Below are 101,848 nucleotides of genomic sequence, written 5' to 3' on the forward strand. Positions count from 1 at the left end.
ACTGTGTAGCAAAACAAGAGAAAATACAAGCACACTGGCTGGCTGCTGGAAGAGCACCTGGGGCTATTTACCTGTCCTTATCAGCTCTCCTCAGCATTTGCCTTTGCTGGTGCTGCGCTAGCTGCCTCTTTGCTCAGGAGCAGCACAGCCTGTCTTCTACCAGGGTCACAGACTGTTAGAGGAATTTTAATTCTACCAGGAGCAAAATACTTGCTGTGATACCAGCCGATTGCTAGAGGGAGATGGCAAACTATTTAGGACAAGAATTCAGCAGGAATTTGTATTAGTGTTAGCAAAAAAGCAAGATGGCCTGTTCTGATACTAATTTTGTAGAGGTCTTGGAGCACCATGAAAATCCCAGAAGCGTGGGAACATGCTGATACTGTGTCAGCAGCAGCTCTGGCTATTGAGCCTGATACTAGACATTAGCTAACAGAAAATAATAAAAGGCCTTGAAAATGAAAGAAGGAGCACAGGCAGAGAATTAAATTCATGCTGATCCGCATGGCCTTATGGAAAATCGATCTATTTATAAAGAAAATCTGATTTCCTTTTTTGATGAGATTACAAGTTTGTGCGATAAAGGAGCTTGCAACAGAATAATTATTCTTAGATTCTCCTTAAAGAAATCCTGCATGGTACACGGGCTAGTGTTATCAATACAACACATTAAATGCCCTGAACTGCCTGTATGACAGATACCAAAAGTTCTTTGTCCATGGGTATTCATAAATGGTCACTTGTAGTCATGTTCCACAGGGATCGGTGTTAGAGTTGAACCCTGCTCATCTCTTCAAATTGAGAAACATGCATAAAATTATTTCTAAATAGAGGTATAGATGATGAAGAAAGGCACAGTGATGAGGAAAGGACAGTGATCCAGAATGACCTCGATCTCTGGGAGAAGCTGGACTTCAACACCTACCTGCAGGCTAGGGCATCCATGAGCACTTCTGGCTGCACCCTGTGTCAGGTGTGGTGTCACAGCCCAAATATGCTTTGATACCACTGCCAAATGGGGATCACGCCTCAAAGGACTACAGCTGGAAAAGAACTGGGCCATCCTCGCAGGGTGAGGAGCCGTATCCTCAGAAATACCAGCTCCCTACAGCGACATGAGAGGTGATGGTGTACGAGGACCAACACAGTCGCCTGGGACAGTGCCAGCAATCGAGATCCTGGGTATATAATCAGTGATGTAAATTTAGCTCCGTTGTCAACAGAGAAAATAGCACGTAATTCTGGTGTCCCCATTTTCAAAGGGACTTGAAAGGCTACAGACACCGCAGTGAAGAACCGCCAAAATGAATTGAAGGCTGGAAAAACTGCCGTGTACTCAGAGACAGGAAGAATCTGTTAATTCTTCAAAAACAGACTGAAGGGAGATTGAGTTTCTGTGTGTAATTTCCTGTATGAGGGGGAAAAAAGAGTCTTAATATCTGGAAGTTAAATCCAAGTGCATTCAAACCAGAAACAATGACAGAAGTTTTCAGCTGTGAGGCTATTAGTTGCTGGAACAAGTTACAAAGGAAAATGACGCGTTTGCCATCGTTAGGTGTCTCTGAGTAAGGAAATTTTCTTCTTTTCTTTTCTTTTCTTTTCTTTTCTTTTCTTTTCTTTTCTTTTCTTTTCTTTTCTTTTCTTTTCTTTTCTTTTCTTTTCTTTTCTTTTCTTTTCTTTTCTTTTCTTTTCTTTTCTTTTCTTTTCTTTTCTTTTCTTTTCTTTTCTTTTCTTTTCTTTTCTTTTCTTTTCTTTTCTTTTCTTTCTCTCCTCTCCTCTCCTCTCCTCTCCTCTCCTCTCCTCTCCTCTCCTCTCCTCTCTCTCCTTCTCCTTCTCTTTCCCCTTTTCCTTCCCCTTCTCCTTCTCCTTCCCCTTTTCCAGAAAGATACAGAACTATGGCCTTTGTTGAGAAGAAAATGAGAGAGGTGATCAGATTTTAATATCTGTACGTTATTGAGAAGTTATATCTACATATTAGGATGGCAGAATGTAGTATTTGGTCCTACAAAGACAGTGCAGGTCACAGCCACGTAGTCAAGTCCATTAAATGTCACTCAGTGCTTACTGCTGAGCCTCTGGGACTGACAGCTGATTTTAAAAATGGGGTGGATTTCTTTCTGCATGGTGGCTGTGTTCTAGCAGCTAGAAAAAGGTTGCTTATATGACTGAATTAGACCTGGGTGCGGATGTGGGAGGCAGGTGTTGGCTGGAAGAATATGCGCCGGCCATGTGTTTAGATATCCCGGATAGCACTTTCCAGTGTGAAACAGATACAGATCCCCATCCAGCCTCGCACTCTTACCTGTTTACTTTAGTGCTGTTGGAACTTAAACACACTCCTGCTTCTCTCCAGTTGCCATGTAACAGCCCCGTCTGTTGTCACAACCCAACTCTTGTACTTGACCAAGACTTCTTGGCTGTTTTGGACCACTCTTGGCTGTTTTTCTCTATCCTCGATCAAATGTTAAATTTCAAATGACTTAGTAGGCTCTTTCTGGAAAAGATAGACTTGCTTAAATAGAATAATTTCTCTAAATGTTTTAACCTCTAAGTTGCAAATGTCATTCAACCCAAAGTGACTATTTTGTGTTTGCGTAGTAGATTTCATGCACACTAGGGAGCATTTCAGACCCACTGTGTTTCACTGCTAATAGGATTTGCAGCTATGTTTGTGAATTCCAGATATCCCATTTACTTCACTGAGCTTCAAGTTTATACACTGTAAAGAACCAGAATGAAATATTAACAACATACAGCTAAACAGAGAGTTTGTACAGTATCCTGCACTACATTTTTCTCCATTTTCCATTGGAAAAAGGACAAAGGCATAATAAGGCTAAAATAAATCTATAGCAATGTATGGGCTTTCAAAAACATTTTCTTTACTTCCAAAATACCCTGACTTGCATATAATTTATGTGAAGCATGCAGTTGGCTTAGAGAAGACCTAGAAAATGACCCATTAATCCAAATTCAATTGGAAACTGGAATAGCTGTAACTGATCTGTTGTCACAACAGCAGTACACAGAAGTCATAGGAACAGACAGAGAAGATAACGCTGCTAAACTGTAGATGTTTTCCCACAGGATCTTTAGCCAGCCACAAGCACTTTCATAGTCTTTGAAGAGATACAGCAAAGATAAAAATTACATTTCAAGTATTTTCCTTGCCTACTTTATGTGAACCAACTATTGCTTACTTTTTTTTGGGGGGTCATTTAAAGGATCATTTCACCTTGTATTTCCCCTTTTTTTTGTGTTCCCCTCTGCGTATTTATATTTATAGCCCATCCCTTCATTCCCACACATCAGGACACCACCTACATGTTAGGATTTACAGAATAGGATTCAGTTTAAACCAGAAAAGGACTGAAACCTAATTGGACCAGTTCTAAAGCAGAAAACAGGGATAAAGCTCTTATTAACTTGAAGTTTGTAGGCCTTGACCTAAGTTAATAAAGAAATATTTGGTTTTATACCAGAGTTGTTTTCTTAATCCCCTAAATATTTGTTCATACCAGACATCAGTTCCAGAAGCATATGCAGCCTGGGGACTGCTGGAGCTGCTTTGTCTGCAGCTGCCAGACTTGGACAAAACCTGAGGAGGGAAGCCGGGAAACTCCCTCAAGGTCTCCATGACATATATGGAGCCATCTCTTTGTCTTTTTTCCTTCCTGGCGGACATGCACTGTCTGCATACCATATTTTGTGGGTACACACACCATAGCAGCAGGAAGCACGCTCTGCAGTGCCCAAAAGGAGCACCTCTCTGATCTGTGGAGCCCTTCTCTAGCTGACTGATGAGGGGGGAGTCAGACAAAGACAGTCCAACTGACAGCCCTGAAATGATGGCAAGCCACAAATTATCCGGATGTGCTAATGGGGAAAAGCGAGTCTGTCTCACGGCATGGGCAACCCTGTACCCAGACAACTGCCAGACACCCTCTTGCTGATTCTCTTCCAGAACAAGTTTGTCCTTAGCCCCATATCTTCATCTTCATCTCACCCCTCCAGTAGGGGAATATGCCTGTGGTGGCCTGAATGCCCTTTTACCCTTCATGGGCCTCCTGCTTTTCTGTGTAGGTAGCCCCCATGCTTTACCCATGCTGCAGGCCTCACCTGTCTTCCTTGTCTGAACTTTTATGACCTTCCTACTGCAGGTGGGGGTTTCTCTGCTGCCTAAGAAAGCCCACCATGAAAAGTGTAAGGAAGTAAACAAACCATCAGCATGATAAGCATGTGAAGTTTGTGGTCATCACCAGAATTTTTAATTGTTGTTTGCAATGTGAGCAGATCCACTTCCCACCACACAATTTGCTTGGATACAAAAGGCTAGTCTTGTCTGGGCTGGTCACAGGGATGCTTCTGTATTTGTTTGCTGCATTTTTCTTGTTATTCATAATTTATTTAGAACCAACCCTGTTCAAAGTCAAAACAAAGACAGTATGTTCAGTCATTCAAGTTACAGGCCATTCCCCAGGGCAATAACCCAAGACTACAAAAATGCATACAATGCCTTCAAAAAAGAAGGAAAAACAGCAGCCTCATTATTTGGCAAGCAAGAGTTATGATTTTGTTGAGACTTGCTTAAAAGAAACATTATCAGATTTTGTTTTGTCCCCTCACCAAGGAATCTGTGCATCAGCATAAATTATTCAAGCACTCAGGATTTAGGATATGCCGGAGTAAAAAAGTCCATCATTGTACCCTTTCTTTGCCCTGTGTTCCTCAAAACAATCTTCTTGTGCTGGGATGCCTAATGATCCACAAGATCACAAGATCCACAAGACGGTCGTGTCAGAGTTATGAAGCGCAGGCCAGGAAAACTGTTCAGAAAGCTCTCTCGGTTGAGAGGAGAGACATCTGGATGTTTACAGCTGTTGAAAGACTGAACAGCAAGCTTCAAAACAGGAGGCCACAGGACAGGGGTTACACCAATAAAAATTAAGATTTTTTTTCCTGGAGATGTACTTGCTGACTTGAAAGCGGCCTCTCTGCAGGCACAGCGGGGTGACGCTCATGTTCACCATCCGGCAGGTGCTCGAGTATGGCCTTCTGGTTGTTGAAATGAGCTATAGGATGAGGGGGAGGTAGGGGAGATGTGCCTATGGAAATGTTATAAATGCTTAATCCCAAACAGGCTTCCTCAAACAGGATCTTATTTTTTTTTGCTTCTCATGATTTCTAGTCAGAAGTACACAGAGTTGCAGGTCAAAGCGGTATTTCCTGCTAAATTGTCATTCTTGCTGCTACTCCTACAGTGCAGCACATCTAAACTTACCTAACTGTAGCCTCTTACTTTTTTTTTTTTTAATTTATTGCTTAGACATACCATACCTTTCTTTCTCAAGATCAATCTGATGATAGTCATTTTCAGATACTGGGAGTATACCACGAGGGAGGATTCCTGTTCTTGTACTCATCTCTACATCTCTCTTTTCAGCCACTTTTGGAGGCGGGTAGCTGAGGTGATTGCACTTTCGGTCATATATCATTATAATTTCCTCCCCCCAAAAGAAAGCTGTTTTCTAAATAAGAGCACAATGGACAGACCCTGATTATAAGTGGTTTTGTAACACCCTTCTCCAAAGCAGCAGTAGTTTGGGCCATTTCCATTAGTAGTACAGAAGGCCTATTCCCTCTGTACCTTTCCCAGGTGGATAACCTGAGGTAGTGCTGTGGATGGGGAAAACTCTTTTTATTTCACAATGGCTAATAAGCAGACATGGTATGGCAGAAGTTTTTATGACCTCCACTTAGGCTGATCTGCAATCACCTACCATTTCTTAAGTGGAATTGCTGGCTAAAAGTCAGTCCTATGGACTATTTGAAAATCTTAAACGCATTGTTCACTGGTCACTTTACTTCTGGACTGTGTGTTGACCTTTGTGTGTGCTCCCTCTAATTTGTTAGTGAAGATATAAAAATGAGCATCACAAATAGCTAAGCAGAAAGTCCTAATCATACTTTTTATCCCTCATCAAAAGCCTTATGGCACTGTCATATATTTAGCTGAGGTGGTGATTGTTATGCAAACTTTGTAGAAGAAGCAGGAAGGAAAATAAAAACCAGTGAACTGTAAGAAATAAAAAGGCTCAGTTACCATGCTTTGTAACCTGAAAGAAAACAAATCATATGATACAGTAATTCAGCAAAACCATCTTTATATAGAATGGGGTTTTTTGCCAATGTACTAATTTAAATCCGTTCTGTAGATGAAGAAAAACCCCTACATATCCTCCCTTACGAATTTAAAGAGAAAAGGCCAAGAGCGGTTTCCTCATTCTACCACAAGACACAGCAAAGATCTGCAAAATGATCAAAGTTTTACCATAAGTTGCAGTCCATGTGACCTTTCAGTTTATTTATTTTTAATAGCTATCCAAACCAGAGGAGGCCTTTACACTATTATCTGAAAGGGCAGTGAGTAAGGGTCAAGCCCTCCTTTTTCTGAAGTCAAACAGGCTGGGAACTGGTGTCTTCTGCACTGGTACAAGAGAACTGAATTTCAGGGCAGGTGTGTCTTTCGTCCTGGCCACAGTCTGATCAGGGAAGACATTTGGGGTCTGTTGATGGCTGATGAGTTTGGCTGATGAGCGTGGGCAGCACTGCCCACACTGCTGCCTAAGCCATCTGCATCTGCTCCCGGAACTATTAACCCTTCCTTATTCAAGGACAAGAAACAACCATATCAAAGTAATTATCTCACTCCTCCTCCTCAACACTTGAATGAGAGATAGGATTCCTGCCTGGACTTGCCTTACCATTTGCCAGTGAAGACCATTAATCCCAGAGACAGGTAAATCTCCCACCTCATTTTCTCTTCTGCCTGAAGACTCCCCTCCTTTTTTTCCTCATCTCTCTCCCAACCCTGTCAGAGAGATCACCGCCTCTCCTCTGGGGGGAACTGGGACCAGCTGGGGCACCCAGTGTGGAGACTTGCTGCCTCACCAATTTAGCAGGTTACCCATGGCACGGGTATGAACTTGTTAGAGGTATGATCTGATCTACCCAGCCTGCCTTTTCTACTCCAGACTTCAGTGCGCTTGTTTCAACCACAACATGTGAGTAACAAAACTAGCAGGGCTGTGCAGATAAAACAGAAAATTACTGAGCGGATGAGGGCTGAGATAAATCCAAGGATGAGATGGAGAAGCAGGCAAGAAAAGCTAGAGCTGAGCAGCCAGCAGAGAACTCAAAATAAAAAACCTTGGGTTTGTACAAATGTTCTACTTTTATATCCATGAAAGTGACTCACGATTCCCTCAGAACTGAATTTCAGGATGACAAAGCAAAACCTGGCAGACAGCCTTTGTGCTCTGTTCCTGCTCTTGCTCAGCACTATTCTCCACTCCCACATGGCACTTTCTTTAAAACACTAGAGCTGGTTCTGGGGAAAGTTTTGAAATGCCAACACGAAGGCAAAAATTGGAACTTAACTTCCAAATGCTTTTCCTATGTGAATTGATAGAGAGGAACCTTACAGGTAAGTTTTTCAGGCTGCTGGGCTCTGCAAAACTCTGAAGGACTTTTAAGGGAGAGCAGCTTGTTAGGCACATAGCTGCAGATGTCTTTCTGTCCAGTCATACCTCATCCAACAACCATTGAAGCCCCTTGATAATCTCCATATACATTGTTAGAAGGGTAGTGCTCTCAAATATATATATATCTTTTTTTCTACAAGAGTCATGAAAATTAGCAGCTGGCTAGAGAAACAGAACCCTAAAAGAATGTAGGGTAGAGGTGGTCTCCTCATTAGACATCAGAGAATCCACACCAAATGCCTCAAACAAAGGAGAGGGTTTGGTTTGATCTTATGCGTTATTTCATAATGCTGAATCTAACATGGAGTCATAAACAACTACTTTTCAATTTTGTATTTGTATAGAGCAGTAGGACCTTGCTCTTGTTTTTAGTTGCTAAAAAGTCTCTGTTTCTAGTTGTATCTGGTGTATGTGTTGCGCATATACTGTCATTTTTTCAGATTTACTATCTTATAGATAAGAAACCTCAACACATCCCTATTTTAATTTGTCTGTATTTTAAATTGTCATCATGGTCTGAAAGGTACTAAGGGTTTTGTCAAGCAAATGTAAGGATTTGCTATTTGTGAGATAAAAATCTGTTACCTCAGCTTCACGAAAGAAATGTTGTTCTGGTTTGTATGAGTTTCTGGTCTCTGTCAGGGCTCCTAGGCACTATGGCAATACAGATAAATAATAGCTGCATCTAGTGCCAAATGGCACAGGTGCAAAAATACTTTGCACCAGCTGAGTAGAAAATGGATGCTTCCCCCTTGCTTTGCAAGAAAATTTGACTTTCGGAAAAAAGAACAGAAACTTCTAGGTTGTCATTTTTCATTAAAAAATAAAATAAAATACCACCAAGAACAAATGTATTTTAGAAATGCTTCTGCAGTTACTGTTGAGAGCTGTTTATTAGCTCTCTCGCATCCCCGTCCATTCCACACACAGCAGGCTCCCCGGGAAAGCCATGCCTGTAGCAACCCTTCCAACCCCGCTGCTGAGGAGTCCCGTTTCCCGGGGAAGGGCAGGAGTCAAGCTGAGGGAGGAGAACCACTGAACAACAGCTTTCATAAGGTCCTAGCGTCAAGGTTTCAATTAATTTAAATTGTTTTCTCAATAAATTAAACACTCATTTCAGAAAGCAAACGTTTAATTGGAAAAAAGAATATGTTACATTGGTTTACATCAAAAATAATTTGGAAGGAAAATTTTGGACTCACCTAATCAATAAGTAGAATATATCAGTCCTTGTAGGGGCTGTCTGTGATTCCCAGTATGTAGCTAAAGGAAGCAAGAGTCTTGTTAAAACAGAAATACACTGCTGCAAGACTGCATGTTTCTCCTAGTTCCTGGTTGTGGTAGAGGATTATTGTACGGTGTTTTCATCAGAAACTCTGACATCTTTAAGAGAAAAGGGCTAGCACATCTTGCACTTTGATGGTGATGCCCATCTATCATTTCGTTCAATGGTTAAATAGGATTTGATCTTTTCATTCAAGCTCTAGATCCTTGAGACACGAGACTAAGTAAGAATCTCAGATTTTGTTTTTTTAAAACGATACCTTCAGGCCTTGTGATAGATAAAGAAATCCTGTAAAGGTAACATCTAATCCTTCCCTTCCCACGCATACACAGCCTTTCCTTACACCATAAGCTCAAGTATCAGGAGGCCATTAACACAAGCCAGAGACACTGTTTTTAATCTCCAGTTTGTTGAAATCTGCCTCATTGTTTGTCTTTTTCGTAACACTTGGCTTTGGCAATGATTAATACTGCCAACATTTTCCTTGCCAGGAAAGATATTTCTTCCCTCTCTGGAGTGCCAGCAAAGCCTGAAGACACCTCCTGCTCCGGGGCTGCCTTTCCTCCCTCACCTATGGGGAGAGCAGCTAAGGAGAAGGACAGAAATCTCGTGCCCCTTTCAGGAGTAGAGGGGCATTTCCAAGAGGGAAGGAAGGAAAAGCAGTAGTTTACAATTTTCTTGTGGGGCAAGAGCAATGGGAAAAGAGTCAAGGGGCTCCAAAAACCCTTTCTTTTTCAATCCTGCTGAAATGTAAGGTGAAAGGTGCTGATAACCTTTCTTCTCCCCTCCTCAGGCACAGCGCTATACTTCCACAAATTGCCCCAAGAAATGCTGCTTGGCAGAAAGCCCTAATCAGAGTAATTTGATTGACCTACAGCCTGCTCTAGGTTGATCCAGAAAATGAGGGCTACCAGGATGAGGCCAGCTTGGTTATAGTCTGTGCCCAGGCTGTGGGTTAAGACACCTCACTTACACAGACGCGGTGACCTGGGTTAAGCTTAGCCCCACATGGGGCAGATCTCCACCTGCTTATTCTCAACTTTTGCTCTCCCTGTGAGGTGGGGTGGCCAGGAGAGGCATTTTTAGCTGGCCATTTGCAGCTGGATGTTTGCCAGCTCCTTTTCACCTCCTGAACGCCACAGAAGTGCCAGATCAGATTTGAGAATCTGGCCTATTATTTTTTGATTATTGTACCAAGGATAGAAGAGTGCCCTCTTCACTTGTCAGCAACTAATAGGTCACAAGTTGGCCGGTTTACCAAACATGAAAACAATTTGCCGACCGCAGGGACTTACACCCTAAAAGGAGAGAACACGCTTTTAGCTGGCAGCCTCCTTGCCACCCTGAGCAAAAGAGAGATACAGGATATCGGTAGCTGCTTTTAAGTTGTCCCAAGCGCTAACTTGTTCCTGATTTGTAGGCTGTCTGTCTTTCCAGTCTTGCTTGTCTATTGCTAACAACTGCTCAGTGAGCTAATACTTCTTAAGAGCTGCTATCAGTCACCCACACTGCCCTGTCTGGAAAACAGACGTGACGTTTTTGGTCGGTCGATCCTTATCCCACTGCATCGGTGCGATCCTGCCACTGATGACCAAGGGCAGAGGATTAAAGCCAAGTTATTCTGCAGCCCATTGTCAGGATTCAGCAGTCTTAAACGTGGGGAAAGGGCCTAGATTTATTTCATTTCAAGTGATTGCAGTGCCAGCTGCATCCTATGTGAATATAGAGACAAAAATTCTTATTTATCCCTAATGGTATCTTAGTATATTCTAATTGCATGTTTTTTCCTTCCCTTATATATGGCAGCTACAGAACCCAGAAAGAAGTGCCAGCAGCAGAAAAAGGGGGTTTGGAAGTCATACAGAGGTGTGGAGGAGGAGAGAGAGGGCTTAGGATGGACAGGAGGGAATTGCAGCCCCTTCCTCCTGCTGCTCACTGCCGACACTCCCCAGCCTCATGTCTCTGCAGCCCTTCCCTGGGATCCAACCCGGCTTTGCAATGCTCTTCCATTAAAGAGATGCTTAAGATGGGAAGGGAGCTTGTAAGGCACTGAAACGTTGCCCTCAGCTGTGATTCACGCTGGGAACAGTCCTTGGCCCTCACATTCGGCCCTATAGTGCATTTTGGCAGAGGAGCAGGGGTTGGGCTTGGCCGCCTGAAGTTTATGGAGTTATAACAGGAACACTTTTCTATTCTTATTAAGGCAATGAACGGAGTGTGGTTATTTAGGGTGTTTGTGGGAAGATTCAACAGCCCTGATATAAGGACCTGCGAGTTAGGGGGTTCATTCAGCTGCCCACACAGAGGTGGCTCATGCACTGTGAGGTGCCCTGGGGTACCCCAGGCAGCCACCACAGGTCACCTCCAGCTCCTGTCTCCTCTCTCCCACCCTATACAGATGTCTCAGAGACCCCAAGGTATATCCAGTGGCTTTACACAGCTCCCTGCGGGCAACTGCCTGGAGCCCTTGAGGGCTGGGACTAATATAGTCTCTTTTTCTAGGAATAAATAGGCTGCTCCAGAGGACAATTAAGCATCTAAGGGAGGTCAGATGAATTGTCCTTGGAGGTTCATGTTTCACTTCTTTGGTCATCCCCACAACTTTCTTGTGTCTTGTAAAATAATAAGACAAATCCTCTTTACCCTGCAACAAAACATGGTGTGGGCAAAGTAGATTGAAGTAATTCTTTAGAAATTTCTTTTCAAATCAAGTCACAGACCAAAACTATTTACAAACCTCTCTTTATCCTCTTTTTCCATTCACACGTTACCTTTCTATTTTTGTGCTTATCTCTCAAGTTCCCCTTTTAATGACCGCCAAAAGGACAGCTACTGATATCATGCACTGAGCCACGGCTGCTTCCCAGCGCACCACGTTTAGCCCCCAGGTGCGATTTCCAGGAGGTGAAGAGAGAGCAAGCGTTGGCGCACGCGTGAGCGGGCGAGCATACGCTTTATAACAACGCCGAGATGCTGAAAAGCAGTAGCAGCAATGCTGATCATATCAAGGCAGCGTTACCAAGAGACACCTCACAGCACAGCAGACACACGCCTTTTCAGTCTCTTCGCCCTCTGGAAGGTAGTGGGTGTAACGTTTTACATCTCTCTCTCACTCAGACATGAAGGACAAGCAGCCTAACAAGGTCACGTTCGTTGGAGGCATGCATATTTCCATCTGCTCAGGCGGATGGCAAACAAAGTGCCTGGCACAAAGCAAAACACTCTAAAAAGGAATTGTTTAAGAGGGAGTGTCTAGGCAAAGCTAGGAAGACGAATGGTGGTTAGATACCATAGGTTGAGACAGTCACAGATACATTAAATCAAAGCCTCGTGTATTTATCAAGTAAAACAGCAAATGCTACTTTTGATTTTCAAAATCCTTCCAGCTGTACTGCTTTCCAGGGCATTATTAGCAAAGTGGCAGGGGAGATGCATGAGCCTTAGCAGTGATTTACCCTCAAAGCTGAAAGTTCACTCCTTCACTTCTAATGCAGAACCTGCACTGCGAAATGGTTCATGGCTACTGCTGAGCCTTTGCTAGGCTTGAGCCAGCACTGTTTCATCTGGTGAGTCTGCCGGGAGATCCACAAAGACATAATGCTAGCTTAGGTTGCCACTTGAATTTCTTTCGTGGTAGACGAAGATAGAAAAGACCTCCCTGTCTTTGAGGTGAGAAGGTACAGTCTGAGAAAACTCAACTCTGAACATTGTTTGTGCTAAATCCCTTTGAGATGAAAGCTATAGCTCCACTTGTTTCATATCCTGGACTCAAGGAGCTTCAGACCACGGAACTTTCAAAACCTAGTATCACGCAAAATCTGATATCTTAAATCTACCATGATAATAGAAATGAAGATGTCCATTAGGTTCAATGTTAAGAACATTGTCTTTGCTTAAATATTATTTTGGCTAAACATACTAAACAACTGACTGTACATGCTTAGGTAAGGCATGGGGATTGCAAAGGAATAGAGAAGAGTGATGTATCAATAATCAATAAAATAAATCAATAAACAATAAAATTATTCTTTAATATTTTTCTTTTCAGACTTCCAAGAACATTTAGTAATGAGTACGGAAAGGACATGAGAGTGGAGAAAATGGCAGGCACAGATGACATTTTCCTTTGAGGCAACACTAGGATGCGTTTTGTGATGATATGCAGTTTAAGGTAGATCTTATTGCATCCTCTTGGTTTTACAGAGGTTTGAGGCAATGGCATTATCCTTTGCTGGCTCCTGAGAAATGCAGCTCTTATTTGAATACACACTGTCATTTAGAATCAGCAGCTATTTCCTTTCCATAGAATGCTTTCTGCAAATTTTGCAGATTTGGAATTTCCCAAGAATGCCTATATCAAAAATAAACTCTAAACTCAACTAACACTTGCTGAGGCTGCTGTCTGAACAGCAAATAACAGGAGATGTTCCTGCTTCTGGGGACAAGATCCCTCTCCTCCCTGCCTGCCTTTGATGCTGATGTCTCAGTGAAGAGGAACAGCATGGCCCGAAAAGAGATGCTTGACTTTTAGACATTAGAGTAATGGTCACTGGTACTAGAAGAGACCCTGCTGACACAGCAGCAGAAAGCCAGAGAAAGACAGACCCTCTGGTAGGGACCGAGTAGGGATACTTCTCCATGTCTGGACACAAGCAGATGGATCATGTGGTGATGGCTCACCTGCAAAAATACTCAACCATCCTCTGACTCCTGGAATGGATGGGCAGAGACATTGGAACATTGGCAGAGGTCTGAGTGAGAACCAGGCTAGAAAGCAAAATCCATGCAGTGCCAGCACTGCCACCCACATATCCTGGCTCAGTCTCTGCTGCCATGGGCACCTCCGCACTCAGGGACTGGAGGCAACGGGTGAGGATCAGAGTAACAAGCAGCTCAGCTGGAAGGTTCTCCTGTGGGCATGTGCATATGTCCAGTCTGTTCCCAAAGGGTTGCTGCAGCCTAGGAACCCCTGAGAGCCATCACAGGTGCTGCAGGAGGGGTGAGGAGCAGCGGCTGTGGGGTAAGCCCCATGCCGGCCAAAATATGCATTTGGCTTCAGGGCCGAGAAGATTGGCCAGCACTGATACAAATAATGCACTGTATCAACCTACAAAGGGTTTTCCTGGAAATCCTTTTCAGACCCTCAGATGACTCCCAGACGACTCCCAGACAACTTTAGTTGCCATTATTGGTGTAGACTGACAGTAGGCAGGTTTCTAAATATTGGACACAGCATAAAATTTCGGCCGTGCCAGAAGCACAACGACATTCTCCAAATTAAGAGCAAATACTGTTTGACACATATAGCCAACACACTAAGAGCTACTTAACTTGCTTTCTGCAGATGCTGGGGTATGGATATACATTAAGAGCAAATTCTTACTGCCTGGGGATGGCTCCTAAAGCCAACGTTTATCTTTAACTTAGCTTAATTAATAGCTAATGACAGACACATGATGACGGATAACCACGGCGTGCCTTAATCAATGTCAAAGCCTTACACAGCTCCTCCTTGTTTGTTTGGCTGACTTGAAGAGGACTATCAGCAGCAACTCATCGCCTCTGAAGAGGGTCTGATAGGCAGCAGAGGGCGTTCTCAGAAACTCGGCTCCTGGGGAGGGACAGCAAAATTTGGCTCTGCATGAGCAGCCCTGAGGTCAGGAGCAGTAGTCAGGGGGGCATTTCGGGGGCCAATGCTGTCACGCTGGGGGAGCCGCTGTAAGATACAGGGGAATAGCACGGCAGAGCCTGTCTCCAGGATGAACTCAGTGAAAAGGTACCACTTTACTCTCCTGATCTTTCACACAGGATTTCAGGCACTTCAGGAGGAGATTCACCATTCTGGACTCGTCTTTTATTTGATTCAAGTTTACCAACAAGAGGTCTTGCCTTCTTGACCCTTTGGAGGCCTTCAAGACTTGACCATGAGAATAAGTAATAGCCAGCTGTTCAGAGACCCTGATGGTAACCAGAAGAATAGGCTGGGCCCAAAGTGGTGTGCTTCCCTGGACTGAACTGGTCAGGACGTGAAAGGGGATAGCAATCCCCTGATGCCAGAGGTTTGGAATGGCAGACCCTGCTCTGCACAAAGCCCTTTCGCAGTTTAATGGTAGCCCCCTACATTTGCCGATGTATGAAAGCATGAGGTATTGAAGGCGTAAATAAGGAGAATTAACATTCTTTAACTATCTAACAGGGAAATTTTTAAGCAAGGATTCATTTTCACTAATAAGTGTGATAATAATTCTTCAGCATAAAAAAAAAAAAATATTTCAGGAGCTTTTCCACAGTACATGAGACTATGCTGAAATAATTTATGCTAACTGGAATCCTCTTAAAAGCAATAGCCACATACATTTTTAAACAAATATTTTTAATTACTGCAGCAGTCGTGAACTGGCCAGGTCAATGGCTCAGTAGTGCTGCGTGCTGTGTAAAAACAGATCTAAAAGGAGTATTTAAAATCCCATCGCACAGTTCAATGCCAGCCTGTTTAGCGTTTTAAGCTAGGGATAACCATCCCTCTGTAGTAATCCTGTGGTTTGCATTCATTTAAAAAATATCTCCTGTTATGTGCCTTGGTTAAAATTATGAGGGAAAGACTTTAGAGGAAAGACTCCTGTATTCTTTTTCGGGGTTTCCTTCCTCCATACACCTCCTGATTCTCTTCTGAAGAATGAATCAAATCTTCATCTGAAAGCTTCTTCACCGACTGACTTATCTCTTAACTGAACAAGCACTCTCCCACACTGTGCTCAACATAGTATTGTTCCCCACACACAGATTATTCCCAAGACTTTGCTCCCCTTAATCATGAAACTAAACTCTTCTTGTTACTTGCGTCTCTCAGGAGGATTACATGTCCTCTTATCAAGAGAAAAAAAAAAGTGGAATAAGGATCATGTTACAACCCAAATGTAGCAGGAGGCTTCCGTTGAGCTCTTCTGTTTACTGTAGTCATTTGGCCACCTTCCCACACCAGATAATGCTGATCTGAGGTGTAAGCTGTGGGCTCTGTGTGGTGTTAGAGAGACACTAGACACGAAACTCTTTTTGGGGAAAAGCCCACAGGTACAAATCATGCAGAAAATTCTCTGGCCACCTCCGTTAACCTGTGCTGCTGCTTTTGCCTTCTGATCTCTTGGGAGTGGATGGTCGCAAACACAGAGACTTAGCCTGAAACCTTCTGACCATGGCAGCTTCCCACGGTGCAGGCAGCTTTCTGTGATACCACGGACTTTCATTCTGTGGCCACTTCAGCCAGAAGATCCTCTGCCAACCTCCCCACCTCCACCAACGGTTTCCAATGCCATGTCCCCACGTTACTTGCACTGCTAGGTCTGCTTGTGGGGAGCGCACGCTGAACCAAGCAGGGGAACTGCTTGAGGACTGTATTTTTTTAAGAGTATTTTTAGGTGGCTCAGTTCTCTCAGTACAGACTCAGGCGGAGCTGTATCAGCCCAGCTGAGCCAGCTGTGCTCTGTGTTGGGGTAGGGGAGGGTGAGCATTTGGGGGGCTCAAGCAGAGGGAGAAATAGAGTGGGTTTTGCTGACAGTGGCATGGCCATGGGGAGAGTTATCTGTGGAAACACACCAGACTGAAGAGATCAGCTAGATTTGCCACCTGCGAATGTTGCTTTCTGAAGGGAAATGAATGTGAATGGATTTAGGAGACTGGAAAAATGCAAACGAATTACCTCAGGAAAACCTCCTCAAAGCTTTGCTTTTCGGAAATCTAGATTTACCAAGTAGGGGTGTCTAGGCTTGCACAAATAATAGGTACAAGCCTTTGAGGTAGCGAGCCCTAGCAGTATGTCTTCATGCAAGGGCAAGGTGTGATGCAGACATGAGCCTGTATACCTGTACTTGCTTAATCCAGCCAGCTTCCTACACAGAGTCAGGGGAGACTGTGATGTACAGCTTCATCTAGAGCACATCCCTGGAGAAATTAAGCACTGGCACTCCATCTAACCTTCAGGCTACCTTGTACCTACACTGCTTATCTCCACATGGGACAGAGTGAGCTGACAAACGCCACAATCACACCTTCACTGCATTTTTTAATGACAATTTAGCCCATTCCTTTTTCTTGATTTGATAGTCATGGAAAGTGCTTGATGCCTCAGGCACTTGGTCACTAGGAGGGCTCAAGGCTGCATTTCTGGATGCAGAAGGCAGGGCAACTGAGGCAGCTAGACAGTATGGCAGATTACTGCAGACAGACTAGGTTACAGCTGCCTTAAGAGACAGTACCCGTTGGCCCCAAATAAGACAGATGAAGCCTGACAGGTTAGACCAGGGTCACAAGTTGCTGCTACAAACTCTTTCATTTGTCTGTGGGGGTGAAGTCGTGCTATTATAATTTACAAATGCCATATGTGACCTGCTATATATCTCAAGTCTCCTCACACTCTTGCTCCCCGTCACGTGCCTGTAGCTATAACTTCAGTTTTAAAGTGCTGAAGAGCTGTAACAGGCATTTCTGTGACACATACATATGTCTGAAAGCCTGGGCCCCAAAGTTGTTTATTTATAGGCTACTAGACATGGTCGACTCCTATTTCTGAATTAGGCACTTCCCCATCACATTTGTGACCATCGTGATCCATGCTCAGCTCACACAGCTTAGGTTTTCTGCTCTCTTGTGCCACCCCTTAATATAAGGCCTAAGGTAGTGGAACAAAAATGAGCTTCTCCAGCAGAGGAAAACCTTGAGCAGAGGGTTAGCTCTCATACAGGAGAGAGAGTTGTAAGGGCAGGGACTCAGCCATCAACAGTAAGTGGCTGAGCCTAATGCCAAGGCTTAAGCTCTGGGAAAGGAGGGGCCTTTGCAGGCAGGAGCAGAGCTATAAAGTGCACAGCAAATTAATAGATCAAGGAGAGGTATGTAAGGCAGTCCCTGAGCAGAGGCTTTGTGGGTTTTTTGGATCACTGTTTTGAACCGATGGTATGGACACTGTGTCTCCGGATCAAAAGGGACTGAAAAACACACCAAAACCAGCTCCAAACCTCTCTCAGGTACTCCAGTATTTTCAATGGCCTTCTGTGAAATGAAGAAAAAAAGCAAAAAATAAAATACAGAGAGCCAAAACGGAGAGTCCACATAATTCTCCAAATATGGGCTGCCTCACGGATGGCATTTCCCAAGCCAACCCATGTTTCACTAGCAAAAACACGAGTGAGCAACAGTGGCCTTTTTGCAAGTGTGTGGGTGAAAATCCTGCTGCCTCTTCTCTCTCTGCCTAGCAGGCCAGGCGGTGGGATCACCCCTGTGAACACTGGAGTCACTTCACCCAGACCTGGCAGGGGTGGCCCCAGCCATAACCTTTGTTCCCTGCCTGCACACTGCCATGCCTTCACGGGGTCACAGGGGAGAGGGGTGCAGGCAGCTCCCTCTGCAAGAGCCTGGCTTGCCACCTTGCTGTGTGCTTGTAAAATGGTATCGCGGCTACAGGCAGCTAGTCATTGCAGGGCTAATGGCTGGTGAAAAATGCAGACTTTTTTCCTAGAATAGGAAATCTTGTACAGTATTAACCGACTGTTCAGATAACGTAAAAACACATTTTAAAACCACCTAAGCATATAGGTGGAAGTGGTTTAATTTCTTTCAAAATAAAATGTACTGAAGGTTGCTAACATTCATAGAATCATAGAATCATAGAATCATAGAATCATAGGGTTGGAAGGGACCTCTGGAGATCATCTAGTCCAACCCCCCTGCCAGAGCAGGGTCACCTAGAGCAGCTTACACAGGAACACGTCCAGGTGGGTTTTGAATGTCTCCAGAGATGGAGACTCCACCACCTCTCTGGGCAGCCTGTTCCAGTGCTCTGCCACCCTCAGGGTAAAGAAGTTCCTCCTCATGTTTAGGTGGAACTTCCTATGTTCCAGTTTGTGCCCATTGCCTCTTGTCCTGTCCCCGGGCACCACTGAAAAGAGCCTCGCCCCATCGTCCTGACACCCACCCTTTAAGTATTTATAAGCGTTGATAAGGTCACCCCTCAGACGTCTTTTTTCCAGACTGAAGAGACCCAAATCCCTCAGCCTTTCCTCATAAGAGAGGTGTTCCAGTCCCCTAATCATCCTCGTAGCCCTCCGCTGCACCCTTTCCAGCAGTTCCCTGTCCCTCTTGAACCGGGGAGCCCAGAACTGGACACAGTACTCCAGGTGCGGTCTCACCAAGGCAGAGTAGAGGGGGAGGATGACCTCCCTTGACCTGCTGGCCACGCTCCTCTTGATGCACCCCAGGATGCCATTGGCCTTCTTGGCCACAAGGGCACATTGCTGACTCATGGTCATCCTGTTGTCCACCAGGACTCCCAGGTCTCTTTCCACAGAGCTGCTCTCCAGCAGGTCAGCACCCAACCTGTACTGGTGCATGGGGTTGTTCCTCCCCAGGTGCAGCACCCTACACTTGCCCTTGTTGAACTTCATAAGGTTTCTCTCTGCCCAGATCTCCAACCTGTCCAGGTCTCTCTGTATGGCGGCACAGCCTTCCGGTGTGTCAGCCACCCCACCCAGCTTGGTGTCATCAGCAAACTTGCTGAGGGTGCACTCTATCCCCTCATCCAGGTCATTGATGAATATGTTGAACAGGACTGGACCCAGTACTGACCCCTGGGGAACACCACTCGTCACTGGTCTCCAACTAGACTCTGTGCCCCTAATCACAACCCTCTGAGCTCTATCTTTCAACCAGTTTTCTATCCACCCCACTGTCCATTCATCTAACCCACACTTCCTAAGCTTCCCTATGAGGATGCTGTGGGAGACCGTGTCAAACGCCTTGCTTAAGTCAAGGTAGACCACATCTACCGCCCTCCCCTCATCTATCCATCTAGTCATGCCATCGTAGAAGGCTATCAGGTTAGTCAGACATGATTTCCCCCTGGTGAATCCATGCTGAGTACTTCTGATAGCTTTCCTTTCCTCCACGCGCCTTGAGATGACACCCAGAACGAGCTGTTCCATCATCTTTCCAGGGATGGAGGTGAGGCTGACCGGCCTGTAGTTCCCCGGCTCCTCCTTCTTGCCTTTCTTGAAGACTGGAGTGACATTGGCTTTCCTCCAGTCCGCAGGCACCTCGCCTGTTCTCCAGGACTTTTCAAAGATGATGGAGAGCGGCCCAGCAATGACTTCCGCCAGCTCCCTCAGCACTCTCGGGTGCATCCCATCAGGGCCCATGGACTTGTGAATATCTAGATGATCTAATTGGTCCCTCACTCGCTCCTCCTCAACCCAAGGGAAGTCGTCTTCTTTCCCTGTTACTTTATTCAATGCCTGGGACTCCTGAGGGCTGGGCCGAGCAGAAAAGACCGAAGCAAAGAAGGCATTCAGTAACTCTGCCTTCTCCACATCCTCCGTCACCATGACTCCTGCCTCATTCAGCAGTGGGCCTACAACTTCCCTGGTCTTCCTTTTGCTTCCAATATACTTGTAGAAGCTCTTTTTGTTTTGCTTGATGTCCCTAGCCAGGTCTAATTCCAAGGCGGCCTTGGCTTTCCTTGTTTCATCCCTGCACGCTCTGGTGGCATTCTTGTAATCCTCCCAAGGGGTCAGTCCCTTCTTCCACTTATTATAAACTTCCTTCTTCCACTTGAGCTTTTTCTGAAGCTCCCTGCTCAACCATGCAGGTCTCCTGCGTCCCTTGGCCGATTTCTTTCTCTTAGGGATGCACCGATCCTGAGCTTGGAGGAAGTGGTCTTTGAATATCAACCAGCTTTCTTGAGCCCCTTTGCCTTCCAGAGCCCTAGCCCACGGGATCTCTCCAAGCAGTTTCTTAAAGAGGTCGAAGTTAGCCCTCCTGAAATCCAAGGTTGTAATTTTACTTCTTGTTGTTGTTTTGTGGATAGTACCCATGATCCTGAACTCAATCATTTCATGATCACTACAACCTAGGGTGCCCCCAACCTTAATGTCCTCCACCAATCCCTCTGTGTTTGTCAGTACCAGGTCCAGGAGTGCTCCTCTCCTTGTCGGCTCCTGTACCACCTGTGTCAAAAAGTTGTCATCAATGCACTGGAGGAGCCTCCTGGACTGTGCATGCCTGGCTGTGTGGTCTTCCCAGCAGATATCGGGGTGATTGAAGTCCCCCATGAGAACCAGGGCCTGCGCTTGCGAGGCTACCTTCAGTTGTCTGTAGAAAGCCTCATCAGTCTCCCCATCCTGATCAGGTGGCCTGTAATAAACACCCACAACAGTGTCCCTCATATTTGCCTGTCCCTTAATCCTCACCCATAAGCTCTCAACCCGCTCTTCATCCGCCCCTAGTGAGAGCTCGATGCATTCCAAATGCTCTCTCACATAGAGTGCAATTCCACCACCACGCCTCGCTGGTCTGTCTTTCCTGAAAAGGACATAGCCATCCATGACAGCATTCCAGTCATGCGAGTTGTCCCACCACGTCTCAGTAATTGCAATGAGATCATGGCCCCGCAACCGCACACAGACCTCCAGCTCTTCCTGCTTATTCCCCATGCTGCGTGCATTGGTGTATAAGCATTTCAGAGAGGGAGTTGTGTGTGTAGTTTTGACCCTTGAGATGTGGTGTGCCTTCTGGCTTTCAGAAATACTGGCACACTGGCCCACGAGCGCTGAGCAACTACACCCTGGCACCTCACCAGCAAGCCCAGTACCATCCCCACCCCCCTTCAGATCTAGTTTAAAGCCCTCTCAATGAGCCCCGATAACTCTTGTCCTAGAACCCTTTTTCCCCTGGAGGTCAAGGTATTCCTGCCTGCTACCAGCAGGCCAGGCGTTTTGTAGATCAGGCCATGATCAAAGAACCCAAAGTCCTGCTGGCAGCACCAAGCTCGAAGCCAGGCATTGATCTGCTGGGTCCTTCTATTTAGCCCCTCATCATTCCCCGCAACTGGGGGAATAGACGAGAACACAACTTGCGCTCCCGATCCCTTGACCAGCCGTCCCAGGGTCTTGAAATCTTTCTTCATTGCCCTTGGACTTCTTCTCGTTACCTCGTCGCTGCCTACCTGAAAGAGCAAAAGCGGATAGTAGTCTGAGGGCCGTACCAGGGAAGGAAGCATCCTCTTCACGTCCTTGACCCGGGCCCCAGGGAGGCAGCAGACCTCCCTATGTACCGGGTCCGGCCTGCATATTGGGCCTTCTGTTCCCTTCAGTAATGAGTCACCTATGACAAGGACCCTTCTTTTCTTCTTTACCGCAGAGGTTTTGATGCAGGGGGAGGTCTGACTAGACCTTGCTGACGGCTCCAGGGTAGGAGAAATAGGAGAAGTATTGTGCTCGTCATCATCCAGGTTCCTCTGTAGAGCACTGTACCTGTTAAGTAATGGCACCTGGGAAGATGGGGTAGTCATCGGGCAGTCTCGAGTGCAGCGCCTGTTGCGCCGCGCAGGAACTTCCTGCCATTGCCCCCTGTCCTCCAGGTTACCGCCTTCAGTTGAGGTGAGAGAGGATATGGAGCTCTCTGTTGCAGGGGTTCTATCTGCCTGCTGGGTTTCTGTCATGGGATGCAGGATTCTGCTCCAGGAATCTATCTCCCTCTCGCATTCCCTGATGCTCCTCAACCTACTTACCTCCTCCCTGAGCTCCATGACTACTCGGAGAAGATCCTCTACCTGAGCACATCTCCTACAGGTATGCCCATCATTGCCATCCGACACTGGCGTAAGAGCAGGGCATACCCTACAGCCCGATGTCTGTGTGGTAGCATGTTCCCACAAGAGCTCCGTCTGAGAGGCGGCATCAGACCTGGTGGTTGTGGAGCTCATGGACGCCACAGTCATCTTGCGAGTAGTTACCATCACTACCTAGCCGGGTTAGCAGTCTTTCAGCTCTGTCCTGCACAAACTGCTGTGCAGACCGCTGTGATTGGACTGGTGTGTCACACCCTGCTTGGCCGCTTGACCGCCCCCTTCTCCAGCCCAGGAAGTACACTCTCGTTGTGGTGCACCTGGGTGATACCTCGGGTCACACCCAGGGAACGCCCACTTGCAGCTCGCTTGCTCAGTGTTTGCTCAGTGCGCAGCATTGAATCATCAAATCATCACTTTGAATCATCAAAGCGATGCACCTGGCTTCCATCCAGACCTGGCTTCGTGAGATGCCTTCCCCAAAGGCAGGGCCTTCTCCTGCCCCAGAGATGGGGCCTGGCCACCCTTGCAGAAGGAGAAACCACAGGCGAGTCACAGGGCACCTGGCTGGGGCCGGTTGAGCCCTATGTGGGAAAGGAGGCCACCACCGTCCGCAGGGACAGCAGTGACGCAGATGGAGAAGGAGGGCGTCCTTGCAGGGAGATGTGCCTGCCGGTCTGGTAAGCTTGTGGCAGTGTTTTCCTGTTAAATCCTGATTAACTCAGCCTTAAAGGCTCAGCCCAGGCAAGAGTGTGATATAGAAGGACTCCTCGAGGCAGCTCAGGTAAACTATATGCTTTATAACCTCTGCTGTTAGTGTCTTATTTTAGAGTCTGTTAACTTAGTGTATAAATCACATCTTTTAATATAGAGAAGTGAGATAGGTTTGAATTGGAAAATGCCTGGAAATTTGGGTTTTGATTACTATTTTTCCTCTGTACTTCAAATTTAGAGTGGGCTATTAATGGCAACATGGAAGTTCCTGAGTAATGCAGTTTAAGACGGATGCTTTAAACCACTTAAACATAAAGGACCAGATTCTTCTTTATACAAAGGCCCTAAAGTGATAGAAAATAATATTTAAATCCTCTTTCAGACCTAAACATTTTCATTAAGAGTAATTTTCACAGTATGTGTCTAATCCAATCTAATCTTGCAAAAGCTGGTTTAGTGCATTTAGTACAAAGTATTTACATGATAACAGATAAAGTGAATACATCATTTTGCCAGCTATTAAAAAATACTTAATAATTCCAGTTGGAGCACTCAGCTGTAAGAGCTGCTTTCCATTTCAGTGAACTTTCTGCTACGGAGAGGAAAGAAATGACTCCTCCACATGGCTGAGCATCAGGTTTCTTTGAGCATGAAAGCAGGCTTGTAAACAGTTGGTGTTTATGGCTGCTTGTTTCCACCAGGAGTGGTTTCTGACATGCAAATAACCTGCCATCCACTAGCACGCTCCGCTTTAAAACTTTCTTCTGTAAGCCTGTGTCAGCCCAGCCCAGCCTGTGCATGGATTATCGTCATTTTAGGAGGTAGTGTAGTAGTTCCTTTGGTGCTGTGCTGCTGCAGCTGCTACAGCTGTGTGAAAAGCACTCAGTGGCAAAAGGGAAAAAATTGACAAAAGGTATTCGTGGATCACAGGAGGGCCCTCCTGCCCTTCTCCCTCTCCGAATCCAGCTCTGAAGACAATCTTTGCTAACTCGGGACAACAGCAAGGGCTGATTTCCGACTGGAGGTTGACTTGGAGCAGCTCTTTTTCTGAACTAGTCTGTACAGTTAATAGCTGGGGTTTTGTCTTGTTTTGTTTTAGCAGTGCTCGCTGTTTAAACAAGTGAGGATGTTTAAAAAAGTGAGGATGTTTAAACAAATGAGGATGTCCTCGTACTTTTGGGTGAGCTGAACGGTGCTCTGGGCTCCACAGGCTGAACGTGTGCCTAAGGAGGCTCACTCCGATGTAGGTATTTAAGCTGTAGCATCCACGTGCCTTCAGCTGGTACCCTGCCTTCTGTATATATGTGCCTTTGACTTTACATCGCAGGAAATAAACCGACTGCATTGCACAACTAAACCTATGCCATGCAAAATCCACTTTTGTGTCTGGTATCTCAAGCTGAAGCCAGAGCCTCCCTACGTGTTTGACATACTTAGGTACAACACTGCTTTTACGCTCGGTCAGCAGAGAGGGGTGGGCGAAGGGGTGCCCTCAGCCCATCATGTTGCTGACCAGGGCAATGCTTTCCACATGTGGCAGCCCTGTCTCTCCCTGTTCCCACAGCTCTGCTGCTGCTGTCATGCCAGACCAAGCAACCAATCTGGATGGAAAAAACAAACAAACAAACAAACAAACAAAAAAAACTAGAAAATTTTTTTTAAAAAGCCACTTTATTTCATCCTAGCCCGGGAAGTAGTTTGTGGGTAAGAATGAGCAGCCAAGACCAGGGCAAGGCAATAGTTGTCTAAGTCATCTGATAACAGTAAGCTAAAAGGTGCCTGGCAGATGACACATTAAAACTGGCCAGACTGTAGTCTGAAGTGAAGGGCGAGGGAGGAGAGAAAGGCCAAAAGCAAGGGCAGGAAGGAGAGGAATTGTACCCATCTGGAGTTTCGCCCTGGGTGGAGGACGATGGCCGAGACCCTCTTTCTTAGGCAGCCACATGCATCCCTGCTCCGTGGAGGCTCTGCAGTAAAACATGACTTACATGGGGCACATGGGGAGCAGCCCCCAGATGCCCTGCACTCCGGTCACACCTGCAGTACTTCTGCCATGTCACTATTCATCCATGCAAAAATAACTGAGTGGAGGTTTTTGGGGGCAGCTAATGTCACGGCACTTTTCTGAAAGGCAATCTACCCACGGCAGCGTTGCATAGTTGAACATCAGGCTCCCATAAATAATTAGTATCGCAAATCTTCGCCTTGCCTTTTATCTTTGTCACAGCGACTGGAATGCACCCCACTACCATCTGTGATTATAATTCATGCGTCACTAAAACCACAAGGTATGCTTTTTGCACGCCTAATGTCCACCCTTCCACCCACCAGCACTGCCCATAAATCTCCTTTTTTTTCCTGAAGATGCTAGGACCCGCTGGCAAAATCTGAAGACTTGCCAAGTATTTGCTTGAAATACTAATATATTGTTAAAAACAGGAGCTCTTCAGAAAAGACATATCTGACATTTCCAAGGAGTGTCTGATGAGCTAGAGTATCTGGAAAGTGTCTGTTGTGAGCGTAATGGAAGAAGCGGTTCAGAATAATCTTTTGCAGCAGGGACCTTGCTGCAGGGACCTAAGAAGGGAGATGCTGATAGAAGCTAACCTGAAACAGCTACTATATTTATTGCCATTGTTAAAAGTATTGATAATAATAGTAAAAACAACATCAACAATAATAATAACAGTAATTAATCAATGCAGAATGGGGTGCACAGGGCAGTCTCACCGCCCCACAGCCTTACCTGCTTGTTTACTGTGCTGTGTGATCCCTGAAAGTGGCTGCATGTTAAAGAAAAAAAAAGAAAAAAACAAAAAAACAGCTCTGCATATTTTTAAGATCCACTGCAAAGTCTGTGTAGGCTATGAAAACATGTACAGCCTGAGTAGTGAAATCATAATTGAAAAAAATAAACCCCCTCAGGCAATGCAAACCAAGAGCCTTTCCCTGAGTACACAGAAATGATCCTAAACAAAGCCAGAGACACCACTTAGGGCAGAGGCTTTTTGTGCCATGGCACTATGGAGATAGAGGCCATTTCCCAAGGGATTGACACCGTTTCCACAGATAGCTCACTTGTCTGGGTACACCTACAGGCTGACAAAATGTTTTATTCTGAAAATTATTTCACATTATGAAATATTTAGCTCAGTGTGGTCCTCTACAATGCTGCCAACTTGTTGGAAAAACGTGGTACCCCAGCAAGCAGTTTGCAAAATCATTGCCTAGGAGTTTTTATTTTTTTTCACCTCTGCCACAATGATGCAGCTGTAGTTAACCCATCCACCAAGAAGTCACGGCTACTTTGTCTGAAATGGTCAGCATTAGCACTGTAACGAGAAAAGGACAATCATTCTGCCATACGATGCAGCCCCGAGTCTGATAGCAGGGAAGGGAAGATGTAAGGTGACTGAGGACGAGCCCTAGATGAGACTCTCACTTTCTTGTGTGCTGCAGTATGTGTGTATGGGCAGCTTTCATAATAACTGTTACCAAGAACAGGAATTTTGACAAACAGCTTTCAAAAAAAAAAAACAACTCTTCTTACTTATCTTTGCATGTCTCCACCTGTGGTGCCACCACTGGTCACCCTCTCTGAGCACCCACGGCACAGCTGGCAGATGTGCTTCACCCCTTCGGCCTTTACCACACCATGGGGATTGGGAGAAAATCCTTAGAAGAGTTTAATTCCAAATCGGTCTGGTACACTACAGAAATGCACATAGCTGGGTATTCACATTGCCTAACCTCAGCTGCCCAAGACACTTGTACCACCACCTGAACCACCTCTGGTCAGCAGCCTCCAGGGCCTCCACTGACCACGGGAGAATTCAGGAGTTTTTATTGATGGGTTGATCTAAAGGCTGGAGTCAGGCACGAGTAAAAAAGGCTGAAGCACTTCAGGAAGGCTGCTGAATATCGCACAGGTGCTATTGGTGTTTAAGAATGAGCTAACATTGTGTCGGAAACGACATGTCTGCAGCTGATCGTGCCCAGGGGCAGAGGATTCAGCCCTGCTCTTCTGTGGCTCTGTGGTATTCAGTGACTCCCACGGTCAGGAGAAGGGAAGCTGGAGGAAGCCACAGAGACCCCAAATTTCTCAGGAAGCTGTAACAGCTTAGAAAAAAAAGTTTGGGGAAATGTGAGCAGTATCGGAAATTTAAATTTTGAAACTTGCCTGAGGCATCGCTTCTGGAAAAATCAAGCTACTATAACAAGTAGTGGCTTGACGTGGAATTTTCCTTACAGCTACGTGATATTAATTTTCATTAGAAAATGGTGCTAAGTGAGGAAGGGAGAGTGTGGGTTTTGCTACAAGATTCAGAGCCTTTGTGAAAGAGCCTGGTGAGAGGCTTTGGCTAATGTCCCAAGCTGGGTGCACAAACTGTACCAAACAGAGCTTATAAAGTCACTGGTAAGTCTTTAGCCTTCACCTCAGTTGTTCGCAAAGTAAGCTCTGGGAAGCAGAGCTGGTCTAACTCATAGTAGTTCGACAGAATCAGAGGGTTTAAAGCAGTTCTCACCATCTCAGCCTCTACCCTTCTGCCTGTCTGCCTGTGGGACTATTTGTATGGCAAAATTCTCATCTGGCCTCTTTAATAGCTTTGGTACAAGAGCTCACACCAGTAGGCTCTCAAGTCTACAAGTTTATCTGTCTGTGGCACCAGCCAATGTCTCGTCTATTAGGCTGACTCTGAAAATTTTCGATCTAAGGTTGTTTTCATATCAGAGAGCATAATTTAAAGGCTGACCATTAAAACACAAATGTCCTGAGCCAAATGGATAGTTTGGTGACTATTCGCAGAAATCGTGGAGAGTTCTTCAGCCCAACCTGAAGCAGACGGTGCGTCTTCCGGAGACCTACAGTGTTACCAGGTAAAAGTGTCATTGGACACAAAAGTGTCAAGGACCAGGAGAAGGACCTCTCCTGTGGCGTGCAGATCAATTGTTAATGGCAACTCCATTGCTAGAAGGGAGCCAGGCCTGTCCTTTCTAAGAGGTTCAACTACCATATCACCAGAGACCTGTTCGTGTGCTGGAGAAACAGGGAAAGGGAGAGGACCGCTTACAGAGCACTAACGTGTGACACCTGTAGGACATGTGTGTTTTCACCCTGAGCGTAAGGCAGGATGCTCACACTTTCTACCACCCTGCATTTGGGGCCTGATTCAGAGACCTTGAAAACTTCCCATTGACTACAGTAGAGTTTGGATCATGCCTTAAAGCCACCCCGCAGCCTGGAAGGGGGAAAAGATAAATGGACTTTTTTCCCTGGAAAGATCCAGGAAGATAGTTCAGGCAGAGAGAAGTAGGATATTGTGGGGTTTGGGGTTTTGTTGGGGTTTTTTTGTTGTTTGGTTGGGTTTTTCTTCCCTACAGCAACTCAATCTAATGCCAGGATTATTTGTAATGTTACATTCTTCTTGGTTTTGTAGTTTCTAAAGAGAACAGCCCGCAGGGCCTTTGGCTGCAAGGCCCGGCAGGCAGCTGAAACAGAGCGTCAGGAGCTCCTGCAGGGAAACATGGTCCACGACCCATCTGGCAGCTGGGACTCCCAAAGGGACGGGGAAAGGGGGGACACCAGGGCAGGATGAGGTTGCAGAGCCACGTTCAGATGTCCTCTCCCCACAGCTGTGCTGGGCAGATGCTGCTGTGTGGGGCAGAAGGTGACCAGCGGCCGCTGCAGCAGCACCAGGTAACGGGGTGACCCCTGAGCCCATGGATTCAACAGCAGAGTTTACAAACCCATCGCAGCCCTTGTGACTGTCCCAGGGGCTGGTGAACAAGCTCCAGAAAAGACAGGTTTGATTTGGGCTAACGTGAGCCATGCTCTTGTTTAGTTTGGGCCTGGTCCAAAGTCAGTCTTAATGCTCTGGTTTGTGTTCTGGCTGAACTAAGCTTCGCTTTTCCATTTTTGAGAGATCCTGGAGAGCGGGCTCCCGGTGTGAAAGCCCTATCAGCCAGGCTGCTGATGTGAAACAAAAGTCTCACATTTGTTTCCTTTCACAACCTTTTGGTTCAGGAGCACGTAGATATATTTAACAGAAACACACACCCTAAAAATAACGTCTTCAGAGCAGTTGGAAAATCAAGGTTTTTACTTTTTCATGATTACCTTAAGCAGCTCCGCTTTACCATCTGGCCTTGGAACTGACATGGTGCAACCGATCAGCCTTACAAACAAAAACAGTTTTCACACCTTGCTACTTTTAAGATAAAATGCCTTTTAATGGCTTTTCTACTAATTAGCTGCCATAACTCCCAATCTCTTGGCACAGGCTCTTTTTAATGTGTGTCAATAAACCCACCAAGCATTATGGTCTGTTATCCAAAGTATGTCGATAAGGGATAAACCAGCATAACAGCGCTGCTTTCTCCCCACTAATGGCCACCTCCAGCTGTGTCCCTCCAAACATCAGACCTCCTGCACCACCCACCTGCCTGGGCAGGAGTCGCCAGGAGAGGTTGAGGATGGGGAGATCCCTCAGTAGGGCTGAAGTGGCGAGGAGGACAGAGCAGAAGGCTATCACTGCAGCCCTGTCACAGGTTTCTCTGCTGCTAAAGCAAAGTGCAAGCCCCAGAGGAAACCACACAGAGCAGCCCCCCGACCCGGGATACAGGGGATTGAGAAACCTGGTGGCTTTTTCACAGGCGGAGAGCGTTGTGCAGCTGCTGCGATGCTCCCTTACAGCTCTCCTCTTTCTCACGGGAGAGCTCTTCAGTCTGAGCGATGTGCCAATAAACATAATGTCAGTAAAGAAAAAAGCCACCTGAGTATAAATAAAAGGGGCCAAAGCCTCCTGAGCTGTGGTTAGTCTCTAATCATCTCCGTGATCTAGATGCTGCCAACAGTAAGTCCAGCTCTTGCGCTCTCCCTCTTACAAATGGCTTTGCTCAAGCAGTATCAAGCGCTGGCTGGGCTAATATCAATAGCAGATATTAAGGGAATACACACAATCACACTAAGGAGTAACAAATGATCCGGAACACGCCCTTGGATGCCCATTTTAAAATAAACATTTACAGTCTCAGTTCTTCAGCAGTCCTCAACAGGAGGAGCCTAATGCCATAATCTCAGGATTTGTCAGCTTGGATCACACTGAACATTGGCCTTTCTAGTCTTACACTGCCAGCTGTTTTGTTACTCCTAGCTAACACAATTATCTGGGCTCATATTTTCCACATAATCTCAATACAACACTCAGCCATTTCAAACCGATAGCTTAATTAAATTACGACAACTGGGGTTATTTTAGTTCCAGGAATACCTGAGGCAGAGATGCTGAGGGTAAACATGGCACTTGTGCTTTCAGAGAAGGGGATACACTCTGTTCTGGGTGAAGATGAAGCTTTCAGAGGACTGAATTTCATTAGCACCTGAATCCTCTAGAAATCATGCTCCTTTCACGGATTTCAAGTTGGATGCTCCAAGATGGAAGCCATCAAGATCACTTCTGGAAATTTTGTCTCATGCATGCAGGGAGAATTGCAGATCCAGCTATTCCTCTGTGCTAAAGAAGAATTTTTAAGTGGTTTAGACGTCTTCCATGCAGCCAGGCTTGCCAAGAGACCATGGCTTCCTATGGGAAGCTCTGCTCATCCTCTACTTTTACCAGCCACCCAAAGAGCAACGTTAGGTTTCTATGTGTTAAGTTATGTGACTAAAGGGCAACCATAGCACGCAGTAAGACTAGCAAGGATCAATGGCAAATGGAGGCAGCCTAGTGACCTGAGCAGTGAAAATAGGGCCTACTGAATTGGCAACTCCCTATGACCATCAGTGGAGAAGGATTAGACCATTACCAGCATGAAACCCCCCATGACGGGACAGCCAAATGGGTCAGACGGCCACACACAGGAAAGGGAGATACTGCCTAAGAGGATGCAGGATGCACAGGAAGGAGAATTTGAGGATTGTATTAAATTCTTATGGGAGGTTTTCAGGGGACTGTGGGAACGTGTGGGTCTCAGTAAGGCATGCTTACAGGAAGGACCAGAGTTGGAAAAATGGAGGCATCAAGGTGAACTGGGGGATAACAAACATGAGACAATGGAGGGGAAAAGGAGATTAGAAGACCCAGTGGAGCATACACTTGACTGACTGAGTCCTGCTCTTCATCGCCACCATCTATCCTATATTATCACTATATCCGATTTCTAACTGGCTTCTGTGAGGGTGCATTCTCTGTCCTGAGTCATGTTGTGTGAGTGCTACCAAGCTTCAAAACAGACTATTAGGATTAGAGACTACCAGCACCCAGAGGGGGACCACAAATATCTGTGGCTCATAGGCCCAAGTGCCAGAAGCTGGAGGAGACCAGGAGGTAGGTGCCAACTAGAGGACAGTGTCTCTGACCACACATTATGTGTATATCCCAGTGGCGGATTTCAATCCTGATCCCTCAGAGAGGGGGAACAGGATCGGGCTGTCTGTGTTGTTCATGTTTGTGTGAGAGCTGGCTGTGTTGATAAGGGCACTGATTCCTCTTTGTCCTGATCCAGATGATCAGTGATGGGCATGTGTGTGTGTTTGCCTATCAGGAATACATGCTCAGCCTTGCTACAGGCTGGACCCCTGAGCATGGAGCTGCAGCAGCTTCACCTATATCCCAAAGTTCACCAGATTCAGCCACCACTAGCACCATGAACTTGCTGGAGATTCCATGTTGAGGCACTCTCCTAGCTTTCCAGAGACAGATGCTGTCCCAAGAAAACTTCATTTCCAAGCCTCATTATCAACTTTCAAAATGTCCTATGCAAGTCAGAGAGAAACATCTGGCTACCTCTGGCTTTGTATCTTTTGTAGGGGCACAGTCCAACACCCCTCTTTACTGAACAGTCGCTTCTTTGGGAATGGAATGACAGTCGTTTGCCAGTTATCCTTAAATCACTCCTACCACCAGACAGGCTTGAAGATAAAGTAAGGAATGAATTTATTCAGGAATCCAAAGATCAGCAGCACAATCTCCTTATTTAGAGGCAGCTGTGCAGAAATAAAAGAAAACTTACAGCTGCAGACAGATTACTCTAACTCCGTTCTCTGTTTTATCCAGCTAAAACGCTTTCAGCATGCTTACATACCTTTCAGCTAGAAACTTGTCTTTAAGCAAGACCCAGTCCAGAGCATGTATTTTATTGAAGGGATGTTGATTCAGGGGTATGTATGTTCTTGCACATCTCTTTTCTTCCCTGGTATGTTTCAGATCCCCTCACACCTCTCCCATTCATGCCATCACCTGACCTGAGAAGTGTTGGTGCCTGCTGGATAGGTGGGATCTTCTGTCTTGACCGGGAAAAAATATCACCATCCTGGTCCTTACCTTACCATGCTGTGCATGTCAAGGAAAGCTCCTCGAAGGCAAAGGATTCAAGTCTCCTTGCATTAATTCTTTATACACTCAAAACACCAGCTCATATACATGCATAAGCTAACAATCATAGTAGATATAAACATGAAAACAGTGATAATGTAGGTAGTTAATTAGATCTTGGCTGCATCGAGACAAGAATTAATGGTAACCAAATTATTTCAGGCTGACAATTACATGAACATGCTTGGCATGAACAACACCCCTGCAATACCCCATGAGGGCATTCTCCTTCTTTGAAGATATGGATGTAGTGGATGAGAGATTTTTGGAAAACATTAAACACGAAAGTCATTTATCATATTCCATATTCTATTAACACAGTTTTATTTTCCATCTGTTCTCCCAAATCCAGGATCCTCACTAGCCCATGTTTTGCATCAAGCAGTCCCGGTGTTTAGATTTCATATGTGATGCTAGTGCCCATCCTCACTTGCAAAGTTTCCAAACTTCCTAGTGATGGCAAAAGTTTTTTCTTCTTTTGTAAGGACTGTAGGCATACCTGCCACTGCCACATTAACGCCAGGAGGAATGACCTTGGGTTGTTTGGCACTGACCTGATCTCACTCCTGTGGAGAGTGATTTTGACCTACAGGTTGTTTTGCTTTGCACAAGCACTGCTGGCTAGCCACTGTTATGCAGGAGTGTTGTCCTTGATGAGATTCTGGCATTCAAATCTACCGAGCTAGCAAGAAAAAGCAGAGCAAATTGAGCTGCTAGCACAATACCGTGTTTGAAAAGGAGCAGCAATGCTGTTATTCACAGTCACACTGAGAGATGATGCCAATCATTTTCTGTCATCGCAGCAACAGGTCACTCATTTGAAAGGCTTCTCTATTCAGTCCTTTAACACAGCTGTCCCAGAAAGGAGACACTGGGAGCTGTGTGTCTGGGATCTCCTGGCCCTCCCTTACCACACCTTCCTCCTCCCCTGAGCCACAGTGCCCTGCAGCATGTATAATGGAGGTGGTGTAACTCTTTTATACACAGGGAAGTGTTTTTACATCACATTTGGTGGCAGATGGCTATGAGTGCAGAGTAGCTCCTCCTGGGAGTGAAGCTGCAGCAGAGGTTGGGGAATGAGGGTTTTCTCCTGCCAGGTCTGGGGCAGTGGGAGGCCCCATGGCAAAGGCTTTAGGGGGGCCCCTTGCAGAGCTTAGCTTTCAGTCATTAATCTTGCCAGGTCAGGTCTGGATGCCATAAACCAGGGGAATGAAAAGAGCAGCTGAGCTGGTCCAGCGCCCAGATGAGCTCCTACCAATGCTCTTCCATGGCTCTGCACAAGCCATCCTGGAGACATCCTGCAGCTCTTCAAAGGAGCAGGCAGTTGTGGTACCCAGCTGTAGAGTAGATAGAGATTCACACCTCCTCTGCAGCACTCAGGTTTTTCTTTTTCTTTAAGATATAACCTCCCTCAACCTATTAGATTCTGTTAATGAAATTACCGTGTTTCTATACAATTCAATATTTGTTTTTCTAAAAATTTGATCTCCAGAAGGTAAGGTTGTCTCTGGAGCCCTTCCTGGACACAAGGATAGATCAGGACCAAAGCAGGATCAGAGCAAGAGGCGCCACAGATCCCACAGGGATCTGGTGTCATTTTAGGATTTGTTGTGATGATGCACATGGTTGAATGCACTAAAAGCATTTCAGCGTGCAAGGCAGAGATAACAACTTCTCTTTCGTCTCCCTTTGTTCTAGACTCTTCAATGCCAAGAAGCCTTTCTTTTTATACTGCTTTAGCTTTGGCAGCTATTGAACCTCTTCAGGCCCAAGCTCAATTACAAGCCATGAGTGATGCCCCTGGCTCATGCAGGGACTCGGAAAAATGCCTTCTTCTCAATACGCTCTTGCAAAGGAGCACATTCTTCCTAAAAGTTAGAAAGAAGCACTGCTGTCTGCTGCGCAGGAGCCAAGCTTAGTGCAATCACAGATCAAAGAGAGGTGTGAACCTCTCGTCTCTATCTTGGCAGCGCATTCTCCAGAATATTTAATGCTTGTGCCCAAAAATCAAATGTCAGATTTGTTTACAGAAGTGTTTTCCAAGAGATGCTTGGGCTACGCTTGGCAGCTGCCCTTATCGCCTGTGCTGGGCATACCTTGCGTGTCTGGGTGATTTATCGATTTGAACTGCTTTCCGCCAGACTCCTGCTTGCGAGGTGGGGGCGCGCTCCAGCATCACCGTGGAGCCGTAAAACAACAGCTGCAACAGATGGCTTCAGCTCTCCTCTTGGTTTGGCGTGCCCTGCCAAAACGGTGCCAGACGCGCACGCTTGTGCGGGGCTTGATGAATGCAGAATAACGCAAGAACATTTGTCAACTGCAAACGAAGAGGACTCATGTGCCGCAGGGAGCTGAAGTTAAACAGGGAGATATGGGGAATGAGGTGAAGGGGGAAAACTGCAGGTGTTTTGAGGAAGCACCTGCTCATCCTTGAGGGGAAAGAAGTGGTGGCAAGGATGCTAAGGAGGCGGAGATTGAGAGGATTAGTTTGTGGGTTTCGTGGTTTGAGGAGAGAGAGGAGGTTGTCAGACCATGCTGCTGACACTGCAGGTGCCCGGGACAGAAAGGAAGCAGGGGAGAGATGTGGCGTGCCAACCCTAGCAGCTGAGAGGAGAAGAGATGATGGAACATGGGGAAAAAATGGAAAGAAAATTATGGCAGTGCTAAGGTGGTCTAGTGTTACATTGGATGACGGTTTTATAAGGCATACAGGTGGCCATTAGAAAAAGATCAGCAAATTTATAGTCAGGATGCAGATTTTGCATGATAAAGACTCTAATTTCACTATCCTTCAGTTATATTGTATGTAAGTGTATCTTTTTAAAGCATGAAAAAGGTGCTGTATTTTTTCCCCAACAACCTGAACATCAGATTTCTTTGTGTATTTTGATCAGTGTGTAACTAACAATTTAGATAGTCTCAGCTGACACACGTAGCAAAGACCTGTCGCTTCCTTGTTCAGCGTGCTTTGGTTTTGCTTGCTGCGCTCTGACAACTTAATGGCTAAACATGTCTGTCAAGACTTAAACTAATGCATGGCCATAGAACTCACTATTTGTCTTTGAATCGTTTTTGAAAAATCTGGGCAGCTCCGATGATGATAGAAGTAGCTGTGTTGTTTAACTGAGGTACTATAAAGAGCTGTTCTCCTGGTAAATATCATGCTCTCTGTCGAAATTGGCCATAAAATTAGGGTGCCAGTTTTAAAGTACATACAGATTTTTTCAGCCACCAGCAAAATCACTGTGAGTTCTCACAAAAGGTGTCTGAAACAGATAAAGTATTAGTATATTAATATATATTTTGTTATTATATTATATCTTTTCATGTTATGGATGAGAATAGAGGCAAATCAGTGACTGAACAAAGACGGGAAACAAGCATTTGAGGATCACTTTAGTCATGCATGTGGCCTGGGTAAGGGGAAACAGTAAGTGTCGGGTTTGACATTAACTTTGGCACTTGGATCCATGTTAATCTAGGCTCCCAGTGAAATTTTTCACATTGTGCTAAATGGCCTAAAAGGTATATAGTAGCCCTGGGCTGCACTTCTATCAGCAACACAACAAACCGCTAGCAAAGATTGAGTTACCAGTTACGCTGTTCATTATGTCTCCAGGGGAAGGATATACACCGTAACAACAACAGCTGCTCTGTACCAACATAACTTTTCAATATTGCTGAGTTTGTTTCAAATTGCACACGATGGCCTTCAGCAGGATGACCTGAGCCACGAAGCTTACACCAAGGCAATGCCAAACGGGGGGACATTGCCCTACTCCACGCTGAGCAGAGACATTGCAAGGCTCGAACATTTTGTGGAAGATTTTAGATTTATCACCACTGCCAGCTGCATTATCCTAGTTTCTATTTCTGCACTGGTTTAGGAAGTGCTTTTGAAGGTAGTATAATGTCATACTAGTTTTACAACTGAAGTCCTACTTAATATGTCCTATTGATTGCGATGTAGTGCATGCAGACAGGATGATTTTGGGGTGCCAGAGCACCCCTGTTTGAGACTATGTGCCCCCCACCCAGCAAAGACCCTGAGGCAGAAGATGTAGGGGAAGTGCTATCACAGCCAGTCTTGGGGCTTTTTGCTGGGATAGGTGGTCCTGCCAGAAGGATCCTTCTAATGGAGGTCTGGGAGATTCTTAGTCCTCTAAGGGTTGGGGTTTTTTTGTGATCTCAGCGTATTTTTCAGATCCTGTTCTCAGCTCTGATCTCTTTCATAGTTTCCCCTGCCAGTAGGAAACCTGAGCCCCAGGGAGTTCAATTTGATTTTTTTTAAGTGCTTGGCACTTGCAGCTCCTCTGTCCTTCAGTGGGACTTGCATGCGCTTGCCAGGTTTGATAACGTGGATATGAGTGTCATGTCCAAGGTCACACAATGAATTAATGCCAGAGCTGGGATTATTATTACTTATTATGGGTGGGCTGGTGATTATACCTATGCTTAAGGCAATCTACAGCTTCTATTACAAAACTCTGCTTTAGTCATCTTATGCATGCCAAAATAAAACTGCTTCGGCTGAAATTCCTTATCCATCCAAGCACCCTTGTACTTGCAGGGGGGCAAAGCAGACTGCGCTCTCACTTGCTTAATTTCGCTAGTGGCAATTCCTGACTCTCGCTGCTGGATTCACAGCACTGTACCTCTCTCAGATAACAGTTATCTCCTGAAAAAATACCTTTCTCCTAAAAGGAGTCCTGAAAGCTTCTTTTGCAGTGCACTCATACTCACTGGCAGAGTTAAGTACAGTGTGGTAAGGACATTAATTCAAGCAGGCAGGCAAATGTGCTAATGGGGCACCGAAATTCAGTGTTACTGGGATTGCTTCTCCCATCTGCTTTGAGCTCAGGTAATCACTTGGATCCCTTTGTCATTGCAACCCACAAACAGTTATATCTCAGCCTGTTGTTAAGTGAAGCCTGCTTAGCTTTATCAGGACTTAGTTTGTTGGATTATGAGGGTAGGTTTAGTTTTGGACAGAAGAAGTCTTAGCATTGTCCAAAAACAGCAGCTACAGTGGAGCGAACGAGTATTTCAGCCAAAATGGGAAAGGGCAGAGGTGGGACCATGAAACAGCTGCAAAGAGCAGTGTCCTTTTGTGAGCTGTAACATTTGCTGGGCAGATAAATGGTGGAGTGAAGAAGAAATGATTCCACTTTTCCAACCTTGTTTGCACTCTGAAAATAAATCCAGAGCTCCCTGTGACTAAAGAGGCACCACCTGGTCCTCTCTTTACTCAGGACATTTGCCAGTGCTGTGTCACTAGATTTGCAAAGTGAACCCTCAGATATAAGGTCTCTCTCAGTGTGAGTGGGGCAGGGGATGGAGAGGGGGAGAAAGGGGAAAGCTCCCTAGGTTGTCCATGCAAAGTTTGGGTTTAGAGGTGTGGGAGACTTGGGTATCTGAATTTTCAAACTAAGGCTCATCTGCACCATTTTCCCGAATGTGGTATTGTTTGTGCTGGAGGGAAAGAGAGCTCCTGCCTCTGCTCTGAGTCTCTGCCAGCCCCCAGGCCTTGGGGGGTGCAAGCTGCAGAGACTGGGCATGAGGGTGGGGGGGACCAAACACCCTGACCGTGTGGCTGCAGAAATAGCTGGAGAAGTTCACCGAAAGAAAAGAAAAAAAGAAATCCGTCAAGGTCATTAAATATAGTTCGCTTCTGTCTCAGAGAGTCCCCAAACCAAAACCTGTGGGAATTCAGGAAATTGTTCCGGGGAATATATGAACTACTGGCCATCTCTGGGGGCAAGAAAATGGACTAAGCTAACCTATATCTGGCCCAAGACAGGCATTTTTGCTGCACGCTACACACAGCAAGGGCATCTCAGCTGAGTGAGGCACATTTCCCATAACTTCAGTCAGCAGAAGTTGGCTGTCTGGGGTGAGTCATCTCCTCTCCCCCTGCAGTCCGCAGCGGGAGATAGGCACCACCACTCACTAAAGAAAGCACGCCGATAACCGGCTTACACTAGATGCCAGCTTTCGATGGCAAAAAGTAGGTGAGGTGAACTGCTGATGACAGCGCCTGTGGAAAACAGAGAGGTCACAGAGCTCCGAGCGTTTCAGCCTGCCCTCAAGCCTGCACCTAGCTTTGCAGCGATGACATCTTCTTGGAACCTCGGCTCAAAACACAGGGCAGGAGGGGAAGACGAGCAGAAATGAAGCCCTTGGAAATCACGCACGCTTTGCTGCTTCATATGAAGCAGCCTCCACCTCATTGGCGCTCCAGAGCCTGGGCACGGTGGTGGCAGCGAGGACAGCTGCCCACCAGGAGGGAGCTGGGGTTGGGGTCCTCCAGGTGCTTCATCCCCAGGGACCTGAATGTCACTGGTGTCCCTAAGGCCACCGCAGATGCAGCCCAAACACTGCCTTCCACAAGCATTTTCACAGGCGTGGGAAGGCCTTAAGATGTGCACTGCTCCTGTGCCTCCTGGCAAAAGGCTGTGGGCCCCTGGCTTTGAATGGGGGTCAGCGTTTGTGCATGCTCTTCCTCCGAGTGTCGGGTAGATAGGTTTGGGGTTTTATGTGCAAATGTCTAATTTGGGACGTACTGGTGTGATCTATGGCTGTGAAGGGTGAGAAGAAGCCGGCAGGCTGATGGCTTGCTGGCACTGCCGAATCCTGGGTTCATAGCGGCAAATGCTAATCCCATCTTCTTCACCGCGAGGGCCTGAGTGTAAAGTGTTTGCAAAATATTGACTACTGGCAAAATCTCCACAGGCTCCCTCTTACCCCCTGGCTCTGCTGCTAAGTCTCTGACAGTTAATATCATATGTACAGAACCTGCCTCTAAATCCCCCAAATTAGATTAAAGGCTCAACAATATCATAACGCTGTTTTAATCCCTATGCTACCTACCGTGAACACAAATGTCAGGACAGCAAGGTCAGATTCCCGTGAATATCTGTCGGTAGAGCTCTTCCTTTAGAAAAGGCAGTACCGTTGCAAGCTGGTGAGATTTTGTTTGTTAAAGCTAACCTTCTTGGATGCCCACACCCTGGCATCTTCTGTGACTTGCAGACAACAGTGGGGAGAATCCTGATTGTGGGGGATCAATGGTAAAACTTCTAACCTCAGTGTAACAAATGGGTACCAGGACCTTGGTATGGTTTCCACAGGGGGCTGTGCTTTAAAGCTTGCAGCATTTCCTTTGCTTTTCAAAAGCACGGTTGGACTCAATGATCTTAAAGACCTTTTCCAACCTAAATGATTCTATGACTCTAACACAACTCTTCTAGCACACGCGCCTCCCATCAGCTTGGAGTAGAGAATTGGCTGAAATTCTTGCTTTGCTTCCTCTCTGTGCCTTAGTCATGGGAACAGCAGGGCTGGCTCTGGTGCTGCAGACCCATGGACATGGGAAAGGGCCCCACCATGCCACTGCTGCTTTGAGCCACAGAGCTTCAGCCCCTGACCCACTTTTTAAAGGGCTAAATTCCAATGCCACTATAAAGCTGAGAAGCCTGGACATGTCTCTGCTCCCAGACAACATCCACAGGAGTACCTCTCCTCCATCATTAGCCTGCCACCCTTCTGTATCTCAGAAGTGCTGCTACCCTGAGCACGAGGACTTTTCCCTGCCTGTCTCAGGGGAGCAGCTCAGATCGTACCTGCTGCAGGGAGGTCAGGATCAGGCCCAGCAGCTTGACTTGTCAGGGATGCTGTAGCCTTCTGACGGCGTCCTTTTTCAAGAAGGCATCCTTTCCCCAGTGAGCCTCATCAAAGAGTAAAGCAATACCCAAAACGAGAGCAGGACAGTTTAGTTAAAGAGGTAGTGTGGGGCAGCTAGCCTTACATTTGCTTTTTTCAGAGAGAAAAGCAGTAATGTTTGTTTTAACCGATCTGTAATCCACCTTCTCAAGTAGTTAGATGAAGTGTGTCGGGAGGCCACGTTTACCCCAAGCTGGTTCCCAGTTGCTCGATGTTTACACCCGATCCAAACGTGCTCCATAATCAGGCTGACACCTGGGGATTAAACATGTTATCGGCACCCAGTATAGCCTGGAGTGAGGGTGGGGATGGCCATCTTTTATCCAGGTTGTTTCTACAACATCACCAGGACCTTTGAGTCATGCAAACAAAAACATTGGCTAACATGAAAAGGTTGAGGCTTTCCAGAGCTGTCCAAATATATGTCCTAACTACCACATTTTTGCTGCTTATACAGGTTTTCATAACTGTTTATTGTTCTGGGAAATGAGAAAGGGCTGTTTACATGGTAGCTGAAGGAACATGTGGTAAAAGGCCTCTAACTTTAGGATGAAAAATATTTTCATCAGGAATCTGCGGGACATTTCTTTTATCTCCCTAATCTAAGTCTCCAGGCCATGTTCCTCCTGCACAGCACTTGGAAGTTGGGCATTTCTGCACGGACAAAGGAAAGATGTGTGAAAGCCATTTGTTCTAAGAGACTTGACTCTGGCTTTCAAATCCTGTTGCTTGGCAGGGACTGAGGACATGCTGTTATGAGCTTTCTTTGTGTTAGGATGAACCCTTCAGATGCTAACTTCTCATTGGATTGGAGTTAAAACCATAAAACCTGACTGGGCTCCATGTCAAACCATAAATCGGTTTGTCATGTCAGAAAGCCTGGCACATGATTTGTGTTAGTATCCAGTCTCCACAGCTTGACCCATGCTTGCTATCCAAACGGACTACCCAGAGACAAGCTGGGAGGTGACACTATCTCCTAAAGACTACTCCTTGACCAGCACTCCAAAGAGAAGAGAAAGAAGAGGGAGATGAAGGGAATGGGGGGTTTCTCCACGACTGTGGAAGTAATAAATCCAGCAAAGAAATTGAATCCCTCAGCAAATTCTCCTGCTTCAGCCAGGAAGAAGAAACAACAGGCGATCTCCGTGCAACAGCACAGTACTTCTTCAGAGAAGTATGCTGCTGTGTAAAGGAGAGAAGTCTGCCTCTCATGGAGGCTACCCGATGCTATTTCTTCACCTCCCTGTCTTAAAGAGAAGTTTTCCTTTTCTCCCCTTGAAAAACACCCACCTTAAAATAGTTCCAACTTCATATCAGGGGCCACATCTCTGCTGCAACTTTCTCTGCAGAAGTACACTGAAATGCAGGGCTGGACGCAGCATTGGCAAGGAGGTAGGGAGGTTGTGACCCCACCTCTGCACTGAACCTTACTCGGACAGGTTTTCCTCTGGAGCCAGCAAGACGCTGCCCACGGGAGCTGCTGGAAGAGGTTCTTTTCACCTCTAATCTCTCACCCCTTCTATGTATGAGTGTCCTCCTCACCCAGCATCAAACCTGCGAGGCAGCGGGAAGGGAGCCCTGAGCAGAAAGCTTGCTCCTGACCTATGGCCTGACAGCCCACATGGATTTATTTCATGACCTCAGGCTAGTCTCTGTCTTTTTTGCTGTGAAACGGTAGCACTGGCACTACCTCCCCCCCACACGAGGCGGTGCAGGGGTAAAACAAGGCAGGGCACGAGGCACAGACTCCCCTGCAACAAGGCTGCACCCCTGGGATGGACGGACAGACAGACAGACAGACAGACAGACAGACGAAGGAGTGTGTTACATCCACAGAGCAGTCGGCATTCCCTGGGGTGTTTCTGTCAGTCCCGGAGCCCTGACAGATAATCTGATTGAGAAACTCGACTTGCTTCTAGCTCGGCCAAAATGTCACACCCTGAAACAACGCCGGCTCCTTGGGGTCCCCCGCAGGACCTCCCTGCAGCAGGCGAGTGTGTTTTAAGACCAGGCACTGCCAAACGGAGCAGAGCGAAGGGCCGGGGCTGCTCGGGAGCGTGGCACCCCTTTCCATCGTGCCGCTCTAGCTATGATGCCTTAAAAGGCTGGTGGCACAGAGGTGCTGCGGTCCTTATCTCCTGACGATGGCTGGTACTTTGGCGATATTATATTTATAGCTCATCTGAAGCACGAATGCCTAGCTGTCTAATTACTAAACACACAGTTCGGGCAATCCAATAAAGCAGCGAGTCTGTCCCCGTCCTCTCTCGTTCGCAGACTCACAAGCAGAGGCAGCACCGAGCTGCAGCAAGGTAAGACCGTGACTTATTTTGGTTTTCACTGTCCTTTTGGGCCCTTTTCTCCTTTTCACCTTCCCTTTGCAAAGGGCTCCGGCAATTTCTCAGGGCTCTGTGCAGACATCCTGAAGGGAGTGCTTGTTTCTCAGGGGAAGAGCGGATTTTAACATGTTTGTTCCCTTCTTGCTGCCAGGGCACATGCAGAGCGCCTCTCTTTGTATTTCCAGGCTGCCGTTGGGAACCAGGTGCTAACTAACAGCTGCTCTTTAGTTTCTGCGCTAATAATACGCTGTCATGTTTTCGTGTTCTCAAGGAACACAACCATGTCTAACTATAGACACTTTCCTGGTTTGAATAGCAAACTGAATGACTTCAGGCAGAAAGATTTTGATTAGGTTGTGGGTTTTTTCCCCTCTATCAGCATTTTCTTCTTTATGATGAATATTTGGAAAATGAATAGATAGTGAAAAAAAAAAGAGGACAGAAGGAACATTTTACTTTTTTTCTTCTCTTTCAGACCATTTCCTAATGGCCATGAAAGAAAGAAAGGCAAATTACAAGCGATGCTTGCTGATTTAATGTTTAAACAATTACTTGTTATGGATTACAGCAGCTGTGGGGAAAGGGAAAAGAAAGCAAAGCACTGAAACATAACTGGGTGTCAAAGCAGGAATTCGTCAGAACCAGCCTGTAAAATAGCATAAGCAATAACTGCCAAATGCCAATTATCAGGCTATTGTTACATTAAATTACTTTTAACCTCGTCTCATGAGAGCGTTAATTTTCAAATGAATCCAATAAAAGAAGACCTATTTGGAAAAATAAGATTGTTTGTGCATATGTGTACATTTGTTTGGATGCATTTACACATGCATTTTTAATATAAATATAACGAAAGGCTTTTGAATCCGAGGATCACAAAGTATGACACAAAGGTAAGGAATATTAATGTCCTTATAGCCTGAGAACAAAAGATATCACATTTTGCACCAGAGTTTGTTTACTATTCCATTATTTAGGAAATTAAATGAAAGAAGACTTCTTTTCAAAATGCTGAGCAAGCATTGCTCCATGGGCTTTGGCAGGATCCTGGGTCCCTGGAACCCCTGGGGAGCAGGACTCCTTAGACCTGACCAAACCCAAGGCTTGTAGGAATGGTCATCCCACTTCAAAGTGGTTGGGACTGGGCTCAGTCCCTAAGTGAGGATTTCAAAGGCAAAAGGGTAGGTCCTCAGTTGCTCCAAAGCTGCTGGAGATCCACTGACCTTACCTGAGAGGTGGTTGTTTACTTCAGGTGCTGATCGGGCTGGTGGACGTGGAGAAGTTGGGTCTGGTCCCAGGGTGGTGTCTCCAGCTTTATCATGGCAATGCATGCAATACACTCAGCAATTAGCAGGAGATGTGGCCCGGGGGGGCTATGCCTGGGCCATTATACACTCCTGGCCTCTGAAACCAAGTGGCCACATCCAAAACATGTCCTAGGGACAGGATTTGCTCCCAAGCCATGCCCAGGCGGGAAAGCCCTAGCCAGCATCTGTACAACCAACCAGGGCGGTTGACTGAGTCTCAGCACCTGGGGGCATCCTGTAGTTCTGCTCAATATATGAGCACAGACGCAGGCTTGGCTGGTGCCCTGACATGTTCAACCTCACCTGGGATGGGGACCCACTCCTGTGGTGGATGTCCTCAGTTAACATGTCTCATCCAGCTGAGCTCCCCAGGCTTAAGCTGGCAGGAGCCCACAACTGTCAGTGCAGATGGCGTTGAGACAGTGCGCTAAGGAACAGGCTTCCTCCACCTTTTATGTGAAGACCAGCACATAACGTAAGTGGAAGAAAATAGGAATGTAAAATACCAAACCGTCTGCACACACGCATATCTTATCTCCAGGCTTAGTATCCCTGCACGGATGCCTTGGAAGGCTTAACTGCAGCTGGTGTCTCTGCACGTCTCTCTGTTCTCCAGTAGTAATGGTTCACCGCTAGACCGTGGTCTGCCCTGTTCACATCTGCACAGAGCTCTGATGTTCTGCTCCCCAGCACTGGCAAGATGAGTTTTGTAAGGTGGCTGGAGCCCAAAGGTAGTGCGTCCCACCGGAGCGTGCAGCATTGACCCTTAACAGGCCACCAGCGGGAGCTGGCAGCTGCTTTAGCTGGACGCGCTGCTCCAACTTGGTCTGATTTTTCCGAGATCTTGCTATTAATCTAAACTGATGTGCCTCTGCAGTGAGCTGTGCAATAAAGAAATCATGTTCAAAACTATTATGTTTTTATAGAGTAGTCTCACTTCTCCCATACTAGAAATTTTCTCATGTCCTCAAATTCTTTGTCTGTCATCCAAGCCTCAAGATAAAACAGTAAAAAATAACAAAATCGTTCTCGTTGGGCACTTAGCATTAAAGTATCGCCACTGGTGTATTGACAGTATTCCCTCTTAAAAACAAGAAGCAGAAGCAGCATTCCAATCACATGCAGCAAAACATTAGTTTGGTTTTTTTAAAAATATATGTTGGCCAAAGATCTTTAGCTTGAAAAAATGCAGGAACATACATACTAATGCAGTGATTTTTCACTGGATTTTAGTTTAAAAGTGAAATAAAACAAAAAGACCCAAAGCCTGTTCCCAAAGTGAGCCCATTCTAAAGGCAGCCTTTCCAACAATAATACTTTATTCTTACCTAGCATTTGAAAATATGATTAATGGATGAATAACTTTACTTTTTCCCTTCCAAACAGCAAGCCATCAGAACAAGGCAGACCTTTGATTGCAGCTGGCAAGAGGCTGGGAGGGGGCAGACTCATTCAAACACTTCTTTAATACAGAAAATGTAAAAGGCCATTTTACAAGGAAGAAAATCAGGGAAGGAAAGGAATGCAAAGACTGGCTTGGGGGTGAAATCCGGGCCCCACTGAAATCAATGGGAGTTTTCTCAGAAACATCCACTGATTTTAGTAAAACCCAGATCTCCTTCTTTTCCTTTTAATTTTGATAGTGACAAACTTGTGCAGATTTGCACCACCAAAGCACATTTTCACATTTTTCCTTACCAGTTTTCCTTTTTTGCAGCTGTGTATTGTCTAACCGGAGCACAGGCACTCTGACACTGTTGTTTTTCAGTGAGATGAATTATTACCGGCTGCAATATTTTATCTTTGGCGTTATATCACGGCGAGTACAGTTTCATGCTGATAAATCTCAGGCTGTTTCAACACTGTTCATCATCTAACACTGATTAGCTTTGAGAAGCGTAGGTCATATTACACAGTTTTTCTGAAAGCAGTTGGAGCAATTCTGCCTGGTTTTGCTCAGCTCGCTCTGACACAAACATGGAAGGAGCACTACCATACACATTTTAAAGGGATCCATCAACTTCATAAAACCCCAAGTATTTCTGCAGCAGGTTGATTTACTGGCTACCGTTACACGTGCCACCAAGAAGTAATGAAACTGAAGGAGCTAGAAGAAAAAATATTTTCCCCCAATTTCACTTTATATTTTCAGTAACATTTTGTGTGAAGCCAGTTGTACAGGTTCTCTTTTATAATATTTTTTTCCTGCTGTCTCTGTGGAACTTCCATATCACAATGAATGAGAGGAAAACTCTCCTTAAAAAAAAGGAAAATAAGTACATTTTCAAACCACATTGTCTTGGGAGTAGAATGGGCATAGACGTGAGGACAGAAATTATTTCACACGCTTCATACACAAAGCCAGTGGGCTTTCAGCTCAGCATATTCCCTGTCACACTTCACAGATTTCCACCAAAGTCTCACTAGAAATTTGCATGCTGGAGGGAAGTAGGTAACATTGACTAGTGCTCCTTTTTGGTAGTCTGCAGCAAAGCCCTGTATGCCTAGAGATTACCATACGAAAACAGGAATACCTGCAGTCCAGAGACGCCAGCACACAGAAGCCCATTATTCTATTATTTATCCCATTTTTTAGATGCTGAGAATCTTAATTTCCTATGCAGGAAGGCCATTGACTGCAACATGCCCCACAGCCTCCAGTGTTGGGTGCAGAAGGCAACAGGACTCTCAAGGGGTTAGGACACCACTTATAATGCAAGAAAGGCGTGCTAACACCGTATATAGCATGGCATTCCTGATACAGAACAATAAAACAGAGGAAGCTATCAGAATAAACTCTATTTGTGGTAGCTTTCAACTTCTGGGTGTAAGCCCCAGCTCAGGAATTCACATGAGGACAGGTCAAACACATTGTGTGTTATGTACTCATACGGCCCGTATTTCATATCGTTGAGTATTTCTTCTCTCAACATCCTTTTAGGGGAGAAAAGTAGCACTTTTTCCTAATTCAGAAAGGAGAGTAAGGGCCAGATCTGAGGGCAGACTCAAGTGCTGAAGTGCAGCAAGGATTGGCAGAGGCTGTGAGACCCATCTCAGGGCCACAGTGACCCAGAGATCCAAGAACTAAGTCTTGGAGAGAGACCTTCCCCTCTCTTCCTTTCATTTGCCTTAAAAATCCTCCAGCCAACACGTGGGACGTTGTGCCCAGCTCTGCTCAATTAAGCAGGGGGGAATATAGCGTCTGAATTCAGGTGTGTGAATTCTGACAGGACGTATCTGCCCCATTTTAGCTACCCAAGGTCAGGTGTCTGTCTGAACTAGACAGCTGGATTTCCTCTAGATGCAATGTGGAGAGAAAAACGCATCTATAGGGAAGTTCATTTCACTCAATAGGTGTGTAACGAATCACCCCTCCCAAATGCCTCTCTTTCTCCACCCACTAGAGTGGGATCATGGATGGCTTGTTTGGGTCAGCTAACGTTTTGTCAGTTAAAATGAGGTGAGATGGATGCCACTACAGTTTTTTTGCCCCAATTACACAAAGCATTTTGTTGATTGAGAACACGGTGTTACCACAAGTCCTACCTGCAAACTCTCCTTTCTACTGTTATGAACCAGGGTGTTTTAGTAGTGTAGACTCTCTGTAGTAAGAACGGGGTTGTGCTTACTTCTCATCTTTCTCCTTGGTTATTTTTACGTCTTGTATTGGTTTTCCTGTATATCGATGCATTCTGGGGCGTTCTCTGGAGATTCGTGTGGTGAACCAAGGCTATTCTGGTGCTGTAGGAACGCTTGAAAGTCTGCTTCCAGGTGCAAAGTGGGACCAAAGTGGGACCCAGAGCACAGAAGGAGCATGTCAGATGAACGGGAAGCACTTCTGGCAGAAACAAGAATCTGTGTAGGAAGCGGAAATATTTTGTTAGGAATTTTTCCTCGCTTGATGGGGCTGTAACAGAGAGCAATAGTCTGCAGAAATGGTGTTGACTCTCAAAACAAAAGGGTGTGAAAGAGTTTATTCGGGAATGAAGGGTTATGAAAGAGCATAGAGATTTAGGAGGAGAGTCTGAACAGTGATTATTTTCTAAACCATCCATTCTCATCTGCAGGGAGAAAATGACACAAACCTATTTGAAAATTTGTAATGGCAACAGTCTTTGCAGCCAACATTGCCTAAAAAAGTTTCAATCCAATGCACCTTTTGGTGTCTGAAAAATTGGAGATTGCAATGGAAACATTAACAGTCCTTTGTAGAAAACTTGAATGGAAAGAAGACATTTTGCGTGAGATTGGTACTTTCCTGATCTGATGCTATGAGTTAGACTTGTATTCCTAATTATCTTTACTGAACTACTTCCAAAAAACATCGGTGTGACTGTGGTAACGATGACAATCAGACAGCTAGGACACTGGTGTCGCTCATTTTACATGGACTATTTAAAATAAGAAAAAGAACAGAGCTTTTCCTAATAGTGGAAGGTGCTTATGTAAGTTTGTTAGTTAGGCAACCAATGGGAAAATATTCAATCATTATAAATAACCTATTATAAAAGACAATTGTAACTACTTATCAAAACTGATACCAAGGTCATTCATTTGTAAATTGTTTCGCCCTCCATCTCATCAAATGCAGTAAGAGTTTTATTTTGAGGTCTCCAAGACTGGCTGCAGAAACATTTCTGAGCTTCATGGTAATAATATTCCCATTTCTTTGTAGACCACAACCTTAAATAAAGCCATGGTGATAAAGCCATCTTACTTAAATTTTACATTTCAATAACTTGCAGATTCATAACCTAAGGAGGATATGGTTTTATTAGCGCAACTAGTGTCTTAGGATACAATTATTGGTTGCTGTGGAATACTGGTGGCTAAGCAGAGGGTATAATTATATGGATACTCGGTTTGATTACACAAACAGAGTATATGATGTGCACAGTAAGAAGACATATTGTGCTCCTTAAGAAGATCTTTAGCAGACAGAAGTGAGGAAGACACTGTCTGCAGATGTTGGCACTTCAGCACACAATTGAAAAGCAACCAGCAAAGCTGTCTGCTTCAAGGGTCTTACATCCACACTCCACCAGGTCTGAAGACCAAGGGACCACAGAACTGTAAGCAGCAAAGGATTCAAGAAAGAGGAACTAGAGAAGGCCAAAAAGGCTTTTTCCTGACCCTGAGGAACAAATGGTGCATGAGATAGAGGAACAGACAACATCAATCAAACCATAGAAATCTCAGGAATGGGTTTTCTAAGGACATCCTTGTCGAAAATTGTGAAAATTGGTAGATTTGATTTACTGTCATGTCAACTAGCATGGCACAGCTGGTGTCCATACAGTTGTACTGTCTTACCAGGCAAAAAGAGACAGACACATCCACCCTCCTCTTCGAAGCAGTCCTCTGAGCAGGCCAGCCCTTGGGCTATGCCAGAGACCCCTTGGGAGAGCAATGGAGGCTTTGGCTCAGCCAGGCCAGGGGCCGCACTCACAGTTGAGCAGCGTGGACCATTCTCTGCTGTGTTTGGGCCAACACAAGCTATGGGTATAGATGCAGACAAGGAAGGCAGTGAGGCCAGAGGAATGAGTGACGTGGTCACCCTGAAAAGGTCTTCCTGTAATTGGCACAAGGAGGTTGCAGTATGCGAAGGCAGTTCGTTTGTCCATCCTTTTCTCCTCATCAGCCCTCGCTTTGATTCCAGTGGAAAAATGCACGCACAGGGGTGGAATGGCTGGGCCACCCTCGCCCACCATCGCAAGCAGGAGCACCCAGCTGGCATGCTGGGGATCATTTGGGTCCATGCATGGTCTTCTCCATTCCTCCCCCTGTTATCATTGCTTCCTACTGGAGTCTGACACTCTCCTGGTTGACTGGTTTTGGTAATGGTTTCCTCATTTGTTGAATGAGGTGGTTGGGTTAGCAGAAACTTGAAGGGCACGGGCACTTCCATCTCATCGTGCCTGGGAATGGGTTAGGGTTCATTTACGCAGGTGGTTGTGCTGGCTGCTGGGAGAGGATTTGTGACCAGACTCTCAGCCTGGATTCATGCCCAAGTACCTACAGCCATGCCTCCTTTCTACCTTTTCCCCTTGTGCTTACAAATGCAAATGCAGGGTGGATATGCAGCTTACTAAAGGAAATAGCAAACAGTTCTGGGTCCAAGGCATGCTCTCGTTGAAAGACCACAGGAGAAACAGTGTGGGCATGGCTGTAGAAAAGCTGTGAGTGCCCGAGCAGAGCAGCCTGCCTTCCTACCACGTCTTCCTCTGCCCTCTCCTGCAAGTGAAGTTTCTGCTGCCTGCCAGTGCTGTGTCTGCCGCCAGACAAGCCAGCCTCTTCCCCGCATGTTTTTCTGGATATCCCAACATTAGGGACTCTTCCTTGCAAATGAGGAGTTTGGATTCCTGGAAATCCTTCTGGATATAAGGATGAGTCATCATCCCTGTGGACCGTCTCTTTGGGGAGCAGCTAAGGCATTGGTATTGTAGCAACCCAGCAAGGATGCGCTAGACTTTATGGTTAGCCATTAGGGATATACGCAAGGACTAGCACTACTTCATAATGGGTTTTCTGAGTCTTCTCTAATGATTAAAAAAAATTACTTATCTTCCAGCATGAGACACATTATCTTCAAGACAAGCTATTGTTACAAGTCTTTATTTAATTTTACTCACAACATTTGAATTTCATTCACATTAAGACAGCAACTCCACTAGACAGCCATGTGAATATAAACTTGGCAAAGGCAAACACAACCCATATGTCTATCAGGCTGACAATGGATGGTATATTTTTTCAGGTCTATGTGAAGTGTTAGACGTGAAGTTCACATCAGCAACTAAATGATTACTTTAATCCCATTATTTAAAGGGCCTGAGCACTTACAGAGTTCAAAGCAAGCACAGGCCTAAGAGGATCAGCAGCAAGGTCTCTACTTCAAAGTGCACAATCTAAGCTCATATTTTCAATCATAATATACGTCGGAGCCTACGTCTCTGACCCTCTCAGTTTATCTGTAGTATATAGAAACAGTAGTTGAGCAGAAAAATAACTGTTGCCATACAGAAGGATCTTTCGGCAAAACAGGATGTGCCCAATCATATTCAGATCACAGACAGTGACTGTTTCTACTTACATCAAAATATCAGGAGTCTGAAGTAATCTGGGAAGTGATTTACAACTTTATGCTTCTTTTGAATACTAGGCAAGTTGAACGGTTTGGGGAACGGTAGGGCCAATAGGGTACAAAAAGAGTCCTCAGGGAAGAGACGGCTGTAACAGAAAAAGCTAAATGAATTTTTTTTTGCTCCTGTGTTCACTGTGAGGAACTTGGAGAGCTTCCCACAGCAGAACACTTCCTTATGGGGATCGTCAGAGGATCTATTTCAAGACGAAGTGTCTGTAGAAGAGGTATGGAACAAATAAACAAAATGAATAGGAAGAAAATGTTAGAACCAGATGGTGTTCACCCAAGAGATCTAAAGGGATTCAAGGATGAATTAGCTGAAATAATAATAGTGCATGGCCTCTTATTTAAAACAGGCTTAGAACTGAGCACCTGAAAGTAGCTCATACGCTGCCAACCTTTTTAAATGGTTCCAAGAGAAACTGGGAGAATTACATCCTGGTAAGTTTGATAAATTTAGTAGAAATTACTAAGCAGGGTAGAGAAAATGGATAAATATGATACATTGGGAGAAATTCAATACAGCTTTGTAAAGAGAAATCATGCCTTACAAATACATTGGGTTCCTGCAAGATGACAAGAAGCGTGCAGATACAGGAGATCTTTGGTTGGCAGCATCTGCTTATTTGTACTTTTCCATGTATTCAACATCAAACACCCTTAAAAACACATAAGCTGCCACAGGATAAGAGGGAAGATCTTTGCATGTATTGCATAAAATCGGTTGAAAGATAAACAAGCAGTCCTTACAGTGAAGGGAGATTAATAGGAGATTATTAGCGGAAATTCTACTAAGACTGAGAAACAGAAGGATTTTAGTCAACAGGATGAGTGGGCCCTGGAACAGCATCTTAAACTGGGTGTAGATAAGCACAAAGCAGTGCACATGAGGGAAAATGTAACTTTGGCTATGAAGTAATGGTTCTGAGCTAACCAGCTGGATGTGAAATTTGGGGGTTATATAGGTCTACAAAAAAACCCAAACTGCTCAGTGGTCAAAAAAAGCCAAAAAGCAAATTGAATGTTAAAGTTCTGGCCAATTCTGATGAAAAAATAAACTGTCATATTGGAAAAAGTTTGGGAAAGGATGACAAAACATGGGGAGTAGCTTTCGTACAGAGTGGCTAAGTAGGCTGAGACTCTCCAGCCTGGGAGAGAGATGATAAAGATTGAAAAAGACATGAAAAGCCTATAGCATATGAATAAAGATCAGTTGCTCATTATCTCTCCAAATGTAAGACCTAGGAGGCATCAGATGAAGCTAGTGGGTAATATGTTCAAAATTAACACAAGGAGATGGTTCTTCAACAACACAGAGTAGAGCTACCCGTTACAGGAAACTGTGAATTTCCTTTCAAGGGATCAGGAGGGAACTGTGCAAGTTCACGGAAGTGATATTCAGTATACATACTGCCTCCAGGTTGAGAAGTCCCTGAGCCAAAAGTTGTTGGAGGCTGGGAGAGTATTATGAGGAGATATCATTACAGGCTATTCACACTTTCTTCCCAAGACACTTCTTAGCCCCCAAGAACAGGATCACAAGTTGGAGGAACCCTTCTGCTCAAGGATTCTCATACTACTGTGGCACGATCCGAATACCTGCAAATTACAGGTTCTGCCTGACACTAGTCATCCTTTACAGGCATGAATGTTAGACTGAAAACTCTAGTCCAGATGTCTTTTTCCTTCTTTCTGCCTTTTTAAGTGTGTGTTGGACTGACAAAACTTATGCTCATTTGACTTTGGAGGTTGTGGAGTCCTAACATTAATTTTTAAGGGCAAATTAGACAAAGATCTGCCAGGAATGAGTTATATATTGTCATTCCTGTCTTGGGAATGACTTAGATAAGTTCCTGAGGTGTCTGCCAACTGCTCAGTTTTACAAATCTCTCTTTGCTCAGAAGCTCCCAGGGCCTCTGGCTGGCTGATAAGGCACAATGGCAGTTACAAATGTTGCTGTTGGCTATTTCTAGAGGGTCATAAGAGATGTCAGGGATGCAGGCAGACAAAGCGTTAAAGGGAGCAGAAGGAAATTATTCACACAGAAGTAACATTTTGGAGAAGAAGCCATGAACAGCGGGGCAGTGGCAGGGGGAGGAATCTGGAAAGGGGACTTTGCCTAAAAACAGTGGAGCATGCTGGGAACACTGTGGGGAATACTAGGTATGTGAGCTATTTTGTACAGAATTGCACGTCTCGTGTGCTATCAGAAACACACAGTGATTAGTTTTTTGGAACAATCACAGTGTGCTTGTTTCATGTGTCTGAAACAGGGAACGATAAATCATGATTATACTAAAATGAATAAATCCTAAATTAAGGGGTAGTATTTGCCAATTCAGAAGACCAGCAATTACTGCAAACTCTGTAGTAATTTGACATCCCAGGTTCCACCCGCAGGGGTAGGAAACCCAAAAGCCTCTTCCCATCTGTCATACTCAGGGCCCCACACAGGAATCAAGCTGAATCCGCAGGAAAGAAAAGAAGCAACAGCTCTTCCATATAGGTCTCTGCACTGTCATCATTTAGAGTCAGCGTTTCTAAAGACAACTCACCTCTTGTCAGAGGTTGCCTCTGGATCCCAAAGCATGTCCCAAGACGTGTCACCAGGCTCCCTATCTTTGTTTACAGATGAACAGACTATGGAGCCAAGGGGTTTAGGGAATGCTTGGAGCCCAAAGAGGTGTGAGAACGGCAAAGATCAAAATGTGTCACTCTGGTTTCTCTAAAAGTAGAGGCACCATCTGTTCCCTAGTGAGGGGAAAGAAGCAGGAAGAATGGTAGGGAAAGCAAGGAAGGAGAAGACCATATTCAACAAGAATTGTTGCTTTCTACTCACTTCATTACAACTCTTCTCCACTTGGTTAGCATCCTGCTAAGGGCTCTCCAGGGTAGTTGGCCCACATGGCCCAGATACCTGCAGCTTGGGGTACTGTTTGGTGAGCTTCCTTTATCTGCAATGGATTTTATAGCTTCTTTTAATCCATGAGGACCTGTGATGGCTCTTCTGACGATGCTGCTTGTCCAGTGAAAGACTTGTTAGTCCTGTAACATGGTGTCGCAGCTTTCCAAAATGTTGAAAACTCAACTCAAGAGGGCTTTTCTTTAGCAGATAACAGTTCCTTAAAACCCTGGCTTGCTCCTTGAAGCTTGCTCTCATGTGCTGTCTGCTCCTTCCTCGAGCACCACTACCCTTCTCCCCTGTGATCCCTTCAATTCATGCTCCACTGCTCATCAGTGTCAGGAGCTGTTTGTCTGCTCAGCTGAGATAGAGGAAAGCAGCAACAGAAGGGACATAGCTGTCTTTCTGTCTGGGTCATCCATTGAAAACCGTCTCTACATCTCAATTGTCCATGGAGAAAGGGGCATAGGAGCAATTGCATAGACAGTGGCAAACCATATGTTGACCAGTTGACCACTGCCACATTCACTTTGAGATCTCTTTTTCAGGAGACACATTTCTCTGAATGAAACTGGGGCTAACAGGATAGTAAAGGACGTCCTGGCTAACTTTAAAAACTGAATGAAATCTTTAAACAAACTGACCATAATGGTCTAAACTGCTTTTAACTCCATCTCAGACCATGCTATGACAGAAACAGCCTTCAACTTGAGTCAGTATCATCTATCCTATCAAATAGAAATATATCATCCTTCTGAAGATAACTTTTCTTATACAAAACCAGTTGTTCTTCAGTGCTACTGAGCCATGGCACTTTTCTCTAAATTCTCTGAAGAAAATTGCTTAAGACTGTATGTGAAAACTATCCAAACACATTAAGAAAGCAAACAAGGAAACATTATTTTCTGGATTAGATTGGAGTTTCTAAAACACCAGCTTTTCACACTAACTTAGGCTAAACACCTTCCCCAAAATCGAAGAAGTCTTGCATCAGCCCAAACCAGATAGAATTTCACATCATGTTAAGTTCCCCATCTGCCTTGGCTGCAGTGGTTTTAATGGATAGTCCAAAGGTATCTGTGATTCCTTCATCAGGATCTGTGAAAATCTGGTATTTCTTACTTGCTGAGTATTTCTACCTGAGGATCAAGACACCTAGGGGAAGAAAGGGAGATCAGAATTTTGCAAAAAGCCTTGTGACCGGAAGACAGAATGGGGAGAGAAGACACACATTAAAAAATATCTATTTACACTTTGCATATTCCTCATATGCTTGGGGAAAGCTACATAATAGAGACCATCTTAAGAGAATGAAATTTCAGGAAGATTTAATATTGCCTGGCTGTTCTTTTAGGTTTAATGAACTAAAATGCAACGTCTGCATGAGTCTATACTACTTCCTAAAGAGTAACACCAAAAACATCAGTTGTCCTAAATGCACCCTCTCGTATTTGATGGAAGTTTGCATTAAACAGGTTCCAGCATCGGAAAGGGATTTGTTGAATTCTGATAACGTACCTTAACAGTTTCCAGGATAAAATAGCAGTGGAAGGAATCAGTCATTAGATTAGCCATTTTCAAACCAAAAAGTGTAGCTTTCCACCTCCCCTGACCTCTCAGAGACATTAAATTTCTCTGTAACTCAAACTAGGGGAAATAGAAGTATTCCACTTCCAGCTGTCTCTTTCTACTGTTTTTCTTTGTTCATTCTTTTCATCCAGCAAAGGAGGTAAGTGCTGAAATGGTAGTTATTCCGGCATCAACCCAGTAGCTGAAGTGAGATTTCCAAAGGATTAGTTAAATCATTGAGAAGTCCTGCTATGAAAATGATACTTTTTCCATCTTATTTCCCATACGTGAGGTATGGTCTTCTCCACATAGAATCAAACCCATTAAAGCACACAGACCACTGAAGAACAAGCAATATATGCTACGTAAATGATACATATATGAGGAATATATAAACCATAGGGTATGTTTCTAAATCACAGGAAGGCACTGAATGGTACTTGTATTTTCAACCTTAAATTTAGGCACCCGATTAGAAACGTCGCCCCCTGTTTTCATTGCATTGTCTCCTCTGGAGCCTTGAAGATGGCTGATCTATACTGGGCTAATCTGAGAACCAATGAAGTAAAAATAAAATAAAATAATACAGAGTGAGTCACTTAAACATCACATTTGCCAGTGAAAAAAGCCCCTGCTTTTTCCTCTCCATCTCCCTTTCCTTAATTACCATTAAGGAAAATTGGTTTTCTTCCCCTCGGTGGATTTGATGGTGGTGGGAAAGAGGGTGTGGGGGTTTTTGCCAATTACTTGATTGATGAATATTTATTCATCAGACAAAAAGTTGAAGTGAGCAGGGGTGGGCCAACTGAAGGAGGATAAGAGGTCAGAGGATCCCCCTGCCATGCCTTGCAGCGTTTGATGGAGTGCATGCACCACATCCTGGCATGAGGGAAGGAGCTGCCCCTTAACGCTCCCTCATCCCTTTCGCAGCTCCGTGCAGTCTTGATGAGGCTGCTGAGCATCAAGTCCCATAGTGAGCCCACAGATCGTCGGGCTTTAAATTGGCAGAGGCTCTTCTGTCTTCAAGGAGCCAGAGATGTTAGATTAAATCGGTCAAAAATGAACTTATCTTCCTAAAGTCAGCCCATGACCTGCAACAGTTAAACTGAACCATTTCAGCTGGAGCCAGTATATCGTTCAATTTGAAATCGTGGAAAACACTTGTATTCCAGCAGGTCACATCAAAAAATCTCTGGCAGAGTTGCTGTAGTGGCTGTCAATGGACAGATAGGGAAATGAAAATCTCATGGAAATTAAAAAAAAAAAAAAAAGATCGAATAACGTGTTTGGAATATTTAATTTGTTTTAGAAAGCTTTAGAAATAAACTGACTCAAATAGCCCAAATCTAATCACCTTCAGGGCCCATTTTTCTTCTTTACATGCACTTCTAAATCAGAGCTGAGGCAAGAACTGTAACTAAGATGGAAATTAATGATTATTGTTGCACTGTGCGATAGTTTAATATAAAAGAAAGAAACATCATTATTGTTATTATTATTGTTGTTGTTTTTATTATTATGATTATTATGATTATGCGCTAACTATCCCTTTGTATATTTGCTAACAACTCACACAAGTGTTTGGCTGTCCTGAGCTCTATATTTACAGACACTGAAACTAAAGAACAGAAAGATGCCATGTCTTGTCCAAGGGCAACAAGCAAGCCAGCGATGGGGCGGGAAACCCAACCAGCAGCTCTTCCAAGACATTGGTGCAGCTCCATGGTAGCTAAAGGGGTCACTGAAAATTGCTCACTGTCTGGTTAACTCATCTTCCAGTGCCAGTGAAAATGCAAGGGAGGAGCCAGGGACGTGTGGCTGGGGAGTGCAGCAGCTTTGATTTAAATAAGATTTAATTGCCATAGAATCAAACTCCTTAATCCCACACGTACATGTTTGGTCCTCCGGGGCACAATGCCTGTGTTTTCAAAAAACACAACTGCAAAGGCTGCAGCATCAGACAGATCAATCCACAAGCATTGCTAGTCATCAAAATAACTCACATCTGTAAAGGAGGTTTTGCTCCTTGTAGAAGAACTAGGAATGGCCCTTTCCCACCACTTTATCCTGTCTGTGCTTTAGTAGATTTTGAGTAGCACTGAGACCAACTAACACATTTCATCCCCCTTCCAAATGAATGAATGATTAACATTTGAGTGCACAAGGGGACAGTAAGTACAGGTCAGGGCTCTGGCACACATTTGTTTTGCAGGAGAAACTCTTAGCCAACCCATACGCACACCTGCACCATTGCCCAAATACCACCACCCCGTGTCCAACGCAGAAGGACGTTGGACTACCTTGCATCGTCTGGATGCTAAACAAGACCAACACTGCCTCGCGCTAATGGGCTTTACTTTTTTTATCCTACTGGTTCCTCTTAAGACTGAAAGCATTCAAATTAAAGCACCTCCCTTTGGCAAGCGCCAGTCATTACTGAAGCATCACCCTGAATTGCCTCCCCACCCTACCCCTCAAATGGCAGTGAGCAGACATCTCCCGTGTGCTTCTGGTCCAAATTCTTCCTTCTGGGAAGTTTCCCAAGACCCTCACTGTTTTGATTAGCAGAATGTGTTTCTGTTAGAACGGCTGATAGATGAAATTGGATTTTGTAGCAGAAAAATTAGTTCCTGGTTAGAGGAGGATTAATGGTTCCCCCTGTCTTTAACATGTGCCCACTGGCAGGGCTCTCCGCTGGGTCCCGAGCGTGTGCTAAGACAACCTGTTCCTTTAGGTTTCTCTTGCACAAGGGGATTTTTTTGTTTGTTTCATTGATTTCCCCTGCTTTTCTTCTTTTTCCTCCTCACTATGGGGGGAACTTGGAAAGAAAGAAGGGTGGGTGGAGAGAAACAAGAATGGGCTCTGAACACTTGTGAAGAAATGCCTGCACACTTGCTCCTCAGAAAAACGTGTGCACCTCCCCACGAAGGAGTAGAGACAGACAGCTTGTGTCACTCTTCTCTGGGCAGGGCAGTAAGCAAGCAAAACAGCCAAAGCGAATAAAGCCTCCTACCAATTTTAATCAAGCACTTTATTCTCTCAGACAGGTGAAGAGCCTTTACAAACGTTTGGGTTTGAGTTGCTGTACAACCTTTCCCTCTGTAAAGCGCGATCCCTCGGGTTTAGCAAAGCTACGTTATTAATAAGCATCAGGGGCTTAGAGAAACAAAGGCTGGAGGAGGGAGGGGCGGGGGGGGCTCCTTTTAGGAAGGGGGCCAAGAAAGACAAGATGTTTAGGAGGGGGAAGTATCGACACCCTTGGACTAGAGAAAGTGTCGAATGCCAGCTGCAGAGCGCCTAAAAGAATGAATGTCTCCGATGCTTTTGTCTCCTTATATGGTAAAATGATAGAGAGGGGTTTCACTAGGCTGGGGAAGGCAGCAGCCTCTTTCCACACAACACCGACTGCGGAGCTGAAATGGGAAGAGCCGCTCTTCACAGGCGGTAGAAAGCCCCCGGCCGGCTGTACAGCTCTCCTCTGCAAGCAGGCCGGTGTGCTCCTTACACATTTGTTAATGGATGTGACCCCCTGTCCCTGGTCCAGGAGGTGACATTAACTGCCCGCCACTGCTCTGTAAGTAAATATCCCTTTTTTTCCCCCTCCCCACTACCCACGGAATATATATCTTTGAAGGTGTCGCTTGAGACAAAGGGTGCAGAGAGGAGGAGAGGGTTGTTTAATGCCCCAGTGGGTTGTTGGGTAAGGATGCGAGGAGAGAGGTTGCCGGTCCCCCCTTTCTCCTGAGCACACAGCGAGGGGCGTGAAGAGGAGAAAAAGACAAATTTCTGATCAGAGCAATTACTGCTGCATGTCCGTCCATAAAGTGACACATCAGCGAGCTGATGAGGCGCTGGGTCATTTCATGTGTAACTATTTTTAATGACTGTATTGTGCTGCGTGTGTAATCCACTGGGGAGGCGATAAAAAGTAGAAGCTGAGGTCTGAGATTCCTTACACCTCCGTGCACACTCCTGCTGCCGAGCTCAACAAAGGAGGATTTTTGCATTGTAGCGAGAGCAGATGCACATGAAACAAAGGTAGCCTTTCCTCTTTGTGGGCAAACACTGTGGACAGATTGTGTACGGGAAAAACAGGGAGCCATCAGCATCCTATTTCTGCTTTATATGTGGAGAGAATAAATTAGAACACAAATCACAATTAATAGCTCTGAATTCCTTCCTTCCCTGCTTCTCTCTGTGTGCATGTGTGTGAAGCCACAATAACCCAGGTCCTTAATGTATGCCATCTAACATGGATTTCTCTGTGTACACAATAAAGGAAATACTAACTTTCATTGTCTGCATTAACGGCTGTTCTAAACTTTCTACTTCCCTAAAGGGATATGGCTTTTATTTAGTTCACCAGATACCTGCATATTTCAGCTTTGCTGTGTAGAGAGACACACATAGTCACAAGAAACCAAACGTTATAAAATCTACGTACCAGCGGCAGTCAGTCTGTTACTGTTACTCCCGTGACTCCTATCTAGAGGCGCATTAACTGAGATTGCTGATTGACACTGAGATTGCCACGGTCAGTAGCTATAACACTTATTGTTGGCTATACATATTTGTATGCTGTCTTAAATAGGAATTGTCCTAGAAGGGACCAACAGAAGGGCGTGTGTTATTACATACCCACATGCATCTGAATGTGAAGGAATGTTATAACTAAGGTTGCCATTTGGTTCCTGTTATGAACCCTATTTTCATCAGTTCATACATTTATGGGACTCCCCGCTTCCTGGCTGTAATCTTCTGTGCCTTTTATCAGCCAGATGGTAAACTTGCCAGATGGCATTTACATTTGGAAGGCAGAAAAATAGTCTCTCTTTTTTATTTTTTAATTTTGGAAAAATTTCTCTTTGTTTCTGCCCCTGTACATGTAACTGGGAAAGGATGCACTCTAAAGGCTGCTGTCTACAGAGCCTGTGTATATTCTTGACTACATTTGGAGAAAATTAAAAGAAAGGATATGAGGTACTAAGTTTATTGAAAATTCAGTTCCAAACACTGTTATAGTGGCACTACTGTAACCACAGTCTGACCAGAACACCAATAAAACTACCTTTTACCCTAGCCATAATGGAGATAATGATCTTTGCCTTCCGAGCCAGCACGTGGTTGAAGTGAGGGGGCAGCTGAAAGGACACAAATGGCTACTGCTGAGAAATCGTATTTGTCAAAGTCACCTGGGGTTCCCACCTCAGATCTCCACCTGGCTAGCGGGCCTGAGGCTGGGGCATGGACCAGTTCTTGAGGCCTTTTGAGAAAGCTTAAAAGATCCCAAGATGGCAGAAATGCTGGGGTAGAATATACTTATTTTCAGTTCTCACCATTCTGCCTAATATGCCCCCATGGGAATCAGCAGTGCTACGAATGCAAATACCAAGTAGTCACTTCCAGGTGGCTGGGATTTATAGCAAAATATTACTAATTTTTGTGAGATCACTGTTATCACATAGCAGCAGCTATACTGTGTCAGATATTGTTTGTATATGCAAAACTCCTGCCATGAAGAGCACGTAATGGTGATTCCCAACTAAAGTACTTGGGTACAGATAAGGCTCTGTTTCCTATCTACGATTATATGGTTTCTTAAGGAGGTCTAGGGAAGCTCGTTCCCTGAAATCACTTCTTTCCTGTCCATACAGACATCAGCACTCCTAGCTGGCACACTTTGCATTAGAAAAAAATAAGACAACTCTTCAACCACACACAATACAGTCCTCCGGGATCTCATCACGCTTTAAGCATCAGGAGCCAAAAAACCCCCAAAAGTTGGTGACAAAGTGCAACTCATGCAATTGTAAGGGCAGGTGATATTTTCTGCATTGCACTTCAAATTCCAGCTTTCATCCAAAAAAGAAAGGGCTGAGGAGGGCTGTAAAGACCTATATTCACATGAGCGACTCTTGGCTCAGTTCTCCAGGGCATTGAGCCCTGAGCCTGAGAGCCGAGTCCTACCTGCTGTTGTCCTCACCTCCTTGACTCGCCTCACAGGGGTCAGGGACACTCAGAATTAAGGGAGGGTCAGGTAAATTTTGACACGGTCAGCCAGAAGAAATGGTTTCTTCTCCATGAAAATCAGGCTGAAAACTGAAGTAGTGGCCATTGCTGCTGGCCAGCACGCTGCCGATCTCTCAAGGTCCCCACAGACTGGTTACATGCAGGTCTGAGGCTCATTCATGTTTCTCTGATGGATAAATCAGTCCTCAGCATCTTCAGAGAAACTCTGGATGGTGTAGTGTTGTAGGCAGTCACCTTCCCTCGCTTGGGTACTGCTTCAGAGATTGGGGATCTCATAATTTGCATTTTTAGACTGATTAATTCTAATTGTGTAATTTTAATGTTTCATTTACATATGCACAGTTATTTGTGATGCAGATTGACCCCAAGTGAGGGTGTGAAATGGCAGGGTAATGACAGGTTTCATGGAAATAAATCTTGGATACTCTGACAGCCACTGAAACATTAACATTTCAACAATACTAATTAGCTATATATAGAGAAAGTGTTTGATTAAAAACCACTAGAGGCTTCTTTTAAGGCTGAGCATCAAAACACTCATGCCAGGTGAAAAAGTTATGGTCCTAATTATCCTTTTCACATACCCTTCTATATTATGTTGAATAATATTAACTACAATGCTAAATGGCTACTGTACTTATAGCATATGCTGTAAGAGGAATGTAGGTGAGCATAACACTGACGTAAGAATATTCATCTCTCCCTTTCACAGCAAACTTTCAACTTTAAAGTTGCAAATATAACCACCACAGCAGAGCCAGGCCTAAGGTTGCACTTTTGGTGGTGGGAGGTAGTTCTAGACCCTTGGCAAGCACAGGCACAAGGGCTCAAAACCTACCACCCTTTACTTCATATTGCGTAATAAAAGTAGCGAGTTGCATAAAACCGTAGAATACCTGTAAGCATTTACCTAGCTCTATTTTGTCATTGCTCTGAAGGAGTCTTGAGATTTCGACCAAAATTATCTTCAGAGACCAGGATCCCACCTCTGATGAATCCCCCTCTCCATGCTATGCTGCGCATCCCTGTGCATGCTGGACCCAACACCTTCCTTCTTCAGTCAGAAAGGATCTCACCCACAAAAAGATTGCCTGTGTCCATGTCCCCAGGCTCTCTGTGTCTTTCTGTGCTTGCTCCTGCATCTCTCATGCACCGCAGGTCCTTGGACTCAACATTGATAGCTGATCTCTTTGCTCTCTGTGCCCAGTCTCCATTCCGAAACCCCAGCAAACAAGTTGGACCGAACTGGTTTCACCCAGGTGTAATCGATCTATTTTGCTAAGATGGGCCCAGCTGAACGGGTACCTCTAAGGTTTAAGCAGCCACCTCTGCCACATTTTGGAAAGCCAATGGCACAGCAGCTGAGCGGAGAAGTACGGAGGCCCCACAGCCCTGAGGCATTTGCTGCTACAGTAGTTTTATATGGTAGCTGAAAGACGTACATTAACTGATCCTCCAAATCACCACGCATGCCAATTATCTTAGACAGAAAGGGGCTTTGTGGTCTTGCCTCTGTAAACCAGACGGAGAGACCCAGAGCTGTTCTGCGAGAGGCCAGGACAAATAACAAAGTATTTTTCCTCCATGGGGTCCTCCCAGTTTTGCTTCTGTTCTTTCTAGAAAGAAGGAAACATAGAATATTTGGGACATTGTTCTAGTTTTGTGCCCTGGATTATATTACGCAGGATTTCAAAAATATAGGAGAATTCAGAAATGTCATTGCATGGTAGCACGTGGCTATTTTCTAGGTATTTTTATCTTCGGATCTAATTTCTCTAGGATTAAACTCCATTGGAGTTTAGTGTCTGCAGTCATTTAGCTTTTACATTATTTCTGTAGGGTAGGGCTAGAGATAACAATCGGTTTTATTAACCTTATATTATTTTTCTCCTCTGTCATTTTCTGTTATGTGCTTAAATGCTCTTATTAGATGTACAAATTCCTATGCTTAAGTGATACCAAGTATTTGAACTTTCTCTTTGAGTAAGCCTTTGCTTATTTTGCAAGAGAAAGAACGAAAACAGCAGTTTCAAGAGGCTTTAAAATAGAAAATAAGAGCAAGCCTTTCCGCTTGAACTGTGCTCTTCCTTGCTATGGTAGATTTAAGAGTCATGCTCTGTGCTATTTCAATAGGCGCCTTTTGTAATTGAAATGTATGCAGGAATGTTGGTAAGACCATACATCCTCCAGTCATTTCAATATCAGCCCCAGATAATCATAGTGTAAATCGTGTGGGGGACACTTTCAAAGTGTCAGGGCTCAGTTCTTCTGTGGCCTCTGAAGTCACTACCACCGGTGCTTGCTCTACCACTGTTGGAGTGGCTCTAAACTGGAGCGGGTCCTTATTGACTGCCAAACACAACAAACCACGCAGAAACCACAACTGGAGCGTTCCTTCTCCACTACTGTAACTGGGATTACTTTAGCCAGGCGCATGAGGAGCCTTACCACATGAGAAACATTTTCAGTTGTTATTAATATTATGTTAAGGAAAACAATCTTAAATAGCAGACTATCCACTTCCCAATTCATGATAGGCTGACTGTGCAATCCAGACAGGAACCAGGTATGCTTTGGTTATCTACACATGTTAATGCAGTCCGTCTGCTTAGAAAATTGCTCTGAAGTACTTAAAAAAGAGACATTGGAATGTTATACCATAGGCAAAGTAAGTCAGCCATGCACAAGGAAGCTGAGTAGCTGGAAAAACCTCACTGTGATTTTGAAGAACGTTTTAAGATAACTTTAAAAAGTCCAGTAAAGATTTTTATAAATCATTTTTAATATTTAGCATGTATACAGAAGGGCCTGAGTGGGATACTTAGGAAGAGGTTTCTTTATTGGGGTTTGATTTTTATTGTTTTTCATTTTTACTATTACTTTCAAACATCAAACCAGGTTTTCCTGGCTTTTGCTGGGGAGCTTCTAGGAGATCTATGAATATCTAGTCTGAGTCTAAAACCTTCAGAAGCAGCAATGAACACCTCTGTAATTAGATACTTCCAATATCCTAACCTTAATGTGGACACTGATAAAGCAGTCTGGGCTTGTTAACAGGGCTGCTCTGAGAGAGCAATGACATATTATGTTATAAGGCCTTGATTTCTTGAAGACAAAGTGCCAAATTCTTTTGAATCGTTCTTCCGCAGCAGCAGCAAGAGAAAAAGGCTGTCACTTTCTTCTCAATTTTAAAAAAATTAAAAAGGACAGCCGCATCTGTCTAAGCATCCTTGTTTTATTTACAAGCTTAGCATAAACCCCACATCACAGGATACAGGGATACCCAACAACTTGTTCCTTAAAGTAATCATGACTCCCCTTTTTAAGGACCTGTGCAAAGATGATGGTATGAACAAGTCATAGTAATAAGGTTCAGTGTCTCAATAACCTTGCAAAAGTATTTTCCATTTCTTCTCTTTAATTGAGAAATGCACCTTCATGCAGCAGTAACCCAGTAGCCACTGGCTGGGACAGAGGTCCTGTGGAAGGGAAGAGCGGCTGGCTGGGCTTCCCACAGGATGAGCTGGGCACCACTTGCCTCTCAGCACCTGGTTAGCTTTTGCATTGGCCATCTTTAAGCATAAGGAAGCAAACATCTTTCTGTGGCCCATGGAGGGAGACCTGGCTGTTCTGCATCCATCCCATGGCCAGGAGCCTGCTGCTGGGGGGTCAGGGATCCAAGTAACACCTGCCCTATGGCCAGCTAGACCTCCAAGTACTCACGTTCCCTTTGCTCTCCCTCTGCTCTGTCACGGTATCTGCGGGCACTCATGCCATGAAGAAAAGCATAAGCTATACCTGCCCAGACAAAGAAAGAGCGCTACTGCCTCTTAATGTGTTTTATAAAACTAAACACACAGGCTGTATGCTTTGGGTGTTTCTGGTGTTCATCTACTCCAGCTAACTCCTCAAGTTCAGGTGGACTCTGACTGTATGTTACTTCATTTTTCTTCTTGTTAGTGTTACTGGCAAATGGTCATTTCTTCTTTTCCTAAAGTAAATTAAAAAGAAATAAAATTAGCTTTCCCCTCTCTCTGCTTGCATGGCACTATGGCCTGGTCTGCAAAAATGATTAGTTGCTGAAACAAGATGATAGATAACAAATGTGGCAATAGCTGCTAAGTTACAGGAAAATAACCGCCTCTTGCCAGAAAGACCAGCATAGTTTGAACTGCTAGTTCATAGTTGCAAAGGATATCATAAATCTTTGCATTTTAGCCTTTGGAACATCAGCATAAATTGTTTCCAAATGCTCTAGACCTGCATGGCTTATGTCACTGGAGTTGCCAGACACAAATCTTCCTTTCTCGGAGGAAGGAAAATAAATAGAGAGAAAATTCTCCATGTGCACAGTTCTTCTGGAAAAAAGTCAGGTGAGAGAAATGTGTGTACATCTTGGAGGAAGATGGGTTTCGCTGAAGACCTTTTATTTCCTGTGCAGGTGACCAACAGAACATCCTGCTGCAGGGGCACACAGGTAGACCCCCCCCAGTCCTAATGACCTAACTGAGGTCAGTAGCAAGTCCCCCTTTGGCCTCTACAGGGGCTTAAATCTGTGTCTCCGGATACTGTTACAAGAGATGAGAGCTTCACTTCACTGAGTAAACTAAACAACTCCTACATTTTTTAGACAGTTTCCTTTGGCTTCTTTCTCTCTCTTGTGCTCAGTGTTCAACACCGCCTAAGAGGGGTTGAAAGAAAAGATGCGCAGAACATCTGAGACTTGCAGACGGAGTTGAAAAAGCAGGCAAGGTCTGTGGCAGCTAGTCCTCTTTCCAGTAGCCAACACTGTCACGGGATGGGGCAACACCAGATGATTTCATAATGACATTATGAGCCCTAATAATATAACTTTAACAATTAATATGATAACTTTAAGATAACTTTTAACTTTATGATAACAAGTAATATGATAACTTTAACAATTACTGCTAGTAAAATGAGACTGTGTGAGCAAACAGGAGAAGAAGTGGAAAGAAGCATAGTTTTTAAGTCAGCCTACTAACTTTTTGGTAATTTTCACACCAATTCTTACTTTCTGGAAGACACAACGTGGGTAGCGCTAACATTTGGCATAAGCTGTAACTTCTTTTTTGGGCGTGCAATGGAAAGCTCTTTTCCCTTTGGAGATGTACTTGTTATATCTAATGTTGTAGGAGGGAGACTGTATGGCAGAAAAATCAATTTCTCCTTCATGATAATATTGAGCGCAATCTGAAAAAGCATAAGTATAAAATGACCACTGCAATAAAATCTAAAGACCTTGTGGTACCGCAAAGAGGTATAATAAAAACGAGCTGCTGGCTGACAAAGCTTTACAGTCAACAAGCATCAAACACAAGAGGAAGAAATAGATCAATGGCAGGGAGGTTGAGTTGCAATTTGTGTCCATCCACAACTGTAAGAGTCCTTTGTTGCTGTTTTTTTTCTTAAAGCCCAAAGCAGTGCATAAAATCTGCACTGAAGCTAAGCAGGATTTTTGCATATGACAGGAACCAACAAACTGGCAATGTAGAGGACCACGTGGCACCAAGTGACAGGCAAAAAAATTCCTCAGTATGATTTCAGATTTCTTGTTTGTAAGACAAAAGTGAAACGATTTGTTTGACATTCCTGCTAATTCTTCAGTAGATAGCTCCCATGATTACTTTACATGTAATTTCTTCTCTCCAGAGAAGGAAAGAAAAAAGTTAAATACCCTCAAAATATCACATAGCAGATTGTGAGATCCAATCCAAGGCCCAAATCTAAGCAGCCTGGAATTTGGGATGCTTCACCCTGAATTCCAGCTTTCTGAATGAAACCACATGAACCCGAATTCCTAACTTTAAGAGATATTGGATCTGAAATTTGTGCCAGATGCAATAAAAGATTCACACGACTTTAAAACCAAAATGCAGATCTTGGAAACTTGCCTTTCTTGTCCTTTAATTTCTCAGATCTCTGTAGCTGTGCCTCGAACCCCATCCAGAGCTGCCCCTTCAGTGCCTTCACAGAGTAGAGTTCACCCCTAAATCTGTTTGGGACACAGAAATCAGGTCTGCTTCTCCCTGCTCAGGGAGACAATCTTCAAGCACATTTAACAAAATTAGATCCCTTTCAGGAAAGGGAAGAAAATGCCCAGTTATTTTCTAAAACGGTGTCAGTGGCTGTTCCATTAAATAGTGCTTGCCTCTGCTCCTGTGAAAAGCACCCAGAAAATAATACAGCACTCAAGAAGAAATCTCCTGTGACCAAGAGACTAGAACATCCACCTCTGAGTCTTTCTTCCAGTCACAAACCACTTCTATATTTTAAATTTAACAGCTTTGGATGAAGGATAGAAATAGTATAAACCTGTAAAGGAATCACACTTTTATGTTGTTTTGCTTTTACACATCTTGATGGCAGAGAAATTTTTCACTTTTCAGTATTGCACATCTACTTCTAATTCACAGCTAGAAAGAACTAATTCTGAAGAAAGTTGCAAAATGCAAGTTCATATATGGTCCCTGCTCACACTTTAACTTAGTAATAATGCAAATCAACTGTGCAACCAGTTCCTGTCATTTGGAAAAAAATATCTAATAAAGTCTGGTAAAAAATACAGATTTCACAACACAAACTGTTTGGACAAACCTATCACTCCTCTCAGACTCAGACATACACACATACACGTACCAGTTTATACTGCTCTGACTCCATTCATTTTGCTGAAATTAGTCCTTGAAGGAAATTAAGTCCTCTCTAGTTCTTTCATAGGAAGTACAAATGCATTATGTAGGCTGGGGGTGTAAACAGGCTCAAAATGGAGGGGAAAATAAATCCATCGTCACCTTTTAAACATGTTGGTAAAGATTGCACCTCTGCTTCAAGAGGAGACTAACTTGCTGGAAGCAGTTATTAAGGAAAGGTCGCTCTGTACCGGCCCTGTTCTCCTCCCTTGCACTTTCATTGCTAGCCACTGCTCTTGGAGACAGGCTGGAGGGGAACTTTGCGTCGTCATTGAGCTTCTCTCTCCAGCCTTCTTACTTTCCTTCTTTTTGCTATCAGTCCCTATGATCCTCTTTACTCCTTAAGGACCAAAAGCATCTAACATACTCTTAGCTCCTCTTTGGGATAAGGAAGTTAATTAGTTCCTAGAGCATCTGTAGGGTCAAAACAGCTGGACTGCTACTCCTTCTGGGTTGTCCATAGCACAGACGACCAGCAGTCAGAATTTTTCCTCCAAGCACGTTTTGGGGGTTCGGTAGTTTGTCTCTCTTTCTTCTTTAGTAGTTAGTTGGAGTTCAAAAGACTTACCAGCAGCTGAGCCATCACTTACCTACTTCACACACGTAGAAAAGCACTCACCCCTTAGTCTGTGCTAGCCACAGCACAGTTCAGCAGCTGACTGAGCATGGAAAAAAAAAAAAAAAAGGAAAAAATCTTTCTAGCCATCAAAACAAACTTTGTCTATTTTGCCCATTCAGACTACCATAAAACCTTAATCAAACCCCAGCTATGGGGAATAAAAGATAATAATAAAAACTGAAATCCTGGAGAACTCAGGATTTCAGTATGCCCTAAGGGTGAATCCTACCGCCAGAAGGAGAGGACAAACTCCAGAATCAAGCAACCTCTGCCAAGAACATTAAGCGAGTAACGATTTTTTGTTTAAAACTGAGAGCTGAAGTTGGCAAAAGGACTGCCGATGCTGTAAATGTCACTTGTGCGTGAATGACAGAGGTAGTCACTTAAGCCATTAGTACCCAAAACATTTAAGGCTTTATAGTTCAAATGTGGCTTAAAGAGGAGATCAGGCCCGGCAGGCAGTGAAGATCATGCAGTCCAGGTGGAATGTGCTTTCCTCCTGGGAAATTCCCCTTCCTAAGCAGGCAGCTATGCCCTGCTCCAGCTGTAACCTCCAAACAGATTTCAGGTGCAACACACACTGCAAGCTTCAGGTTAAGAGAGAAGCTGATGACTCCAATGAAACCCAAAATAAATTGTCCCAGGCAATAACGAGCATTCATTCAAGTAATCAAAGTCATTTGTGTCATCATTGCTTGTGTGTGCATCCAAAAAATGCTGAAGACGTAACAAGACCTGAGGAGCAAATAGCAGTTGTCCCTAATTCAGATAAGGTGATATATCATTTGCAGTTCCTCCTACTTGCTTCTCCCCACCTGTAATCATTGTTTGACTTTTGCCTGAACCAGGGTAGCTAGCTCTCATTTGTGTCCCCATACGCCACAGCCGTTGGATAACTCATTCAGCTGTATCAGAGAAGAATCAGATGTACAATCACCACCCCCACATCTCCGGGTGTTAACAGTGCCCATAGTCCCATGCATGAGCGGAGATGGAGGGCTGGTGTCTCACTGAAGGGCAATGATTGCCAGACATTTTCTCATTGGGAATGTAGAGAAGGAAGGAGCAGAAGCTGGTGCCCAATAGCCTATGCCTGACCAAAGTCTACCAGCAATGCAAACCTTTGTATTGCCTTCTGGAGAAGATGTTGCTCCTTCTGAAGATTAGCTGGCTCATCCTCTTAATGTACTTGGCTCCCTCCATCCCCTACAGAGACAGCTTCTTGCTTTGGATCTATCGGTCAAAACACATTCACAAATTCCTTGTGAATTCTTCAAACTCAGGAATTATTCCTCTGTCTTGTCTCTAACACTAGCTCTGGTCAAAGATGGATCAGTGGGTGGCTAAAATAGAGGTGCTACTGTCATTATCCAGCACTGCAAAATTTATAGTCCAGTTTCTTCCTATTGTGTTCCTTAATCTGGCTGAAAGTTGAATTAAAATTGAGGTACAACGTGATAAACAAGAATTGGCAAACCTTTCTTGGGGGACTGGGTCAAGAGTAGCTCAGTCTGACAGGCACCTCTTTCTGTCTTCCTAACAGGATAGCTGGACTCCAGACACCAACATGACTGAACGCTTTGACTGCCACTACTGCAAAGAGTCCCTGTTTGGTAAGAAGTACATCCTGAGGGAGGACAGCCCCTACTGCGTGAAATGCTACGAAAACCTTTATTCCAACACCTGCGAGGAATGCAAAAAACCTATTGGTGCTGACTGCAAGGTATGCAAGATTTGTGTCTTGTTACAGAAATCTTCAAAGAGTAGCCTGGATACATAGGTCTCAGACACGGTCTTATCACCTGGAAGGGTACATTAGTCCAGCTTAACAGCTACCTAGGGGTTTCTTTTGGTGGGAAAGCATGCTTTCTGGATCCCTGTATCTGTTCTTTACCACTTCGTTTGGCAAACCTTTCTTTACCAAGCACGTTAATAGAAATGGAAGAACACCCCTCTCTTCCCATAAGGCATAGGATGATCTGATGATCTGACGCTAGGAAGAACCTCTAATCCATTAGGATAGCCCAACTGCCTCTGGGGCCATCTGGGATCTGGAAAGCTGGCAGAAGCTGATTTTGCCTACCTTTGGGTCAGAGGGAAGTAAGCCACTGCTGGCTTTGCAGTGACCAAAACTCAGTTGTCATCAAGAGACAAGACATGCTCAAGAAAAGCTGCCATATCATGGACCACAAAAATTTGGCTACCGCTGACCCAAGTAATAAGTCAGTTAGAAGACAGAATAATTAGCCTTTTAAATACAGAATGATGATAGTGGAGTCTAACTAAAGGTTGCAAAGAAAAGAGCACAGAGACCTTGCTTGAGCTATGCACTGCTGCACCACATGGAAACACCTACCTGACATAAATAAGGTGTGACCACCTGCGTTTCTTTTAAATTAACCAAAACAACTGGAGTTCATGCCAGATTTACTCTGAATGAATGAAGACAGATGATATTTGAGCCATCCAGTGAAGTGTCTGTTGGACTACTACAGAGAGACTTCATCCTATATACATCCTCCTTGCCCAAAAGTGACCTGTTCAAAGTGGGACAAAAGTTTCACTGGCAGAGTGAGTTTGCAGTAGAACAGCAACTCTCATTGCATGGCCACAGGATTTTTTACTGGTATGAGGAGGTCTGAGGTTTGATTTCCTACATTGCTGGTCCATACCTCTAGAAGTACCAATTACTGATATTACTGTTACTGATACTACCGCTCTATCACTAGGTCAGAGATATAAAAATATATATTTACTCAGATTGGGAGAAATAAATGTCTCATATCTTCCAAAGTGATCTATCTCACTCTGCTGGCAAATCAGTAGGAAAGCCCCTTTCAGAAGCCTTAAAAAGGTGAGAATGTTTCATCATCATGACAGGGAACTGGCAATAATCTGTACAAGGGTATAAAACTGCCAGCTTTCCTACAGCTTATAAATATTCAGATTAGAGAAGAGATACAGCTGGCCTGACCTGAAAAAGAATAATATTTCTGCCCCATTCCAGAATGTGCTTTTGTTTTAAGGTCTCTTTCTAATCCCCTGAGAAGATATTTCCATGTGTTGATATTCAAGAATTTAAAAACTTGGACCAGCTTCAACAGATCTCAGACAAAGTATTCAGGAATTAATCAGGCTGAACTTTTCAACCCAGATTTATGGATTAAGGGAGTGTGGGTGTTATCCGATATACTGCTCTTCTGTACTTTTAAGCAAGACACACTCTAATAGCGGATAGAAATAAAAGCCCCTGATTGTCTGCAATATAAGAATATCTTATATATATAAAGAACCAGAACTTTATGTAGAAAACAAAACTAATAAGATAGTAAACAAAGATTTCTTTAAGAGCTATAAAGTGTACTGGAAACAAATTTGTCCTTTTTTGTTTCTGTGACTGCTGTTTGTGCCTGTCCATGCTTTATGCTGCAGCTTTTTGATGCGTTGACCAATTTTAAGCAAATTCCGACAGATGGATAAAAGTTGCAAACTTAAATTCCTACAAGTTTTCTGAAAAAAACATGTGGCTGGGTAGAAAAAGAGATCTTATTAATGTTCCCATTGAGAGCAAAAACCAGAGTAGTTCTTCAAAGACAGTATAGACATACTTTTGAACACAATTGAGAATACTTTTGAGAGCGCCCTTGTAAGTGCGTCAGCCACAAAATAAGTTTCAGTTGAAGCTTGTGCACTGTATGAATGAGCATAATTCAGTCATGAAACACAAAGTCATGAAAAATCATGCTTCTGCTCCTCATTAAACTGTATATATACATGGGTATATAAACACATAAGAAATATACACATATACACAGACATACACGTATGTATTTTTTTTATATGTATCTTTTTACATATTGCATTTGCATTTTCCCCTGAGCAAAGAAGATAAGATGTACTATGTTTGGAAATAAAACCAGTATGTTTACTGGATGTAGAAAAATGGACTCCCTATTTATTTGTATGTTCCAGCATAGCCTTTATACAGCTGTAAAATTTGGGACCTAATGCAGCAACAGTGTTATCAGAAAAGGTCACATCCAGATCTCTGCATCTGTCAGGGACACCCATCCTCACATCAGCATTACAACCTAAAAAGGTCCATGCAGCTCTCACCTCAGATCCTCCTTTTCAGGTCCCTTCTTGGCCACTGCTGTTTCTCTGCACCGAGAAGAGATTAACTGAGAATCCACCTGCAGCTGAGATGCTCTTAATTTCCCTCCTACCAGCCCTCCCAATTAAAAGCAACCCTCCTGTAGCCGAAAGGGTTACCCCAAAGTAAAAGAGGTGTTGATGAGGGGACAGCCAGCTCTCTGTCATCTCTGACACTACTGTAGTGTATCAGCGCTGCTGCGCAGCATCAACTCGCCCGAGTTGAACTTAAGCCTGCTCGGACACTGGTAATTCTCCAACTTTGACAGCACTGGGCTCTGAGAGAATCAAACCGGTGCCAGATTTTCACCTTGTGTTTTAGCTACGGCACAGAGAGCCCACAAGACAACTATCCTGAAGACAAGCTTTCTTTGAATTCAAATCAGGGGAGAATTTGCTTCATATGGTAATTTATGGGTAACTGTGAACGTAACTGAGTAATAACTAACTTGTTCTTTATTTTAAATGCCCCCCTTTTTTTTTTTTCTCCACTAAAATACCCTGCATGACAACATGTGTCTGAATGACACCTTTGGACTTAGGCCATTTCATTAACTCTAAACAATTCTAGCTGATGTTTATGAAACTTTCACAGACAGATTAAAAGCTTCATATACTGAGTGGTAGGAGGCACTGGCAGGCAGCAGAAAAACACAATGCCGTTCCTCTCACAGCTATTACGCATTATCCATATGCCAACAGGTTTCAATCAAAACTTATTCTTTCTAAAAAGAATTGGCATTCATCGCCTACGTCCCTGGTGAACGCTCACCACACCTACAGTTCAACGCTTCTTTCTGGAAATCCATCCATTATGTTCTCATTTTCTTGACTGCTGAAGCGTGACTTTTGGTTGATTTTGGCTTTTTTAATAGTTTCCTTGCAGGCCCTATGGCACAGAAACCGTCACAAATACGGGAAATACCTACAGTAATCCCATGTTTAATGCAGTCCACAAGCTGTCCTTGGCAAGCAGGAGCGGGTAAAAACTGTCTGCAAAATGTGAATCATAGGATCGCCCAGGTTGGAAGGGACCTTTCAGATCATCGAGTCCAACCATCAACCTAACTCTGATAAAAACCGTCACTAAACCATATCTCTAAGAACTGTGTCCACCCGTCTTTTAAAAACCTCCAGGGATGGTGATTCCACCACTTCCCTGGGCAGCCTGTTCCAATGCTTGATAACCCTTTCAGTGTAAAAAATTTTCCTAATATCCAGTCTAAACCTCCCCTGGTGCAACTTGAGGCTGTTTCCTCTTGTCCTATCGCCTGTTACTTTGGGAGAAGAGACCGACCCCCACCTGGCTACAGCCTCCTTTCAGGTAGTTGCAGAGAGCGATAAGGTCTCCCCTCAGCCTCCTTTTCTCCAGGCTGAACAACCCCAGCTCCCTCAGCTGCTCCTCATAAGGCTTGTGCTCCAGACCCCTCACCAGCTTCGTTGCCCTTCTCTGGACCCACTCCAGCACATCAATGTCTTTTTTTGTGGTGAGGGGCCCAAAACTGGACACAGTACTCGAGGCGGGGCCTCACCAGTGCCGAAGAATGTGAGAATGAAATTAAAAGCGGATTGTGAGATAAAGCTTCTGTGTCAGCAAGCAGGCCAAAAATTAATCAAAAGGGTCAGTCTTACACTCAAACTAAACAAAAAAATAAAGCCTCTAGTAATGTGGATCAAGAAAGGGAGAAAATATTTGCTTTTAATGTTTAAACCTTGTCCTGAATTGCAACACTTTTTCGGTGCTTTACTGAACATCAGAATAGTTGTTGTGAATTGGAATAGTAAAAGAAACGGACACCTTCATCTCTTCCCACGTCACTAAGGTGCTGGCTTCAGCACGAGATTGCTTATTTTTACCTTTTCTAAATGTACTTTTGTTAAGGAAGTAGCAGTCTAACGTATTTAAGCATTTTACTACAGGGTGTGCATGGCTAAAATCTGTACAGCATTTTGTGGTCATACCCCTTTTCCTCTGTTCAACCTTCTGAAAAGAGCATTGCGGCAAGCATATAGTTACCCTGCCGGTAATAATCTCTCTAATCTCTTTCTTCCTGTTGGGTCCCTGTTGAAAGCCAGTTCAGGAGAAAAGGTAATACAAAATGGCTTAAATTCACTCAGACTTATAAAGCCAGAGTAGAAGACAATACAGTTGCAGGATATGAGCGGTCTGTCCTTAACCCAGTTACCTGGTAACTCTAGTCTTAGGGCTTTTCTAGTTAAAAAAACAGAAGTCACAAGCAGCCCTATCCTAGAGGCCCAATGAGCCACGCTGGATCGAAAGTATACAGAACTACGGAGGAATTATCAAATGTGATTTTGCCAATGTTGAAAACAGTTATCTTGACAAAGCCTTCTTTGGGGATGACATAATGAAAATAAGTGAAAATACAAAAGCACATAATGGCTTTTCAGAACCATAAGTTCCAAATCCAGTTTGCAAGGGATGACTCTAAATAACTTTGAATAAAAAATAAAAATAGGATCTGCATTAAGTTTTGCTTGCACCATATTCTTACAGTCAGTTACCTGAGTGCGTACAAAGGACCTCCACTTGGCCCACTCTCTGCCCCCTGTTTGAGAAACATCCCAGGATTCACTGTTCATCTGATTGTCCCAAAGAATGCTGACCAGAAATTTTCAGCTGAGGTTTATTCTCAGATAAAGCTTAGAAAGGCACCCATTCACATTTGCGTAGCTTCAGGGGTTGCTAATCTGATTATTTTTTATGTTCGAATGAAACCAGATAAGGAAAGGGTTATTTTCCATGTTCAGAAGAAATGCAGCAGAGTGAAGTGTTAAATATTTCTCCCTGTAAATTCTGCTGCAAAATTTATCTCTACGGAGACAGGCATTGCCCTCCTCCCCTTCTCTTTTCACTTGTAGCACATCTGGAACTGGTCTGGAGCTCTCTGCACTTCAGCTGCAAAACACACGTATAGGACAGACCATGTCCATGAGCATCTGTGCATGCATCTCTGTATATGTTAATGCTCTCCCACTTCTCAAATGACAATCTACGGTAATTCTTCAGTCTCTTGTCTCTGCTTTATCTAACAAGCCTATTATCAGTGCTTATGTGTGCTTTATCTAACAAGAGCACGTGGCTGTCAGTTTTCATACAGACGCACAGATTGATCGCAAAAAGTCATTCTCCAGATTTCTTTCAGGCAACATAGGAAGCTGCCTTTAAAACTACAGTTAAAATACGTAGCACCAGGGACTCATTTCCCTCAGGCTGCATAAAGCGTCTGAGAAGTCACACTCATCAGTATGTTAAGGATACATTCCAGTTCAGAGTCCACAATAGTAATTTTCTTTATTAGTTCTTCCTGGAAATCCATGCAATAAACAGCAATTTGTTGTGTATCACTTGTACCTTCTGCTGGAACAAATTTGTTTAGGTTACAAATCAGCTAGTGTAAGCTAGAGCCTCACATGCCTGGAATAAACCTAATGCTCTGTCAGCTTAACTGAGGACCAGCCTAACAGACAAGCTTGAAGTCAGCTTTGCACTTGCAGCTTCTCCAGTGTAGAATTTGTTCCAGATCAATACAGCCACAGCCTATGTACAAGCCAAGTTAAATATGCAACACACTGAAGTAAGCCAAACCTGATTTCTGGTGACTGTATTACACCAACCTAAGAACAATTATGATACAGAAACTGTTTCGTTAGTACCTTGGACTTCTTGCTCCGGATGTGACAGATTCAGAGAGACAAAGCAATATCCATTTCATCGGTCTGATATTCTGCTGCAGGTATGTCAAAGACAGATATCTTAGACTGCCTTTACACTCAGTGACAATATCTGTTATAATCACCCAAGGTAGCTAAAGATTATGCAAGTCAGTCTGTATTTTGGGTACTTGGGTTGTAGTTGCGCTTCATCTCTTTGCCATGATGAAATATCTCCTACTTTCACCTACCCGGCTAGCCTGTATACAAGCTGCCATCATGACTCAAGGATTAAACCTTTCATCATTGACACCTAATCTTTGTCTTCATTACTCCTCATCTAAAAGGCGTGCACCTTCTCCAGGGTATAACGGTATTGATAGAACAAGACAGAACAAAAGCAGATATCGGCATACGGATTTTGGAGATAAAAAATAGCTTGCAGAATATTGCAAAAAGAGAAGGGCATCAAGTGGGAAAGAGACGAGAGAAAGAAAAACATATCTGTTGTCATTCTATTTTCTAGCAGGCAAGTTTCACATTTTGGAAAACTCTGTTGGCTGGATGTTGTATTTTTCTGTTGAAAATATTATTCTCCTCTGAGATCAGATTTAGGCTATCCAACTTAATTTAAAGAGGAAAAAAAATGTAAGTAACTTCCAAAGAAGGGGGTTTTTTTTCATTTTGCTATTAGGAAAGACTAACATTTTACAGTTAGAAATTTGGGTTGTTTCAAAAGGAGTTAGCTGAAATGAATAGACAAGCTGAATAAACAACTGTCTGAAAGCTGTAAAGTAGGAGGCTTAGATAATCTATCGCAGAGCGTAACCTCTGAGATGAAAAACACATTGGATACCAATTGTTACTCACAGTGATTTAAGAAATTTAGGTGAGTAGCAAAGTTGTCCAAACAAAAAGTCTTTATTGCATGGTCCAATTCTGATCAAAGTTACTCTAGTTTAACAAGCTATCACACATCAGCTGAGCTAGGCAAAACTATTGCAGTGTTTCCTGTTAGCTACTTAGGAGAACAAGGCTTCTGCAGACATAACGCGTGGTTATTTTAGGTTAACCTAAATACACAGTAGCTTTTGTTTGCTTGGCTAAAATGGCATATTTGGAGTTACCTGTGACTGTACTGACCAACATAGAGTGGTTTAGGCCAGACTATATTTGAAGACTTAGTGATGGTTCCAGTTACACAATTAAAATATCTGATATTCTACAACTAAATTTTTTCCTTCCAGATTAATTCCTAACCAGATCCTAACCAGATTAAATCCTAACCAGATTAATTCAGTGCTTGTAACTAATACAGTGGATATTGAGCTAGAACCTGAGAAGTTATTTCTGCTGAATTTTTATACTCCCCATTCATTACAATACTAGCTCCTCACACTCCCACTTCAAACCGAAGCCTATATATTTTGGGGTAAACACCCTTCCTTGTAACGATCTAAGCTGTTTGAAGTCCACAGGCACTGTTCAAGTGTTACATGATTAGGCCACCTTAATTTAAATTTTAAAAGGCACAATCCATCCCTTTAGGTCACAATTTTTAGAAGGACCAGTTTTTTTAAATAATAAAAGTACCACTGCGGAGGGTATTTTAAATACTTAGGTGTCCATACTAATCCCTTGGCCAGAGTGTTCTGGATCACTGGCTGCAGGTTTGATGTCGTCTCTCATCTTTCAGTCTGATTCATGTTTGAAACACAGGTAAACCAAAACACAAGAGCCGCTAAAAATCAGTTGCAGCGTGAAAAAAAAAAAAAGGAACAGAGATCAGACCAATTCCACCCTTGGTGTAAATCTGTTGAACTGAATAAATACCAGAAAGTAATTGGGAAAAGGATTTCTGTCCAGGCTGAACAGCTGTGGAATCAACAATAGCTAAGACAAATAGGGGAAGTCCATTATACCTACAAGGTTAACAAGTTTTAATCTGACTCAAAACCAAGGGTTTATTCTCAAAGGAAATATCTAAATGAAACTAGTTGCTTCTCTGACACATACAAAAAATTAAGATTACTTTAAACTGAAACAGGTCGATAATTGTCATGAGCTGTTCTTGGTTATCATAGCAAAATAAGTTCACCTTCACCAGAACATTTTGTTTTCTTGAGCTGTGCAAATTAGCCTCCACTCCTGGCTGTGATTCAGCTTTAGACGTGTTTGCATTCTCTGAGTTCCAGTTGTTCCAGAACTGTTCATTCTGCTTACTCTGTGGTTTTGGATTTCTACAGGATCTGTCTTACAAGGACCGCCACTGGCATGAAACCTGCTTCCACTGCTTCCAGTGCAAGAATTCATTGGTGGACAAACCTTTTGCTGCAAAAGAGGAACATCTACTTTGTACTGATTGCTACTCCAACGAATACTCTTCCAAATGTAATGAGTGCAAGAAGACTATTATGCCAGGTTAGGATGCTCACTTTTTGGACTAGAAAAGATTAGGCCAAATATCAAGCCCAAACTCAGCAACATTTATGACAAATGTTTTTCCTTGACTATTTCTGCTAAGTTATGGTGAACTTTGTAGAATACAGTTGATGGTGCATTATAATTTCCATGACCAGAACACATAATTTTCATAATGGAACATGATAGAACTGTTATTCTCACATGAAGCGGATTACTCTTGAAAATTAGCGTTTATTTCATTTAGCATTTTTATTAATGGGATTTATAATTTTCTATAGCAGTACTCATTAAAAGGCTTCCGATGGCTGGACAACTAAAATTGAATCTTTCTGTCCTATCCCAGCTTTGTACTCTGTCTTGATTGGCTGCCACTTCCTGAAGATCAGAGGCAGCTTGCAAATTTAACAGCTTGCTTAATTCACTGTTTAGATTTTTATGTATTTACTCTAAATTTAGCTTCTCTCATAAAAATGAAAAATTGGTCAAAGTGCCACTAAGGTCTTTCTTGAGCACAAAGATATGAAGAAACAGGAAAGAGCTATTTTCTTTTTCTACATGAAACATGAAGTTATAATATTAGATTGCTAAAACCTCAGCTGCTCATGTTAATACTATAGAATTCTGTGATGATTTGAGGGCTTAAAGTGGAAGGAATATTGGTCCAGAAATAAAATATTAAAAGGCAATTTGAAGAATCCACATACATGCTCCATAACTATTACTAGTTAACTTTTTCTGGTAAAATTTTTCATTGTCTGGTTCTCACTTCGGTCAAAAGCCATTTCTAGTTTTAAAGCTGGAACTACATATATGTATGTCTTTCTAAGACTGTTCATCAAATTCACCCCAAAGATCAGTGAGTGTATTTACTAAATGGATCTCTTTTTGCATACTGTGCCAGCTATGGATTGGTAAGTAGTAATGGAAGCTGGATTCAGCAACGCGGAGAATCCCTTCTTCTCTTATAATCTGAAACAGAAGAAATGCATTTTTACGAAGCTTTACAACCACCAACTGGTCTTTAGCTTCTTACTCAAGATAGCTGTGATGTCCCCACGTTCAGAGAGCAGTACACCCAGCATGTATTTTGTACTTGTGCAGCACACCATGTTAGTACAGGAGCTACCCCAGCGCACCACGATCACCAACCGAAGCGTAATTCATTTTGAAAGAACCAGCAAGTGGTTGGATACCCTTTATGGAGACTGTTAATGCTACACTTGCCCTTTGCTTTGCTCCACTAAATGTACAATTTAGATTTAATAAAGCATTATCATGACAAGCCCATTAAATACTAAAGTAATTACAAGCTTGATCTTTCAGTCCTTCTGCAAAGTAAACTCCCACTCACTCCAGTGCAGCAGCTAAGAGACAGGGCTCCCCCTGCCTTGAGTTTCAGTGACAAAACAGTCCCAAAGAGAGACAGCTAAAAATGTGAAAATAAAATTCCAGACTATTTAAAAAAAATAAATGTATCCACGTCTCCTTTTCCCAGAATATTATGCCTTCAAGGACTGATTTAGCTGCTCCTTGCTATGATACAGAAAGTTACCAGCACAGAGAGGGCGTAATTCTTAAAATGTGTCCATTAATAAAATGGATCAGAAATATTCAAGCATGCAAGAATCAGGCAGAAGGATAACTAACAGCTCACTTACTGCACTGCTGCAAGTCAATTCTTTAAAAAAAACCCAACCTTCTGAAGTATGCCTCTGCACAGAAGTTAATGAGACCAAACAAGAAAAAGAAGAAAAATAAGCAACTAGTAAACAAAGAGAAATTAACACTTGAGAGGGGGAAAATGGTAAAAGTTCACCCTGCAGTAATGGGGGCGGGGAGAGTTGCATCAAAGGAGTTAGTGTGGTTCATCACTAGCCAACATGTGATCAGCCTGTCGCTCTGCCAAGCACCTGACATCATGTTTGTTGCTACAGGCTTCAAAAGTAATACAGAACTGTAGGAGCATCATTTGTTTGTTTTCCCTTCTGGCCAGTATCAAATATTCTGACTGAAACTCGTACTTAGGAAATTATACAGTGTGCAAAGAAATTTCTCCATATAATAGGTCATCTCCAATTTCCTAGAAGGGCTCAGAGTCCACCTGTCATACAGCAGACTGAATCTGCAAACTACAGTATCTGTACCCTAAAACTTCATTCTAGAGAAGTATGTTTAGTTCCTAAGTACCGTACCACTTCTCTGATTTCCAGTAAAGGATTGTTTAAAGATTTCTCTTCCTTTCACACAGCAACTATGGTTTAAATACAACTGAAGACAGAGAGAAAGCTTCTCTCTCACTGAAAGTTTTGAAAGACACAAAAACATTTAGGACAGGTGTTGCAGAGCTGGAAACCATTGCAAAGTTTTAGTGGACTTCAATGAGGACAGGAACAAGGCCACAGAGCAGACACGAAATCATCCTTTTTCTCAGACAGTAATTATACTCTATTGAGAAAAGGAGGCAAGAAGCTTCCCAGGAATTAACCAGATAGCTTGCAGCTGTCTAAAAAAAGAAGGAAAAGGGACTTGGAATGAACAAAGTCCAACTTTAATGAGGAATGGTCTTCCCTTCACTCAGCACTAGCAGCAGCTTATATTGGTGCCTCCCCAATTCCCCAGAATCTTCCTCTTAGAATTCATTAACTCTAATAATACTACAAAAATGTGTCCCAAAGCCTTCATTATAAGCAAGAAATGATTCTCTTCTTTATAGAAGAACCACTCAGTCTCCAAAAAAATTAAAATGGTACCCAACACCATGCAAAGTTCATGGGAACATGAAATAGCCTCTGTCTCATAGCTGCACTGCTTACTGACTGACAGCCAGCTGTTGGGCAAACAAGACCTACGAATTGCACTAGTCTCTGCCAGAAGTTGTTCAGTTGACGCTCTGGTCTCATTACAGGTACTCGGAAGATGGAATACAAGGGCAACAGCTGGCACGAGACCTGCTTTATCTGCTACCGCTGCCAACAGCCTATTGGGACAAAGAGTTTCATCCCTAAGGACAATCAAAACTTTTGCGTTCCCTGCTACGAAAAGCAGTTTGCCATGCAGTGCGTCCAGTGCAAGAAGGTAGTGCTCTTATTTTACTTACCTAAAGCCTAAGGGATTGAAGTCCATCCCATGTAATGTCCAAGTAGGTAGGATATCTTATTTTTCTACCTGTGTTAAAAGATTCAGAATCAACTAATTTTAAGAGACGATGTAATTTCAGTTCCCATTCTGCACCAGGCACAGCATTTACTACAATGAGAATTCTTACATAGGGCTAAAGATTCCTTTGGACTGAAAGCACACACAGAATACATTTTCAAAAACAAAACAAAACAAAACAAACTCTGTGGTGGAATAACCTCATTCCAATATAACCTATCAGAGACCCAAACATTTCAACTGGAAGGAAGATGAGCTAATACTGATCATTTTTTAATATTCTAAGGAAGTTCAAGACAGAGAGATAAGTTTTGCACAGAGCAAATGCTGTTCCTGAAATAAACACTAGTAAACTCAATATGCCCGGGAGTACTACTTTCTAGGCTAAGGACCTTTATTTGTGAATTTCCTAAATTCTATACACATACACTTGGGAAAGAGGCAAAGACATAGGTGAAGAATACGCATACTCGGTAGCATGATCACGTACAAGCTTGATTCTCAGGGAATCTCCTTTAGTGAAGAAAGGAAGAAAAATTAAAGTTACCAATTTTACAGCCTTCTTAGGAACACTCAAAGGAGCAAAAAAGTTAAATTTGTCTAACATCAGGGGAGCTGCTTTTGTAGGCGATGCCTTGTTATAAGAGAAAAACCCCAGACAAAGTCCAGAGAAGCAGAAAGCAATTTGAAATAAAACAGTCTTTGCCACGGAAAGGAACAGGCAAGTTGAAACACATAAGGTAGTTCCTTCCCCATGAAGAATGGTACAGGTGAAGAAACCAAGATGAGACGAATCCTAGCACACACATATGAAAAGTGACACACAAAGACTAGCTTTAAAAACAAAAAGGACAACTGATAGTGAGATTATACAATATAGGGAGAATAAAGTACTTTTAGTATGGGGCTTCTTTGTATAAATTAAGAAATTATAATAAGTCACTTGCATGCTTTTCTCAAGGTCAACTCCAGCCAAAATGATCATTTTGCTGCTGTTAATCCTTCTTTTCCTCCTCCCACCCACAAAAACCTCATTACCCCTCCTCTCTACCAAATCAAGATACAAACCTGCCACCCTCAAGAAAATTCTTTTCGTCTTACTTTTCATAAAACAGGCTATTACTACAGGAGGTGTTACTTACCGGGAGCAGCCGTGGCATAAGGAGTGCTTCGTTTGCACTGGATGCAAGAAGCAGTTGTCTGGACAACGCTTTACCTCCAGGGATGAGTTTGCGTATTGCCTGAGCTGCTTCTGCAACCTCTATGCCAAGAAGTGTGCTGGATGCACAAACCCAATCAGTGGTAGGTCTCTTTAAACATTGGGTTTGGTTTTTTTCAATGAACTGCTTCTAAGATTAAAAGCAGTTCAATAATTCATTCTGAATAACTTGAGAGACTCAAGACACTACACAATTCAAGATATGTGAAATTAAATACTTATGATGCCTTTCAAGTGCCTAACGAAAAGAAACAGAAGAGGTCCTTAAATTGAAGTTTCCTCCTTTTCACCAGATCTTCATGGAACATGTTAGACACCACAACAGAGCTATGCGTGTAGCGGGATATTCATGTTCTGTGCATCATTCCACTTGTGTTCATTAGAGGGATCACTGACCTCAGCAACAACAGTTCTTCTGCCAGCAGAAAGTGTCTAACTGCCTTATACCTCATGCTTTAGCACAAGGCATTTCTTCCCCAACTTTTCAGAACAGGAACTGAGAAATCAAAGGCTTTTAGATACTGCTTTCCAGTACAAATGTATTTAAAGGAGCAACTGCTTAGAGCTTTACTATGAAACATCTAGCTTAAAAATATAACCTCCTCTATGAAGTAATCAGCATTTAACAGCGTGATCCATACAGCCCATGAGCGCAAATCTGAGTTCTGTCTGGACCATTTTCTTTCTTGTTACTGCTCTGCCCTTGCACCTGTCCCTCACTAACATATGATTGATTGCATACCTCCTAGAGAAGTCAATGCATGACACCACAGGTACTGTTTTCTCTTCGCAGGAGAGGCATTTCTCTTTTGAATATTGCAGTCCTTTCTATCATATGCTGTTTTTTTTTCAAATGCTGCTACTAAATGCAAAACAAAACAAAAATACCTCTCATCAGGTAAGAGGTATGCCCAACTAAATCTTTTCATGGGCTTACAGCTCATCATTCCAAAGCATCATATTCAAATTGCTTGTCATTTCTGGTGTTAAGCAAGAGATAATTACTACCAAGAGAAATTTGTCCATGTTCTCTTTTTTCCTGTACAACTTCAATATCCACTATGATAACCTCCATAGCCTCAAACTCTTGAATGCTTTTTGCAGTTTGCTAACCTGCTTTCTTGGGGCACTCTTCAAAGCTAGGCATCAAGTCATGACAGCACCTGTCAGACTTCTTTTTTAAGATCTAAACGCAGTTTTACAAAACAAAATTAACTTGCTCAGATGCCACAAAACATTCTGTAAAAAGCCATCAGACTTCTGTTTGGGGGCAGTTGCTTTCCTCTTCTTATGCCGTGTTTCACAGTGCCATCCCTTGAAAGTCCATTTCTGCCATTATTACCAGTGGTAACAATCTAGTTCACTAACTCAGCTGAAAGCAACAGAACAATCTGTGGATGAAAATGTTACTTGCTACAGAACAAGGGCGGCAAAATTAGCACAGCAACAAATAGATTTGTCACAATGGCATTTTTTCATTACTGTACGTCGGATATCCATAGCAATCCCTGAGGGGAGTCAGAAATAGCACCACTTGACAGCTGAAGTGCTATTCTTTTCTTCTAACAGAATGCTTTTGGTTTTCAAACAGGACTCGGAGGAACCAAGTACATCTCCTTTGAAGAACGGCAGTGGCATAATGATTGCTTTAACTGTAAGAAGTGCTCTCTCTCGTTAGTGGGTCGCGGCTTCCTCACAGAAAGGGATGACATCCTTTGCCCTGAATGTGGGAAGGATATTTAAAGCTCAAAATAAGAGGTGGGGAGAAGAGAGGAAAGCTGTGCTTGCAATATATAGTCTGAAATACACGGATGTTCAGAACTAGCTTTGCCACTCTGTGTTTTGCTGTACTATTAACATCACTTAACCTCTTTCCTCAAACTCTCCAAATCTGGAGGGAAAACAACTTCAAAATCTCTAGCAGCAGTGTTGGTGTTTAAGATTTCTACAGCTAACCAAAACTAATGCAAAACCTGAGATGTAAAACCATTTGGGTGTTTACTGACATAACATACTCTTTTTTTTGTGTTTTTTTTTTCTTCTGCTAAATATTCCAGTTACAAGCAAGTGATATAGTTCAAGGATTACAATGGCAACACACAATACAACTCATAGATGGATATTCAGGGTGAAACCCTCAGCCCACTGAAATCAATGGCAAACACCATTCTATTTCAATAAGGCTGTGGTCTCGCCTCAGTGTTCTTGAGCTATGTGACTAGTGTGTGCTGTCAAGTGTGTAGAAAGACTGCGAACGTAGAGGGTGTTTCAGTGTACAAGGATTTGTGCCATGCCATAAAGAGATAATGAAAAAAACAGTTGAAGTGGGAGTGCTTCATAACAGGTACATATTTTATTGCATGACTAGCTGATCATTGTGTGAAGTACAAGTTCTGATTGACAGTGTCAGTATTACAGTTAGTCGACATTACACTGCAAATTGTACTTTTCAAAATAAAATCATTTAAAACAAAACTGTGATTGTGTTTTAATTGTATTTACACATTAGATATTTACAAATAAACGGTCTGAAGAAACGAAATGTAAGAGCCATACAAACACAACCCTTTTTGCACCCAGTCATGAAACCGTGGAGTCTAGACAATCCTCATACGGGCCTTGCTGATACAGCAGTCTTCTACTAACTGAAATCAGTGGAAAAATTATCAGCAAAACTGAACAACTTTATGAAAATACTGAACTGACTGCAGCCGATAAAAATGTATTCATAGGCTCTAAACTCAAAACCAAAATATTACTGTTCCCAGCAAGCAAGGAGGTCAAGACAAAATACATTTAATCTTTGTGAAAGTCAGAAGTTTAACTTCTATACTAGAGCATGCTTTAATTTTGTTCTGTATTGTAATACACAATACCCTTTGCTCTAGCATCATTTCTGCTACGCGTTTGCTGCAAAGGCAACTGTCAGCAACAGCATGCTGGCAGGACAATAAAATCAAGAGGGAAACAATCTAAAGGAAGATAACTTCCCAAAGGAAACTTCAAGAAATATGGCCATATTACGCAATGTATGGTCCTGGTACACGTTCCAGATGCAATTCATTTGTATCCAGCGAAAGGAGGAAAGCATATATGTCACACTTACAACAGGAATCTTCAGATGTGGAAAGAAAAATTAGGAATATACTTAACTCTGTGTGTAACTGGGTAGGGAACGTTTGCTCGTAGTTCTTGCCACCACTCTTGAATTTGTCTCTTTTTGTACCAAGTGTGAATTGCTCTCTCACCAATTTAACACTAATTAGAGGTCATTCCTCTCTCACTAATTTAACAAGCTAAATAGATGCATCAGAGCAGATTTGGTTTACTGTACACCATTTGAAGAACTTAGCTGGCTGACATTTTTGAAGTGCACACCGTGCTAATCTGATCTCACTGAATGACTGAATTCTATCCCTTGGTGACTTCATTCTATAACAAAGGCTGTAGTAAAGAACAAGCCTAAAATTCACTCTTAAATCCACACCTCCCAAAGGAGGGCAAGCACCTCACTCACTTTCTCCTCTGGGGTATGGCAATTCCCCAGCACACTGCAGCTCTGCTCTAGTACTTTGCAGAGAGAAGGGGGTAGTGGAAGGTACTAAGAGCGGCATGGCTTGCACCTTGCCCCCCAGGCGCTACAACAGATGGCAAAATGGTCCCAGCTTCAGGGAAAGGTAGGTAAAACATGACAAGGCTGGAAAGCATACCGGCCTGAAAACAAGACTGTTACCATGCAATAGCAGCATCATGCTATTATTCCAGTACAGTTCTGCATATCACTCCTTAACATATACCAACACGCACATGCTCCTAGCAACGGAAACTGCAACAAAATATAGCCTAGACTTTAAACCACCGCCAAGAAGCCACCCACAAAACAGAACTCCTACGAGACTGTCACACTTGAAGTGGAAGGACCAGCACTTCACACAATACTAACTGCTGCTAAAACTCCAAAGTAGCTACTGAGCCTTTTACCCTATAAGCTTTTTCTTAAGTTCTAATAACTTCAAGTCCACTGAAATGTAACTATAAAATGAACAAGCTTAATTACATCACAAAAACAAGTCAGCACTACTTTGTTTGCTTTTAATTGAATTTATTTAAATAGGATAAGGCTACTTAAAAGACAACTCTTTACATACAAAATGTACATTACGTTAGAGTTTGCTATACTCAAGTACAAAAACTGCACAAGTGTTTAGTAAAAGGGAAACAGCACACAGTATTTCAAAACATACACATTCTTACCATTTTACAGCATTCGAGAAGTGCCTTTTATGTCACAACAGTGAATGGAGAACAGCTGTCGGTAATGAGTTAAGCTACAGTTTTTGGTTTCAATATTAACCAATGTTAAAAATGTAAACAAGCTTTCAGATCACTACTGACAGCTTCTTTTAGTGAGTTAACTACGTGGATTCAGAAGTTTATTTTGGTTTTGTTTTACTAAATCTGGGAGCATTATTATTTACCATCCGTATGTAAAATAGATCTAAATTGGTTTTCACCCTTAGCCACTGAGACTTAATAAAAACATTTCCAGCAACTTGACTAGATCTCTGCCTTCTAAGGCACTACCAATAATCCAGACCAAACACCAAGTTTCACAGAAAACCAACATCCATATTAAATTCTCAAAGGAAAGGAAAACAAGTTGGATTCTGGTACGTTTGTTTGGGTTTTTTTGAGAATGTGACTACTTACACTAATGCCCTCAAGATACTTCTTTGTCTTCCTATCCCTGTCCCTCTCCAACTGTTAATAAGTTGAAAAAGCACTAACCTGCATTCTACAGGTTTTCGCCATATTTTATAAGCGTGACTGTAACTAGGAAAACAAGCAAATTTGTTACATCAGCACATTTTTACACTTATGCATGTATAAAATATGCCTGTGTATTTAAGCAAACATGGCACTGCACTAATCCATTCACTACTTCCTCTCAAAGATTCATATCAAACAGTCTAATAACATACTTCCATCCGTGCATTTCTTACTTCATATGCCAATAAGAGAAACTTCAATTTGAAGTAATGCTGTTAAATAGTTCATCTCTTATTATCAACCTAACTCGCACTGTAAATTCTACGCTCCTGTTTTGTGCAACAAAAAGGAAAAAAAAATGTCTCAGACTATCTTATTAGCAGAATGGTCAGTTTTCTTACCTAAATTAATTACCTTTTTGAAGCCAAGAAGACTTCTGGGATCACTCTGAATCTCAATAGCTATTTTAACTATTTAACCAGGAGTGGAACAAAACTGAATCTTACTGAAACAAAACAAAACAAAAAAATATTTATATGTGTGAATCATAGGGACATGCAGGAGATGAACTATAATAATCTTGAAAACTAAAAGTGAGGGGGTTAGTATATTGTAACATTACTACCTTTCAAAGAAGTAATGAACTACTTGGTGCACAAGAGTAGACACTCTTAAGGTGACTGGTGATAATGACTCCAGCTTTACAACAGGGAACTTTTAAACTTGTTAAAAACTTCACAGCAATCTAAGTCCCTGTAAGGTTTAAAAAGAGTTGTACTTAAACTGTTTAAATATGACTTATCTGTTTGAAAATACGGAAGTAACATTTATGTTTCAAGCACCATTAGCTACTTCATGGCCACGTAACATGCTGGATTTTCTTCTTTGCTTCTGTAGGCTTTAGGTCATTCTGGAATACAAGAAAATATATGAGTATTCTTAGATACATTGTGCAAGCAGAAGTTAGTAATTAACCTGCCGTGTTCAAATCCAGTACTGACTACTTCTGTACTCAGCTTTATGCTACTACAACGGCTTTCTATTGCCATCTTGTGGAGAAAGTTAAATATCACCGAACTTGTCTAGAGAAGATAAAAATAAATCAAATGAATTTAACCACCTGCAAATCATACGTCTTGCTTCTTCTTAATCCTACAATTAGTTATGCAAATATATCTTTCAATTATGCATCTTAGAAACAGGTGCATATTGGAGTTTCGAAACATACTTTAAACAAGCAAACCTTATGAAGTTCAATGAGGCCAAGTGAAAGGTCCTACACTTGGGTCGGGTCAACCCTCTTTATCAATACAGGCTGGGGGATGATGTGATAGAGAACAGCCCTGCGGAAAAGGACTTGGGGGTACTTGTGGATGAAAAGCTGGACATGTGCCAACAATGCACGCTTGCAGCCCAGAAGGCCAATTGCATCCTGGGCTGCATCAAAAGAACAGTGGCCAGCAGATCGAGAGAGGTGATTCTCCCCCTCTACTCTGCTCTCGTGAGACCCCACCTGGAGTACTGTGTCCAGTTCTGGAACATTCAGCACAAGAAGGACATGGACCTGTTGGAGCAGGTCCAGAGGAGGGCCACAGAGATGATGAGAGGGCTGGAGCACCTCTGCTATGAGGACAGGCTGAGAGAGTTGGGGTTGTTCAGCCTGGAGAAGAGAAGGCTCTGGGGGGACCTTATAGCAGCCTTCCAGTACCTGAAGGGGGCCTATAAGAAAGCCGGGGAGGGGCTGTTTGCAAGGGCATGTAGCAATAGGACGAGGGGCAATGGTTTTAAACTAGAGCAGGGCAGGTTTAGATTAGACATTAGGAAAAAGTTTTTACAATGAGGGTGGTGAGACACTGGAAGAGGTTGCCCAGAGAGCTGGTGGAGGCCCCATCCCTGGAGACATTCAAGGCCAGGCTTGATGGGGCTCTGAGCAACCTGATGTAGTTGAAGATGTCCCTGCTCACTGCAAGGGGGTAGGACTAGGTAACCTTTAAAGGTCCCTTCCAACCTAACAGATTCTATGATTCTACAATTTCAGATTGCCTTCTTATAATACTTGTTGAAATGGGATTGTGTAAGAAAAAATAAACATACAACTAGGAATTCAATTTACTTTTGACAAATAGTAAAAATGTTAGAAAAAGAGAAAGAAAAGTAGATCTTCCTTTGTAATGACCTGTATAAAAAAGTGAAACAATTGCCAAAGCCTCAGATGAACTCATCCTTCAAGCCCTACCCCAAGAAACCAGAAAAACACAAGCAAGCCCAAAGTAAAACAATGAGAGATCAAAGTGGTGAAATAATTACCTTCCACCATCTAAAATGAGAAAAAAACCTGAGAAATTAGAGCTTCAACAGTTTACACGGGGTAAAGACAGGTATATGAGTTTTCAAGAACATTCTGCACCACAGTGGTTTGGGGAACACAATCTACAGAGATCTCTCCTCCTTAAGAGTTTAAATACTATTTTATTTACATCAATCCTGTGGATTGCAACCACTGAAAGGTTGAAGGGAATTAGACTCAAAGATCAGAAGGACAGTTCTGTGCTATTCAGCACAAGAACTTCAGTTTTTCTTGAAAAGCCAAAGAACAGTCACTTGCTTGAAATTGTCACTACTGTCATTATACTAAAAATACATCAGGCTTTACAGACATCTGCCAAGTGTACTGATTCTTGCTGGCTACATGACTTACTCAATACCACGATCTTTAATTTCAGACAGTAAAGTAACATCCATACAATACACTTGCCTAACTTCAAACATATCTGACCAATGTTAACCAAGGCATGACTGAACTTAACAGGTATTAACTTGAACAACGTAAACTGTGGCTAAGATAGAAAGTCAAGTATTGGAATTCATAGCTTCCGAGTGTCACTTAAAAGTGTTCATCATCTTGTCTACAAAACATTTAAATTAAACATAAAGAAGTTGTGAGGTGTATACTAAACAAGTTTCAAAAGCTAGTTTCAGATCTGACAAATACTTGGAAGAGTTCTAAATACTGAAATAAATTAGTGATACTGTTAGTAGGAAACACGCCTCTCCAGCATGAATTTGATTCAGGGCCTCAGCCATGATTCTTGTAAAAGTTGCTAAAGCTGTCTATCGGAACTGACACATGTTTAAGTGCTCATGGTTAACAAAAGTCTGATAGAACCTACCAATCCATGCAGCAAGGATACTACCTGCGTTCTTTCATGAAAGGATTTTAAGGATTTTTATTTTTTAAAAAAAGAAGATAAATAGAAAGCATTTTGTGACACTATACTGAGAAAACACAAGTTAGATCTGGTGTCCTGGGAAAATGTTAATCTATGTAATTGCTAAAGCTCCCCGTGCAGTTCAACTGAGAACAGGTATTTCTATTTCTTCCTTTGAAAAGCCTGGACTTATCCAGATATTCCCATATTCCAATGGAAATGTGAAAATTCCTTCATTTGTACCATGAAGGAACATAACACAAATATAAAACTTATCTCTACCTCACGGGATGTTTTAAAGAGGTGATGGCCCATTCCTCCTTGCTCACTGACAAGCTCTTAAAGACTAATCACTGTCAAAATTAACCACTGTTCTCTCTCCCCAACTAGCAGCTGCATTCAGCACCATTACCTACACTTTCAAATATATGTCCTCCTGAATTCATATATCCTGCCTTATCTCTTCTCTCATCACTTCAGCTCATCAGCCTCATTCTGCCCCTATCTGTAGTATAGTTCTGTTCTCTACAGAAAATTTGTTTGCAGCTGAATCTAACTTGCAGAAAGAAAATAACTATTTGTCTTTGTGGTTAACAGATCAGTCACTAGTCCTCCACTTGAGAACAGCACTCTTCCATTCAAGATCTCAGCAAGTCTTTCTCATCATCTTATAGAAGTCCAGGTACCCGATTAAGATCGCCATGGCTCAAAATGAGCATTTGACCTTTGGCCTCTCGCTTCAACTAGTATGGTTTGTTGTTATGGCTTCTCATTCAGACCCACAATCTAGGCAGCTCTCCAGATTTTCACATCCAGCTTCTTCCTCTAGCTTGCCAATTCCTACATGAGATTTAGAACAGATGGCTTTCTTTCTCTAAGGATATATTCTACAGCTCTCAGCATCTCACTTCAGTTCTCATAATATCTCTTCCTTCAATTTGACAAATGAAAGCTTGTCCTACTCAACCAGTCAAGTGTGATTGTTACAAATGTTATCGTTCCATTTTTTTCTTCCCTACTACAGAAAACAGACCACTTGTCCTCCCTTTGAGGCTGTTCATATTTTTCTAATACCTGTTCTCTCTCTCAGACCTACCAGTGGGATTATTTTGTTTGTTTTATTTGACTGCTACCAGCACCACCTTAAGTACCACCTACTTATATGCATGCTTTCTACAAAGCTGCCTCTCTCACACAGGAGTTTCCCATAAACAAGTACAAAGTACTTCTTTTCTTTGCTTCTAATCTTTCCTAAACCAGCTACTCCCTTGTTTCTAAATAAAGGCTCTATTATTAATCCAAAGTAAAATAAACCTAGAAAGTCTTACAATGGTCTAACTTTGGTTCCTGCAAGTTTCAATTAAAAAAAAAAAAAAGCTGCAAAACAAGATATTGAATGTACATACCGGCAAATCAGATTCTTCTTTTGGAACAGCTCTCTTTAGCTTCACAACAGTAGTTCCTGCTACTGGAGACAAAGGGTACACCTTCAGACTAGCCAATACGCTGCTGTTAGTCTTTGAAATATTGTTCTGCTTAGCCTCATTGTTCCTCATTCCTGGCTTAGCGTCCTCTGATAAACTGGAGGCTGAAATGTATGTTGGGGCATTTGAAGGAACTGATAATCTTCTAACAGTGTTGGTGGTGCTTCCAGCTGGAGGAGGTTTTAGGCGATCAGCAGCTCCGTTCTCTGTCTTCTTCACCTTTATGCTTGTACTTGTTGAATTGCCGTCAAATACAATTAACGGCCGTTTCCTTAAACCTTCCACTGTTGTAACGCTGAAAAAAAAATTGTAAAATTCTCAAAAACACAAGCTAAATGATCCAAAAATAGTATATCTAAGACATGAGTAATGAAAATGAATTTAATCTTGCTTAAGTAAAAACGTATCCCAAAATACTAACCTTAAACTCTTAGCTGCTCCGAACTTACACAATAGAAATTGCTTCCAAAACATACAGGGGGGAAAGGGGCCAGGGGTTGTGAGAGAAACAGTGCTCCTCAGCAAAGAGGGTTGTGTGAGGAGCTTTCTAGGCAGAGAATTACAGTTGTACAACCAAAGACTGCATGCTTATACCACTGCAACTATTCCAGGGTAATTAAATAGATAACAGCTAAGTATTTCAAAAGGTGAATATTGGAGAAAGTGTCTGCCACCTCACCTACAAAACCAGCATCTAATATTCTGATGCTTCTCAATCTCCCTGTTTCCACTCTTATTCAAAATCGTAATATTAAGATAGTCCAAAGGACTGTTAGACAAGGAATTAAAACATTAAGCAGGAAAAACATACCTGTTTTTGAAATAAGACATCCTTGAATAGGAACCCTAAGCTGATTTAATCACTTTTTTTTTATAGTTTGTGCCTTTAAGCCTACGAGTAGTCAGAGCTGCCCAATTTACTATCAACTGATTTATGCAAAAGAATGCTATCAAGCTAATATCAAAACAGTAGTATCAGAAAACATCCTGACTGACAAAAAATAAAGCACAAAGTTATCATAGCTCACTCTACATGAGTTTAGAGTTTTAAAAAAAGCATTGCTCCAGAATGGCAAAGAGAAAGCGTAGGTTAAACAAATAAAACAACCAAACCACCATCAAGTTATATAATATTCCTGTTTAGACACTTCAGTTTTCAGTACATGCTTACGATTTAATCAGGAATAAAAGCTGAATTATAGTGTTTTCAACAATTAAAAATATTCATTAATTTGTAATGAATTAATTTGACAATACTGATGTTAGGTACCTCAACAGACTTTAAAATAAGACACTAGCAGAGACTCCATTCTTTTGACTTGGAACAACATTAGATTAGCAGTTGCTGAAAAACCTCACATAATAAGAAATTATACATCACCTGCACAATTTCTGTCAAGACCAGGGGGTTTTTAAAAAAAAAAAAAAAACAAACAAAAAACCCCAAAAAAAACCCCAAAAAAACCTGAAGGAGTCACGATTTAAGAGCCCACAGAGCAAGAGAAAGTTCATCTCTTATTCAGATTTGCTTCGACATTACTATCTGTGCACAACATGTGTCACATAATCCTCCTCTTTTTCTATTCATCGGGTTCCCGGAACTGATAGAGACAAACTTGTTTGCCAAGAGACCAGACACAACTCGTTGGCTTCTACCTACAGTAGATGCAGTTTCTAGGAGAGCTTATGCAGAATGACATTAGCTTCCAAGCTCAGGAGCGTTCAGCCAGGTTATGTTGTTTCAGCTAAATATTACTGAAAAAACAGTAGTATTTAACACATCCATTAAATTAAGGAGTATAACTTCACTTGAAAAGCCTAAAAAGCTGGCACACACTTAAAAAATAAAACACAATACTTTTTGCTCAGTTTGGTTCTGTCAAAGAATTTATTCAACGTTCCTGACAAGGAACACATTCCCCAGCAGCCTTTTTGGAAAGTCAGTTTACAAGCTACGTGAAAGAAAAAAAAGATACGTTTTTTCAACCACCTTCCTTAACATCAGAAGTCTGCTTTTCCTATGGAGATTTTTTTTTTTTTAATTCAGCTTGATGAGGACTGGTAAGTCAGGAAATCACTGCAATTCTAGGAGGATTGTTGTCTATTCTAAACTAAATTTTAGAACTGTAACACTTGAATAAATGACGACATGCCATAATACAGATAACATTTCCAAAGAAACACTTTGGGAAAGTTACAAAAGAAATTTGGACGCTGTGCTGTTAAGAACTGTCACATCTAACTGCTAGATATGTGGCTCACAGACCACCACAGAACCTTGGGTGTGACGTTCACTTTCTTTATATACAGTACAGGCAGCTTAAAAGCTTCAGAGCAAGACTCGTTAGCCAGCACTCTTTTGAGGGAGGACACTGACACTAGCTAACAGAGGAAAAGAACCATTTGGGGATCATGTCCCCTCCTGCAGGACACTCTCTGTGAAAACTAGATTTCAATGTGCATCTCCTACATCCTAGAGAAATGTCCTAGCCACGCTTTCAGCCCGGCTGGATGGAGAGGATGCTCTAATCCTGCTGTTTACTTTGTAGCGCGTGGTAAAAGATACAAGATTTCCTAGAGGACGCAAAAGCTTCTCTCCACGAGCAATCTGGGTTTCCTCTGTTTCACGTAATTACTCATGTAGTCAGGATGGCCTCTGAGCAACTCACCATTATAAGGACAATTTAATGAAAAATGCTCCTAGTCATATGTAGCTTACCTTGGTACTTAAGATAGCACCCTAAATCCAGGGAGAAGTATAGGTTTTAGTTCCCACCCCCTGATTATCCTAGTCACCTGTTACTAAAACAGGCAGGTGATCACCTCTCTGTGAATATCTGAAACTGGTCAGAATTACCATGTTTTACACTGAACTCAGTCTTATCAGTACATTAGCAGTTCTCAGAGGATGCCAATGCCACCTCTCAGGTGATTAAAGAGAAATGATGAGCTCTACCAAGGCCACAGCTCTGAACATGCACAGCCACAGCGCTCCTGGAGGCAGAGAATTCGCAGGTGAGAGTATTCAGACTCAATGGCACTTCAAAAACTACACGTATATTTTGAGATTCATACCATCCTCTTTCTTCCAGCAGGCAAAATGATCTTCTAGATCTACAAAACTAACTATCTCTGAGCACAAATACTTTCTGAAATGTTTGAAGTTGGATAGACTGCATTTGGTTTTATTTGGTATGATCATCTGCAAGCTCAAATATTCAGTAATAAGATATATAAACCACCATCTGTGACCTCACATATTTCATTGTATTATTGAGGTTATGGCACATTATGGCAACTCAGCTGATATACAGCAAGTCTTTTAGGACATACCATCAACCACCAGCAGTAAAACTAAACATGATACTCAACACTGACTTTTAAATTTCAGTATGTTTTTGCCTCCTATTTGCAACTACCAGAGGCATGCGAACACACACTGAGCTGTGCTAATCAAGTCTCCAAGCCTCATATTAATTCCAGCACACGTTGTAAAGCTGTTATTTTCACAGAGGAACTCATCAGAAAGCTCCTGTTTTTCATACAGTCGATCAGTTCATCTGATTTCTAAGCCGAACTAACAGCACACTTAGTTCCCATCTCTGACTTGCACGTAACGTACAGCCTCACAATACCTAGGAATTTTGTTTTGTTTTTAAAAGAGAAACACCAAGTTCTACTTCCTCCTCTGCACAATGGCATCGTGCCAGTTCTACTTAAACACTACGTGCAACCATGAGAAAAAGTGTAATATTTTAACATCCAAAAAGATGATTGAACTTCCTTGATTACTCCCATTAATATACTAAAACTGAAGTTCTCCCTGTGCAATTTTTACTTACTGAAGGTACTGAAAGCCTATTTCCCCCATTTCTCTGGGGTTAGTAATACTATCAGTAAAAGATTAACTTTTTTAGGCAGTATTTTTCCAGCAGATTTTTTAAGTGTGAAAGACGTAACACAATCAAAAACAGTAACTGCTGGAAAATCTTAAAACTGTCTTAACAACAGCACAAAAGACTAAGCCTAGTATGCTAGATGTTAAGTGCTAAGGGCAGCTGATAAAGAAAATCAGACTGGTAGGTTAAATGCATCCCCTTTTACTTAGTATTTTCCCAGCAAATGCTAAATAGGTTTAACCATTACTGAATTTGTACCAAAATAAGGGCACCTAAACTTATTCTATGTATAAACTCTGGATGAAGACATTCTCTCATCTAAAAATTAATATTGCCTCCTCCTCTCAAAAACATCCAGCCTGCTATCTTTATTTTTTTTGGTAAAAAATTCTTTTGCACCCATTTCAGCACACCAACAGTTTCTTATTTTTCAAACACTAACCTCATGCCTTCATCCTCAAGTTGCAAGTTGTAAACAAACCGAGTTTTATGCACATGGAAAAAAAACCCTGACATAACAGGATAACTCAGTGTCCTAGACACTAACAATTCAAAAAAAAAACAAAACAAAGAAACAACCAAACAAAAACTGCTTGACAGAATTTCTTTAGCTCTTCCCAGTTAGAAATCTCAATAAAGTTAGAACAGGCTCATGAAATCAACAAGCTGTAACATTACAAAACAATAATGAGCATTTCCATTCACCTTTCCTTCAGCATTTACTGCCGAGGCTAAATCAGAGTGCCGCCCATGCCCATCACGCATCAAAGTCTTGGGCAGGGGGAAGGTCAGGAGGAGAAGAGACTCAGTAAAGTAAACTTTTGAGGATGATTTTGCAAACAGCAAGATTTTAAAAACAATGCAGTATGTTTCTTTCAGAAAGTAGATGTTAGTTTTGAACTGGACACACAAAACTGCTGCAGCATAAACCCCTAACTCTGAAGTAGGCCAACCCTGTCCAGGGAGCAAGCGTAATTATACATGCTTTTGGTACTTTTCTAAAACACTGTAAATATGATTATTATATAACAATTATAAGGTGAAAAAAAAATTTACTTTTTCTTCATTATTAAGTATCTCAAAATGTACCAATAACCCGGTATCTGTACAGGCTGGGGGATGAAAGGGACGGAGAGCAGTCCTGCCAAGAAAGACTTTGGGGTACCGGTGGATGAGAAGCTGGATATAAGCTAACAATGTGCACTCACAGCCCAGTGGGCAAACTGTATTCTGGGCTGCATCAAAAGAACGTGACCAACAGGTCGAGAGAGGTGATTCTGCCCCTCTCCTTTGCTCTGGTGAGACCCCACCTGGAATACTGTGTTCAGCTCTCGGGTCCTCAATACAAGGAAGACACGGACCTGCTAGAGCGAGTCCAGAGGAGGGCCACAAAAATGGCCAGAGGGCTGGAGCACCTCTCCTACGAGGACAGGCTGAGAGAATTGGGGTTGTTCAGCCTGGAGAAGAGAAGGCTCTGGGGAGGCCTTATTGAGGGCTTTCAGTAATTAAAGGGGGCTTATAAGAAAGATGGGGACAAACTTTTTAGTAGGCCCTGTAGCAAAAGAATAAGTGGTAATGGTTTTCAACTGAAGGAGGGTAGATTCAGACTAGATATAATGAAGAAATTGTTTTACAATAAGTGGTGAAACACCGGCACAGGTTGCCCAGAGAGGTGGCAGATGCCCCATCCCTGGAAACACTCACGGTCAGGTTGGACAGGGCTCTGAGCAACCTGATCTAGTCGAAGATGTCCCTGCTCACTGCAGGGAATAGATGGCCTTTAAAGATCCGTTACAATCCAAACCATTTTATGATTCCATGAAAAGAAGCACTATAAACAGATACCATTAATAACATTCGGATGACAAAAAAAAAATTGTATTTTCTTCCCCTTTTTCCTATTATTGCAGTAGTAGAATCTAACACTTCTGATACAGGAGATCTGACATGCCATTCTCTGTAAATTGTAACAATGTCCAAAAGCTGTACAAGCTTCATTAATCACGCAAACAAAGATTAAACTAAATGCATTGCCCTAAATTTTCCAAGTCTAGCCCAATAAAAGCTAAATTACCTTTTATTCTCACTTTTTGACTCATTTTGCTGTCTTTTCTTTTCCATCATTTTCCCCCATCTACTTTTTGGTAAGTCACGCTGAGGCAGGGGAATGGCATGTTGAATATAGAGATCAGTGAGACCATCTTTGTCCATCTTTACATCATTTTCGACTAGTATATTCTTCTGTGGGGAACAGAAAAAAAAAATTGTTATTACTATAACAAAGTCAAAGCACAAGCATCTTAGTGGCATAATTTCTTTTTTTCAAAAGCCACTTTAAGATAGTGTACAGGGCATGAACGCCAGGGTTTCAGAAGTGAGGGGGCTGCAAGGGTAACCAGTGTGGAGAGGCCACGAACTGCTCTGTGCCAATGACAGCCTGATCTCCTGCCTTCCTACTGTCAACTTCCCTTGTTTCCCATTCCCTCCTTTCAGTGAGGCAATGGGAAACACAGGATATTGGGTCACTGCACAGAAGTTTCTTTTTCCACTACCTGTAAGCACGTCTCTTCACATATCTCCTCATGTGCCTCTTTCTGTGTGTCCTTTTGTGTCTCCTGCCCCTGGTGGCTGACGCTTTGGTTCAGCATGTTTGACCACAAGTGCCATGAGCTCCACTGCTTGAAATTTTGGTGTGTGATGGGTTGTTTTCATCACCGTCAGTGACAGCCAGATCCAGCTGCGACCAGTACCAGGCAGTTCATCACCTTTGCCCACACAGGTCAACCCTGCAGCCCCTCCCTATCCAAAACCCCACAATTTTTCCCAATAAAAATAGTAGCAAGACATAAAAGGAAAAAGTTACGATAGACAAGCTGGTGATGACTGACATTTTCTTGAACTCTTAAACAGATTTCCCTGAATCCAACTACAATACCAGAGCTCTTCTTCACAGTTCTTAAAAAAAGGCAACTAGAACATAACACAGTTCAAACTTATAGATGTAGAGCTGTGCTCCCTTGCCCAGTTCCCAAAGAATAAGTTGCAAAGGGAGGTTTCTAGTAACTGTCAGTTATAACAGAACAAGTTTTCTTTCTAAACATGAATAGAGTGTTGAAAACAAAAGTTTTTGGTACCTCTTGCCAAATTTATGAAAAGCGAAAAAACACCACTAACTTCTTACAAACTAGACGTCACTGAAAGCAGCTCAAGTCTTTGTCACTACTGGTTCCAGCAACGCTTTGTGACTTCTGATGTGGGCCTAAAACCTGTACGTTTTTGACCACATAAACTACACAGACAAGAGCATACAAAAATTTAGCAAGCTCATACAAACACCTAAAACTTTGACTGCTGTTGTTTCATGCACCTAAAATTTTCAGGCAAGGCAGTAACAAGTATTCCAAATCACATCAGCTGAAGCTTCATACAGTCCAAAACTGTTTAGCACTCACTTTTGAACTCAGTTCTTTTCAATTATGCACACTTAAGCATTAGCCAGACTGATTACGTAGGATGCATTTCCTTAATTCACTGGGTATGACCGTGGCAACTTTAAGAGAGTAAATATCATCTTCCCATAGATAATTCTACTGTAGGCAAATGTTGTCTCAGAGACAAGCTGATGTGGGTAAATCATTCTTTAGCAGCGGCAGTGTTCAAACACAGCCCCTTCGCAAACACGGAGGCATCTATCACCCTACAGGCCCCCTCTAAGCAAGTATCCAGCCTACAGAGCACAGACGTGAGGTTTGGTTGTTGGGTTTTTTTCCCCTAAACGCCTCTTGCGCGCCCGTTAAGGGCGGTACAAAGACTGGGAACGGCAGGAAAACTGGGAGAAAACTTCCCGTGTAGGTGATGGAGGGGTAGAAGTTTCCCTGCAGAATAAAGCATAGAAACAAACAGGGTGGGTCTAACGCGGAAGGGGGACACGACCACAAGCAGGGCCGCAGACCCAGGCCTGCCGGCCTCCACCTCCCTTCCCGCCAGGCTGGGCAGGCGCCAGGCCCTCCCCACCCCCGCCCCGCCTGAGGGGCCGGCTGGGTGCGGGGCCGGCGGCTGGGCCCCCCGGCGGCGCCCGGGCGCACCTGCTCCAGCGTGAGCAGCAGGAACTCCTCCGAGAGCAGCTCCGGGTGCAGCAGCAGCTCCGGCGCCGGGCGCCCCGGCCCACACCGCTCCTTCTCCTCACCGACACCGCAGCCGGCCCGACCCTTTCCCCGCGCCGCCATCTTCTTCCCCCGGCCTCCCACAATGCCGCGCAGGAAGTGACGCAAGACGCCTGACGTCAGGGCGGCGCAGGGTCAGGGATTTTTTTCCCCATTTTTCCTCTTTTTCCCATCGGTGCTTGCGTGTGGCGTAGGCCCGGCCAGGCCTGAGCGGAGGGGCTGGGAAGGGGTTTCCGGAGCAGCTCCCCCAGCGCCGCGCGCTGCTTTCGCGTCACGTCCTGGCGCGGGCAGGCGGTGGGTGACGTGAGCAGCCTGGCAGGAGCTGCGTCGTCTGGAAGTGCAGTTTCCCCAGGCGTTAGGGGAGACCTTACTGGAAAGTAAAATTACTGAAAGAGAAGTTAGCCCTGTGTCGCACGAACCGGGACATAACATATGTTTTGCTACGGTTCTGTCACCGTGTGAAAGCACGAGCCGTTGACGCTGCGACACGCGGGACCTTCGCCGCCAAACGAAACAGGATCCAGAGTTTTGCCCGTCCAAGTGGTAGCTGCTGGTTAGCGCTTCTTGATCTGCAGTAACACATGCTGCTTCCTCATTCCAAAGGAAAACAACTTGGCAACCCGCTTATGTGTTTAAAAGTAGAATAGGGAATTACAAGTGATTGTTAACAGATCAACTCTGTTGTCGTTACAACGTAAAATAGCCCTGCGATTTGAAGTATTTGATGTATTTTGCAGGACTCAGAGGCACAGGCAGCATGTAACGTCACGCGACTAACGTAAGAAAAATGCACGCACATGGAACAAGCGGCGTATGTGCGGCT

The 101,848-nt window shown here is 43.3% G+C and overlaps 2 protein-coding genes across 4 annotated transcripts; one reads left to right on the forward strand and one right to left on the reverse strand.

Annotated features, from left to right (window-relative positions):
• Positions 1-23,109: 23,109 nt before the first annotated feature.
• Positions 23,110-85,975, forward strand: FHL2 (four and a half LIM domains 2). 3 transcript variants are annotated; one of them, XM_063338866.1, is made up of 6 exons: positions 23,110-23,222; positions 70,418-70,597; positions 78,948-79,122; positions 82,031-82,200; positions 83,397-83,583; positions 85,092-85,975. In XM_063338866.1, the coding sequence occupies exons 2-6, from the start codon at positions 70,442-70,444 to the stop codon at positions 85,241-85,243; spliced, it is 840 nt and encodes a 279-aa protein (XP_063194936.1). In that variant the 5' UTR covers positions 23,110-23,222; positions 70,418-70,441; the 3' UTR covers positions 85,244-85,975. The 3 variants fall into 3 exon arrangements, with proteins under 3 accessions (XP_063194936.1, XP_063194920.1, XP_063194928.1); XM_063338850.1 differs by lacking the exon at positions 23,110-23,222 and adding an exon at positions 42,314-42,563; XM_063338858.1 differs by lacking the exon at positions 23,110-23,222 and adding an exon at positions 58,898-59,086.
• A 152-nt stretch (positions 85,976-86,127) lies between these two features.
• Positions 86,128-101,196, reverse strand: C1H2orf49 (chromosome 1 C2orf49 homolog). The gene is made up of 4 exons (XM_063338878.1): positions 100,948-101,196; positions 98,937-99,103; positions 92,886-93,258; positions 86,128-89,180 (listed from the first exon to the last, which is right to left on the reverse strand). The coding sequence occupies exons 1-4, from the start codon at positions 101,086-101,088 to the stop codon at positions 89,124-89,126; spliced, it is 738 nt and encodes a 245-aa protein (XP_063194948.1). The 5' UTR covers positions 101,089-101,196; the 3' UTR covers positions 86,128-89,123.
• Between the last annotated feature and the right edge of the window lie 652 nt (positions 101,197-101,848).

This window comes from Chroicocephalus ridibundus, chromosome 1 (genome assembly GCF_963924245.1).
Source record: "Chroicocephalus ridibundus chromosome 1, bChrRid1.1, whole genome shotgun sequence".
NCBI classification, from domain to species: Eukaryota; Metazoa; Chordata; class Aves; order Charadriiformes; family Laridae; genus Chroicocephalus; species Chroicocephalus ridibundus.

What these genes read in the sequence shown, in the direction of transcription:
- FHL2 (XM_063338866.1), top strand. Translation starts at nt 70,442, where the DNA reads ATGACTGAACGCTTTGACTGCCACTACTGCAAAGAGTCCCTGTTTGGT. An exon ending in CTATTGGTGCTGACTGCAAG is followed by an intron (nt 70,598 to 78,947) that starts GTATGCAAGATT and finishes GGATTTCTACAG; the next exon opens with GATCTGTCTTACAAGGACCG. An exon ending in CAAGAAGACTATTATGCCAG is followed by an intron (nt 79,123 to 82,030) that starts GTTAGGATGCTC and finishes GTCTCATTACAG; the next exon opens with GTACTCGGAAGATGGAATAC.
- C1H2orf49 (XM_063338878.1), bottom strand. Translation starts at nt 101,088, where the DNA reads ATGGCGGCGCGGGGAAAGGGTCGGGCCGGCTGCGGTGTCGGTGAGGAG. An exon ending in TGCTGCTCACGCTGGAGCAG is followed by an intron (nt 99,104 to 100,947) that starts GTGCGCCCGGGC and finishes TGTTCCCCACAG; the next exon opens with AAGAATATACTAGTCGAAAA. An exon ending in TCAAAAAGTGAGAATAAAAG is followed by an intron (nt 93,259 to 98,936) that starts GTAATTTAGCTT and finishes TTTTTTTTTCAG; the next exon opens with CGTTACAACAGTGGAAGGTT.